The sequence below is a fragment of the Quercus lobata genome, chromosome 6 (genome assembly GCF_001633185.2).
Source record: "Quercus lobata isolate SW786 chromosome 6, ValleyOak3.0 Primary Assembly, whole genome shotgun sequence".
Lineage (NCBI taxonomy): Eukaryota > Viridiplantae > Streptophyta > Magnoliopsida > Fagales > Fagaceae > Quercus > Quercus lobata.
In genome coordinates, this window is record NC_044909.1 from 2,087,771 (window position 1) to 2,218,973 (window position 131,203).

General features: G+C 36.5%; 12 protein-coding genes, 1 long non-coding RNA gene and 1 other non-coding gene across 15 annotated transcripts in view; 10 read left to right on the plus strand and 4 right to left on the minus strand.

Moving 5' to 3' along the window:
* The window catches only part of LOC115995117, a 2,133-nt gene extending 1,652 nt beyond the window's left edge, over window positions 1–481 (plus strand). The window contains exon 3 of the mRNA XM_031119553.1: window positions 1–481. This exon is cut by the window's left edge and continues 59 nt beyond it. Coding sequence (XP_030975413.1) covers window positions 1–232 — 232 coding nt within the window. The 3' untranslated portion in view covers window positions 233–481.
* Window positions 482–766: 285 nt separating this feature from the next.
* Window positions 767–3,920, minus strand: LOC115950894 (pentatricopeptide repeat-containing protein At4g14820). The gene is made up of 2 exons (XM_031068171.1): window positions 3,107–3,920; window positions 767–2,389 (listed from the first exon to the last, which is right to left on the minus strand). Exons 1-2 carry the CDS (start codon window positions 3,703–3,705, stop codon window positions 796–798), a joined length of 2,193 nt encoding a protein of 730 aa, XP_030924031.1. The 5' UTR covers window positions 3,706–3,920; the 3' UTR covers window positions 767–795.
* Window positions 3,921–4,774: 854 nt separating this feature from the next.
* On the plus strand, window positions 4,775–9,513 carry LOC115950786. The gene is made up of 6 exons (XM_031068026.1): window positions 4,775–4,985; window positions 5,356–5,461; window positions 6,977–7,021; window positions 7,135–7,243; window positions 8,289–8,595; window positions 9,051–9,513. Exons 1-6 carry the CDS (start codon window positions 4,938–4,940, stop codon window positions 9,246–9,248), a joined length of 813 nt encoding a protein of 270 aa, XP_030923886.1. The 5' UTR covers window positions 4,775–4,937; the 3' UTR covers window positions 9,249–9,513.
* An 8,285-nt stretch (window positions 9,514–17,798) lies between these two features.
* On the plus strand, window positions 17,799–19,514 carry LOC115994326. The gene has a single exon (XM_031118417.1). The coding sequence runs from the start codon at window positions 18,324–18,326 to the stop codon at window positions 18,879–18,881; it is 558 nt and encodes a 185-aa protein (XP_030974277.1). The 5' UTR covers window positions 17,799–18,323; the 3' UTR covers window positions 18,882–19,514.
* Window positions 19,515–22,847: 3,333 nt separating this feature from the next.
* On the minus strand, window positions 22,848–29,877 carry LOC115994325 (protein OBERON 2-like). Of its 2 annotated transcripts, none has more exons than XM_031118416.1 (5): window positions 29,516–29,877; window positions 27,253–27,679; window positions 24,580–25,148; window positions 24,397–24,463; window positions 22,848–23,949 (listed from the first exon to the last, which is right to left on the minus strand). In XM_031118416.1, the coding sequence occupies exons 2-5, from the start codon at window positions 27,641–27,643 to the stop codon at window positions 23,507–23,509; spliced, it is 1,470 nt and encodes a 489-aa protein (XP_030974276.1). In that variant the 5' UTR covers window positions 27,644–27,679; window positions 29,516–29,877; the 3' UTR covers window positions 22,848–23,506. The 2 variants fall into 2 exon arrangements, with proteins under 2 accessions (XP_030974276.1, XP_030974275.1); XM_031118415.1 differs by having other exon boundaries at window positions 27,253–27,684.
* A 5,443-nt stretch (window positions 29,878–35,320) lies between these two features.
* On the plus strand, window positions 35,321–35,391 carry TRNAG-GCC. The gene has a single exon. It is a non-coding gene; the product is annotated as a tRNA-Gly (tRNA).
* A 1,924-nt stretch (window positions 35,392–37,315) lies between these two features.
* LOC115994107 (pre-rRNA-processing protein TSR2 homolog) lies at window positions 37,316–39,351 on the minus strand. The gene is made up of 4 exons (XM_031118135.1): window positions 38,984–39,351; window positions 38,796–38,887; window positions 38,150–38,264; window positions 37,316–37,507 (listed from the first exon to the last, which is right to left on the minus strand). The coding sequence occupies exons 1-3, from the start codon at window positions 39,249–39,251 to the stop codon at window positions 38,211–38,213; spliced, it is 414 nt and encodes a 137-aa protein (XP_030973995.1). The 5' UTR covers window positions 39,252–39,351; the 3' UTR covers window positions 37,316–37,507; window positions 38,150–38,210.
* A 799-nt stretch (window positions 39,352–40,150) lies between these two features.
* Window positions 40,151–43,040, plus strand: LOC115993857 (pentatricopeptide repeat-containing protein At4g14850). The gene is made up of 2 exons (XM_031117837.1): window positions 40,151–41,898; window positions 42,238–43,040. Exons 1-2 carry the CDS (start codon window positions 40,310–40,312, stop codon window positions 42,701–42,703), a joined length of 2,055 nt encoding a protein of 684 aa, XP_030973697.1. The 5' UTR covers window positions 40,151–40,309; the 3' UTR covers window positions 42,704–43,040.
* Window positions 43,041–43,932: 892 nt separating this feature from the next.
* Window positions 43,933–46,849, plus strand: LOC115993771 (uncharacterized protein YwkD). The gene is made up of 4 exons (XM_031117743.1): window positions 43,933–44,176; window positions 44,279–44,509; window positions 46,010–46,085; window positions 46,511–46,849. Exons 1-4 carry the CDS (start codon window positions 44,087–44,089, stop codon window positions 46,549–46,551), a joined length of 438 nt encoding a protein of 145 aa, XP_030973603.1. The 5' UTR covers window positions 43,933–44,086; the 3' UTR covers window positions 46,552–46,849.
* Window positions 46,850–48,481: 1,632 nt separating this feature from the next.
* LOC115950664 (late embryogenesis abundant protein D-34-like) lies at window positions 48,482–51,344 on the plus strand. Its single transcript, XM_031067887.1, has 3 exons — window positions 48,482–49,372; window positions 50,163–50,450; window positions 51,025–51,344. Exons 1-3 carry the CDS (start codon window positions 48,953–48,955, stop codon window positions 51,187–51,189), a joined length of 873 nt encoding a protein of 290 aa, XP_030923747.1. The 5' UTR covers window positions 48,482–48,952; the 3' UTR covers window positions 51,190–51,344.
* A 17,238-nt stretch (window positions 51,345–68,582) lies between these two features.
* LOC115994038 lies at window positions 68,583–69,843 on the plus strand. The gene is made up of 2 exons (XR_004093112.1): window positions 68,583–68,655; window positions 69,556–69,843. It is a non-coding gene; the product is annotated as an uncharacterized LOC115994038 (long non-coding RNA).
* A 2,792-nt stretch (window positions 69,844–72,635) lies between these two features.
* Window positions 72,636–76,036, minus strand: LOC115994037 (putative calcium-transporting ATPase 13, plasma membrane-type). Its single transcript, XM_031118047.1, has one exon. The coding sequence runs from the start codon at window positions 76,012–76,014 to the stop codon at window positions 72,970–72,972; it is 3,045 nt and encodes a 1,014-aa protein (XP_030973907.1). The 5' UTR covers window positions 76,015–76,036; the 3' UTR covers window positions 72,636–72,969.
* Window positions 76,037–99,110: 23,074 nt separating this feature from the next.
* LOC115994050 (late embryogenesis abundant protein D-34-like) lies at window positions 99,111–101,788 on the plus strand. Its single transcript, XM_031118063.1, has 4 exons — window positions 99,111–99,447; window positions 100,878–100,879; window positions 100,931–101,215; window positions 101,633–101,788. The coding sequence occupies exons 1-4, from the start codon at window positions 99,111–99,113 to the stop codon at window positions 101,786–101,788; spliced, it is 780 nt and encodes a 259-aa protein (XP_030973923.1).
* A 6,126-nt stretch (window positions 101,789–107,914) lies between these two features.
* On the plus strand, window positions 107,915–109,188 carry LOC115950684 (transcription repressor OFP12-like). The gene has a single exon (XM_031067911.1). It carries the CDS (start codon window positions 108,046–108,048, stop codon window positions 108,751–108,753), a length of 708 nt encoding a protein of 235 aa, XP_030923771.1. The 5' UTR covers window positions 107,915–108,045; the 3' UTR covers window positions 108,754–109,188.
* Window positions 109,189–131,203: the final 22,015 nt, after the last annotated feature.

A 131,203-nucleotide genomic window follows, 5' to 3' on the forward strand; every position in this document is an offset into this window, starting at 1 on the left:
GAAGTGGGGTGCCTCAGTCGTGCAATTAAATCCAAATACATGGGTTCTTGAGTACCAGCGGAGCTCAATTTTGGATAACTCAAGATTATCTACAGCAGCAATAGAGTTCTTGAAGTACAGGATTTCAAAGAAGGTTGGAAAGGTGAAGAAAGGGTTTTGGCTCTTCTCTGCTTTTAAAAACAACCAGTTCAGTCAGTTTACAGCAAAATATGATACGAAGATCCCAACTTGAAAGAGAATGGATGGATATGTGACGTGCCTCATCTTCTCTCAGTAGTCTTAGATCTCATTTCTTGTGAGAAGCTTATCTTTTGTAATTTTTTTTTTTAATATATATTTTGTACTAGGGAAGCCTTTGAATTAAAGTGTTATTTTCTTGTGTTAGTCATAGTGCCAGAAACTAGATATTTTAGTTGTGAAAGTGTATATGTTGCTCTTTTATTTACCAATGCTATTTAGACAGGAGTTCATTTCCCTCTCATGGTATTGTTTTTTAGAGATAGGTGGATGGTGGGGGATGGGGCAGTACAAAGAATGCCTTTACCACTTGGCTATCAATTGAATCCTGTCTCTCTTGGTATTGTTTTATTGCAAGAATCTTAAATTCCTAAATAACAAATTTGACATATCAAACAATCATACACCATTGGAATCTCAATTCCTCTCACCAGATGCTCAGGCTTCACTTTCTCAATATATATATATATATATATATATAAATATATATATCCTCACAAATCCTAAGATTTGTGAGGATATAAGAATGTGTTACAATCTTACAAAATAGCATTATGATTACCAATAGTCTTTACAAGAACAGACACCATTCTGGCAATGATGAAACCTAGTCCTATCTCTAACAACAATCTCTCTGCCATACACTTTTGATACCAACTTCATAAAAGTATGACAATCCTCACAAATCCTAAGATTTTTCACTATGCGAATGCAAGACCCTTTTGCATTACTAATTAGTCCATAACAAAGTGCCAACTTCTCACTATGACAGAGAACCATTTCCTTCTTTTCTTCCTCTTCTAAATCAACCATAACGCTGCAGGTATTTGGAGCATAACCAACCTGCTTCAACTCACTAACCACCTCATCTAATTTTTCATAGATTTGATCTGCTTGTTTATGATATCTATCTGCCATCAAAAACTCATGTACCTCATTATTTGATTCTATCCTACTATGTCCTCTCTCCTTGGAAATACCTCTATATTTCATGAGGTTCCTCACCTCACCAACATCATTCCATCTTCTTTCTTTGGCATAAATATTTGATAAGACGACAAGGGCACCATCATGATCTGGCTCCAGCTCAAGAAGCTGTTTTGCAGCAAATTCTCCTAATTCAGTCTCACCATGAACCTGACAAGCAGCCATCAAGGATCCCCATATGACAACATTAGGTGCCAAAGGCATTGTCTCTACAAGATCCAGAGCTTCTCTCAAGAGATTGGCACGGCTTAAGAGGTCAACCATGCAACCATAATGCTCATGTTTTGGAGTGATATTGTGCTCATTAATCATGGATGAAAAAATTCTACGGCCCTCCTCAACTAAGCCTGAATGACTACAAGCATAAAGCACACCAACAAATGTAACCCCATTAGGTTCAATCTTTTCATCTTGCATTTGATAGAAGAAGTTTAATGCATCATTTGCATTCCCATGCATGGCAAAGGCACTGATCATACTGGTCCAAGATATCACATCTTTTCTTCGCATCTTCTCGAATACCTGTCTTGCTCTTTCCAAGCTCCCACATTTGGCATACATATCAATAAGAGCATTGCTGATGGGCAAAGCTCTTCCAAATCCATTCTTGTCAACATATAAATGGATCCATTTGGCTTGGTCCAATGCACCAAGATGAGCACAAGCTGAGATGACACTCAACATGGTAACTTGATCAGGTTTTATTCCTAACACTTGCATTTCATTGAATAATTTAAGAGCTTCTTGAGGACGATCACTCTCAGCATAACCAGATATCATGGCACTCCAACAGACCAAGTCTTTCTCAACCAATTGATCAAAAATCATGCGAGCATTTTCAACCTGTCCAAGCTTTGAATATGCACAAACCATGGCAGTGGAAACAATTAAGTTTTTTGTTGACATCTTATTAAACAATTCCTGAGCAAAATCTATAGATCCACAACTTGCATACATGGTGACAAGAGCACTCTGTAAATGAGGGTCTACCACAATATTATTTTCAGTAATGAACTCATGAATTGCTTTCCCATAGCTTAAATTTTTGGCATGACCACATGCAGAAACAATTTTAGAAAGAACAATCTCATCTGGTTTCACATTAGATGCCTTCATCTCTTCAAAGAGCTGCAATACATAATCAAAAAGGCCACTCTGGCAGTACCTGTTTGCACATGTTATAAAGGTCAGCATTTCCATTATAGAGAAGAAGAAATTCTAAAAGTAGAATTTCACAGTTGATCACTATCTTATATGGAGTATCTCCAAAAGATATGAGCTGATTTATATACATGTGGCTGATGCTAACTCGTATGTTTAGTCTCCATAACCGACCCCAAAATTTTAGGACTAAGGCTAGTTGTTGTTGACAAATGCATGTGATGGATTTTGAATCCATGACCTTAAACTCCATTTTGCTCTTACAAAAGGAGGAGGGACCCTTTGAGCTAAAGCTTATTCTTGCTGTTAATCCACTTGTTACAATACAGGGTAACTTAAAACCAAAACATGACCGGTGGAGAATGTGATGAAGTGGTGAGTGTGTATGTGGTGGTGTTTTAACTTTTAAGCAGTAGTAAACTCTATAAAACTGCAAAAAGCATCTCAACCATGACATGATTATGTAGTCTGTTTTCCATCTCCAAATTCTACATCTTTCAAAATTCTTTTGTTCTTCTCCCTCAAAAATTTTGTTTCTTGAAATGTGCAATGATATTGGTGCGTATAGCAAGTGCACTACTCTCAACATTTCCCTTCCCTTCATAGGTACAAATGAATCCCAAACAGGCTCCAATTTATCTCAAAGCAATTCAAATAGGAGTGAAGGAAAAATATGTATGCAACCACTCCAACCAATAAAAAGATACCGTAAAATCCATACCCATCAATCATAATGCTCCACGTAACAACGTCCCGGTGAGACATTTTATCAAACACCAACCTTGCCTCCAAAATCCGCCCACACGCAGCATACATCCCGACCAAACCCGTCTCCACAAAAGGGTCCGAATCAAAACCCAACTTTGCCGCAAGCCCGTGAATCTCCATCCCCTCAGCCAAAGCCGAAGCCTTTGACACTGCCTTCAGCAATGGTGGGAAGGTGAACCTGTCCACACCAAGTCGCTCTTTCCTCCTCATCCTCTCGTACACCAAGAGGGCCTTTTTGGGCTCGGCCTTGCGTGATAACTCACGCAGGAATGTGTTGGAAAGATGGGTGTGAGGGGTGGGAATTTGGTCGAACACGTGGAGGGCATAGTCGAGGTGGTGAGGGGATAGTGTGCAAGAGGAGAGAAGAAGTTGGAGGAGGAGGGAGTTGGAGGAGGGGTTGAGATTGGAGGAGCGGCGGAGGATTTGGGCGTGGACTTGTTTGAGTTGGATGAGGGTGGTAGTGGTAGTGGTAGTGGCGGTGGTGGTGGTGGTAGTATTGGGTTTGGTGGGGTGAGGAGAGACGGCTAAGGAGTTTAGGCTGAAGCTTGACATGATGGTGTTGTATTGGTTGAGAAATGGAGGGAAATATAGTTGGAGAAGTTTCAGTGCTCAGGTTGTTTTCGCAGTTTGCTCAGACTTCTGGTTTGAACTTGAACTTGGAGCAGAAAATATGGAGGGAAACATAGGAGTCATGTGTTTGTTAACAGTTAGGATGTTTGTGATTGTGTGTGTCGCTGACTTATATACCATACTCTAGTCATGGTTATAGAGTGAGGGAAAAAAATACATTCATGAAATTCTTATCCTAATTTTTGATAAAAACATTTTTGCCCTCGGTTAAAATATTTGTAACTTTTGATTCGAGTAATAATAGAGTGATAATAGTATTTGTTGTGGTCTTATTTTTTATTGCACATAATTTACCTATACAACAACTGAAATTATGATCGAAATCACGATTTTAAACTTGAAAAATCACGATTTGAAGTTAAGATTTCATATGGTGTATGTACGTAGACATAATGTGCAGCAATCCGTACTCATGTCCCATGTTTCTTAGCTCCACCCTCCCCTCCCCACTACTACCTACAAAAAAAAAAAAATATATATATATATATATATTAACAAGCACCGTACGATTCTTATTAAGGTTAAAATAATGTGAGTCTCACTTAATTAAAAGAAGGAAAAAATTGAAGAAAACTGATCATAAAACTTATAAAGCTGACAAAACACTAACATAAACACAATAAGTAAAAAATTTTTGGCACAAAATTTGGTGTTAACACAACCCATAAAAAAATATATCTAGAACAATTTTGGAGGGAGATGGGCCGGCTGGCCCAAACGAGATCACTCTGTCTGAAAAGCAATCCTAGTACAAGTTTCAAGTTACGCTTCATTTGTTTTCATTTTGCGAAGAAGCTAACAAGTTCCTCAATTCATAACAAAATTCAGTGATGGACCATTCTCCACAAATTGTTTTGCTGCTTTATTTGGACTTGATCCACAACTTGGGATCCATTTGATTGATCCACAAATTAAACATGGGCCGGGCCCCAATCCATGACTTTCAGTGTCACTCTCATACTTCAACTGCATTACCATTTACCAGCACTCACCAAACAAAGCTAGGATTTTGCAGCTGCCAAATCACACTCCCCACAAGCAGCCAAAAAAGACCCATAAATAATACTTATTCCTTTTTTTATTATCCATTTCATCGGTAAATTCCTCTGCACATTTGAGCTAAGCAAATAGGTGAAAAACTAGAGTGAAAATCAATGGGTGAAGCTCTATTCGAACTGGAACAAGTTCTCAGGTCCAAACAGGTACTACTTTCACACCCACCTCTTCAAACCCTTCAATTATTTATCTACTTTTTTTTCCTAGTTTTCTACTTCTTCTTTTTTGACTTTTTTCTATATCTGATTCTTTTTTCCTAGTTCTCGTTTTTTTTTTTTTTTTTAAATATAAATCTGTGACTTTATCGGTAAGAATTTCATTATTTTGCATATCAAGCACTTATAAAATACTGAATGGAAAATATTTTACCTTAGAAATGTGTTTTCAAAATGATATCTAATCTCAAGAGAAATATTAGAATTTGTAAAATACTATTGGTTAAAAAAGAATCCTTAAAGAGTTTGTAAGTTTTAATGAACCACATTGTCAGTTAACGTGTGTGTGTGTGTGTTTCAGGACAAAATGACGCCTCAAGAAGCAAGTGTTCTTCTATCATGCAAGTCAACTGCTGTAAGGGATTTTAGCATTGGAGCTCTTATGGGTGCCAGTGTTGCGTGGGGCGGTATGTGTTTCTACTCATGTTTTGTGTGTGACCCTTTTGAGATAACACTTGCTTGAGTTGTATTTTACATTTATTGACAAGAAATAATACATAGGTATTGTGTATAAATGCATAAAATTTACTTGTCTACACTTTCTTTTTTGGTTCGTCATTGGTGTATAATCATATTCATTGAATACAGATGGCCAACTCTGACTAATTTGTATGGGTGTATAATCATAATTATATAATTTTTAGAGACACGTTGACTGCGGCCTACGTCCATGGATTTTCACTCAAATTGAGCAAATGAATCATTAGTTTTTTTCCATATGAAGACGTGTTGTGCTGTGTTGGGTTGTGGATTGTGTTTGTTGTGTTTTGTAATACAACATCCATGGAGAAAACCATGTCTTGGAACTGTTGTTGTTGCTATGATATGAAAGTTCTTGTCAACCTCTAAGCTAGATTTTTTAAGCATGATATTTATGTTGTTACGTTCTTCATGTTTCAATTAAAAATAAATTTGATTTTGATACACTGCATATCATGGAGAACACAATTTTGATACCAGACATTTTTACTTAATCGTGCATTGCTATAAAAGAATTTATCAATTTTGCACCTGGATTTACAAGCATTAGTGTTTATGTCTATCAATCAATTTTCTGTATGATTTGGAGTTTTGGGAACGCATACTGTCTTGGTCTGTTGCAGTTAGTTATGATGTTGGTTTATATTCCTAGCAACCAAACAGGCAGATCACATCAATTAACTTTCTAAAAATGGTTTTGCCAAAAGGTATGTGATTTTTTTTTTTCCCACTTGCAACAAGTGAGGGAAGGGGATTCGAACCCATGTTCTACTCATATTAAAAATAGGAAAGTGCCACTGAGTCATATGGCTCTTGGCAGATACATTAGATTTGATAGCTTTGCATTCTTGCAGCCTCATGGCCTTTATTAACTTGAAGGATCTTTGGAGAAAAAAAGTTAAGAAAATTTTCACCCTGTATTTTAGCATAAACACCTTGTAATCTGTTTTGTTGTGGATTATTAACTTAAACCATCCCCTCAGTAATTCCATACATAAACTATATGGGACAAAGTCTAATGAATTCATGTAGCCTCCCTAATTAGGAGAATAAAGAATTTATTCAGTTGGGTCAGCTTGATATCAGTTCTGAACACAGAGTCAAATTTATAGAAGAATGTGAAGCTAAAGCATTTTCTGAAGGTTTTAGAAACCAGTGACTTGTTGATTTTGTTCTCTTTGCTATGGGACTTGTTAAGTTGAGCAAAGGGAATGTTCTTCCACATGGTAGAATTCCTCAATAAATGGTCAGAATGAGTAAATATTTTGCTTTTTAACTTGTCTGATTAGATGATAGGTTCATAGCTGTCTAAATATGGTTTGGCCTTTTTTATTTTTGGCATATTGATGTTGTTGCACTCGCTTTATATATATATATATATATATATATATATATATATATATATTATAGTTCACTTTATAATTTCAGTCCTTTCCTGACAGCAACACGGAGACTGGGTAGGTTTTCTCGAATCAATCTTTCAGGAGGTAAGATAAACCAATTTTCTCTCTCTTTCTCTCAACATCGGTATTGCTGATGTTATGCATCTACAAGTCTTTCCCCCCTCTTCTCTATTTTATTAGACCTTTCTTTTTTGCAGGAGCTGCCATTTGCTTTGGGTTGTGGAGGTTTGGTAGGTCCCTTGATTCATGTGTTGATCAAGTTCTTGCAATAGATGGAAGTCGGATGCAGAAGGAGTTGGCAAATATGTAGGTCTCCTCCGCCCATTTGCTTTTTGGTTGTGAACTTTTCCCATTTGTGCAATATGCTAGTTAAACTGATTACCGGTATTTGTTAAGACGCATGTCAACAGACTATGGTCACTGTCCTAAGCTAGTTAATGAGCCTTAGCCAATGTAGCTTAGATTTTTAGTTTATTCTAGATATTTGTGCATCATTTGTTTCTGAAGTTTTAGAAATTTATCTTCATATTATTATCAATATCCAGAGTAATCAATTCTTTAGTTAGAACTAAACCATTAATGGAGTCTCATGGGGCTGAGCTGAGTTTGTATGAAAGTTGGACAGTTAATGATTTCAACTAGCTCAGCTAGTAAATAGGTGTGTGAGATAGTGTTGGTTCTATGTTTTAATCTTACATGTAAAAGTAAATAATAAATATATAAAATAGTCCAATTAACTCAGGGGAGGGATCTAGCCTGTAACTAAGTGGTGGGCTGGCATTTAAGGTGGTTAGTTATTGTCAAAGTATTCAATGATGTTTTGACCTGTTCGCTTCATTCAAACATCCTGATTCTCTAAAATTTCTTTCAAACAGTTAGAAATTTCAATTGTATAAATTAGTATATATGATACTTTTTACCAGTATCAACATCTTTAGATTTGAAACTCAATGTTTCTTATGTAAGATTTTTTTTTTAAATTAATATATATATATATATTTTACTATTATTTCTTCTTCTCTCTTGCTTCCTAGCCCCGCCCCGATTTTTTGTTTCTCTTCCTTAAAATTTTCTATAATCTGTTTATGGCCCATAGACTAGACAGGAATTACGGATAAGTTCAAAGTGCTTTATATCACATCACAGCATCACCCATTTCCACAAGGTTTGTATACACTTAAAGCGGAAAGAGTGCCAAATTTGCCTAAAATTGAATTGATATAAATTCAGTTATCCTTTAATGTATTCTAGCAATGCAAGAAAACCTGTTTATATCATGTGTGCATGCAGATATCTGTGTGGCTAAACTTGAATTGAATATTATAGTTATGACATATATTTCAATTGACAGAATAGTGACAAAATATCGGGATGATCCTTGGAGAATGCAGCTTATCTCTAAGCATTTCTATTCTGAAGAAGTTTTTGATGATTCAACAGCTGATCGGCCAAAAATAAGGTGGCGTTATAGAAATTTCTTTAGTGATAATGTTGTACATGGTCAAAGGACGAATGAGAGTGACTCTCCCAGCAACTCAGAACGTAATTCCCACGAGTCCTATGGTGACTCACACAGTGATTTCCACAACCAAGAGCATACTGACTACCACAATGACACTGACAGCAAAAGGACTAATTTTGAGTCCAAACAAGTTCCTGTAAGTATACTTAGTTTTTTTTTTTTTGTTTTTTTTTTTTATTATTATTTTTTATTTTATTTTATTTTATTTTTTTATCTTCATAGAATTATTACACTTCCAATGGAATTTTTCTTAAAACTAATGATTGAATTGTGGAAAAATTGGTATTAGTTACGGTGCAACAGACCTTCTGGTGCCTGCTTACACATTTCTTGGGAATGAAAATTGAATTGTCTTTTTTTGGGTTTGACTATAATCATATGTTTGGCTTAGCTATAGATGCTTGTCACTTAAGGCTATTAGCTTGATGCTTAAGAAGAGCTTGACAATCTTATTAAGTGAGAAGGCATTTTGATTTTTAATAGAAATGGAATCACTTGTTTTTATCCTTGGCATTTGGGAGAAGTCCCTTCATTTCTTTCATGGCATTTAATATAACTTTCCCTTTTGCCTGACCTATTTTATTGTTATAGAGGAGCCCTGGCATTGATGTGATGGCAGACCCTTTCGATTGCGTTTTTGGTAATCTGGCTACAATGGATGAGATTCATCTCCCTAATACCTCAAGCAAGCCAACGCCACCTAGGGGACATACTCGTGGCCATAAAAGATCTCACCGTAGGCGTCACATGCATCATCAGGATGTCCCATTAAATTCTCAACATGTGTAATATAATTTGCATGTCATGATGTCAATAAACAGCAGGAGAATCAGAGAAGAACTGTATAAAAGAACCATGAATTGTACCTATCAAAAAATAAAAGGAACTATGAATTGGAATTTGAAAAGAGGTTTATTTTCTAGTTTGAATTTTGGCAATGACAGATGTTCTGAAGGACTTTATCAAACTCAGGGTATGTTATGGCCATTTCTTTGTGCTATTGTAGTACGATTGTTGAATAAATCAAATAGTATGCACACAATTAACCTGTCTCGACACTATTTGTTTATATTACTGTAAATGCTCCTGTGCATAAAAACACATATTTGGTTAATTCCTGAATTTGTATCCAATGACTTTACTGGGAAAGGCAGTGAAGGTTTGGTAAGGCATTGTAAGCAATGCTGGCGGCTGTGGTGTTTAGTCACTATGAGGTTATGTGAGTGCTGAGGACAAGTTGTTGTGGATGGCAGTTCTGGCTGTACAAGGGAGTGCAGTACTGCATTCATTATGAGGTTATGTGAAAACTTTTGACCTAAGTGGTGGCAAGCCTGAAACACCTCTTTTTCTAAAGTTGGCAAGCCGGTGGTTCCATTGATCTGATATGTTGAAAGTTTGTGAACACCTTTTTTATGGCTATAATTCCACTCAAGAAACTTTTGTCAACTCTTAGCCCTGTAGTTTTGCTCTAAGTAAACTCCGAGTGTGCTATATAGCTCATTCTAAAAGTTTTAATAGAAATATTTAGAGTTTAAATCTTCCTACCCTCCATTTTCAAATTATCTAAAATAAAATTTGCTCGAAGTAAACTTATCATGTGTGTGTGGAAGTTGGATTGCCAACAAACTTGAGCCTGCTCAGCCATGCTGTGGCCATTGCCAAATGCGCTGGTTGCGGTAGAAGAAGCTATTCAGAAGGGATTCTTGCAAAGCTCAATGGGAAATTCGCATGATAATCCATGACATTGAAGCTTTGATCGACTCTAACGAAGGAATTTGTATTTTATTCAACTGGGTTAAAAGAGCTTGTAAGTTGTAATTCTTTAGCCCATGCATATAGCAAGTGGGCTCTATAGCTCGTAGTTTTGCTGGTTCTGTACTTCTGTTGCTCCATGTTTTGTATGGGGTGTTCTTTCTGGTATAGTCTGTGTTGGCTGCAGTTGTTGAGAGTTGAGATTGACCACTCAGCAAATGAAAAAACTTGAGCCTGCTATACAGTGAAATTTCAACTATTTCACTCAAAAAATAAAAATAAAAACATTAATTATATCAACCTAATTTTTTTTTTCCTTTTTTGGGAAATTAACAACCCAAGAGTTGGGTCTACATGCACTTGTGTTTATGCCGTGTAATACATTATAAATATTTACTCTGAGCGAAACTTTATTATCGAATTTCATATTAAATTTAAACAGTTATAACTCTAGTACCAAATTAAAAGTTTTTAAGAAATTCAAAAGAAATTTTATTGTATTTTAAATTAAAGTTTCACTATTTATTTTAAAAGAATTTAATTATTTATCATAACTTTTTATTTTGATAAAAATAGCTTTACACAATTTGTTTGTTGAACAAAACTTTTTAATTTTTTCTTTACAATCTTTCTATTTAATCAATTTTGAAAACATTATGAAATTTTTTCTGATTATGCTTTTTAATTAACTTATTCTAAAAGCTCATTTTTCTCAAAATATATATATATATATATATATATATATATTCTAAAAGCTATTCTAAAAGAATAATCATTCTCAATAAAAGTAGTAGCTTTTGTTTTTTGGATAACACAATAAAAGCAGTAGCTATTTTTGTGAAATAACCATTGCATTATAAATTTATGGGGATTCAACAAGTTACATGTGTCCTTGAAAAAGAAATATGTCCCATTTTTGGGCCATAGAGCACAGTATGCTAAATGGTTTGGTAAGTGATAACACATGAAATTTGTGGGGGCCTTCAAATGCCCCACCACCTATCGTTACAACGAAAATGTTGCAGAAAACAATGTCTGCTTCAACACCTAACAATTCGTGAGTCGTGACGCCACAAATGAAATAAGGACAAGACAAAAACGATGTCCATGTCCAAGTTTCAGAGTTTATTGGCTCCCATGCATTATAAAATGCACCCTTTTAGTTCTCACCCTTTCCAGGAAGGATCATAGCAACTTCCATCTCTGTCTCTTTTTTTTTTTTTTCGGCTGAACCATCTCTGTCTCTAGACTTTAATAAGTTAAGAGTAATGCATGACCTCAATTTCTTGAATTTCTTAACTTTATTCAAACAGTTATGCAAAATCATTTTAAATTTTCACTAATCGTTATATTTCCAACCACCGCAATTTTCTGGTACCTATGATGATCTTCAGGGACAGAGTCCACTTTGAGTTAAGGGGGTAACTTTAACCTCTAGCTCGGCAACTTCTTAGCCATTGAGGTTTTTTTTTTTTTTTTTTTTTTTTTTTTTTTTTTTTTTTGTGCACCTATTGGGTAAAGGCAAAATTATTCTATTTAAAACTTTTTAAAGGACCAGTTGTTTGTTTAAGTAAAATTAGTTAATTGGACTTAATTTTTTTTAGCTTTGCTATTGGTGATTTTTTGTTGTTGTACAAATGTTTTTGGGCTAGTATATGTTGTTTTAAATTTTAGATCTATAAATTTTTTTAATGGCCTTTAAAATGATGAAAGTGCTAGGGGTATATTGTTGATATAGTGTGAGTGATTATTAATAAATAAAAAAGTTATATAAGTGATAAGCTCAGATGCGAACCAATAAGAATTCATACCTCAACAGTTTATAAAAATGTTGTAGATAAGTTTGTAACTGTAACGTTACTCTAAAAAGAATCAAAGATATTGTTAAAGGGGCAAAATGTAATTTTATAGAATAAAATTGCTAAATTTAATTCATATATATATATACACTAATATATATATTTTTTAAATTTGGGGGGAGGGGGGGCGGCATTGCCCCCCAGTCAATTAATGCCTCCGTCCCTGGTGATCTCACTTTATTGTTTTTTTTTAGCTTATTTGGAAAGGGAGGAAGGAGCGAGTCAAAATATCGATATTGGATTAAGTGTCAGTTGGACTACAAGCTTATTAATATTAGCATTAGTTATTGTAATGTTAACTCAATTTATAAAGTTTCTTATCATCGAGTAAAAGACACTAAATTGAATCTGTCTACACCAAAGAGAAATCAATTGTTACTTTTACATATCAGTAAGAATAATTATTGAAACGAATGCTATAAATTCAAATTTTATCCTACCTAAACAATATGAGGTTTTGAATATTATTACACATATAATCATTCATAAATTATGTGCATTGGCAATCCAAGAGAGTTAAAATCTTAAATTTAGAGTAAAATACAGTTAATACCTTGAAGTTTAGGCTAATACTAGTCAAGTTTAAAACTTTTCAAAACTAACCAACCTAATTCTTAATCACCTTGAGAGAGAAGAAAAATGAATAACAGTTTAGGGTTCAAGTTGGGTTTCAGAACCAAATTAGTCAGTTTTGAAAAGTCTTGAATTTGACTGGCATTAGCCCAAATGTCAAAGATATTAATTGTATTTTACCCTTAAATCTATAATTATTTTGCCACAAAACTCCAACCAATATATTCATTCTTCCCCTCAAATGCCTTGTCATTATAAAATGTATTAGTAACGATTAGAATAATTTAATTTTGTCGCTTAATGAATAGTGGTGAATGAGATACGATCTTCTCAAACTTTCTTTTCCCTTTTTGTCTTTCTCCTTCAATCAAACTTTTTTTTTTTTTCAATAACAAATTAATTCTTTGAATTGTGACTTTGAACCCAACGCACGCGCTTTATGGAAAGTAACAGTTTACGATTAAGGAGACTTTTGCTAACCATGGCGGTGGTGGATCTTGCATGCAACTTTCGTCTAACGTGTTCTAGGTTGAAAACAACCGCGTAATTGAAACATATACTCGTTTTCTGGTGGTTCAACTTCGAAGTCAGATGGCTCCGGCATAAGTTTGAATTTATTTTAGTATAAGAATCTACCATTTTTTTATTATACATTATCACTTTTTAAAACACTTATATCCGACTATCTATTTTAAACCATATTTCATTAAAATATCAATATTTGTGTTTAATTGTCTCTTTTTTTTTCTTTTTTTTTTTTTATACATTATAACTATCATCCACTCTTTTCTTTTATTTTTGAAGTACATAACAAAAGAATAAAAATAAATAAATGCAAAATGAATAGTGTAAATTTACAAAGTTACGGTAACAATCATGTATTTTTACACAACTTTGCATGACTTGATTTAAGTAAATTTTGGACTTGATTGTCTAAATGTGATATTTTTTCTATTATACAAACACTTATGCAAGTGTTCTAATTGCTATCAACATTGAAGTAAAGTTAAGAGAGGTCGTTTAAAGGTGTAATTAGTACTTTCTCTTTTTTGACTTGGATGGAAAAATGACTGTTAGTGTTATGATTTCCCATATTGCTAAATTATTTTTGGCAACATCATCTTTCTTAGGCTTCACATTGCTTTGTAAGAAAAAGCAATTTCTTAGACTCATGCTAACATGTTAGAGAAATAGAAAGTTAATCTATAACATGCCGATTTCTTAGACATTTCCTTTTTTTCTTTTTTCTTTTTTGAGAAGATTCTTAGACATTTCCTAAATAGGGGGAAAAAGAAGATAAAATCAATCTCCATTTTTAAAATATGCATCTCAAAATATCCCCATTTTATATTAAATTTATTTTTTAAAAAAAATACTAGGCCAAAAAAGTAAAATTTTAAATTTCAAATTCTTAAATATTAGTGCCTAAAATAGGCGGAGTGTAATAATTTGTGACTAATTGTCAGTCAAAGTGTAATTTCTAACTGTCTACAACTTTGAAGATTATCTAATAAAAATCTGATATCCAACTTGTCAGTTAATCTTTAAAATTTGAGTAATTCTACAAGTACTATAAATTTTACTATAATAATCTTACAAACTAATTTGTTAACAGTGAGACAATTCAAATTTTCAAATATGTGGTGATTGAAACTTGTCAATCATATTTATTGTTACATCAGCTTGTCAATTCTATATTCTAAAACTTGGTAGTCTTTAATATTTTCCTTAATTTCGAGAATTTGTTGAACTCCACTAAACACAAAAACTTATATCTATGAGGTAGGTTTTATTATATTTTAATATTTCAAGTTCATTATTTTCCTTTACAATGGGGTTTAAAGATTTGGCTCTTTTTAACGATGCTTTGTTGGCCAAACAAGCTTGGCGTCTTCTTCATAACAAAGATTCGCTTCTGCACAGAGTCTTTAAAAGTAAATTCTTTCCTAATTGTTCTTTTATGGAAGCCTCAGATAATCCTAGTGGCTCACATGCTTGGCACAGTATTCTGAAGGGTAGGGAAGTTTTGTGGGAAGGAGCCCGTTGGAGAGTGGGTACGGGCGATACCATCAAAATTTGGGACTACCCTTGGCTGCCTAGCTTAGAGCATCCAAGAATTTTATCCCCAATAATTGATGGTCTACAGGAAGCTACAGTTGATTGTCTCATAAATCCAATTACAAGGAGCTGGGATAGGGAAGTTTTATATGGTTATTTCGCACCTTTGGAAGCTGAATTAATTTTAAAAATTCCCCTTAGCCCGACAAAGGTTGAAGATAAACTTTTTTGGCCTCATGTATCTAATGGAGTCTATAGTGTGAAGTCTGGATACAGGTTTCTTGTTAAAGAGAAAACCGGTCCACCTCCATCTCCCCCCTCTCAAAATGAAGTCACAAGCTTTTGGAGGCGTTTGTGGAAACTCTCGGTGCCAAACAAAGTCAGAAATTTTTTGTGGAGGGCCTGCAGGGAAGCTCTACCAGTCAAGAAGAATTTGGTCCGCAGGAAGATCCTTGATGATGAAGTTTGCTGCCACTGCAACGTGAAGGCTGAGGATGGTTACCACGCTTTGTGGGACTGTTCTGCACTCTCAGTCATCTGGGAAACTGACTTGATTTGGCTGTTTTGCAGGTCTAAGAAATTTTCTAATTTTTTCGAGCTTGCCAGGTTCGTGTTGGAAGAAGACCAGAGCCCTGAGATGTTTGCGTCGATCACATGGACCATCTGGAGGCGTCGGAACCAGCTTCGCACCAGCAGCAGTCCCTTCCCACTAGCTCAGGTCGTCCCTTCAGCTAGGCAGATGCTTCACGAGTATACAGAGGCAAACCAAACTCCAACGGTGCAGTCTCTCCCTCCTCAACGGTCTCAGCCTAGATGGGAGCCTCCGCCTCCACCGCTCATCAAAATTAACTTTGACGGTGCACTATTCAAAGAAACAGAGGAAGCAGGACTGGGAGTTGCCGTTCGTGATTCTCATGGAAATATTCTTGCATCCCTGGCAGAAAAAATTAAGATGCCATCATCGTCCGACGAAGTTGAAGCTCTTGCAGCGGTTCGAGCTATCACCCTTGCTATGGACCTCAATCTACCCTCTTTTATTGTCGAGGGAGACTCCGAGGTGGTTATTTCAGCCTTAAGGAAAAAAGAAGACTCTTTTTCCTCTTTTGGCCATTTGATTTCTTCCGTCAAGCAAATTTTAGTTAACTGTAACTGCATTTCTTTTTCTCATACCCGTAGATCGGGGAATTCAGTTGCTCATTCTTTAGCCAAATTCGCAAAAACTATTGATGGTGTACTAGTGTGGATGGAGGATGTTCCACCACCTATTTTGGATGTTCTTTTAGCCGACTTTGGCTGATTTTTAATAAGATGAAGATGAATTCTCAAAAAAAAAAAAAGGTTCTGTTACTTACATGTGTATACCTAACACATTATAGACCATTACCCTAAAATTTAACTATAATTACAACTGAAAAAAAAAAAATATATATATATATATATATATATACGAATTGTTGCATACATCCGTTTGTACATTATTTATAACACTAGTTATAATTTTTTTTTAAATACATCAATAGTTATAATAGGAAAAGAGAATTTTAATCTCAAACATATCCTTTAGAAACATGAAGTGGTGTTAGATGAACTATAAGACTTTTACCAATGATATAATATTAATTCAATAGGTTATGAGTTCTCATAAAAACTTTTTGGAGACCCCCAAAAAAAATCAAAGAAATACTACTTCCACAATTGTTTTTGTTAATATGTGGTATTGGGAGAGAAATAATAAAAAGAAGAAAGAAACTCCAAATAAAGAAAATTCACACCCTACACGCTACATTTTACTCTGTTGAAGATTTTACAATCCCTCAAGATATTATTATCTAGGGGTGGAGTAGCCCATTGTTTTTAGATTTGATGCATGCGATGTATTTTTGACAGAAAATTATTCACAAGTTCTTGTCCTTATTCTTGAAACTAAATTACACATTTATTACTCTTTTTTTTTTTTTTTTAAGGTAACTAAGGATATAGATTAACAAATTAAAAGAAAATTATTAGGTACTCTTAGTGTACCATAAATGTGTACTCTCTTCTCACATAAATGGTGGGTAGTGAGACCCACCATTCATGTGAAAGGAATGAGTACGCATTTATAGTACTCCAAAGCTGATGCTAACATCTACCAAAATATCAAAATCAACTTAAGTATTAACACACAACTCTTGTGGCTTCTCCCATATGTGAGAAAATCCACGTACCCAATTCCCCTAATGATCTCTACTCTCAAGTATTAATCTGACCACCACCTGCTTGGTTTGAATTCTCTAACAAGGGGTCATGCGTATTCATTTTAATCACTAGCCTACCTATGAACACATCTAATTTCACAATATGTTTAAATATTAACTTGTAATTGAATTACATTACTTATACATGAAATTACCACAAAAAGAAATTATTGTACATCAATAACAAATTGACATGTAAACATATTAGAAAATTGAGTGTCCTTATAACTTTTCCTTAACCACCCTTTGTCTGTATGCTTGCCACTTAACAATGGTAGAATTCAAATTATAAGGCTTATAGTCCAAACCCAATGAAGAAAAGAATTCAATGAAAACAATCATCCACAAGCAAAGCTTTCAACCGTTTCCTTTTCAAGAATTATGCCCAAATCATACACTTTTGTTTTCACATAAAATCTTTCACATTTATTACTTAATTTGTATAAAAGAGTGATTAGTATATTTCATTTAAAATTTAGTTCAAATGGCAAGGGAGGGTCATTGACTCATTGAATTTTTAAGCCTACATGATTAGGAAGAAAACAACCTTTGTCTAAAATTTAATACTCCGTATACGTAACAAGATTTATATATATTATGTGTTCATCTATTTATTATATAAAAGAAAAGCGTGTGGTCATGATGTAATCACTGATGTCTACAAAAAAAAAAAAAAAAAAAAAGGTGTGTTGCAGTATTTGCTTGCTTGCTTGGACACCCATGCAAACCCCACACAAAATGAACAAACCCCCATAATTTGATATTAACAGTAACCAAATATATAAATAATAAAACAAAAAAATATGGCAGCTCTTGTAATTTCCTAGAAATACAGGGCCTATTAACATTCCTTTCGCCTCTTCTTTTTATCTCTGCAGTGATTCCCATTACCACTCTGCACAATCCCAAAAAAGGAGAGGTTTCCATTAACAAACAAAACACATTTTTCTTCCTTCTTCTATTGCCTCCAGAATTTCATTTCCAAAATTTGCAATTCCCAGTTCTTCAAATTCCCCATTCCTTGTTAAAAAAACTCCAAAATAAATCTCACACCCACAAAGAGGGAATTTGTTTTCCTTGACACTTGTTAGGCCCTTCTTTTGTATCTCTTTCCATTAGGTTTTGTCGAAATTCCCATCAAAACTCAAAAACCCATTATTATTTCCAATTCCCCTTTATGATTATTCCTTTTCCACCTCACAATCTGATGATAAAGCCTTAAGATTCCCATCCAAAATTGGGTCTTTTTTTTTTCTTCTTCTTCACAAAGACCATCTTTTCTTTTTCACTACTAGTATATAAAAATTCAATCTTTCATTACTTTTCTCTTTATTTAAGCACCGAATCCTTAAGGGAGAAGAAAAACGCAAAATTCTTTAGCAAACATGAAGGTCCACCCTATGCCAAAGAAGCGAAATATCACAATCCAATACAACATCAATTCAAGAAACCCACTCTCCGAAGCTCAAGCTCTTCTGGGTCTCTCTTCAAAGAAGCTAAGGCGCTTACCCCATGTGTTTAGCCGAGTTCTAGAGCTTCCATTTCGGTCCGATGCTGATGTGTCGATTGAGGAAAAACCGGATTGTTTCCGATTCATAGCTGAGACGGATGAGAATATCGGTGAAGTGAGGGCCCACATGGTTGAAATCCATCCTGGGGTGACAAAGATTGTGGTGAGGGAAGGTGGGTCGCTTGAGTTGTCTCTGGATAGTTTGGAGCTTGATATGTGGAGGTTTCGGCTACCCGAGTCGACTCGGCCCGAGTTGGCTAGTGCGGTTTTTGTTGATGGAGAGCTTATTGTGACTGTGCCAAAGGGTGATGAGGAAGTTTTGGAAGGTGGTGGGGGAAATGGAAGTGATGGTGGAGATGAAGAGATTTGGAGAGATGGGAATGGTGGCGGCTTTAGAGGAGGTATGGGAGGTAGGCTTGTGCTTGTACAGTAATTATTAAAAAAAGAAAAAAAAAGTTTTAAATTATTTGCTCTTATTTTGAGTTGGGTTTTTAGTTTTGAAGTTAGTGGGGTGGGTGGTGGGACTCGTTTATGTATGCTTCTACTTCCTTTGTTGTTGAATCATGAAATGTTGTTTTTGTCACATGGAAAGTGTGATGGCAATGGCAATGGCAATGAAGAATGAATATGATCGTTGAGTCTTATTATTGTTATTACTTTTTATAGAGATGATAGAATTTGAACCTGTGGCCACTGCTTTATGATGATTGCCCGATATCGATAGCTCAAAACATCAATTGGTTTTTGATATAAGTGGAATTTGAAGCCAATTCCGTTATTTGATTTCAAGAGACTTCATCAGTTGAGCTAACTAGAATTGAGCTAACTAGAATCCACTGAGTGTAAATTTTGTACTAGTTCATTGATGTCGCTTTACTTTGGCATGTTTTTGTCTTTTTCCACTGACATTTTGTTTTGTAGGTTAGATGGTTCTTGATGTATTGTAGGATTAGTTAATTTGGCTAGAGAGTGGTGTTGAAAGTTGAAGCACTTTCCTTTTTGTGTTTACTTTTGAATAAACAAAACCTTATGGTTGTCTGATGAAAACTTTGTCTTCTTCTTTTCATCCTTTCTTAGGCCTTTATGCTGTTGGTAAGTAAAAAAATAGAACAGAGAACATAGTTGTGTCAGGTATTATGTTGTTTGCTTTTCTAAGGTTGAAGATTCCTAGTCAAATAGTGGTCATTGTTTGAGTACAATAATTGTCTTTATGGGATCCCAAAGAAGAAGGTTTGAAGTTTTGAGTGTTTCTACTTTTTCCCCTTGCAATTACTTGGTGATTGACTGGAACATTATAGTCTGGTCTGAATTTCTATGCCAGTGATTCTTGTAATCCACCATGTAGGAAAATTCACTTCATAATTCATGATAATTCAGATGCATTATTTTATTTTATTTTTGCCGAGAATTGATTCCTTAGTTGCTCCATGCATTGTAATGAATATATGCTTTTAGCCCATTAGTAGGACCTAAGCATTTCATTTTGCCTTTTACTTTTAGTGATTAAAATATCCCTTTTAGCCTATCTAGATTTCACTAAGTGATGAAAATTTACCTTATCTTACAAGGCCACTAGGTTCTTATATTTCTTTTTTGTTTTCCTTAAGGAGTTAAAGTCTACTTTTCCTCTCTTTTTCTTTTTAGTCCCAATTGACGTGATCCCTACTGTTGTGTTTGTATTGCAGTCTTGGCATTTGAAGACTTTTTTAGTGGGTCCACCACATCCCCTTAGTCTGACATTAAAGATATTCATTGGCAATATTATGATCAGATTATCTTGTTCCTCCCAAATCCTGCTTTATGTTGCTTGACTTTCTACACGCTTTCTTTGGTCTACCAATTACAATATCATTTTTCTCTTTCTTTTCTAAATTACTTAACTATCTGTGATAGTGCAGCAGTCTCAGCCAAAGTTCTTTCTGATGCTTGAGCAAAGATTTTAATTTAAATATTCTGGAATGAGATTGGAGGAAGAATAAATTTTCTGTTTGATACGTTGCTTGCCACGAGAGATTTCATTATAGTTAGATTCCTTATCAAGCATTGGGGATTTTGCTTTCTCTGGAAGTGAAAGACCTGTTCTTTGGGGAGTTTAGAATTATGGATCACTTTAGAGGTCTAATTGCATTTCCCTACATTACAACTTTTAATATAAGTCCTCCTGTCTTTAGCAATAGAGCTATTGTAGGGCTGTTTAGAAATTTTGAGTTTTGATGTATGGTGTCATTCAACATTTCTAACTTAAATGAGATCTTTCATAATTCTCATGAATTCTGTCACTCTATTAAGTATTATTATGCATTTCTAACTTAAATGATATCTTTCATAATTCTCATGAAATCTGTCATTCTATTAAGATATCTTTCATTATGCATTTAGTGCTCTACTTGATTAAGGCATTTCATTGTGCGTGTGTGAAATTTTTACGATGAAATTTTTCCTTAACCTGGGATGGTTACTTACCTCATTACAATGGTGTCATTCGGTTTCCGATTAATTCAGAGGAAAATTAATGGTAGTAGTGCTGTGTCATGTTTGACTTGCAGATCAATAACCAATGTAAGTTGAATGCTTCCTTTATGCGTATTAGTGACTTGAAACTTCATTCAGTAAACTGCAAATTAAGGAATGCAATCTATGAGCATTTGTATAAAAGAAAAGGTAGATGCAGAAAAACCAGAAAGGATTAATGCACTAATGTTCTTTGTTTCAGTTCTTGAATGGCTTATTTTAGAATGAAGTTTTGTTTTTGCATTTTTTTTTATGGTTAACTCTGTATTTTGTCTATTTTAAACCAACACGTGAGGCACATGGCCCAGGTAAAATCTTTGAATTAGTCAACAACGAATTTTGTAGCCTAGTCATTTTGATTTGGGAAACGAGTCTTTTCTTGAATGTTAATTTGAGTAATTTTTTTAAAGCTGATTTACCTTGAAATGGTACTTACACTTCAAATAATACTAAACTTTCCCCTCCTGTAATGGTTGGAGGGTGAGATTGATAGTTTAAACGAGCATTCAGCTGTAGTATTTTGTTGAAAAGTATTTTGTTTATTTGCTAGAAGTTGATTTAAGTATCAACTCTTAAGTATAGTTATACCTGAGGCCTTAAAAGTCGTATAGATATAAAAATTCAAGGAACTATTACAACAGACATTGTGTAATTTGCTAATTAAAAAAAAAAAATAAATGATGTGATATCATATACATCTTCTGTAATTAAAACTTTTATCATACCTTTGTCATAGACTCCATCCATTTGGTCTATTTCAAAAAGAAATAGAAAGATATACCTTTACCACGTTTTTAAATGTTCATTGTTACATATGCATGCCAGGACCTTAAAACACGTATAAAGAGACAGAATCTGGTAATCCATTTCTGGCCTCCATCACATAAAGTAAATGCAGGAACGAATTTGTGCTTGCGTTTCTGATTCCCTTCGTAGCAATGGTACTTACACTTCAAATAATACTAAACTTTCCCCTGTACTTACACTTCAAATAATACTAAACTTTCCCCTCCTACAGTAATGGTTGGAGGGTGAGATTGATAGTCTAAACGAGCATTCAGCTGTAGTATTTTGTTTATTTTCTAGAAGTTGATTTAAGTATCAACTCTTAAGTATAGTTATACCTGAGGCCTTAAAAGTCGTATAGATAAGATAAAAATTCAAGGAACTATTACAACAGACATTGTGTAATTTGCTAATTAAAAAAAAAAAAAAAAAATGATGTGATATCATATACATCTTCTGTAATTAAAACTTTTATCATATCTTTGTCATAGACTCCATCCATTTGGTCTATTTCAAAAGGAAATAGAAAGATATACCTTTACCACGTTTTTAAATGTTCATTGTTACAAATGCATGCCAGGACCTCAAAACACGTATAAAGAGACAGAATCTGGTAATCCATTTCTGGCCTCCATCACATAAAGTAAATGCAGGAACGAATTTGTGCTTGCGTTTCCGATTCCCTTCGTAGCAATGGGCTTTTGCATTGCACTCTCAGTCGTCAGAAAAAGTTATTCCAAAATTGTCAGCTTACTGCCGTAAACATGTTTGCTTTGATGAATTCAGATCAGATTGCGGGAAATTATTCCTCTTGATGCTATAATTAATCATATCTCCTATATTCAGCTTACATCAAAGATCACTATTTGCATAAATATACAAAGAATAAGAAAGTCTCTCTTGCAGCAGTGCTTTGAATAAAACTCATCTTTTTTTTTTCTTTTTTTCTTTTTTAACAAGATCAAAATTTTCAATTTCGGGTATTAGTAACACAGCTTCTGAGGTTACTCTATCGGAGACTTTTGTTTGGTAATCCTACCAGAGACATCCCATCCCATTAATAAATGTGCACCAAACAGGAAAAAGAAGGGGGAAGTTGAAATTATATGAACAAATTGCAATTCATTCGATTTGATAAGTTGCTCCTAAGAACATGCATCCATACCTCAAAATATTGTTCCATGGGAAAATTTGTCTAATGAGACACCATCACAGAATGTGGATCCCACAAGTGTGTAAGACCCACTGAATGTGAGAATGTGTTTCATGAGACGGTCTCATGAAATACTTTCTCGTTCCATGGAAGCATAAGTCGCAACCCAATCTAATGTATACAGATACTACCTATGGCCACCACAAGCTGTTTACTCAAGAAAAATGGTGACTAGTTAAACTGTGAGGGAAAAATTCATTGAAAGTCTAACATGGCCAAAAGGATTTGAATCCAACCGGTTTTTTAATCTAAATGTTGTTTTAATATATCGCAGGTAATCTTTTCACAATCCCTTTGCCAACTCTTACACTGTTTTTCTGCGGATCCACCACTGTTTAATTAAGCATTAGGGTAGTCAGAAGCTCCAAACTGAATTCTCATCGCTTTGATGTGCTGTTATCGCTGCACAAGCAGATTCTGCAGTATCTCTGCTACATGACCCCTCCAAAAACTGACAGGGTGTATATGCTCTCCAAATATACAGGTGATCAGTTCAAGATCAAAATTTGATGAACAGATGACGAATTAAACTGTATAGTTTTGAGGGTTTAGTTCTGAGTTTCCAAACCGAAGTGTTCCTTAAGGATTCCTTTAGAAGTCTTCCCAAAGCCATTGGCCACCCTTTCCATATCCTTGAGTTTCCTCAGTTCCCGTTTTATCTGATCTACTCTATTCAAGACAGCATCGAGCAAGGCATTTGGGTCAGCTGATGATGCGCAACGTGCTAGTTCAGACCTCTCTTTCTCAAGTTGCTGATACAGATTAAGAAGAAAATTCTTCTGCACATGAAGCCTTTCCTCTGCCATTTTAAATTCAGAGTCCTGTGATTTTCGCAGTGCCTGTAGAACTTGTTCAATCTCATCCTCGAGCCTTAGAGATTCTGATTGATGGTCAAAAGCAATGGACAAAGTGTGCCCTGAGCTTGTTCTGACATTTAAAGGGTCTTCGTCATTCATAACTTCCAGGGCAGCATTTCCATGATCAAAGGCACCTGCTTGTGAAAACAAAAATCCAAGGCTGAGAGAAGTAGAATGGTTTAACAAACATCTGTATTTATAATAACAATGTCAGCAGAGACAGTGGTATGACTTGATTCAAAGCAAAACTGTTTCCAGGTCGAGAGACGTGCATGCATCAGGCATTAAATTCACGGATCAACAAATTTCAGCATTTGCAAATATGGTTTTCTAAAGTTTGGCCAAATGTAGGTAGACTTGTTTCATAAGAAATAAGTTGAAAAAACCTACCATTTCCATAAGAGAGGGAGATAAGAGAGTACAAAACTTTGGGAGGCCGTTTCTTATACTTGTATGACTATATGCCCATAGAAAAACCTTGAGCAGAGTTAACCCAATACATTTTCATGCAGTGTCCAGCTAATCTCAAGTTGTTGGCAGAGTTTGCTGATTAATTTGAACTATTTAAAATGGAAAATTACCTGTGGAAATTGCTGAGAAGCTGTCTTCCACTTTCCAGATATCTTCAAGAGAAGTCCCACTTTGAAGCTGATGTAAATATCAAATTGTCAGACTGCTGGTTGGTTTTACACACCCTGAAAGAGGGCCGGGATAACTTCTTTAGAAGAAAGCTAAAAACTTCAATACCTAGAGATCAGTTTTACCTTTGCAATGGCTGATTCAAAACGAATCAGCAACCTCTTTGCACTGGTTTTCTGTGAACCACCCAAGATGCAGACACCAACACTTAAAATCTTCTCTATGTCATCACGAGAATCAATAGATTCACAAGTTTGTAAAAACCTCGCAGCATGTGAAACCAGATCTGTTCTAGCATCACAACGACGGCAATAGTACTCGGCATCTAATCCAATGCTTCCTCCTACTGTCCCAGCCATGTAACATCGAAGAGCACAGTCAATGTGAGCAATATGCCCACATATATAACCCTCATTCACCACCGCTTCACATTTGATGTGACTGTAGCCTCCATGCTCTGAATTTATAAGCTTGCTACATAAGATACAACAACAATCATGGCAGAAGCGAGGTTCGCTGCAGCAAATATCACAGGGCATGGCAGCTAATGGTGGTTTTTCTGATTGTTCCAAGATGCTGCTGCACATTTTATTGCCAGCCTTACAACCCCCAGTATCAGTTGGGGAATCAGACACACCATATTCTGCCATCTCTTCAAGAGGTATAGTCAATAAATTTCGCCGTTCCACATGACCTGTAGCAGGGCAACATTGTTAAAGAAGAACAAAAAAGATTAACAAGTGTTAAATCTAGACATCCATATTTACAGTGGTATTAACTTTAAGCATTTAACATTATTCTAAATACAGTCTCAAAATTACTGCATTGATACTGATCATAACTGATGTACTTTCAAATAATTACAGGTAATAAAGAATTTTAGAAAAATGGCAAATAGTTGACAGAAGTGTAACAGAGGGGTCAACTTGGTCAATTTCTGTATACCTAAGGGGTTTAAAATTCAAATGGATAGTAAAGGGGTGTGTTTGAAAATGACCCAAACCTCATGGGGTGTTTTTGCAATTTTCCCTTTAATAAACCAAAATAAAATATTATAAAGAACATATATAGGAATGCATAATCATGAAACAGTCTTGAAGATAATTCAATATGAAAGTCCACGCTAGACCACCCAAAAAACAGGAGTAAAAATCCAACAGGCAAGGTGACAAATGATCTCTGAGTTATCAATTCTGTTATCTAATATATAAAGTACTCCATGACCAAAATTGAAAATCCGAAAGTTTATTGATGTTCTCAAGATCCTCTATGTAAAGTCAAATGGTTGCATGGCATTTCGAAAACTGGCATCATTCAACTATTCACTAAATGTGATTATCACGATGACTTTATATATAGAAGGTGAGAATTTAATCAACCATTGGCATAACAACAACGACAACAACAATAACAACTAAGCCTTAGTCCCAACATCTTAGATTAGATATGGATCATCAGCAAACTAATCAGGATTGGCCACACGTATTCTTTTCTGCCATTCTATCATATCCATAGTTATACCCTCCATTATCTCTGTTATCTCCTTAACCTTTGCCATTCTCCACATCTCTACCTTTTCTCGTTCCCCCAAACTCTTCCTTACTGTTGTATTTGTTGTATTAATTGCTCTGCTCTGCACATGACCAAACCATCTCTAGTGACTCTTATCATCTTTTCATTTATAGAGGGGATTTTCTCATTTTAAATCCTATCTTTCCTTGTATTTCCATTTATCCATCTAACATTTTCTTTTTTAGCTACACTTATTTTTTGAACATGTAGCTTCTTAACAGCCCAACATTCTACAACATTGTGCATAGCTAGTATTATAGCTATCTAATAAAAAATTTCCTTTAACTTACAAGGTGTTCTACAATCACACAGTACTTCTAATGCACTTTGCCACTTCATCCACACTACCCTTATCCTACGATTCGCATTCTCTTCAATCTCTCCACTCTTATGAATTATTGATCTAAGATATATCAAAAGCTTTCACTTTTTAGAATCTCTTGACCATCACATTTTACAACCCATTCATCTTTATTTCTACTTTTACCAAACCTACATTCCATATTTTGTTTTATTTCTACCTAGCCAAAATACTTCAAATTCTAGAACATCAGTCCAAATTTCAAACTTAACATTAACTCCACTTCTAGTTTCATCAACAAAATCTAAAGACATCAAGGAATAATAAGAAGAACAAACATTAATCATTTGAATATTGATGAGTCTTTTGATAGGCTTTAAATTGCAACTAGCATAAAATAGAAAACACCAGACCAATCATGAGCTTTAGGACACTGATCTCATGGATTCAGCAACAAGATGCCAATCATATGTGTTGCCCGAAGACATATAACCTCTGGAACCAGTGTTAACTACAAGCCTGTTTAGTACAACTTATTTTTCAGCTTTTTGAAATTGGACTACTTGAAAAAATTGCACATATAAATAAGTGAGGTTTTAAAAAAAAAAATGTGAAATACTTTGAAAAGGTGTGGTTTTAAGAGATTGTACTTTGAAAAAGCACAATGTTAAATGGCTACACCAAACGGGCACCTAACCAGACTAGAAAATGGCTCTAAATTCATGATTCAGCAATGCTGGCTACACTAGCAACTACTAAATTGTTCCATGAACATAACTAAAAAAAATGTAGTATAAAAGTCTTTGTTCAGGGGACAATGCAAAAGATGATATTTAATAATATCAAAACAGAAATCTCAAGTTTACGACAATAGAAGTGAAAAATAAATTTTTGATAAGAAAAAGTTTTGTTAATTACAGCTGACCATTTGTCAATGCCGATTTCTTTGCCGGGATCTTCCAGCTGAATGAGTTGAAAAATGCTTCAACGTCAGCACCAGGGAATGCTGCTCGGATATACCGTTCAAGAGAAAGTTTGCTTGCAAAACCATGTTTCCTACGTGATGAGTTTGATGAGCTCTCAATACGACGGCAAAGGCGCTTTGGAAGATAAAGGTACCTGTCCAAATAGTGTCCAGTACTAGCAATTCTCTTCCCCACCCTCCAAGTCCAAGTGTCACCTCGATTGGGCCAATTTACAGGAGCATATGGCAAACCCTCACCAGAATCATCAGGTGAAACCGGCATTAGAAGAGAACCATTTTCATTTGTCCCTGTTGTGCTTCCGTTATTTTCATCATAAAAAACAATCTCCATATGTATCTTTTTCCAGCTGACAAATGGCTGTGCCTGCTGAGCTGCTCAATGCCATTTAGATATCAGTGGCAGTAAAAAAATTACAGAACCTACTAAATTGCAAAAGTAAAGCCATTTTGAAGGCTCCAGACCTTACTGGTTCTGACTTAAACTTCACACACACACACACCAAAAAAAAGGAAAACAATGCATATATTCAAATATAAACTTTGTACATTGAGGCATATTAATCAGAAAACACTAAAAAAGAAACTTGCTCCTCGAAAAGAAAATAAGACACTATAAAGATAAGTGCAGCAGTGCAGCCACCATCAGTGTTGTTAAAAGTGCGCTTAGGCACACTTAAAGCTCAAAGCCCAAGGTCTAAGAGCTTCAATTGACCGAATGTGAATCTCATTTAATAAAGTATCCTTTTCTTCCTTCTGGTGCTTTTTGAGGATGTACAAAGCATGCCTAGGTTTGCTTTTTAAATCTTTTGCTAGATATATATGAGTCATTAAAATTGATCGATGGATCTCGAAAGTAAAAGCATGAACCATTCATTTATTATCCCAACACCATGTATAAGGTGTTGTACTACACAAACAATTTTTCGTTTACATGTTAAAAGACACATAAGGATAATTTACCATTCTTGTGCTTTTTGATCTTTGTCTTTTGGAAAATATTTTGATTGAATCATATACTTCATTTTGATCATATCTATAACACTTATGTATTTTTATAATGCACAAGAAAATTATATAATGATTTTAGTTTAAACTTTATATTACTGGTTTATCATATTGTCCAATGATAATTGTTCTCAAAAACACTTTGTACGTCCCTTTTTTATTTCCAAAGCTCTTTAGGATCTCCCATCTAATTATTTGTAATTTTTAAAATAATTTTCATTCATCATCATGAACATGAAGTATTTCTCATTTTTAAAAGGCAGAGTTCATTGGCTTCCTAGGATTCTAGTGTTAGTTCATGTCTGCAACAAACAAAAGTCGTACTCCTTTTCACCTATCCAAAAAAAAAAAAAAATTCCTACTCCTTTTCTTAGAGATATTTTGTAGATGAGACAAGAAATACTAATTAATAAATCCCATTTAGGTATCCCATAGGTACTTAAATTAGCCCATATAACTTATATAGATTTCTACCAATTATTCATCAGGAATGTTTGAAATGGAAGTCCATTTACATACTTGTTAGTAATAGTAACTTGAAATAAAAGCAGATCATGAAATCATTAAATCGATCCTGCAGCATGAATTTCCATATAGCCTCAATTTCCTTTTCTTTTCTCACTACTTCGCTCTCCACCTTGCTCTTACAAAGGGAGAACGCGCCATTTTAAGCTAGAGAAGTCGCGCCTCAATTTACCCAAACAAATAGATACATCCATTTCTTCAAATCCCACATAAATTAAACAGATCTACACAAATTACATAAAATAACAAGAGAAACGCACATCACAGGTTTTCTTTGTCACACCCGTACTCACAAAAGACCAACCAAGAAATGAAGACAACTTACATTACCAAAAATTTAAACGCCGTAAAAATTACTATTAGCCATGAAAAATTACAATTCTCATTCAATTAAAAAAAAAAATTTAATTGCATGTTTCTTTGTTTAGTATGTTCTGGAAATTTCTAGGTTCCAAACAACAAATAAAGTCAAACATAAACACTAATCCTACATAGCTCGAAAAACTCCCAAACACCCGAACGAAAACGATGTTATCTAGAAGCGCCACATACATACATTTTAATTATCGAATGAATCCAGAACATTGATTTAATTTTAAAACACAGTTAATTAATTATAATTATTACAAGTTCAAATAATTTAACCAAAAAAAGAAAAAAGAAAAAAAATCACCTGAAACTAGCTGTGTTCCTCAGATTCACAATGAAAAGGTTTCCGATCCCAACGAATCCAGCTCGTTAAAGAACAACGAAGCTAAAATGAAGTACAACGAGGTTTGGAAATGATTTTTTTTTTTTTTTTTTTTTTTTGATGTGTTCAAGAAAACAAAATTTCTGAAACCGAAATCAAAGAGAGAGAAGAAACGTTGTTGTTGTTTAGGTTTAGGATTTAAGGAACAGAACAGAAGGATTTGCGGAAACAGAGGTGAAAAAGCAAAGGTACAAGAACAAGAAGAAGCGAAGCCCTAACTAAAACCCCAACACAGAATTTTAGAGAGAGATAGAGTGAGAGAGAGAGAGAGAGAGAATCTTAACAGCAAAGATCGTCGTTGTGGACATTTTTGGAATTTAAATGGATGACATGTGGGATCTTGGGGGAGAGATTTTGAAATGACGCTTTTGCCCCCCTCCCCTCCATCATCTTCCAATCCATGTTTTATTTTTGTCCTAAATTCACCTGAAATATTATATTTTTCCTTTTTTAAAAAAATATTATAAAATAATTTTAAATATATATATTTTAAATTATTTAATTTTTAGTCATGGTATGATTTTTAATTTTTAGGTAACTTTGGTTATAGAGTTTATCTTAAAGTAAAATGTGTTAATAATTTTATATTGCCTCTTATTAGTCTTTTTTAGATGTGCTAAGGTTTTTTTTTTTTTTTTTTTTTGTTATTGAATATTACGGCATTCTTAGAGCATTAGTAGTCGGGGATGCAAAAAAGTTTTATTTTATATCCTCAAAAGCCTACTTTATCTATTTTACAATTCCTTCAACATCCCAATTTATATTTTTACATCCAACTGATTAAAATAATATAAGCCATACAAATATAATTAAAAAAATTATATCTCTTCCATTCCTCTATTTCCTCTCTTTCTCTATCTTTATCTCTCTGGTTTGTCTCTATCTCCCAAGCAAACCAATCACAACCACCACTGCACCAACGCACATGCCCAGCAAGGTAGCAACCACCACCACCACCACACACTCCAGCAAGGCAGCAACCACCACCACCCGACCATCACACACACCCCACCAAGGCAGAAACCACTGTAAGAGGCAAAATTTTAAGATAATTATAAAATGCCACATCAAAGTTTAGTGGCAAATTCTAAATTAATGTCATTAAATTAGATGATGACATGTGTCATCCAAATTGGCATCACATTGGCATATCAAAATTTGCCACGTGTCATTTGGCCCACAAGATAAAGATAAATTTCCTATTCAAAATTTATGGGTAATTATCTTTGTTAAAATAAATAAATAAATAAGATAAAGATAAATTTTCTATTCAAAATTGATAGATAATTATCTTTATTAAAATAAATTAAATAGAGATAATTATTTATCTTTATTGATTATTATCTTTATCAAAATATGATATTTGTCAAAATAGATAAATAGAGATAATTATCTCTAAGAAGAATTCGGACCAATCGAAAGTCTGCTACATATGTTCAAGCATATCAATTCGTAGTGGAGCTTATCCTCTGAAATCACTATAAATAGAGGACATCCCCTCTCATTTTTAGGACGAAGTTTTCAAGACGTCAAAGTTCTGGAGAAATTCTGTCTCAAGAACACACGAAGAACATTCAAATAAGTTCTTTGAAATTCTATTGGAATTAAGCTGAAAAAGCCTCCATAAACTTCAACAAACCTCAAATCCTTGAAGCTCAACGAATCAAGCCTCTAAAGCTCCAAAGAACTTCAACCTAAAAGCCGTCATATTCAAAGACTTGAAAAACAATAAACCTCTAATAAGCTTGAAGCTAGAGATTTGTTGTGGAGACCGTTCAATCCATCTTTCAACTAAAGTCAAGAAGATTCCTTGTTCAAGTCAAGTTCAATGAAGATAGAATCAGAGGGTATTCTTTTGTAAAAGAATTGAAATAGAGATTGTACTCATTATACATCAATACAAATTTATATTTGCAAACCTATTTCTTTTCAATTGTTTGATTTTCTACAATTGAGAAAAATTTGTGTTTACAACCACCAATAAAACAGAAAAGAAAGAAAGAAAAAAACCAGCAAATACCAATCACCAATCATAACAACCACCCAAACACCAAAACCACTAATCTAGCCACCCAATCACCATACCAACATCGATTCGGCCACCTAAACACCAACCCACAGCCCATCCCACGCCTACCACGATCCACCAAAACCCATAACCCATCCAACCCACAATCCCCACACCACCACCATCGCATCGCCCACGACCACCAGAAACCCACAGATCTCGTCTCCACCACAGCCCCATCTGATCCACAACTCGCAGCCCATGTCTCCACTACAACCCCACCCGACCCACAACCCACAACCAAGAAAATAATATCTCCAAATCAAGAGAGAGAGATGAAAAAAGAACAAAGAAGAGAGAAGAGTTGGAGAAGAAACGATAGCGATCGAAGACAGAGAGTGAGAGTGATTGAAAAAGAAAAGAAGAAGAGAGAGAGGAGAGAGAGAGTCAGAGATTGAGAAGAAAGAGAAGAGAGAGGAAAGAAAAAAAATATTATTTTATTTATCCATCCTTTGCTATATTATTTTATTTATCCATCCTTTGCTATAGTAGGTTGTATATACCCATACTTAATGTAGCAAGTTGCAAATTTTTTTTAGGTTTTCATACCCAGATGGAGCTCATTTTTATGGGTTTAGTGTGTATAATAGCAACTAGGGGGTGATTACACCCCCCACTACTAATGCTCTTAAGTTGCAACGACAAGTCGTTATAATTTAATTGTAAAATATATGTTCTAGTCTTACGAAATTTGGTATTTTCTTTTACTTTTACTATTTTATAGTTTTTTATTCTTTTTTATTTTATTTTATTTGGATGACAGTATAATTTGATAGATAATTCAAAAAATCTCAATTTACTTTTATGTATTTAATTTGTTTTATTCTTAACTTATTTTCAACTAGGTAATAGAATTGTTTTTAAAAGTATAGAAGAGTGAACACTAAATATTTTATTCCAATTATAAATTATATGTTGTATAACTTTTTTTTTTTTTGATGAACCGAACACTTTATTAAAGAAGGAGAAACAAACTACAACACCCTACTGGACTCTCTCACAACAACAGAAGAGAGACAGTCCGGGCAAAAACCACTGCCAAAAGAGCCAAAAAAATTACAAGATAAACTCCATTTTGCTAAGATGTGGGCAGCCTGATTACACAGCCTAGGAACCCACGACACCAACACGTTACCATGGAGAGCGAGCAGAGACCTCAAATCAACACAAAGCGACTTGATTCTCCAAGGAGGAGGTAGTGTCAAATTTGATAGAAGCTGGACAACAACTTGAGAATCAGACTCCACAAGAATAGAATCACCATCCAGAGCAGGAGCTAAAGAGATCGCCCATCTAACTGCTTCTGTTTCAGCTTGAAGAGGGAGGGTGGTGTTCACTTTCATGGAGCCAACAAACACCAACTCCCCTCTCCAATCTCTCACAACTATAGCGATGGCAGAAAAGCGAGGACCCACTGTTGCGTCTACATTTATTTTTATGTCCCGCCTTGAGGGAGGAAACCAAACCTGAGGAGAGGCCGAGTCTAGATGACTAGTAGAGGATGCTCTTGAATTTTTATGTTCAGCAAAAAGGCTAAAAATCCTTAATTCCATCCAAGTTAGGCACAGCGGAATCAAATATGGAACTACTTCTAAGCTTCCAAATAACATCACAGAGGATGGCGCCAAACAGCAAAAAATCTTCTCTTTGACAAGGATTCAGATTATAGTACTTACATTGATCTATTTCATGCAAATATGACGTGTACGACTCATCTTTTATTATTAACAAATATATTAAATTACCAAAATATTAAAAAAAATGAGGCCTCTTTGAAATTTCTTTGAATTCTTGGTAATATAATTTTAATTTAAGAAGAATTTTTTAAAATTTACCAATAGAGTTTCACTTAAAGCAATTAAAAACTTCAATGGTTTTAAATTAAAATTTTTTTAAATTTTATTTAGACCTAAAGGTAAATATGTAATTAACCGAATTCGTTACTGAAGTACAGCCACTTTTTTTTTTTTTTTTTTTGAGAAAGAAGTACACCCACTTGGCTCAAAGAAAGTGTAACCACTTGCCAAAAAAATAAAAACATTTTGTGTAACCGCGTTTGGCTCAAAGAAAGTGTAACCACTTGCCAAAAAAAAAATCATTTGCTATAACCGTGTCTTTTGGTATTCAACTTTTAGGTTTAATGTATTATTTTATATTTTTTTCCTTTTTTGGTGTCGTCATTTCTGCCACAAGTCAATCAATCTATTGCCACAAATCATTCTATCTATTTAGATATGCATATCCAGTGCAAGTTAACACCGGATATGTTAGGATTCAGGTACGTGTTCGAGTAGATATATGTCTTTAATCCGATGTGTCCAGTGAAAGTTATGTCCTTAATCCAATGTGTCCAGTGATAACTTTCACTGGACACAAGCCGCCCCCTGTATATTTTTGTTTCAAAAAAGAAAAGAAAATGCGCTTATTTTTCAACTTATTTATCTTATTTAATTTATGTACAATTTTTAAAAATCTTACTATTTTAAGTGCAACGTATTCTTATTTAATTCTCACACTCCATTTTTTTTATATAAGATATAATTTTTACTCTAAACCTAATTTAAGTGTATATGTGTGTGAAACTTCCTCCTAGAGACTTAAACCCTAACTCTTGTTCTCCACACCCCATAAGCATTTATACTTATGGCATAACTCACAATAAGTGTTTTACGTTATGCATATAAGCATACATGCACGTGCATAAGTCGTATTCAAGCTAATTACTTGAGGATGGATGTAATTTGGTTAATATTACATTGCTTAATTATTAAATTTTAATTAAATGTGTCTATTAACAAATCAATTATCAAGTTACATTATTTTTTAGTATCCTCTATTACTTGCAAACTTTCAAAATGATTATTGTCAATAACTTTCTCGTATATAAAATGTGGAATAACCAGGTACAAGATCCTAAAGATATGTACTCTTTTCTTTTTTTCACCCACAATACATGATACGATCATAGTTGAAACAATCTCCTTTCATTACTCATAACCACAAATCATGTAGAACATTTCATTGAAATTGAGATGATTACTACTGGGGAAAAAAAGCATTTATTTAAATCACATGAAATGCATCAGTTCTAAATAACATTGCATTAGTTCAAAAAAAAAAAAAACATTGTATTTGTACTCTAATATAAAAATAGGACAAGATTTATGTACAGTACTTAGGTGCTGTTCTTTAGGTTAACTTTTTAAGATTTTGCCATGTGAATTTTTTCTCATGAGATGGAAGTATATTTTTTAGTTAAATAGCCATAGACTAATCCTAAGAAACAGCATTTAGGGTACTATATCTAAATTTTGTTTATAAAAATAAGTATATATATTTTTACAATTTAACTATTTTAATAATATAATATTACATTTTCTGTGAGGTTTAAAATGCCTTTACAATATGGCTAGGCGTTTATTGTGAAAACCTTGGCCTTTTTTGCCTCAAGGATCTGCAAGGTTAATTATTGATGAGTGGAGTGAACTTTTAACATGAATTTTGTCTAGGAGTTCTGATTGTATATAAGCTTAAAATTGAAAGCCCACAGTTTGGTTCTCTGTGAAGATATCTTGGAAGATATAAAAAATTATCTACCGATATAGTAGCCACAAGCTTGTGTCAGAGTTAAGCAAAAAACTAGACAGAATTACCAACAAGCACCAGTGGTCTAGTGGTAGAATAGTACCCTGCCACGGTACAGACCCGGGTTCGATTCCCGGCTGGTGCAACTTATTGTTTTTTCAATTAAGTTTTGTTAAACTGCTAAAATAGGACTTGAAGCACACAATCTCTGTGTCTTTAAGGCCATTATGCAACATGAGTTCCCCGTTTTACTTCTTCATCAACTTTCTTCGACCCTAATTATAGCTGATTTGAGATTCCTTGTCATCTCACTTCTTAGTTTTCTTGTCAAAAAATGAAAAATAAACTTCTCAGTTTTGCATTTGATTCAGAATCTACATACAATAATACCAAATTAATTCAAATGAACACAAATACTAAATTCTTTATATTTTGGTAGAATATTAAATATTTCAATTGTTAACCAAATTAGTTGGAAAAGATTAAAGAGTGATTGTGCACCACCTCAATCACCTATACGTTGAGATTAGACAATTAGCAGTGCGTGTGTTTTGCAGTGTACTGGATGGTCAAGGCTTATGGCTTAAGGTACATACTCATGCCACAAGTGAGACTGTCAAACTCTGTGATTGATTAGATTATAAGCTAGTTTTTTGCTTTTTACTTTATATACACAGCTTTTTAAAACTTCATTTTTTCAAAGTACAAGTATATTTTAACACATTTTTAATAAAAAATTAAATAAGTTATTTTCAAATAGACAATTTTTCTAAAAAGGGTCACTTTATTGAGGAGTTCCCATGATAATTCCTTTCTCATCGAGAGTTTACAACAATGAATCTTTGACGCATCAAACTCAGTTGAATGAAGTGGACGACAGAAGTAAAATGGTATCGCAAAGTGTAGAATGGAATTAAAGTCACAGTCGCAGCCTTGTTTTTAAAAGATTAAGGACATGTAGGAAGATATCAAAGAATGTGAAATATGAAAAATTAGTTTCATGACTTGTTCATGTGTTGTGAACAAATAAAAATAAGATTATGGCCTGAGGGCTTAAGACTCAATCAGATATTTTCTTTAGTCACATTCAAACTTGGCTGTTCCATTGCTTGAGAATGATGAAAAGAAAGTTGATACAAGCAATTAACCTCATCCTCTTTCCATTTCCTTACTAACACGTTGTCCCCATTTCATTCATTAGATTAATGAGGGTTTAACAATTTTGTTAGTTCTTACCATTTTGCTTTCTAACACCTACATTAAAAGATGTAGGGTGACAAGAGTGCACAATTTGCGTTGGCATGGGATGTGGTCATTACAGAAATTATGAATGAACTAACACAAAAATTTACAAATCGAAAGTCTCTACACTATAAGAGCTTGATCTTCCAGCTGACTGCTTTTGGACAATGACCTGAAACTTAATATTTGAAATGGAAGACTATTCACTCAGACATCTCCTACAAATGCTGGAACACGCTTTTCATTCCCTGTTGAGACTATTCTTATTATCTTGAAACCAAACAAGATACATTAATTCCTCTTTGAAAATCACTAATAATTATCCAAAAGCAGCTTTTTGTATTTAGTATATATCCATTAAATAAACCCTATCAGCTCTATATTATCATAATTGTTTCTCCCATTGGTATGATATGGGAAGATACATTAAAAGATTCCAATAACTGATCACAAAATAGAGATACTGCACCGTGTATATGACTCACACAATAACGATGACTTCACTGGGAAATAAGATGCAACCATATATAGGTTACGTGAATGTCATTATTTTGACATAACTTGTTTTAGCTGCTGGATTTCAGAAATTTTATTTGCTTAATTCGCTATATCATCCAGATCCTGTAATACATAAAAGCGAAAGAAGCACTTAGCATAGAACATTACACATATGTGCACTTCAATATTGTCACCAGCACGTGGATAAAATTCCTACTAAATAGTTCATTTACCAATGTTGGAATGTCAAAATACAAGGGATAGAACACAATTTAGTGCATTTCAGTATATAAATATATATAAAAAAAAAAAAAAAATTGGGTCCTTGGCATTTTGAAGTAATTCCAATTGTTCTTGTTTCGGCAATAGGCAATTAGCTACCATCCATCTTTGCTTGTGCAGTTGTGCTGCTTCACTGATTATCTAGGCTTCTATATGTTGCGCTCAACCAAAACTTATGCACCAAATTTCTACTTTCAATACCTCACCCCTCTTCTTCCATCAAAATTTCTTCTGAGTGCCTGATGTATGGATAAGTATAGAATATATTTCAACTCAATTCCTTATTTGCAAGTTATTCAATTCATATCAATTTTATTCGGATGCACATGGATATCACTGAAATAAAGAAATTTAATTTTAACACTTTCTGAAATCAAATATCATGTTCAAATTTAACTAATATTGATTCATAAAGTATCACTCTATTCATTATTGAATTTTTAATGTTTTGAGGGCATGAATTTTCAGTCTATCTCACATGTGAACTTGTGTCTTTGTCTGTGCAACACTGATGGCACATATACGCACATGTAGAGGAAAAATTAAGATAACAAATCTTGCTTATACTTATCTGTTCAGAAAACATTCCTGTGGAGTATCAATAAAATAATTTCAGGGATCTTTTTATGGTACATAATACATTCCATGCATCAATTGCTATCTCTTTCTATACGAAATTATAACAAGAAGTCTACAACTAACATGGCATCAAAACTTTCTTATTTTTCCTAACATTTATTATTAATAAAGGTCACTCTAGGGGGGGAAAATATGAAGGCTTAAATATGAAGAATGAAGCACTGCTCCGTATGGCATGATAAGATGCATTGACAGACATGAAGCAAAGATTTATTTAGGCTGATCGCTATAACCATGGTTACCTGTCTACTTTGAGGAAAAACTTCTGACTCACAGCTGAGACCCCTTTAGATATTATATTGTCTATTGAATTATATGCATGTATTCTTCATGCATAACCATCAACTGTTCTGCCACCTGCTTAATTAGCAATAATTCAATGTATCATACAATATCCAGAAGATTTAGTGCCTTTAAAGCTTAAATTCAAGTTGTTAATAAACAATCGTTAGCCAAAGGAATTCATTTCATTGACCAGTTTCAGATGAAATTTTGCATTTAGAAGTCACACCCAATTTCAGATGAAATCTACCTTTCTTAAAAATAAACTAGATAAAAATTATAGTTATACCTAAAAGAAAAGCTCAAAAAAACTGTAGCCTGACAAAGCAGCTACATACAGGGTTTACTCAGATATATAAAATTATTCTGTTAAGCAAATATGCATTCCTAAATCCTTATAGACAATTAGTGTTTGCAAAAAATTATAATTTATTTGCGGTTTAGTAATTAATGTTAATGCCAAGCACAAAATTTAAAGCTTAAAAAGTTTTGACTGCTATAGCTATATAATTAGATATTTTGACTCCAGTCCTAAATTAATCCAAACATATCAAACATGTTCTTCAACTGGGGTTCAAAATTCAAAGGGTGTATATAATACGTTACCTCCTCAATACTACCGTCTTCAATCTCCGTGTTGAAGGAGAATAGCATGCATTCATGGAGCAAGTTCTCTAAATCCTCCACACAAAGCAGTGCTGTAAATCAAAAGAGACATATATAGGATTTCAAGAAAAGGGCCGAGAGAACATGGATGAATCATGATGTGAGCAAATGTAATAATAATATATGACCTTTGGGTTGAGAGAACCAGGAGAAGATATCAGTTTCGAGCTGGTGGGATTTCTGGAGAGAGTCATGGCCACCCCACTGGTTCTGGATGGCCATTTGGAGACCATTCCATCGAGAGAGAAGCAACGAGATTGCCTCTAGGAGATGACGCTGCTGCTGTTGCTGCTGCTGATGATGATGATAGTGATGAGGATGCGGAGGAGAGACTCCCAAAAGGGACTTATTGTGCCGAGCACTAGTAGTAGAAGGTACCATGCTTATCGACTCCATCAAGCAAGAATTAACTTTTACTTTAATTTGAAGGACCCTGATGATCAAAGCCTCCTGTTTAAGCCTTCTCTTCTCTTCTCGTCTCTCTACAGAGAGGACAGAGAGAGTGAGGGAGAGAGAGAAAGATAGATGGGAAGGGGGAGTTGGGTTTTGGAAGATGTCAGCATGGGGAGAGACAAGTACGGATCAGAGGAGAGAGTTTCGGGGAAGATTTTGAAAGAAAGCTGTTGACTTAGGCGGTTCTATTTTTGCACTTTGTTTTTTTTGGGATACATTTAACTCCGATATTAAACATACAAAGTTGTCACATATGATTAAAATGGTCTCAAGAGATTAGCCTAAATTTGAAATAAAGACAGTGAAATTTTATATGGATTCTTTCTTCTTTCTTCTTGTATTTTTTTTTTTTTGCCAAATATTTAGTTTTTACAAAAACATATTACTAAAACGTTTCTTTCCAAAGTTTTTTCAGTTCTGTAACCCATTACATGAGTTTACTAAACTCAATTTTTACTTAATTACTTCTTTCCATGTAGATCATATGATATAGTATTTTCAATCAGACCATTGTTATTTGCCTGGAATTAAAGTTTGCTAAATTTGATTTTCACTCGAGTAAACTTAAATTCCAAAAGGGACTGCATGACAAAATAACTTCAAATAAAAACTTTTTAATAATGTTTTTTGTAAAAATGAAATATTTAGCAAAAATAAAGCTGCTTCGTCTTCTCATGGTTTTAAAATCCGGATCGAATTGGTTAGTTCAATGGAAAATCAAACCCCCAAGCCTCACCTAATCGTGGTTTTTAAAACCATTAAAAAAAAAAAAAAAAAATCAATAAAGCCGTTGGCCCTTTAGCCTTTGCATAAAATAGAGGCGCGCGAGAAACAAATTTAAAAAGTGGAACATTCTCTTCACTTTTCTCAGACACTTCCAATTCCTAAAATTCACCAAACAGAACAGAACCTCTTCTCTCCTTTTATTTTATGTAACACTGCAAAACCTCTTCATGGTTCTTCAACAACAACCATGACTACTTTAATTATCAACCAATACCATGCCTTTCCTCGCTCCCACCTCGCTCGCCGCCTTAATCGAATCGTCGATCTCGACTCGCTCCTCTCTCCTCGGCCGTGCCACCCATGCCCAAATCATCAAAACCCTCCTAACCCCTTTCCCTTCCTTCCTCTCCAACCACCTCATCAACATGTACTCCAAACTCGACCTTCCCAACTCGGCTCAGCTCGTGCTCTCTCTCACCCCGTCTCGCTCAGTCGTCACCTGGACCGCCCTCATTGCTGGGTCGGTCCAAAATGGTCATTTTGTTTCTTCTCTCATCCACTTTGTAAACATGCTCCGTGAAAATATTCACCCCAATGACTTCACTTTCCCTTGTTTGTTCAAAGCCTCGGCCTATCTTCGAATGCCCTTTGTGGGGAAACAGGTTCATGCCATTGCTGTTAAGGATGGTCAGATAGCTGATGTCTTTGTGGGGTCTAGTGCTTTCAATATGTACTGTAAAACGGGGCTGAGAGAAGAGGCTCGGAAGGTGTTTGATGAAATGCCTGAGAGAAATTTAGTGACGTGGAATGCGTATATTTCTAATGCGGTGCTTGATGGGCAACCGAGAAATGGGGTGGAGGCGTTTATTGAGTTTCTACGTGTGGGTGGGGAGCCTGATTCGATAACGTTTTGTGCGTTTCTCAATGCGTGTTCTGATGCTTCGTATTTGGAGCTTGGGCGACAATTGCATGGGTTTGTGATTCGGATTGGGTTTGAGGCAGATGTGTCTGTTTCGAATGGGCTGATTGATTTTTATGGCAAGTGTTGGGAGATTGGATCATCTGTGATGGTTTTTGAGGGAATGGGTCGGCGAAATGATGTTTCTTGGTGCTCTTTGTTGGCTGCACATGTGCAAAATGATGAGGATGAGAAGGCGTGTATGGTCTTCTTGCAAGCTAGAGAAGAAGGCGTTGAGCCAACGGATTTTATGCTTTCGAGTGTTGTGAGTGCTTCTGCTGGTCTTTCGGGTCTTGAATTGGGCAGGTCAGTTCATGCACTGGCTGTAAAGGCATGTGTGGAGGGGAATATCTTTGTTGGGAGTGCAATTGTTGACATGTATGGGAAATGTGGAAATATAAATGATGCAGAGCGAGCCTATCATGAAATGCCTGAGAGGAACTTAATCACTTGGAATGCAATGATAGGAGGGTATGCACATCAAGGGCATGCAGACATGGCTTTGGCATTGTTAGAGGAGATGATGTCTGGTGGCAATGAGGTGGTACCAAATTATGTAACTTTAGTTTGTGTATTATCGGCCTGTAGTAGGGCAGGAGCAGTGAAATTGGGCATGGAAATTTTTGACTCAATGAGGACAAGATATGGGATTGAACCAGGGGTAGAGCATTATGCATGTGTAGTGGACTTATTGGGGCGAGCTGGGATGGTAGAGCGTGCCTATGACTTTATAAAGGAAATGCCAATTCGGCCAACAACATCAGTTTGGGGGGCTCTTTTAGGGGCTTGCAGAGTGTATGGGAAACCTGAATTGGGGAAGATTGCTGCTGATAACTTATTTGAACTTGATCCAAAAGACTCGGGCAATCATGTGGTGCTTTCTAATCTTTTTGCAGCCACTGGCAGGTAATAACACTGTATGAAAACAAAGCCAATCATGTCTTTTCATACTAAGCAGTCAAGAGGTTCCACAAATTTACTACTTCCTCAAAATTTGATTAATCAAATTCACTCCCATTGACATCCATGAACTCCTTAGGCAGTTTATATCTAGATAATAAAAGAATTGGTTTAAAGATGTCATCTTTCATACTGATATGGTTTATCTAGGAACCAGAGACATTGTAATGCTTTCGCTTTTGTGCACATACATGCTTTCTTTTGCAGAGTTTGAGAGAAATAATTGGTAGGCAGTCTTAACCCCAATTTGGTATACTGATTATATTTAATAAATAATTAATGCAGGTGGGAAGAAGCCACTCTTGTGAGAAAGGAGATGAAGGATGTTGGTATAAAAAAGGATGCAGGCTGCAGTTGGATCTCTGTAAAGAATGCAGTCCATGTCTTTCAAGCAAAGGATACTTCCCATGAAAGGAACTCAGAGATTCAGGCAATGCTAGCTAAACTAAGGAGGGATATGAATGAAGCTGGCTATGTACCTGATACTAATTTTGCTCTCTATGATTTACAAGAAGAAGAGAAAATATCAGAAGTTTGGTACCATAGTGAGAAGATTGCCCTTGCATATGGCCTCATAGCTATCCCTCCTGGAGTACCTATAAGAATCACAAAAAATCTTAGGATTTGTGGAGACTGCCACAGTGCCATCAAGTTCATCTCTGGCATTGTTGGTAGAGAAATTATAGTGAGAGATAACAATCGGTTTCATCAATTTAGAGATGGCCAGTGCTCTTGTGGAGATTATTGGTGATAGCTTAATATTTTCAAATTTCAACAATTTCGTATGGGACAGAGCTTTCTGACAAAAATTATTGAGATTCTTTCTATACAAGACATGGTAGTTTTTAAATTATTGGCGGGTAGGATATGATTCCCAAGTTTAGAGGATTTAATTTTTACTTGCCACCTTTTGAGTCACTTTGTTCTATAGTGTTGATTGGTCACACTTGTATTTCAAAATTTTACATAGATGTATAAATTACAAGTAGGCTGTACCTTGAATGTGTGTTCCCCGCTACTCTTCTCTTGAGGACATAGTTTGTACCAAATCATAAATGTCCATATTAGTTATTACACATTTCCATTCATAAGTCGTACCAAATTAGTGTTAAGTAGCTTGGTTATTTCACCATTTACTTACTATGCAGTTGTTTTGTTACTCAAAATCATTAACCTACCACAACTCGATCTGACTTGGATTGTTTTGGGTTAGTTACTCATGGGGAAGGTCTCTTGTTGACAATTTGTTGGTGAATCAGGCCAAAAAAAGTGGGGTAATTTTTCCCAGTTGAATAGAGCGATCAGGATTCAGCTATAACAATTTTTTTAAAAAAAATTTATAGGTAAATGAAAAAAGAGTGAGGTGTGTTTGAATCCTAGACATCAAACACAACTAAAGATGTTAATACAGCACACCACTAAGCTATAAATTGAATTCATGACAAGTTTACCTAAACAACGAGGATATTTATAGTGCTTTCAACCCCACTAAGTGTCAAATGCTGAGAAGATAAGATTTGTTTTGCACGAACCTAACACGATTCGAATACGTGTCATTGATGCACTAGACCTAAATTTAGCCCGTTTTACATAAATAGCATATACGATAACAATATTTATAGTACTTTCAACCCCACTAGGTGTCAAATGCTGAGAAGGTAAGATTTGTTTTGCATGAATCTGACACAATTCGAACACATGTCACTGATGTACTAAACCTAAACTTAGCCCGTTTTGCATAAATAGCATATACCATAACAATAATATAAGTATTTATTCCATGTCAATAATCCAACATTGGTACTAATTCAGTTCTTGTATTTTTCCTATTAACTAATAAACCATGATTATCATTTGGACGGTTGGACCGCTTGGTTAGCCACACTCCACAACTCTTTGACTACGACCTCACCCCCAACTGATTGCTGACAAGTACAACAATATTTTCTCTACAGATCACACATCCCCATGGACCCCAACAATGCATTACTAGCCTTTGGCTCAAAGCCCCTCAACTCCCATCTCCATTTTCCACAACCCCGCCAAAGTACCGAACCATTTTCCACAACCCCACCAAAGTACTGAAACAAATACTATTGAACACACACACACGCACACACCCAAAAAAAAAAAAATGGCAGCATCAGTGGCCACAGGAGTGTCCCTCAACCACATCTCCAGAGAATCCTCAGATATCAGACGCCTTGCCAACTTCTACAAAGAGGTCTCCCAAGAAATCTCGTCCCAAAAAACCTTTGTTTCTATTACAAAATCTCTTATCTTTTTTATTTTTTTGTTTCTAAAGTTTGATTGTGTTTTTGTGCAGATTTTTGGGTTTGAAGAGATAGAGAGCCCCAACTTTTTGGAGTTTAAGGTAATATGGTTGAACTTGTCCTCAGCTTTCCAACTCCACCTCATCGAGAGGAACCCCAGTAGCAATCTTCCAGAAGGTCCCTGGAGTGCCACGTCTCCAGTTGTTGACCCCAGCCATCTCCCTAGAGGTCACCATATCTGCTTCACTGTCTCCAATTTTGAGTCTTTTCTGCAATCTCTTAAGGTAAAATATTCCTTTCTTTTTTTCTTTTCTTTTTTTACCCTTCACTTATTTAGGATATTGCTGTTAGTAATTCTTTTTGGGGCAAATTAGGTTGTTCTATATTAAATAAACTAGGTTGTTCTATATTAAACAAACTAGGTTGTCATCCTTGTTTACGCATGGAACATTCAACAGTAGTGTTGTCATCCTTGGTTACGCATAGAACATTCAACAGTAGTGACAATGAGTTGATCTAATCTAAGTAAGTAGGGTGGTCATCTTGATTTTTATGCTAACCACTATGATTCGGTAGTACCAAAATTAAGACAATTAAAATGGACCTTAGGCACAAAATTACACTACAATTATACGCTAATTTGGATTCTAATCGTGCTTCGATTAGAATTTTTAAATTAAACCATGATGTTTAAGGCAGTTGCAAATTGAACCTTATGGTTTCACGAGCTTCAAATCAAATCATGGACTTTTAAAATAGTTTCATTATAAAGTTGAGCTTTTTTTTTTTTTTGTTTTGATTTGGGGTTTGATGGATAAAGTTGATTGCTTTGGTCCCTTAAAAGTGATCCTTTTTTGGTATACAACTATTGAATCTGCAAGTGATTTTTGTTATAGGTGTCAGTTTTTGGTGGACTCAGATTATACCTTTATTTTTACCATTTTATGTGATCAATTAGTTGGTAATTTTAGTGAGAGTTTTACCTGGATGAGCCGATGAGGATGTTGAATTGGGTGGGTTTAAAATTTTAAGAAAAATAAGCTTAGAGATGTAGGGCTTGAAAATAGTTTTTGTATCGATTATTAATACTTAATAGTTAAGACTGATGAGCACAGTTACTGCCTCTGACTAAAGGGTAAGATTGTGAAACCAAGCCAATAGTGTTCTTGGAAAGTTAGGTGGTCACTGGTCAATAGCAATTTATACCTTGGAAATTGGCTTTGTTCATTGGGAAGTAAACAGCAGAAATGTGTTTTGGGCCACCAATCATATGCATAATCTATCGCGAGCTATGTGATAGTGTGTGTGTTTTTGTTTATGGTGAGGTAGTGTGTCTTTAACCCATTACCTCACTCCCACCATATTATTGTAGGAAGAAAGTACCATCTGAGTTGGAGCTTATTGGCCTTATGGTTAGTGTTGGAGAATAAATCTATTCTTTGAATGAGTTTATTTGGGACCTTAAGAACTGTATGTTCCATATATTGGTTACCTTGTTTCACTGTTAGAAAACTCTTGTCCAGTTAAGCCAAAAGAATTGAATAGGGGAGTGTGAATTGAAATGGTGTCTGATGGTGCGTTCTTCATTTGAGTCTGCATATGGCAGAAAATGAAAAGTGACTGGAAATGCTGAAAATTTTAGCACAATTTTTGAGATACTCTGCTTGCTCCAGCATTAATCATCATAGAAGAGTGGTGTGTGTGTGTTTTTTTTTATTTTATTTTATTTTATAGTAATTGTTTTTAAATATTAATTGCTGGCTAAAGTTTAGTTGGTTCTGCAGGAAAAGGGAATTGAAACTTTTCAAAGGTCCCTTCCTGATGGGAAAGTTAAGCAAGCCTTCTTCTTTGATCCCGATGGTAAGCTTTTATGTTGACAATGTATTGCCTAAGGGGTTTGGAGGAAAAATAAAATTCCCCCCAGGCACACACTAATGTTAGGGTATTACAAGTTTTACTATATAAGCTTTACAAACTGAAGTATCAATTTTAAACACAGAAAAAAGAAGAAGAAGCAATTAAGTAATTAATATTATGTTGTTAAAATGGCACCAATTACATAAGTTGCCATGTGAGTTTGTAAATATTTTGTAGTAAAATTAGTATCTTTAGTATTTTCCAAATATTTTAGTATTTCAAGATGGCAGTTTTCATGTGTCTTGATTGTTGTGAATCCTCATCATACAACATAGCAACTGAAAGTTGTTGCACTTAGGGACTAAGGATATACTTTATTAAGACCAAGAAAACGAATGTACATTTGAAAATTGTACTGTAATGTTCAGGTAATGGATTGGAGGTTGCATGTCCGGTTCCGCAGCAGTAAATATGATGGCTTCTGATCAAACTGGAATTTCTTTTCTGACAATAAGCTACAGTGAAGATCCGGGTTTACTCTGTCATTAGTTAATCCTTGCTAAAATGGTGTTATGTAACAATAATATTGGAATTGTGTGCATATACCTTTCAGTGCTGTTTCGTTGAAAAACATCAATTGGTATCTTAGTATAGCCATTATATCAAGTGCCTGATGTGTCATTGAAAAGAAAGGATGAATGGCAAACATGTTACCGTATATGAAGTAGTAATGGAACATATGAGATTCTTCCTCTCATGCTCTTTTACATAGACTGCATTTTTTCCATAAACAATTCGGTGGATTGGTATGAATTTGTGACAAATGCAGGTTTTTCCGTTGAGTAAAGCTTATCTCGGAATATTTATAGCATCTTTTTATGCTGAGCATAAAATGCAAATAGACAGGAGTTAGTCACAGGCATGATATATGTCCAAAAATCAGACAGTTGTCCTATAGATGATTCATGACGCGGATTCCTCTCATGCTCTTTTACCTAGACTGCATTTCTACATACGATTTTGCAGAGAATGCAAATAGACAGGAGTTTGTCTTGCATCCAGTGCTTCACATGTGACATGAACACGATACTTGACCAGAAATAGGATTCATGCATATGTGTGGTTCAATCAATGAGCAGCTGAGGGCCTGAGGCTACTATTGCTAGTAGTCCTCTATCTTTCAAATCTGTTAAAGCGAAAGTAAAAGGACATTCAAGAAGCAACTCCCATAACAACCTCTGAGTGTGGTCAGACTTCTAATGTTAAACTACTTCATTGCTTATGGCTAGAGATTTAGTGTTTCACGAACTAAGTTAAGTAAATGATATATTGTTAGGCATTGTCATTGCATTTCTTTCCGTTTGGCACTTAAAAGCCTATTTTCAAGATCATTATAATCCAGGGCTGGCAATATGAATCGTGGAGGCTGGGGGAGAAACAGAGGCATCCCTCATGCTAAATTCATCCCACTGCGTTATGGGGATCTCAATAATGAACCATGTGTTATGTATGAAGTACTTTTTGTGATATTAAAGTACTTGCAAGACTTTATTTGACATATCGCTGTCGCAAATAAACCAACTACAATGTTAATGTGACTGTTCTTCTACATCTACGCTTTTTAACGCATATTAAAGTAGTCAACAATTGTGAATAATATATAATCACTTTTATATGAACTCAATGGTCGACTATGAGTAGTGGACAATCACTTTCACATGAAATCATCGCATTTTTTTCATCACTCACGATTAATCATTTTAGCAAGTTGTGGCTTTAGATTTTCTCTTAATTTGATGACCGAAGGGCCACCCCGGGCTCAAACTAGTGAGCCCATGGATACCCTCAAGCCTTGGCAAGAGGAGGTACAACTTCACACAACATGAACGGTGGTAAGAAATTTGGGTTTTTGACACACTAGGACTCATATCACTATTAATTGTAGCTTACCGACCTACAATTGCATTAATGAAAATTCAACTTGTCTTTAGGAGGAGGCGACAGTTGTTGCCTAGATAGAGATCCCATTAGCCAATCATCAAATTCCTTAAGACATCATTAGAAAAGCTGGATTTCAAGGAAGGAATAGGAGAGGAGAGAAGAAAAGATGAGGATGAGCTCCCCCCCCCACTTCAAAGCTTGTTTGTAAGTATTTCAAATTCAGTGATATTTCAAATTTACTTCATTATTTTTTTCTATTTTACATTTTATTTTTTATTTTTCTATTTAATTTTCTTTAATTATTAAGCTCTAATTATTTCACATAATTTTGGTGTTTATAATTAATATACCTAAAATATTTGGGTTATACTAAAATTTGAAAAACAATCGATCGAAAAATTTGTTTTTATAATACACCTAAGCTAATTTGTTGCACAAACTGGTTTCTACAATTTTTAGAAGAGAATGATGAAAATCTAAATGTCCACACCTTGTTAAAAAGGTTTCACAGTAACTTAAGCTAGTCCTATATAATATAAGCTGTATTTTTGTTTATTCTCCTCAATTCAAGATTTGTTAAGTAGTTGAATGTCCCATTTTTATATCTGTTACTGTTTTGAAAGTGTAATCAAATAAATTAAGATCTGAAACTTATACCATTTGCTAATACAAACCATGAAAAGAAACAAAAGAAAAGACTATAAAAAATTAGAGAAAGTGATTGACTCAGCGGAGAGAGTAGGGCTAAGAAGCTGGCATGTGTAAAAGCAAGCACAAAACTCATACATCTCTGATCTCACCAAAGCTATCTAGCTGCCATTTGTACCACTAAACTCAAACTCTGTCACACTTCTTCAATAGCCACGTCTCCCAAAAGCCACGTCTCCATTCCCTTCCAAACTTCTATCAGTTCTACGACCCATATATATATGGAACACTCTCATTTCTTAAACTCCCACCAACTCAAAGATATTCCAAGTTGTTTTCAACGTATATACACAACCAAGATGAGCCAAGAACAGCCAAGGAGGACGCATCAAGAACATGAGAAAGAAGAACAAAAAGAACCCATCAAATACGGCGACGTTTTCAAAGTCGTTGGGGAGCTGGCTTCCAAGCCTATTGCACCCCAAGACGCTGCGATGATGCAGAAAGCTGAAAACATGATTTTGGGTCAGACCCAGAAGGGAGGACCAGCTTCAGTGATGCAAGCCGCGGCTACTCGAAATGAAAGAGCTGGTGTTGTTGGTCACAAAGATTTCACTGATGTTACTGGAGACCGAGGCGTCACTGTTAGTGAGACTGATGTCCCTGGAAGTCGCATTATCACTGAATCAGTTGCTGGCCAAGTAAGGAATAGAAATACTCTTACCAATTTTTTGTGTTACAGTCTATGTTTCACCAATTGAGCAGTATGCCATGTGTTTAATTTTAAGCTTTGTACACTTTCGAGCACTTTTTCTTGTATTTTACAAGTTGCTAGTGGTGAACATAAATCAAAATAGTTTGTAATCCTAGAGTTTTTGAATTGATGTGTATGATTATTATGTGAGGGTTTGGATCCATGTTTCTGAGTCCACGTTTGCGGTTGGTTTTTTTTTTTTTTCTTAAGACCAGCCCATGAACAGTGCACCAAGCCATATGAATAAAAAAAAATGAACAGTAATTTTTCACACATTTTAAAATTATTTTGCTACAATATTTTCAGTTTTCAGCCAAATAAATTGTATCCAAACGGATCCTATAACTTAGATAACATAGTAAATGAATGTTGATTATATATTTTTATATGGTAAAATTTGTAGTTTCCTACTTTCTAGTGTCATTTATTTAAATTTTGATCATAAATCAGTTTATAAGGTTTATACGGTAGAATTTGTAGTTTCCTAGTGTCATTTACTGATAATTTTGTAAACATTTTATTCTAAAATTAATAGTATTTTTAGCAATTCACATAGATAATTTGTCTTAAAAAAAAAAAAAAAAAAAAATCCTTGAGGTGTTAAGCTAAAATAGTTTAGATATATGGACCGATGTAACAGTTACGATATATTAATCACAACTTGAAAAATAATTATCGATTTTTTTTTTTTTTTTGGGTATATCTATCATTGCTGATGGATAAATTCTTTTGGGTAGGCTGTTGGACAGTATGCAGAAGCAACCCCAGTACTACAAACATCATTTGAGGTTACTCAAGAGAGTGCACTTACTATAGGTGAAGCACTGGAAGCCAGTGCACAATCAGCAGGAAACAAGCCAGTGGATCAGAGTGATGCGGCTGCAATTCAAGCAGCAGAAGTGAGAGCAACAGGTAGCAATGTCATAATCCCAGGTGGGCTCGCGGCCACGGCTCAGTCTGCAGCTACTCACAATGCCCGAGTTGATCTTGATGAATATAAGATCAAGCTGCGCGACATTTTAATGGTAAACCATAAATGAGAAGGGTTTTGGTTCGAAGTTTTTATCAATTAATCAGTTAAATTATTTTTGTTTGTGCACAGTTTTTAAAAACTGCATCTACATTACATTAACTTTCTTTCAAAGGGAACAAAAATTAAGAGTCCGTTTGGATACAACTGAAAACTGAAACTGAAAACTGAAAAACATTGTAACAAAATAATTTTTAAATGTGTGAATAGTACCGTGAGACCCATTTTTAATAAAAAAGTGATTGAAAAATAAAATTTGTGGGTCTGTAAACAGTACACACCGTACACTGTTCACGGAAAAAGTCAAATATTGCAGCTACTGTTTATGAACAGTAGCCGCAACAGTAAATGAACAGTAAAAAAAATTGGCCTGAAACCCACGGAGAAAAAAAAAAAAAAACAGGCTGAAAAAGCAAAACGTGCGTTTGGGAAACGCAAACGCGCTTCCCAAACGCACACTAAGTATATATGTTTGTGGACAACTTTTTAAAACTTCATTTTTAGTGAATTATTAACATATAATGTGCTAATTTTAAGATTATAGATCTTAATTTCATATAATGTGACAGGATGCGACTGCGAAGTTGCCAGCAGACAAAGCAGTGACACGGCAGGATGCTGAAGGAGTGGTCAGTGCCGAGCTAAGGAACAATCAGAACTTGGCGACTCACCCGGGCGGAGTGGCATCTGCAGTGACCGTAGCTGCTAGACTTAACGAGAATGTGAACGTATGAGTTAGTGGTAATTGGGGTCGACCGGATGCTAAATAATGGTTTAACTCTGCTAGCTCCAGAGTGGAATTTCCTATCAGACCAGAGTTGCACTATGTACTGTGTAATAAATATAAGTGTACAAATTTTGTTTACGTACACTGAATTTGGCTAAACTATGGGCAATGTTAATGAATATCCTTTTAACAATAGAGATGTTCCAGCCAGTAAAACACTTCAAAAGAGTCCAATCCAGTTTGAAGGAATGAACCAATTTTTGATTGGATGCGACACTTTTGTCACATTACCTTCCAATATTCTTGCACAATTGAAAACAAAGATAGCAGCCATAGCCTCCCCCACAGTGCATCCCTAACGTTTGTTGCTTTCACCTAATCACGAGTACATACATCTTCAATTCATTTTTACATAAAATACATACGTCTCCAATCCATTTTCACATAAAAATCATTTAATACATTATTTCTTTAGTCTCATTTGTGTACTATGATTTCTTATATAAGGTTTTCTAAGGTTTATGTTTACTTTTAGGTGATAGGATTTAATACATTATTTCTTTAGTCTCCTTAGTGTACTATTGATTTCTTATATAAGGTTTTCTAAGGTTTACGTATCGAAGTATTAAACAAGAGAAAGTAAGATGGCATGAAAATTGTTTGTTAATATAATTAAAAATTACGATAATTTTGTCTACTTAAAGAATTATTGATTTTCACACTTATGCATCAAAGTACCAAAGAATGTATAAAAGCAAGAAAGTAGTTGTTGGTGGCAAAGCAAGAAAGTGGTACTACAAGAAATTTTGCTATTATGCGACCGGCTCTTTCAACAATTATTAAACATTAAAGTATTATTAAAAGCTGTTGAAATATATATGCACATAAATGTAGAAAGTATAAATAATATGCTTATTATTTTTATCCACATGCACCCAACAGTTGATAAAAGTTGTCTTAAGATAAGTTTCAACAGTTTGTAACTGGTGAAAAAAGTTTTTTTTTTTTATATAAAAAAATAAATAAATTTGGATATACTCTTTCAAATGATCAAAATTTAATAACTTGATTTAAAAAATAATCATAAACACAATTGTGCAATTCCAAATTAAACTCCATTCTCATACAAAACTAAAACACTAGTCTAATTTTCAAGTATTCAAATAGTTACAAGTTTTCAAAATTAATGACTAATTAAAAGGAAAAAAAAACTAAAACTAAAACACCAGTCTAATTCACATATTCTTACATCTTAACTTGCATTAATACCTGCATGCTTGCAATAAAAAGGAAATATCCTATAATTAGACAATCTGTCTACAATAAACAAATGATGTCTTGAAAATAATGCTAAAGGAGTATCCTAGAGCTTTTAAATTTAAAGAAATAAATGTTAATGCATATGTATGGTCCCTATATAACAATTATAGAAGTTTAAGCTGGCAAGTTATGCATGTTGTTATTGTTACCAGCCCATCAATATTGCTACTGCTACCAATGCATTTTGAGACAACATCTAAATTTCCTTGGGCCAAAAGAAACTACAAATTCTACTGCTCCACACTCCACAATGATTAACACGATGATGATCATGATGGAGTCAAAAGAGTACTCTATCCACTAAGATCTTAGCGACCCACATATAGGCCAATAGAAATTTTGGGACAGTTTGGTATGGTATTTTAAGCAATAGTTTTCAGTTTTTAAATAATATTATACGTATTTTCACATACTTTTTTACTAACACGTATTTCCAAAAAATACAAACAACGTTACTAGAACAACGTTACCAAACGGACCCTTTGTTTCTAAAGCAAATTTGTACACGATAGTAGGTTTCAATTGTGTTGCTAGATTGAACATCAACTTGAAAAGAACTCTAAATCTTGCTCAAATGCACGTAAGGAGACATTGCTGACTTTCACTCTTCTTATCTTAAAAAAAAAAAAAAAAAAAAAAAAAAAAAAAAAAAAAAAAAAAAAAAAAACCAACTAGAGACGTGTTGAACAATTTTTCCCATATGAGCAGAGAATGCATATAACCATTTTGAATCAAAATGTAATGTAGCAAAAAAATTTACTAGCTGATGTGATATTTCTTTCATGGACTAATCTATTATGATTCTATTTTCATAACCTAATTGAGAATACTAACAGATCAAACACCAATAATACATGCTTTTTTTTATAGAAATTTCCAACTGAATTTAAGGATGATTCATTAATTGACCAATCTATTTACAATCCTAATATCATCATCAGATTCAATAGAAAATGAATAGATTTATGAAGGCTAAATGATTAACAAAACTAACCCGATTGGTAAAGTTAGGAAGAATTATCAGATTAAGCAAGCTCAAATCAAGGCCTTTTTTTGAGTACTTGTGCTAGCAAATTCTCAACCTGACTAACTTGTGCCTTCAAGAGTTGTACATTAGCATCACTCTCCTTGTGGTTTTTCTCAAATTCTTTCAATTTCCTTAGAAGGTTAGCATCATTCTCCTTGCGTCTTTCCTTATATTCTTTCAATTGCCTTTGAAGATCAAGAATAGTAAATGAAGAGTAACCCCATAATTCTGTAGGACTAACACCATATCCATAACCACTATGATGTTCAGGTCCAAATAACTCTAAAAACATTTCATTATTGGACATTTGCAAAGACCCTTCAATCACTTCACTATTAAGTCTCTTAAATGTCATCTGCATTAAAATAGCACATACACCATATTTGCTAAAAGCCCATAAGAAATAAATTTGCTAAAGGCGCATAAAAATAAATCCTAATTAACAGCAAGTTTTATAAGTATTTTGTAGGAATTTTCATACCAATACTTCTTGTGTAGTTTCATTTACAACTTGTCCATTAGATCTCACATGTGTGATCTCAAATAATTAGTGGCAAGTGCATGCTTGCAGGTGGCCCAAAGTATTGACAGTTTTTTAGAGTCCTAGTAATATAAAATTGACAAGTTCCCTTAAAATACATAAAATTTTACAACAAAAAGCTTGTGGAGTTCAGTTGTGGTTGTTGTTAGTATTGCTGAACAGGGATGGACCGCGATGGTTGGGGAGAGTAAGTGAGTTTCTTATTTCCTTTTAGCCTTTAGGTTTGACTTAGTTTTAGTTTAAATTGTTTAATGACTTGTGAATCTGCGAGGCATTGAGGATTTTTTTTTTTTTTTTTTAAATATTTGTTGAATTAAAAACGTAATCGTGTTGGTGTTGGAGTAGTGATAATCTTAGGATCTGTTTGGATACCGCTTATTTGCTGAAAACTGAAAACTTATTATTGAAAATATTGTAACAAAATACTATTTAAATTATGAATAGTGCCGTGTGGGACCCAGGAATGCATGGTTATGCACGTTTTTCACATTTTTGGCTAGGTCGTGAACAGTGCCGTGAGACCTAGCCAAAAACGCAAACGCAAAATAATTTGCACGCAAACACACACTAAGTTTGAGATGAGATTGATCTTGTACTGCGCTTTTCTATTGGCATTTGATTTGGGCCCTGTTAGTGGTTTTATTATAATTTTTTTTTCCAAATTTTCATTCAAGTTTTTTTTTTTTTTTGGGGTTTTTTCCATGATTTTATAAACCAATATGGTGAAAGAACTGGAAAAGAAACTGGTTACTAGTTTTTTGGTCGGACCAAGATCTGACCAATGGTCAAACCGGTGACGTCATAAAAAAATATAATTAATAAAATTTTAAATTATATAAATAAAAATATAATAAGTTTATTACTAATAATATGATAGTAAAATGTAAAAACATAATATTTGGTGACACTTTTCATGTAAATTTAATCATTTCCTTAGAATGGACAATCACATGTTTAATTATAATCATAAAAATAAAAAGTTTATTTTATATATATATATAATGAATTAATTGATGTTATATAGAAATTAAGTAAATTGTTAAGTTTATTCACTAAATTAAATAAAACTACTATTTTTTTTTTCTAATCAAAATTATCGGAAAAAGAAAAAAGAAAAGTAGTTGTACAATGAAAAAAGCTAAATTTACGTGACTTTGACCAATTAGTTGTATAATTGTAGGGACACGATTTTTAACGACCCAAGGATGACGTTGGGCTCGTATATAATGGGCCCGAACAATATGATTTGTAGAGAGTGGGCTTGAAAGGCATGACCTTGGACGCAGGGTAATGGTCTGGTCCTGGTTTTATGAGAGCACATACAAAGGTAGGTTTGGCCTGAATAGCTGAGTTTTACATCAATATAGCTTGAAGGATTTGACTCCTCAGACTTATTCCGAGGAGCATCTCATTCTCACCATTCTTCTCTTTCTTTTTTTAGGATCCCCCCCTCTCTTTTTTAGCTCTCCTTCCCTTTTATACTAGTATTCACTTCCCGTTCTCCATCTACGTGTCAGCTTTTCCTCGTTTAGGGGTAATTACTCGTCCTATCAATCCATACGTCAGAGTGGTTGGGAAAAGCTGGATAGCATGGTATGGAGTATGGGCTTGTCAGGCGCTGGGCTCTACATTATGGTGTTGGCAGCTTTCTCGTTTGTACTGCTCTTGTACTGAGTTTGTCCTTTTCTTCAGGCGCTTTGTGAGGTGTTGAGTGTGAGATCGTCCTCGGCCACATTCTTGGGCCATTAAGGGGTTTTCATCATACGTCCTCGGCAGTAGGGCTCCTCGGCTTGGTACTTGGGCCTTTAATGTGAAGTGGGCTGGGATTTCGAATTTCAGGCCTCACAATAGCCCCTCAAAATCCTGCTTCCCGACTTTTTAGTTGGGAAGGAGGGTTTTGGTGATGTTGGGCCCGCCTCGCGGTTTGCTCAAGTTTCGCACCTTATTGCTGTTTGTGTTCTTCCATTTGCATGGGAGATGTGCCGAATTAAGAGGCATTACTTTATCCTCCACCTGCGCAGTGTCCTTTGATGTTTCGGTATTCGAGGCGCGCCTTCACGAGGACCTTTAAATCTTGTGGTGGCGGATAATGTTGGAAATTGTGCCAGAGCTGCCTTGTCCGCAGCGTTTCTTGGGAATCTGCTCAAATTAAATGACACCACCTTACCCTTTATATAGGCAGGATAGGTGGTTATTCTCCTGGCATATAAACCCTTCTGCTCTCTTCAAAATCATAACCCCTTATCCATAGCCAGTTTCCACAGCCGGTGTTGTTTTCCCTTAGTGCAATATGTTTGAGGCTTGGGTGGAGGTGGAGGAACTTCACCCGCCACAGAGGCACCGGACCCTTCCAAGACTTAAGGTGGTGTGGTCTAGGCAGGGGAGGCACAGATTTAAGGTAACCTTCCGCCTTGATAAGGGGGAAATGGTATTTCTCCCTCTTTCAGTCAAAATCCGAAGCAGGTACTGGTCGCACCAAATCCTTGGTGCGTCAGGAGTAAGGTTTTCCGCCATCAGCGCCGTCTGCTATATCGCAGGCGTGGTTCCGTGGAGGCCCATCAACTTCCGGCTGCCTGCACCTTTTCTTCAACGGTGCTGGCCTCAAGTTGGGTTCCCTGCACCTTTTCTTCAGCTGCGCTAGCCCAAAGTCAGGCTCCCGGCGCCTTTTCTTCAACAGTGCAGGCCCCGAGTTGGGCTCTTTGGCTGCCTGAGTTATAGGCATGTAAAAGTATTGAGGAATGGCTTCCTTAGACGAAATTTTGAAGCGGCAGCACGTGTCTTCTCTGCACTTCCTCTTCGGCTTTTTCTTTATTCCCTTGTATCTTTTCTTTTCGCTTTTTGTAGTTAGCTTCAGTGTGAGCTTATTTAAGCTCTTTCGTTGTATACTGTACTGTTTCTTTGTCTTAATAAAAAGATGAATTTATTTACTTGTTTTAAGTATTTTTTCTTTCTGCAACAACTATTTTGTGAATGGGTGTGCTCCATGTGTGTTTTTCTTTAATGATACTTAGAGTAGGAAACCTTGAAACATAATCCGACTAATTCTAATTTACCGACATTACCAGACATAATAATGATAATTCCCAGTAAATTAAACTCATGAAACTAACCGAGATAATAGCTGAATACTCTGTAATGCGTGCAAGGAGACCGTCTGAGAACGATAAACTCTAAATAATTCATCCGAGGGGGTAGCCGAGCAGTGAGGGACTCTAACTGCGTTTTGACAACGTATGGCACTATATTGCAGTTGCACCAATTCCCCTGGTACTGAGAATCCGAGGATAGGCTGGGGAATCCATGCAGCTTTGGGATTAGCCCACTTATCAATGGGGGACTCTTTCGCGGGGTAGATTCTAAGGGCCATATAACGTCCAGGTTGTGTCCAAACCCCGTATTGTCCCTTCTAAGTAGTTGGTTTCCCCATAGGCTTGAGTTCGAGGACCATGCAAGGCCTTGGTTCTGTCCAAAACTTGTAGTTTTGCCTTTAAGTAGTTGGTTTCCCCATAGGCTTGAGTCCGAGGACCATGCAAGGCCTTGGTTCTGTCCAAAACTTGTATTTTTGCCTTTAAGTAGTTGGTTTCCCCATAGGCTTGAGTCCGAGGACCATGCAAGGCCTTGGTTCTGTCCAAAACTTGTAGTTTTGCCTTTAAGTAGTTGGTTTCCCCATAGGCTTGAGTTCGAGGACCATGCAAGGCCTTGGTTCTGTCCAAAACTTGTAGTTTTGCCTTTAAGTAGTTGGTTTCCCCATAGGCTTGAGTCCGAGGACCATGCAAGGCCTTGGTTCTGTCCAAAACTTGTAATTTTTTCTTTGAGTAGTTGGTTTCCCCATAGGCTTGAGTCCGAGGACCATGCAAGGCCTTGGTTCTGTCCAAAACTTGTAGTTTTTTCTTTAAGTAGTTGGTTTCCCCATAGGCTTGAGTCCGAGGACCATGCAAGGCCTTGGTTCTGTCCAAAACTTGTAGTTTTGCCTTTAAGTAGTTGGTTTCCCCATAGGCTTGAGTCCGAGGACCATGCAAGGCCTTGGTTCTGTCCAAAACTTGTAGTTTTGCCTTTAAGTAGTTGGTTTCCCCATAGGCTTGAGTCCGAGGACCATGCAAGGCCTTGGTTCTGTCCAAAACTTGTAGTTTTGCCTTTAAGTAGTTGGTTTCCCCATAGGCTTGAGTCCGAGGACCATGCAAGGCCTTGGTTCTGTCCAAAACTTGTAGTTTTGCCTTTAAGTAGTTGGTTTCCCCATAGGCTTGAGTCCGAGGACCATGCAAGGCCTTGGTTCTGTCCAAAACTTGTAGTTTTGCCTTTAAGTAGTTGGTTTCCCCATAGGCTTGAGTCCGAGGACCATGCAAGGCCTTGGTTCTGTCCAAAACTTGTAGTTTTGCCTTTAAGTAGTTGGTTTCCCCATAGGCTTGAGTCCGAGGACCATGCAAGGCCTTGGTTCTGTCCAAAACTTGTAGTTTTTTCTTTGAGTAGTTGGTTTCCCCATAGGCTTGAGTCCGAGGACCATGCAAGGCCTTGGTTCTGTCCAAAACTTGTAGTTTTGCTTTAAGTAGTTGGTTTCCCCATAGGCTTGAGTCCGAGGACCATGCAAGGCCTTGGTTCTGTCCAAAACTTGTAGTTTTGCCTTTAAGTAGTTGGTTTCCCCATAGGCTTGAGTCCGAGGACCATGCAAGGCCTTGGTTCTGTCCAAAACTTATAGTTTTTTCTTGAGTACTTGGTTTCCCCATAGGCTTGAGTCCGAGGACCATGCAAGGCCTTGGTTCTGTCCAAAACTTGTAATTTTTAGTAGTTGGTTTCCCCATAGGCTTGAGTCCGAGGACCATGCAAGGCCTTGGTTCTGTCCAAAACTTGTAGTTTTTTCTTTAAGTAGTTGGTTTCCCCATAGGCTTGAGTCCGAGGACCATGCAAGGCCTTGGTTCTGTCCAAAACTTGTAGTTTTGCCTTTAAGTAGTTGGTTTCCCCATAGGTTTGAGTCCGAGGACCATGCAAGGCCTTGGTTCTGTCCAAAACTTATAGTTTTTTCTTTGAGTACTTGGTTTCCCCATAGGCTTGAGTCCAAGGACCATGCAAGGCCTTGGTTCTGTCCAAAACTTGTAGTTTTGCCTTTAAGTAGTTGGTTTCCCCATAGGCTTGAGTCCGAGGACCATGCAAGGCCTTGGTTCTGTCCAAAACTTGTAGTTTTGCCTTTAAGTAGTTGGTTTCCCCATAGGCTTGAGTCCGAGGACCATGCAAGGCCTTGGTTCTGTCCAAAACTTGTAGTTTTTTCTTTGGGTACTTGGTTTCCCCATAGGCTTGAGTCTGAGGACCATGCAAGGCCTTAGTTCTGTCCAAAACTTGTAGTTTTTTCTTTGGGTACTTGGTTTCCCCATAGGCTTGAGTCCGAGGACCATGCAAGGCCTTGGTTCTGTCCAAAATTTGTAGTTTTTCTTTGTATTTATTTATTTTTCGAAGGTTAGCCCCTAGACCAGGGCGAGGAGAGTTAGCTTGAGGCCGGAAGCCCCTAGGGCTGCCTGTGCCATTGGCACTGCAAGGCGTAGCCCCTAGCTGAAGTTTATGTCGAAGCAGCAACTGCATGTCGCTGGAGATGGAGGAAACTTCGCGAACTTCTGCCTGATAGAGGCTTGACTCCACCGCCATCTGCGCCAACGCGCAAGCCTCCCCACAGACGGCGCCAATTATAGGGACACGATTTTTAACGACCCAAGGATGACGTTGGGCTCGTATGTAATGGGCCCGAACAATATGATTTGTAGAGAGTGGGCTTGAAAGGCATGACCTTGGACGCAGGGCAATGGTCTGGTCCTGGTTTTATGAGAGCACATACAAAGGTAGGTTTGGCCTGAATAGCTGAGCTTTACATCAATATAGCTTGAAGGATTTGACTCCTCGGACTTATTCCGAGGAGCATCTCATTCTCACCATTCTTCTCTTTCTTTTTTTAGGATCCCCCCCCCCCTCTCTTTTTTAGCTCTCCTTCCCTTTTATACTAGTATTCACTTCCTGTTCTCCATCTACGTGTCAGTTTTTCCTCGTTTAAGGGTAATTACGCGTCCTATCAATCCATACGTCAGAGTGGTTGGGAAAAGCTGGATAGCATGGTATGGAGTATGGGCTTGTCAGGCGCTGGGCACCACATTATGGTGTTGGCAGCTTTCTCGTTTGTACTGCTCTTGTACTGAGTTTGTCCTTTTCTTCAGGCGCTTTGTGAGGTGTTGAGCGTGAGATCTTCCTCGGCTACATTCTTGGGCCATTAAGGGGTTTTCATCATACGTCCTCGACAGTAGGGCTCCTCGGCTTGGTACTTGGGCCTTTAATGTGAAGTGGGCTGGGATTTCGAATTTCAAGCCCCACAATAATATATATTATAATATTTTTGAGGAAAAATAGTCATACAATGACAGTGTGTCAGGTAAAGCAAAAACTAAAAGTAAAGCCATAGTATAGGTTTAAAAGAATATAAAATTGTGTGGTTCTTTTTGCTTGAATGACCTTAATATATTGTTAAGTTGCTCAAATTATGGCCCGATATTTAATTTTATTGGACTCCTACTCAGATTAATTATAGTACTAGTAAAAAAGAAATTTCATCTATAGTACTATGCATTTCAAAGTTTCAAAGTGATTTATTAAATCAAAATTTTTTAATAAGAATTGATTGCATATCTGCAAAACATGTTTTACAAAAAGATATTCAAAACATTGCATCAAAACAAATTTTTGTACGATGGCAAGCCATTCTTTCAGTTTTTGATTTTGATATAGAGTTCATAAAAGGAACCCAAAATAGTATCCCTGATTTCCTTACCCAGGAATTCTTACAGAATCCAAACCAGAATGTTTGGGAAGAAGCAAATCCTGTAGCTTCAACCCACAAAAGCACCTAAACAATATCCCTTTAGCCAACCCAGTCGAGCAAAGAACCCTGGCCAGTTAGTCCCAGTATCCCTAGTATCCCAGGTCAATCGTTTTGCTACTACTAGTTCCATTCCTAAGCCTAATTATGAAAGACCATCCCTTGCCCAACCCAGTTACAGTTCTGCCTTAGCATCCCTAACACCTAGGGCAATAACCCTATACTCAATTGATGATCCCTTTGGCCCTTTTCAGTCCCAAAGGACATCCTAGTACCATCCTAGAATAGAAATGTCTCCTTATGTTAAGAATCCCATTCCTCGGTTTTATCTTCTATATAGAACCCCATCTAGCTCATATAAAAGATCCCCTGGCACTTGCGATGGAAGTCTTGCCTCCAAATTGGCATTTCCTTCCAAAGGATCTGTCAAAGTCCATTAAGTTCTATAAGAGTATCGTCACCTAGGAAAAGTCTGCTCGAATAGAAAACACCCAGTCAAAAAGGGACCCCTCAGTAATCCTTTATCACAAGTTCATCATCACCAGATTCATTAGTTGTGAGGATTGGGGACAACATCCCTCCCTTCTCAGATCTCTCCAGACAAATGAAGGCTTAACAATCCAGTATAGTTATTATGACTACATGGATGCCTTTGAAAATGTTTTATTTTATTAGAACAAGAACTTTGATCATTCATGGTTCATGATGTTTGACAAGAATTTCAATAACCAAATAACTATGTGGTTCTTCAAGTGGTGGGAAATGTTTGGACCAGTACCCTAGATCTTTCTAGAAGCCCTCCAAGACGCCCTTAGGTATTTTTCTTCAAGGTTTCTAAGCAACCAGCATAATTCCCAGTTCTCGGCAATCTTGCATATGACCGCAAAGTACAAGATCCATTAGATTAGCATGTGGTCTTATTCTATTAGCAACAACATTTTAACCAGAGATTTCTCAGTTAAATGGTGGGATAGCCTTAAGATTGATCCAATCATCAGTCAATTAAATAAGGATTTCCCTCCTCAGGTTCACAGGCCCATTTCCCAAAAGACAAGATCTCAGTCAAGCTTAGAATCTATCTCAGTCGCTGGAAAATCTAGCAAGGAGATAAAAGATGTTGCCAACCAATTACTCCCCTAGGCTTTGCAGTTAGAGAAAGAAAAAAAAAGTTTATCCTACCTCTTCAGAAGCATCTACTAGCCATTACCCTTTTAACCCCTTCCAGGATTCCCAGGACCCTTACGAAGGTCACAATTGAGACATTCACTAGTACCTTCTGATTAGCACTAGTCACTATTCAGAACAACTCCAGCCGACACAAGAAGACAAAACATGACCCGACACGTCACTATTTGTAACACCCCAACCTAATTGCCTAATTAATTATGGGTTTATATGCATGTTGTGGGGTCCAATAATTTAAGGGCCAGGCCCAGTTGCTCTTGGAAAATCCGAAGGCCCAAGCCGAGGAGAGCTGTGGCCCAAGCTCTACAATACAGAGCACAAAACAGTTTTGGGAGGCAGCCGAGGACAGTTCAATTCTCGGCAGATCTAGAATCCCACCAGAATAAAGGGGTAAAACTGGTATAGGAACGAATTTGTAAGGAGATCCAAAATATCTTGGGGGAAGTTACCCTTACTACCCTTCCAGATAAGACTCTGCACCTGACAGAGCCGTACCCTGCAGCCTTATCAACCATCCCCAACAATTCTGGGATTAGACTGATGGGACAAATATCAGTCTTGTAAAGATTGACCCTACACGTGGACGAAGGACAGTTAACGCAGACGAGTATAAAAGAAGAAAGTAAGTAAATCGAAAGGGGACTCTCGATCCCACCTCCAAAAAAGGGAGACGATCTGGGTGAGAACATCTTAACAACACCTGAGATTACAGAAAAAACCCATCGTCGGGTAACCGGGGTAAGACCCCAATGGTCCTCGGATCAAGTCCGAGGAGGCCCATCCCATAGGATGCGACGCCGTAGGGCTTAAATGTTCAAACCCAAATCCTTTTTCTACATGAATTCCTCTAAAACCAAGACCGGGCATCGCCCTGTGACCAACGGCTAGCTTTTCAAGCCCACTCTCTACAAATCATATTGTGAGAGATCTTTCATGCGCGAGCCCAACATCCTTATTGGGCCGCCAGAGAATTGTGTCCTTACAATTGGCGTCGTCTGTGGGAAAGCTTGCGCGTTGGCGCAGGTGGCGGTGGAGTCAGCTCTTTAGCAAGCAGAAATTCCTGGGGCTTCCTCCAACTCCGGCAACGTACAGTTGTTGCTCCAGCATAAGCTTCTGCTAGGGGCTACGCCTTACAGTGCCAAGGGCGCGGGCATCTCTAGGGGCTTCCGGCCTCAAGCCAACTTTCCCCGCCCTGGTATAGGGGCTTATGGTCGAAAAGTAAACCGAATAAAAGAAATTTTACAAGTTTTGGACAGAACCAAGGCCTTGCACGGTCCTCGGACTCAAGCCTATGGGGAAACCAAGTACATAAAAGAAATTTCACAAGTTTTGGACAGAACCAAGGCCTTGCACGGTCCTCGGACTCAAGCCTATGGGGAAACCAAGTACATAAAAGAAATTTCACAAGTTTTGGACAGAACCAAGGCCTTGCATGGTCCTCGGACTCAAGCCTATGGGGAAACCAAGTACATAAAAGAAATTTCACAAGTTTTGGGCAGAACCAAGGCCTTGCATGGTCCTCGGACTCAAGCCTATGGGGAAACCAAGTACATACAAAGAACCATTTGACAATGTTTTGGACAGAACCAAGGCCTTGCATGGTCCTCAGACTCAAGCCTATGGGGAAACCAAGTACATAAAAGAAATTTCACAAGTTTTGGACAGAACCAAGGCCTTGCATGGTCCTCGGACTCAAGCCTATGGGGAAACCAAGTACATAAAAGAAATTTCACAAGTTTTGGACAGAACCAAGGCCTTGCATGGTCCTCGGACTCAAGCCTATGGGGAAACCAAGTACATAAAAGAAATTTACAAGTTTTGGACAGAACCAAGGCCTTGCATGGTCCTCGGACTCAAGCCTATGGGGAAACCAAGTACATAAAAGAAATTTCACAAGTTTTGGACAGAACCAAGGCCTTGCATGGTCCTCGGACTCAAGCCTATGGGGAAACCAAGTACATAAAAGAAATTTCACAAGTTTTGGACAGAACTAAGGCCTTGCATGGTCCTCGGACTCAAGCCTATGGGGAAACCAAGTACATAAAAGAAATTTCACAAGTTTTGGACAGAACCAAGGCCTTGCATGGTCCTCGGACTCAAGCCTATGGGGAAACCAAGTACATAAAAGAAATTTCACAAGTTTTGGACAGAACCAAGGCCTTGCATGGTCCTCGGACTCAAGCCTATGGGGAAACCAAGTACATAAAAGAAATTTCACAAGTTTTGGACAGAACCAAGGCCTTGCATGGTCCTCGGACTCAAGCCTATGGGGAAACCAAGTACATAAAAGAAATTTCACAAGTTTTGGACAGAACCAAGGCCTTGCATGGTCCTCGGACTCAAGCCTATGGGGAAACCAAGTACATAAAAGAAAAAATCACAAGTTTTGGACAGAACCAAGGCCTTGCATGGTCCTCGGACTCAAGCCTATGGGGAAACCAAGTACATAAAAGAAATTTACAAGTTTTGGACAGAACCAAGGCCTTGCATGGTCCTCGGACTCAAGCCTATGGGGAAACCAAGTACAAAAAAAAACTTTACAAGTTTTGGACAGAACCAAGGCCTTGCATGGTCCTCGGACTCAAGCCTATGGGGAAACCAAGTACAAAAAATAAACCTTACAAGTTTTGGACAGAACCAAGGCCTTGCATGGTCCTCGGACTCAAGCCTATGGGGAAACCAAGTACAAAAAATAAACCTTACAAGTTTTGGACAGAACCAAGGCCTTGTATGGTCCTCGGACCCAAGCCAATGGGAGAAACCAACTACTTGGATAAGAAGAGGTTTGAATTCCGTAAGATGGGCTACTTGATAAAAAAAATGTCAGGTTACTCCGTCCACGGCTTAAACACCATAAAAGGTTAAGGCCAACAAAGGTGTAAGGACGGTGGTCGGACGCCCCAATATTCAGTAGCCTAAGAGGGCTGTTCATTTGGCGGGTGATATGTCTTCAGATGGTTATTTCTCACACGGCATCAAGCCTTCGGTTCTCTCCTCGGCTAGCATGGGTAAGTATTACTTTTCACTGGTCGGCCTTATTGTGCCAAGCACTTCTATTAAAGTTATGGAGTTATGGCAACATCTTTTTATTATTAAGTATCTTGGTCTTAGTCGTCATTGATTTAGATGCGATATTATTGAGCCGAGCAGCACTTGCAAATTTATAAAAACAAAGAGACAGAATATGCGAAATGAAATGACAACAATTTTTTATTAATACGAAAAATCATTACAACGTACAAAGAGGGGCTCAAACAAGCCTATACAAAATGTGAACTGCCTAAGCAACAATAACATCCGTAGTACAGATATGTAAACAGTCAGGCGTCTTTTAAACTCGTCTTCAAAAGTCTCTCCAATCTCTGCCTCAATGCTGCTCATGTTATGATAAGAACCTTCTTTGGAAAAAGATGAAAGAGAAGGAAATAGTAAGGAAGAAATCAATGAAGAAGATGGAGGAGATGAATGAGGAAGATGGAGGACATGAGTAAAGGAGGAGGAGAAGAAGAGAGAAGAGATGAAAAGAAAGAAAGGGAGCAAAAGAGGGAGAAGAGAAAGCACCAGAATGGATCTGGTGCTGGGAAGACTAGGAAAGGAAGGCGGAGAGGGCCACCAGTGAACGAAGAAAGGAAGAAGCAGAGACACTTAGTCCCTGCCTCGGTCCTGCCTCCTAACACGCTGGGGCCATACTAGGTGAGCTCATAAGAGAGCGGTTGGTTATGATGATGGGAGTTCTCGACTCAATCACGCCGAAAGTTGGACGTGATGAGTCCCTGTTTCGGATTTTGGCTGAAGGGAAGGTGAGACGAATCTTAAGTCTCCGCCAGCCTTGCCCTGACCGAGCCATTTCGAGCTTTATTAGAACACGGTGCTTTGAGGAGGGGTATGGTTCCTTCATCACTCGTTATGGTAAACGCATTCTGATTGGGTGTATGACAATGGGGTTAAGTGAACGCTAAGGGAGGCTAGGGGTTTCAGATCTCAGAAGGATAAGAGGGAGTCTGCACGAAAGTGATGGCCTCCTGCTTGCCTTCTTATAGGAAAGGCAAAACGAAGGGAATTAAATTCATTCAGGTTTCCAAAAGGAATCTGAAGAATAAAGGTGTGTCCGTTCCACTTCCCCACCTCATCAGATGAGTCGCCGAACGCAAATTAGCCTCGTAAAGGGAAGTCATTAAAGGCGCATCTTGGACAGCCAAACGGCAGGAGTAGATTACGAACGAATTAAAGGGAATACCTGGTAAACTGGCGAGTTTCCTGGATAGGTGGAAAACCGCCCACATTAAATGCAGGGCTGAATTAAATAAAGCCATACTGAAGGCCCGGGTTTACCAAAACCCTCCTTTCCAACCAAGAAGTCGGGTAGCAGGGTTTTGAGGGGCTATTGTGGGGCCCAATAATTTAAGGGCCAGGCCCAGTTGCTCTTGGAAAATCCGAAGGCCCAAGCCGAGGAGAGCTGTGGCCCAAGCTCTACAATACAGAGCACAAAACAGTTTTGGGAGGCAGCCGAGGACAGTTCAGTCCTCGGCAGATCCAGAATCCCACCGGAATAAAGGGGTAAAACTGGTATAGGAACGAATTTGTAAGGAGATCCAAAATATCTTGGGGGAAGTTACCCTTACTACCCTTCCAGATAAGACTCTGCACCTGACAGAGCCGTACCCTGCAGCCTTATCAACCATCCCCACCAATTCTGGGATTAGACTGATGGGACAAATATCAGTCTTGTAAAGATTGACCCTACACGTGGATGAAGGACAGTTAACGCAGACGAGTATAAAAGAAGAAAGTAAGTAAATCGAAAGGGGACTCTCGATCCCACCTCCAAAAAAGGGAGACGATCTGAGTGAGAACATCTTAACAACACCTGAGATTACAGAAAAAACCCATCGTCGGGTAACCGGGGTAAGACCCCAATGGTCCTCGGATCAAGTCCGAGGAGGCCCATCCCATAGGATGCGACACCGTAGGGCTTAAATGTTCAAGCCCAAATCCTTTTTCTACACGAATTCCTCTAAAACCAAGACCGGGTATCGCCCCGTGACCAACGGCTAGCTTTTCAAGCCCACTCTCTATAAATCATATTGTGAGGGATCTTTCATGCACGAGCCCAACATCCTTATTGGGCCGCCAGAGAATTGTGTCCTTACACATGTCATTATCTTAATTACTTTTAGTGCATGAAGTTTTGATATTGTGATATTATAGAACATATATGCTCTTTTAATGTGATGGATATAACTTTATAAAGGTAAGAATATATATATATATATATATATATATATGTATATGCAAAGTGATATTATTTTTGTAGAAAAGGGTGAGTGTGAATGTAAGAAATTATTTTTGTAGGAAAGTGTGAGTGTGAATGCAAGAAAGTTGAAAAGTGGGTGTGATTTTTCTTTCCCTAGCCATACACGTATCCACCCCAATTTTCCACATCTCTTATCTTCTTTTATGCCCCAAAAGTCTTCTCACATTTCTTATTTTCTTAGCTGCATCTGAAGTCTAGCAGCTGCTTTTCTTCTTTCTCTAAAGAAGAAATTAAAGGGTTAACACTAAAATTTCAGCTTCCAAGTTTGTGGATAAGTAATCAAACCTTCATTTGTTTATTTCTACTTCTTTAACCTCTATCCTGATTTTATAGGCTGAATTATGATTCTGTTTTAGTGATTTGAAGGTTTGATCATATTATGGTTTATTGAATTTTTAATAACATATTTTAGTATTTTTATTATAGGTATAAAAATACCCAAATGAAATTAAGGCTTATTGCTATTTGTTGATAATTTTGTAAGAATATGTACTGAAGCTGTCTCTGTGACAGATTTGATGTTTACAACAAGAAAAATATGTATTAAATCATATTCTGTGAATTAGGATGCTAGGAGTAGTTTTTGTGAATTCTAAGACACACATGGTTGTTATGGAAGTGGTCTCACAGAATTTGGATGAACATAAAAATAATGGTTTAATTTTTAAGTTGCAAGAAATTCTGTCAGGACAGATTTGAGTATGCTGTCTTGTGTGATTTTTAGTAAATCATGGGTTTACTCTCTGACTCTGAAATTTTTATGGTTTATACTGGACATATAGGGGAGTAGTTATGTAAAATTTCATGACAATTGGATGTGTGTGGACAACCCGTTTGTATTTTACAAATGGAGCATATGCTGCTGAAATGAGCAGTGAACAACATATGCTACACCTGACTTTGTGGATTTAATTCTCAAGTTAGGGTAAATATTTTGAGCTATAATTTAATATACTCATCCTTTAGTATGTTTGAAGCATATATAAATTTTATGAATTGGTTTCTCTATGGTTTGGGTGCAAAATGTGTTTGATGATTGTATCATATGCTTTGGGGAACTTTATGTGATGAGAATTAAGATTTTCTTGAGTTTGAGAGTTAGGTTGTGATTGAGGTATAATTTTATATATTAGGAAGAGTTTGTCCGTAATAAGTTTTGTTTTTTCATTTAGGTGGTGAGAACGAGAACACGGACACTTGAGCTCCTTGTGTACAATCTCTCGCGCCTTCTGTTTTCAGGTAAGGGCGTTGTGATATGTGCTTTTGATAAGTATAAAGATTATTTCGAAAAGTATTATGCATTAAAGCTTTTGATTAGAGATATTACATATATGCATGATTTAAGTAAAATATGTGTTCGTGAATTGTTCAATCTTATATACATAATAATTTTAGCATATTAATATTATTATTTGTATCACGAACATAATATTTAAGAATAAAGTAGATATGCTACTGTTGTGAAACATTTATGTAAAAGCAAAGTTATCTGCAAAATACAGTTTTCAGTTATTCCATTGTTATGATCTGAACTCATTCAGTAGGGGTTATAATACTGGCATTTCCATGGAGATTTTGATTGGCTATTAAAAGTGGGACTGACTTTGCTGTACCCGCCCTTTGTTGGTAACAGCCAACTTATGGAAGATGTCAACCTACCCCCATGGTTGAAAGTATGTATTATGATATGATTCCGGAATTACCTGGCATTGTGGGGAATGTTGGATGCCTGGCACTCTGTGCTGGAAGCCTCCCAAAGTAGTGACAGACTTACAATTGGATTAACTAAAATGTATTATAAATGAGGTATAAAGCTATTTGAAAATTATAAGAAAAGTATGATGATAAGAAAGGTATATTAAATGTGTTATAAGTCGGATGAGAAGTTATGATAAAGTATTTGATAGTCTGTTCAGAGATAAAATTACCGAATTATATTTCTTTATTATATGAAAGGAAAATGAAGTATTCTCATCTAAAAGCTCTTAAGTTATTTTTAAGAACAATATGAACAGTATGAAGGCTATTTTATCAAATCTGGCATATCCATAAACTATTTGATTTACATGCATTCTTATTAAAGGCCCATGGAGCTTTAAAACCTTACTGGGCTTTGTAGCTCACCCTATTATACTTCAGTGCACAGGTTCTTCCTAGAAGCAGCGAGAGTATTAGAGGTGGCAAGGATTCTGTGTTTTCTCGTTTGTTAGAAAGTAGAGTTTTTGTTGTATAGTAGTTTAGCTCTTTTGTTGTATAGGAGGAATCAATTGTACTTGATCGTTTGAGCACAGATGTAATTCGGTACCTTAGTTTGTTTTGAACCCCAGTTGTATGTCTTTGGGGTTAGGTTTGTAATAAGAGTTTTGCTAAACGTTTAGCTATGTAATATTTACACGTATACCTTAAGTTTCAACCAGGTGGTAATTTTCCAAGTTCAAAGAAAATCAAATTTCAAGGTTTCCATCATTTTTGTATATTATGGCTTTTATGTAATAAATTAAGCAGGAAGTCAAGAAACAATTCTTGATAAGTACCTTCGGTTTAGGTTGGTTCGTGTTAGTATTGAGGTAAACTTGATATTAACATGCCGGTCATGCTCTAAACTCTGAAGTACAGGTTTGGGTTGTGACACTATTCATGAACAATTCTGTAGCTGCTTTTCCAGGATTCTTGTTTGCTTTCGATGAAAGAAAAGTATTCACATTCAATAAAAGCAATTCACCTTTCAGAATTCATGACAATCGTCAAAGAATCCAAAGCTCCCTCTAGCCTATTTAAGGAAACTCAAGATCCATTCCGAGGCAAGCTTGGTTTTGAAGATTACTCAGAAAACTTCCTCTTACAGAATCCCTTAGTAATCCTGTATTGGGAACATACCTCATCTTGTAATCATATGGCTTCTTTCAATCTTTTTCAATCACGTAACCATATGGCCTCAGTCGGCCTCTTCGTATATTTGTAACTTACTATATATATATATATATATATATATGGTTTTTTGGTAATTTTAGTTTTAATTAGGCCAGGTTTGGGTTCGAGTTCGGGGTGGGTTTTACTGAAACCCAGACCTGACCCGGACCTACTTTGGGTTTTATTTTAAAAATCCAAACCAACCCTATTGTTTCGCAGATCGGGTGATACTCGTCCCATTAAGGTTGGGTCGGGTACTTTTTGCCGTCCCTACTCAACCTTGGCCTTCCAATTCTTAAAAGTCTAAAATACATCATATTTATTTTTCAAAAAATAAACCTATACTTTTCTACTTGAGTCATTAATGAAAGTGATGTAATACCTTGAACTTCCAAAGATGCAACCAGAGAAGGCCCCCACAAATCAGTGTGTACTAACTCCAATTCTCCAGTCTTTTGTGTCTTGCTAGTTTTCAAGAAGCTCACCATTTTCTGTTTTTCTAAGATACAGCTTTCACACATGTCAAAATTAATAGACTTCAGTTATGGTGTCTTCATCCCTTTCTCACTCATGTGACCAAGTCTGCGATGCCATAGATTTGCATCAGTACCTACTTCAGCAACTGCAATTGTGTCTCTTGGACTTGTGGTCATATACAAAGTACCAGTTTTCTTTCCATGAGCCAATACCATGGCTCCCTTTGTAACCTTCTAGGTACCACTAACAAATAGTGTTGCATGTCCTTCATCATCAAGTTGTCCTACAGAAATCAGATTCCTATTTAAGTTAGAAATATGTCAAACCTTCTGCTGTAACCAAACAGACCCATTGGGCAGTAGAATTCGGACGTCTCCCATACCCACAACATCCAAGGCTTCTCCATTAGCCAAATACACCATATCAAAATCACCTTCAACATAGTTCTGCATGATTTTTTTTTTTTTTTTTTTTTGGTGTGGAGTGGTATGGAACGAAACTCCTAAGTCCAAAACCCAATCATCAAGTGGACTATCTATTACAAGAAGTAGTGCATCCTATACCTCTTCTGTTACAACAGTAGAATCATCTTCATTTTTCTTCTTAAGACTTTTGCAGTGCCTCCTAAAGTGGCTAGACATTGCACATGTAATGGGAGCTATAAGTAGATACATGAGTAAGCTAGGAAAGTAGCATTGGGAGGCAGTCAAGTGGATTTTGAGGTATTTGAGAGGTTCATCAGATACATGTCTTTGCTTCATAGGTGCAAATGTGAATCCGCAAGGTTATGTAGATGCTAATTTAGCAGGTGATATTGATAGTAGAAAGAGTACTACTGGGTTTGTATTTACTTTGGGTCGTCGTACAACTATATCCTGGGCTTCAAATCTACAAAATATTGTTGCTTTGTCACTATAGAAGTTGAGTATGTTATAGTGACTGAAGTTGGAAATGAGATGATTTGGCCACATAACTTCTTGGATGAATTGGGTTAGAAGCAGGAGATAGGCATTCTACACAATGACAATCAGAGTGTAATTTTTCTTGCTAAAATTCAGTTTTTCATTTAAAGTCGAAGCATACACAGATGAGATACCATTTGATCCATTACGTTATTGAAGATAAGCTGGTAATACTTGAGAAGATTTGTGGATCTAAGAATCCAGCAGACATGTTGACTAAGGGTGTCACTATTGAGAAGCTAAAGCTGTGTGCAGCTTCAATTGGTCTTCAAGTTTGAGGACAGGAAGATGAGTTGCAGGTTTTGAGGGATTGTCTTTGGAGGATTGCGGTTGATGTTGGTGATTGAACTAGTCTCCAAGTGGGAGATTTGTTGGTTTTGTAGAGCCTAATTGTGTTTGATCTGAATTATGACCTGACTTGAAATAATATTGTTGCAGTTTTTAATGGGAGATTTTTTTTAGGCTTAGTCCATGGAGCAGCCCAAGTGGAAAAATTTTTGGCCCGTTTTGTAACCCATTGTAAATCCTGTGCGTAGGATAGAAAAACTGTTGTTTTGGAGATTAGGGTTCTATGTTGTATTTTAGAGAGAAAACTGTACTGTCGCATCTTGTATTTTTCCCAGAGAATAGTGAAATCTTTACAACTCCATAGATGTAAGTAATTTGCCTAACCACGTAAATACTGTCATGTCTGATTATTTTTCTTTGGCATATATTTTTTCTCTATTTTTGCATTTCACAGATCTGGGAATTTCGTGGATATTCCCTTCACTTTAGATATGAAAAAAAAATAGATTAGTAAAATATTTTTATTAATTTTATGACATCAAATACTTACATATATCATTATATCTTATGCTACGGTGTGAACTAAAACAGTAAAATAAAAAATACAAAGTATATCTTATGCTACAGTATGAACTAAAACAGCAAAATAAAAAATACAAAGCATAAAATATTTGCTTCGAAAGCCTAGAGAATTATTGCTATGAATATAGAATATTGGAGAAAAGCCCAAGGAGGAACCGCGGTTGAAGAGGATTTTGCACAGGTCTCATTCTATGCTTATTGGAGGGGTTACACTCCCCAGTCACTTGTTGCTTTTTCCTTGGGAAAAGACATGCGTAAAATCTATTGCAGAAGTGCGTTCAACCTTGGGATTGAAATTCAATAAGAACGAAAATGCTAGTGGAAGTCCTTAATTCTATTTCATCCTTAGGTAGCTGAGCAATGGTTTGTGTGGAACAGGTATCCACTTGACAATACAATCGATTGGCCAAGATGCTATTCCAATTCCAATGCACACACCCCATTGCCCCCAGTTCAACCTTTCTGTATCTGCAAACTTCTTTAAAAATTCCACCATGACCACCTGAAGGATTATGGTTATGGCAATGATCCCCAAAAACAACTTGTTCCTATGTATCCCTTCAAACACATTCTTCTTCTCAAGATTTCTTGCATTGAATTCATTGAACACTTGACAAAGAACGAAAGTGTTAAAGATCAAGGTGTTTTTTACCTTCTCGGTCACACTGAAGATTGATTCACCTTTGAATTGCAAGACCAAGAGAATGATAATTTGATACAAAGCTTGAGCTAAGAGATTTCTCCACATTATGTTGGTAATAAGTGGTTCAGTTCGACATACTGGTGGCTTTGTCATCAACTCTTCGGTGGGCTTTTCTGTTGCAAGAGCTAGAGCACTCAATGTGTCTATAATTAGATTCACCCATAATAGCTGAACTGTTGTTAATGGGACTTTTCCAACTGAGACAGTTACCACAAAGTTTATCACAAGAGCAGCAACATACACGGTGAGTTGGAACTGAATGAACTTTTGGATGTTGTTGTACACACATCTTCCCCACCTTAAGACTCTGGCAACAGAGGCAAAGTTGTTATCCAAAATGACAATATCTAACATCTCCTTGGCCACTTCAGTGCCCTGAATTCCCATTGAAAGTCCTACGTTAGCTTCTTTCAATGCTAGTGCATCATTTGTGCCATCCCCAATAACTGCAACAACGTAACCTTTTTGTCTCAAACATTTTACCATCTGTAGCTTGTCGAAGGGAGAGGACCTTGCCATCACACAAATTTTACCAACTCTCTCCATTCTCTCCTCTGGTGTGTAGTTTCTGAATTCGATACCCTCTACCACTACTCCACTCACGTCTTGATCAAACCTCAGTATTCCACATTCAGTGGCAATAGCTTTTGCTGTGAAGACATTGTCTCCAGTAATCATTTTGATGTTCACACCTGCATTTTGGCAATCTTCCACAGCTTTCTTTACCCCTAGACGACAGGGGTTCTTAATACCCACCAGCCCTAATAGGGTTAAACCATCTTCTTCTATCTTTTTTTGTTGGTAATCATGTTCTTGATCTTCTTCTAAAACTTGCTTATGTGCAAAAGCAATGCATCGGAGGCTACTGGCAGCCATACCTTGAATAATTCGCTCAAATTTCATCTTTTCACCATCATCTAGATCTTCCATAATTCCAGAAGCGTCATAGTAACTTGAACACATTTTCAATATCATCTCTGCAGCTCCTTTCCAATGTACATGGATTGTGTTGTCTGCATTTCTCCTCATCAGGACTCCGCTTCGTTTCTTTTGAGAATTGAATGCTTCAACACTAAGAATCTTGCAACTTTGCGTCAATTGTTCCATTTCCATGCTAAGCTCCAGAACAGCCCATGAAAGAATTGCTTGCTCAGTGGGACTACCTGAGAACTCAATTTCAGATCCTGAAGCAGGCTTGTAAACACTACCAGTTGTGTTTAGAGAAACTCCTTCTTGTAGCAGTTTGAGAAAATATGGAGCATTTGATGAGGAAGTGGCTGGTACAAAAAATTCTTTCCCTGGCCAAAACTTTGTCACCTTCATTTTATCCATAGTGAGGGTGCCTGTCTTGTCAGTACAAATTACGGTGGCAAATCCCATGGTCTCATAAGCAGGTAGCTTTCGCACCATAGCCTGATTAGCCATCATTCTTTTTATGGAATAAGCAAGTATAAGCGTCACAGCCAGAGGCAAACCTTCAGGAATTGTATACACGACTATAGCAACTGCAGCAGCTACAGTCCCCACCACAGCATTTAGTATGCAATTAACCTTGGTGCTGCTGCCATTGAACTCTTTATTTCCATTCTCTGTGAAATATCGAACCAACAAGAAAGTAACTGCCAAACCAACCTTACCTATTGATGAAGTTAGCCTGTTGAGCCAAACTTGCAAAGGTGCTTGTTCATTAGCATCTCGGCTGATTGAGCTCATCATCTCTCCCCATATCGTGTTCATCCCAACTGAAGTGACTAGCATCCGAACATAGCCATCAACCACCGTAGTACCAGAAAATAAAAACGGATGACTGCAATTTACTTCTACATGGTCACTTTCCCCTGTTATGCTAGATTGGTCCACTTGCAATGAATGCCCGTCTAAGAATAGCCCATCTGCTGGAACTTGATCTCCAATCTTTAAGCAAATGACATCTCCAACGACAATTTCAAATATTGAAATCTGTTGACGCCTCCCAGCTCTTACTACTTCAATTTGGATATTGTTAATGACTTTGGATAACTTGTCAAATTGTCTGCTTTGCCGAAAGTTACATACGGTGGAAACAGCAATGACTAGAAATACAGCAACAAATATGCTTCCACCGTCATACCATCCTTCTTTTATTCCATTTTCTTTGATGCCAAATACAAGAGAAAGAACGGCACAGCCTAGAAGGATGAGAATGGTAAAATCCTTGAAGGCTTCCACTACAGAATGGAAGAAGCTCTTTGTGGGCGGTCTATTGTACGTGTTTGTGCCGAAAGCCTCGTGTCGGTGAGCAATGTCTTCAATATTGCCCTGAATCCCGCTTTCAACATTGGTTTTAAGATCAGATGCCAGTCTATCAATGCCTCCAATAATTTGGAGCTTTTCGATGTTTTTCTCTTTCACAAGCTCTGTGAGAGTTTTTTGATCGATTTTTGTGAGACTTGCTTGATCAGTTTTCAACCTGTTGTCTTGATTGAGATCCAAAATTATGAATGAATGGGAGGGTGAAATCTTGGTATTTTTCTTCTTTGATAGGGAAGTCTTGAAAAGAGATAAAAAGGCTCTATAATAGTAGATGGAAACAAAAGCCGAGCGCCATCTCTTTTTGGGTTCACTAAGGGTGTTTGGTACAGCAAGTAGAGATTGAATGGACTCCAAGTTGTCTAGGATAATACTAATAGTAGGCATGGTTAGGGAAGCAAAGGATGAATGTACGAAAATTTAGTAGCTTTACTATAAAATAATCCCTTTAAGAAAGCAAGAAATTGACAATTAATGTAGTAATTAGAAGGCAAGAAAAGCAAACAAATATTTTTTCACGAGTAAATTATAAAAGGATGAATGAGCAAAAAGGTGTTTAGGAAATTTAAAAAATTCAAAACAAAAGAATATTACCATAGAGATTTGGTTTATGAAATAAGGATTTGTTTGGCTAACTTTATTTTATATACTTAGGTAGGCTCGCTTTAATTTTGTTTCGAAAATAAAATAAAATTATACAAATATAATTTTTTAGAATAGGGGTAAAGTATACTATAAGAGAATTGACAATATAGTAGTAAGAAGAAATAAAATTATGGTATTCTACGTACCCAAAATGATATATAATTGTGACAGAGAATAATATTATTAGAAAGTAAAAGGAGCAATAATAATTAATGTAGGTAAAAGAGAATGGAGATAGCAAATAGCGTTTAAGAAAGAATTGGAGCTGAATCCTGAAGAAGGAAATGGGAAGCAGAAGTAGATGATGATCTGTGGGGCTATCGGGAAGCAAAAGGAGTTTGACAAATGTACGTAGGTTATGGTAATTTTAGAAGGCAAAGAATTGAGATGAAATGGAAAAAGGGATAATGTTGACATATATATAGAGTATAGTTTTTTTTTTTTTGAGTATGGTTGTTCGCTAGCTTCCGTGGTCAAAATAATAATATCGTGTATAACGAAACATCTATACAACTTCTTGGCTGATGCGTTGCTATTTCATTCGAGCATTGAGGATGCGGATGAGGGTCCCTGCCAGCTGACACTTGGATCATGATGTCACAATCAAGAAACTCACACGATAGTCGCCTTCGCTTTTGCTGTCTGACACTTGGATCATAATGTCACAATCAAGAAACTCACACGATAGCCGGCTTCGCTTTTGCTGTGTTTTTTTTAAGTCAACACGAAACCTTTCATATTCAGGTATCCCACGGAAAAAGGGTTTACTCGTTTTATTTCTTTTAATACGAAATAAATATATTGTTCATTTGAAACTCCCTCTTCGAGACTTGAATCCGTTTTCGAGACTTTAACTTTGATCTTTACTCTCTTACACTCTACAAGCACTTATATTTATGAAGTAACCATCGTATCAGGAGTGTGCGATTCAAAGTCATACTTGATTTTTTTTAGAAAGTTTCAACTTATGGCGTCTGTTCTTGATGATAACACTTTATCATCAGATTAAGATACCAATCAATTTTTAGTGTAAGTGGGGATTGAACTCCAGATTTATGATACAATCATAAAAAATTTTACCAATTTTATTAACTAAAACCTATAATAATATTTGATTTGAAAGGGCGATAGTCGGAACTCTTGGACAATTCAATGTGTTTGTTAAGGTTTTAATGACATGAAAATATTCTAGAAAATTATTATTTTTTAAATATTTTGTCACTACCTAGAAATGTTTAAATTTGTTGAAAAATATTGCCGTAGTAAGGTTCACGCAAATAAAATTGTCAAATTCACGCAAATAAAGTTGTCAACGTACAGTAGTTCCACAGTCATACTTGATTTGAAAGGGCAATAGTCGGAACTCTTGGACAACTCAATGTGTTTGTTAAGTTTTTAATGACATGAAAATATTCTTTCTCTCTTTCTTTTTCTTTTTCTTTCTTTTTTTTATTTTTGGATAAGAAGATGAAAATATTCTGGAACATGAAAGAAACTACACGTGTTGGTTTGGAAACGTTATGCGTTTACACTGTTGCGCGTTCCAGTTTTTTTTTTTTTTTTTTTCTTTCTCAGCTGTGCCGTGATTGTTGACTTTGGTACAAAACTTTTTGCACACCTCAGAAACTTGTCAGTATTTTAATCAACTTTTCAGCGTTTAAAAATTATTTTAATTAATTTTTCAGTACTTTTTACATAATTTTTCAGCAAGTTTTTGGTTACGAGACCACAAATCTCATTTTTTTTAATAATTTTTTTATTAAAAATGAGTCTTATAATACAATTCATATATTTAAAAATTATTTTACTGTTTTAAGTTTTTAGTTTCAGCAAAATAAGTTCTATCTAAATATGCCATATTTCAAACAACTCGGCCCCATTTGGTACACTCCCTTAAATACATATTTTTAATTTTTAAATAACATTACACATATTTTCACACATTTTTTTACCAAAATATATTTTTACACATATTTTCAAATATATATTTTCAATTTTTAAATATATGTATTAAACACCCTCTCAATCATTTCGCACTTTCCCAAGAAGGTGAAAACATTCTAGAAATTATGATTTTTTTAAATATTGTCACTACCTAGAAATGTTTGAATTTGTTGAAAAATATTGCCGTAGGAAGGTTCGCGCCAATAAAATGGTCAAATTCAGGCAAAAAAAGTGGTCAACGTACAGTAGTTCCACTTCCCCCAAAAAATAAAAAAACTTCCAAATTCAAGAGTAATAACTTCCGCCAACTTCGAAGGCACCAAATTTCTCTTTTACCCTTCTTATTATTTAAATGTCATTTGGTTTGATTATTTGTTTACGGTGCTATGCTTAGAGCATCCACATCCGGATCTCAAATCCTATCTTATTTTACCATCTCAAAAAACTACTTTATTACTTATACCATACCATTTTTCAACATACCCAACATCCCAACTTTTATTTTCCTATTCTACTCATTAAAATAATATTTTTATACAATAAAATAACATATCCCACAATTACCATCATTTACAATAAAACACATTATTTAATCTTTCCCTCTCTTTATTTATGTTCAACAACCACAACCACTACCATCGACTCACTACACACCTGACACCGCCACTGCCACCACCAGCATCACCTCATAATTTACCGTCAACACCCACAAAAAAAAAAAAAAAAAACCTGGGCAGCAAACCCACCCTGCCACCCACTGACCCAAAAAACCACAATCACCACCACCGACGCATTACACACCTGACACCACCACCGCCACCACCAACAACAACCCATAATTTACCGTCAACACCCAAAAAAAAAAAAAAAAACCCAGGCAGCAAACCCACCCTGCCACCCACTGACCCAAAACCCACTCTGACGGAGCCATAGACACCCACCCCACCGTCGACCCACTAGCCACAACTACTTCCACCACCTCCACCGTCGGCCCACTAGCCATAACCACAAACCCAGTAGCTGAACCAAAAAAAAAAAAAAAACACAATCCAATGGCAACACAGCACAGCCAAATCCAGCCAAATCAAAATCAAAACCAAAATCAAAATCCTAAATCAAAATCAAAATCCTAAATCCAAAATCAAAAATCAAACCCATCTGTTCTCGCAAAACCCAAACCCAAACCCATCTGTTCTCACCGGCAGCGATGGCGAGAGAGAGAGGGTCGCCCGTCGCCCGTCGCTGTCTGGATTCATCCCAAACCCGTCATCATCGTCATCATCTTCGACCCAAACGCCAAACGCCAAACACCACCCAAACGCCACCCAAACGCCACCCAATCGCCACCCAAATTCGACCCTCACGCCGGAAACCCACGACCTCCACGCCTCCACCACAGCTTTTCTGATCAAGCCTCCACGCCGTTGCCTCCATTCCGTTGAAGAAGAGAGAGCAGGAAGAAAGTGAGAGAAAAGAAACAGAAAAAATGAGAGAGGAGAGAGGAATTTACCGGGATAAATGAGAGAGGAGAGAGAAATGAGAGTATTAAAAAATTATTTTTTTTTATAACATTCAGCTACAGTACCATCTTACATTTGAGATGGTACTGTAGCTAAATCCCAAATTTGGAATTGGCATATTGCATATGGCCTTTCCATTGTTGGGTAGTTTTGGGGCTTAAATGCCAAATGTTCCTAACATTTGGCATATAGAAGCCCCAATGCGGATGCTCTTAGAATTTTTAAAAGATGGCATGGGAACAAAAAAACACTTGTAATATAGTTGGTTACTATTGTTCTAATGCTCTGTCTTTTTTAATTAAAAAAAAATTGTCAAATCCAACCCATATGGATTGAGTTGGACCAATGTGATAAGCCGGATTCAAAAAACCATTTAACTCAACCATGCACACCACTTCCTTCACATTAGTAACATTAGGGTAAATTGTGTATTTAGCCTCTATTCTTTACACTATATTTCAATTTGGTTTCTAACTTTTCAGTTGTGTTAATTTAGTCTCTAACCTTTCAATTTCGTGTCAATTTAGTTTTTACCCATTATCTTTTAGATGAAAATTGCTGATTTCAATTGTGTTAATTTGGCCCCTAAAAATTAAAATTAGTTTCCGTTGATGTGTCAATAAACTTTTTTTTTTTTTTTTTTTTTTGCTATTTGCCACGTCAGTAATTTCCATTCAAGAGATAATGGTAGAGACTAAATTGACATAATTGAAAATTTAGAGACAAAATTAAAATATGGCATAAAAGATAGGAATCAAATACGTAGTTTAGCTGGCATTTTTTTTCCACACTTCTTCTTTTCATAGAGTAAGGGCATTTTATCACCAAAATGTTCAGAGCACTAGCATTGAAAAATTCTAAAGTCATATTTAAGCCCTTTTTAGCATTTTATGGCTCAAAATATGCTGCATCAAAGGATGCTAAACACAGAAATTGTAAAAAAATTTACAATAGTGCTATAGTACAATTCTAAAGATAGAATTGTACTGTAGCACAATTGTAAAAAAATATATATATTTTAATCAATCGGCATTTCTCTCTCCTCCCATAATTTCTGTTATCTTCTCTCTCTTCATTCTCTTTTTCTCTTCTGCTCTCTCCGCTCTCTTCATTCTCCCTTTCTCATCTACTCTTTCCTTTTTCCCAAATATCATCCATCTCTTTCTCATCTGTTTTTTTTTTTTTTTTTTTTTTTTTGGCTGTGACCGGTGCTTAAAGGAAGTGGTGGGTTTCAAACCCAAACATCATCCATCTCTTTCTCATCTGCTTTTTTTTTTTTTGGCTATGACCGGTGCTTAAAGGAAGTGGTGGGTATGGCTGAGGTGAGTTGTGGGTCATGGAGATCGGAGTGGGTCATGGCGTGGGTCACGGAGATCGGAGATCGGAGTGGGCTGAAGTGGGTTTTTGGCTGTGATCGGTGTTTTTGGTTGTGGTTTTTGGTTGTGGTTGTGGTTTTTGTGCTTAAAGGGGTTGTGGGTCGTGGTTGGGTCCAAGGTTTGGGTCGTGGTTGGGTTGTGGGTCCGGTGTTTGGGTCGTGGGTGACGGCATGGGTGTGGTGGTTGTGGTTTTTGGTTGTGACTGGTGTTTTTGGTTGTGGTTGTGGTTTTTGGTTGTTTTTGGCTTAGGTCCGATGTTTTTGGTTGTGGTTTTTTGAATGGGTTTGCTCCGGTGGGTTTCAAATCGGCGGTGTGGTTTCTGATCGGTGGCTTGGGTGGTGGGTGTGGTGGCCGTTGTTGGCTCTGGTTTGATGGTTTGTGTGTGTGGCTGTGTGTGGCTCTGTTGATAGGTCTGTGTGTGTGGTTCTGTGAGATGAACCGGTGCTAGAGGTTGAGGGAGGCTGAGGAAAAAAAAAAACGGTTGGAAAGCCTAGGAAAGTGGAACTGAAAAAAAGTATTTGTTAAAAAGAAATAATAAAGAAAGATTAAAGAATAATATTTTAATAAGAATAGAGTTTTAAGATGTGAGAGGTATTGTAAAATGGGATGGTATAAGTAATAAAGTGGTTTTTTGGGATGGTATAATAGTATAGCATAGCATTTTTCAATGCTAGTGCATAGAGGATAGATATAGGCCAACATCATCTGAATCTAAAAAGTAAAAACCGTGGATGTTTTGTGTTGTCAAAAGCAAATTGAGCAAGAAAAAAACAAAACAACGCAAAGTAAAAATCCTTTAAATAATACTGCAGTATAGAGTACAGACAGAAGAAGAATAGATATAGGTAGGCTCATATAGGCTAACATCATCCAGATCTAAAAAGTAAAAACCATTGATGCTTTGTTCTATCAAAAACAAATTGAGCAAGAAAAACAACACAACCGTCCCTCATTAATGGTATTGAAACCTGATGCCCTCATTCTCACCTTCAATTTTTCTTTCAATATCCTCCTCTTTCCTTTCTCTACCCTTCTTTATTTTCCCATATCTCTGACTTTCTCAATTTAGCATAGTTTTCATGTGTTTTCTCTGTTTTTGTTGATAATATTGCATATTGGCCGATGAGATAAGAGAGTTTGTCTATATGGGGTTCGTTGGGTGATTTCTTATGCCTTTGAAAATGGTATTCACTTCACCTCAACTCAACCAAATTTTTTTTATTTTATCTTGACGCTCCTATTGAGTTGCTTTGTGGTTTCGATTACTCCATCTATAATTGTTTCATGCAAATCTATCAATGGAGTAGTGAAGTGACAATAACAAGTGGCATCCAAGTACAATTTTACATTGCTTCCATGAAAATATTCAAGGGGAGGGGGGTGTTCTTTGTTCCAAATAGACAGGAAGACTACCAACTGTTGATTGTGCCATAAAGGTTTGGTGATAGATCTTGATTAGGCCAAATAATCTTTAGATATATGTTACTTGACATAGAAATACATTATTGAAACTGCTCTTTATGTTGGGATTTGTGGGCTCTGTGGAGCCTATGCCAATAGCTAAGATATAGGACACCTTGCTCATATGGTCCTTTTTTTCTTTTGTTTTCAATGACTGTTCTTTACTTAGTCTAAAATGACTACTCATGGGTGTGCTCATTGGTTTAGCTTCATTCATGTTGAACCTGCTGAGAATCTTCTTCACATACTTTGTCTATGAAAACTTTAATGTACCATTAGCCTTGTCTTTAGTGATTCTCATACCAAGGATTTGTTTTACAACTCTCATATCCTTCATTGCAAACTGTTTTGACAATTGCTCCTTCAAATTATTAATCTCCTCAGTGCTAGACCCCTCAATGAGCATATCATCCACATGCAGCAGTAAAATGATAAGGGAGTTGTCAAAGAACTTAACATAGAAATAGTGATTAGCTTCACATAAAACTATCAAATTTCTTGTACCACTATCTTGGAGCTTGTTTTAGACCATACAAACTCTTTCTCAGTTTACAGACTAAACTCTCTTGTCCCTAAACAATAAACCCTTCTAGCTGACTCATCTAAATGTGTTTTTCAAGTCACCATGAAGGAATGTCGTCTTCACATCTAACTACTCAAGATATAGATTCTCTGCAACCACCATTCCCAGTACCAGTCTAATTGTTAACATCTTCACAACTAGAGAAAATATTTATGACTAGTCGGTATCCTTCTTCTGCTGGAACCCTTTGACAACTAATCTAACCTTGTAGCGCTTGCTACCATCATGTTCATTCTTTATTCTGTATACCCATTTATTGTGCAAAGCCTTCTTTCTTTTTAGCAATTCAATCAGTTCCCATGTCTGATTTCCAACAAAGAATTCATCTCATCCTTCATGGCTAACTCCCACTTGCTTGGATTTTCATCTTAAAAGACTTCATCATAACACTCTGGCTCACCACCATCAGTTAACAAGAGATAATTTAGAGTGGGTGAATAACGCTATGGAGGTCTAGTGATCTTGGAAGATCTATGGACTTCAGCTACAGGTGTGCTCTGATATAGCTATGAATTTACGTTCTCTTTATCTTCTTTACCCATTTTCTGGACAGTATTTTCAGTCAATTCTGTTAGAATTAATGCCCTAAAATCCTACTGTATAATGTTATGTATGATATTATGTATGACATTATGTTATAAGTAATAAAGTTATTTTATTATCTAAAATAATGGTAATGTGAATATTTGGATATTATCATATAGTCCTTGAGATGCATAGTATGTGATTTATATGATTTAGTCACAAAAGATGTAGATCACGAATTCTTTCTAAACTCAGAATCTTAGTTCGTAGTCGGTGATGAAATTAGGTATTTCATCCGTAAAGACTATAACATTTCAACTAAGATAATTTGTCTTGATCATAGAAGTGAAAACTTCTAGCTGATATGTTAATATGTTAAAAGTGTATAAGACATATTGAAATAGACCGCTGTGAGATTTATTATTCTATTAACAACTGTCAAATGAATAATAAATCTCACGACTTTTATTTACATAAACTCTCAATCCTAAGAGAATAGTGAACCCAATCATAAAATGTAGGTTACTTTGATATATCAGGAGTGAGATCTAATTTAACGGTTAAAACCTCAGTATGTTGGGTAACCACACGTAGTATTAAAGGAACACATATTCTCAATACAGAATTCATAATTTCTTTATAAAAATATAAAATATTCCCTTGAGATAAGTTTAATGGATTTGGTTATTTAGAGTGTTATGCCTAATCACTTTAGAAAAGGGTTACTAAAGTTTATATAATATACATGGGGTAGGGTGCAACAAAAAAGTTACCTACTGATAAGGTGGCGACCAAGCAAGATGCTGAAGTAGTGGGGAATGCTGAGTGGAGGAACAATCTGAATCAGGCTCCTCATCCTGGTGTCTTGGCTGCATCAATCTCTGCAGCTGCTAGGCTCAACGAGAAATTAAATGCATGAAAGTAGTTGTAAAATTATGGTTAATTTGTATGGTTAGATCACTTTGTAGCAATGTTATTAATTTTGTTCCGTTTCGGCCGGGATAAACGGAAAATTTTGTACCGGTCTACAAACCGGAATGAGATACCCTCTTGTTCCACCTCGGAGAAAATTTCGGCCTATTCCGGTGTGTTTCGGGCGTTTCGGTTGATTTCGGTAAATTCCAGCCGAAATCAAAGATTCGGCCGGCACGCATTTTGGGCTTCTTTCCCTCTTAAAAAAGAAAAAGAAAAATCACTGCCACTGAATCTTCTATAGAGGAGATGAAAAAGAAAGGAAAAAAAAACAAAGAAAAAAAAGAACGAGATAAAGGCATGAAGCATAGCCGGTGTGAGAGAGAAAATACAAAAGAAGAAGAAGAAGAGGAAAAAGAGGAGAAAAGAGACTGAAGAGAGCACCTGAGCCACTGAAGATTGAATAGACGTGGGAACTTTGGAAATGAAGAAGAAGAAAGAGTGGTCAGGTGAGATGAGAAGTAAATAGTGTAGGCCATGTGAGTGGTTTGGGAAATGGGAAAAGTTAGTGGAAGGAAACTTCTTGGAAGTTTCTTCTAATTGCCCAACTTGTTTCTTTTATTTACAAAAAGGCCGTTACTAATTATATTTTAATAGCAATTAGAATAATCTACTTACTTTATTTTATAGGGAAAATCGTCTGGTTACTTTATTTGGGATTTTTTTATATAAAAAAGTGTATATATATTTATACACACAAAAGGTAATATATATAAAATAGACAACCCGAAACACTTCAAAACGGTACGCCGAAATAAGTCGATATCGAAATATTTCATTTCAGTAGACAAATCGAAACGGACTTCGAAATGGTATTTATAACATTGCTCTATAGTAATAAATATATGTGCTTGTACATTTTTTTTTTTTTTTTTGGAGAAAGATACGTGCTTGTACATGATCGATCCTTTTGTATAAATAATGCGGTCTAAAATGTGGGTTCTATTATAATACCATTTCTCTTCCATATTCAACAAGGTAATTGCATTTTTACCCTTCTAAACTTTGAACTAGCTTTCCTTTAAAAGATAAAAGAGCCCATGATGAGTAGGTTTCTATGGACCTTTGATGGGCCTCAAAATGAAAGTAGTGCAAGTCTCTAGGACTTAATTAGATGTTGTTCTCCAAAGTAAGATGGGCTACTACTTGAGTACTTGGTGATTGCTATCAAATCATGGGACCGACGGGTAACATGATATAGGATGATGAGAAAATGGTGGGCCTCCGTAAGCTGAGCTGGGTTTTGCATATGGGCCGGATCTACAATCAGCCCTATGTTAAAGACATTCTCAATTCATAATCAAGTCCAAATCTAATCTCACTTTCCGTGCAAGTAACAAAATCTTAATTCTACTAAGGGTGAGTTTGGTTCAGTTTTTTGTAAAAGTGCATAATGAAAAAGTGGAATTTTCAAAAAGTGCATTTTCAAAAAACTGAGTATTTGGTAAAAGCTGTTAAAAAATGTTTTTTAAAAAAGTTTAGTGTTTGGCTAGCACCTATAAAAGTGGCAGTTTTAGAAATAAATTACCAAAAAAGACAATATATATATAAGAGCATCTCCAGCAGGTTAGACAAATTTTTGCACTGTTTGAACAATCAACAATGACATTTATTTTTTGCCTACCCACTTTTTAAATTTTTATTTTGTAATCAAATTTATTCTTTTTTAATATTTATTTTTTCTTTTTCTATTCATTCTCAACAATTATATTTTTCAACAAAAAGTGTTACATCCACAATATTTTTTGCAATACTTTCACAAGAATCATAACAAAATCTTATATGGAAAGTTGTTACTAGTTCTAATTTGAACCCACCACTGAAATTATATTTTTACTCACCAATATTAGCTAATTACTTAAAATTTATTGTGAAAATATTATGAAAATATTGTGGTAATATTTTTAAATTGTGATTTCTAATTCTTTGCATTTCTTTCATCCATACGTTTCCTTTTTCTTTTTCTTTTTTTCTTTTTTTTTTTTTCTTTTGCATTTTGTCCACCACACACGTGTACCACTGTCTATTAGTACATCCTCTCATTTTTCTTTTTCTTTACTTCCACTTTCCAGAAGCTCCCTCATTTTTATTTTTTTTTTCTTCCTTTACTTCCACTTTCCAGAAGCTCCCTCATTCTTTCTTTTTTTTTTTTTTTCTTTTCCTACTTGATTCCATAAATTCTCTAGCTCTCTTTGTGATATTTGATTCCATAATCTTGCTTGCCTTTTGGTGTCATTGTCTTCAAAGTTCAAACACACACAAACACGCATGGAGAGAGGAGAAATCGTCTTTGCTCCACCACACCACCACCACTCCTCCTCCTCCTCACTGCGGAGTGCATGCAACCAGGGGTCATATTGGCTTCTTTTTTTTTTTTTTTTTTCTTGATCATTTATTGTTGTTCTATTTTTTATTTTTTATTTTTTTTTTTCTGTTCTTGATCTGCTGTTGTTGTTGTTTTGATTTTAGATTTGTTGTTTAAATTATATCAGTTTTATGAGAGCAAGAATTTTTTTGCTTTTCTTGTTGTGGTTTGATTAATTTAAAGATTATGTTTTTGAGTTTGTATTTTGATTATGCTTGAGATGGGAGGTGTGAGAGTGAGCTTCGTGCAAAGGGAGAGCAGAGAGATGAGATGAGGGGCGTGAGAGTTCAGCTTCAAGCGTGAGAGAACTGATGAATTTTTATGGGTATTTTCGTAATTCACCATCAGCCCAACAATAACAGTTCAAACGCGCATGCGCGTTTTGATTTATGGACCTCCTGCGGTCCATAAATATTGCGCGTTTTGAACGTGTTTTTTGCCTAGGTTCAAAACGCAACTTTTATAAAAAATTGCATTTTGGGCTGAGCCAAACGCAATTTTTCTTCAACTTTTTGTAATATGGGCGTTTTCAACTCCTAAAAGTGCAAATAAACGCACACTAAGTATCCTAGTTTATATATTGGTTTAGGATTAGCCTATTATAAATACCTTGTTATGAGTTTGTTGTAATATATGGTACATAAAGATCTCATGCTTCTACTTTATTTTTTTTTAATATACTACTAAATATTTTCACATTACATTCCAAAATGTATACCGACCAGGACCATTTAGCAGCAGAAAGTTTGACAATGGGAATTCAATTGCAGTAGTGGTCCTTTACCTTTGGGCGGCCTGGGGCAATTAATGGACACTTGGGTCCATGACAATTAATGATTCAAAGTAGCTGTTTATGGCTGGTTGAAAACCAGAGTTCTAAACATCTATTGCGTGTGGTTCGATCCTATCCTCACTACAAGAAAAACGGGCTATTACAGTACCTTATGTATAGGGACTTGCTTTTAGGCCATAGCAACAGGCTCCAAGATGGTCAAACAAATCCTGTCAGAACATATATATGCAAGAAAGGAAGAACATGGGTGGGACCTAAAATACAGTATGTTATGAAATCAAAGTCACAACGCACAAGAGAACCTGTCAGCTTCTTAGAAGAGGAAGAACATGTTCCCGTGAGTCAATTTTGAAAGCCAATTATGTGTAAATGTTTCAAAATAGGGAAATGTTAACGAGTGTCCTTAGGGCATTAATTAATAATTCATTTTAGGAAAATTTTGACACCATTTTTATGGAGAATAAAAAAGCTATCAAAATATTAATTGTTTTTTTAAAAAAAAAAAAAAAAAACTTTCTTTAATTGGATTGTTAACCAATACTCTAAGGACACTCGTTAGCATGACCCTTCAAGATATTCATAGCTTTAATGTTTAGGTAATTGAATGTTTCTAAATAGCTAGCCAATTAAGTATAGTGTCTTGCTGCACCTGTGAAGGTAATTAGGTAAGTTAGATGCTGGTCTTTTTAAGAATCTTAATAACTATGCAGCAGGAAACCTGTGTGCGTGATTTTATTGTTGTGCATTTGGACCAATAATTTGTAAGGTATTTGCCCATTACTTGTAATTGCATGGTGACAGTGGGTTCCAGTTAACTCAACTGGTAAAGTCTCTGATAGTTGTATAAGAAATCTGAAGTTCAATCCCTGCCTACACCAAAAATTGATTGGTGTCTTGATTTGATAATAAAGAGCTATTATCAGGAGCAGACGCCATAGGTTAAAACTCTCTCAAAAAAAAAAAAATTTGCATGGTGACAATGTTAATAAATGGTTGATGTGATGATTGATGAACTTGTGGGTCATAGTGAATGGATGCATAGGAAGATGATGGGCGTCTTTGTGTTCTTGTACAAACTGTCAAACACAAGTCAACCATAATTGATAAGAATCAACGAGGTGCGAAATAAATGTGGAAGACTTTTGAGAATGGTGGTGGGTTCCAGTTAGCTCAACGAGTAAAGTCTCTAATGGTTGTATAAGAGATTTAGGGTTCAATCCCCGCTTACACCAAAAATTGATTGGTGTCTTGGTCTGATGATAAAGAGCTATCATTAGGAGCGGACGTTATAGGTTGAAATTCTCTCAAAAAAAAAATGGTGTATATTAATTGAACATAGGCGAAATAAATGTGGAAGACATTTGAAAATGGTGTATATTAATTGAACATATGGTCATTTCACAAAGAGAGGTGTCTAGAGAGAGAGAGATATATATATATATATATATTTGATAACAGAGAGATGTCTATATATATATATATATATATATAAGCACAAAATCCTATGTCTAATAATATCAGCACAAGCAAGTAAAATGATGGATTTTTTGCCCATTATTATTTTTTTTTCACAAACTTATTTATTATATGGTATCAAATGAAACATATTAGTTATGTAGCCTATGAGAATCAAGTTCTAATGTGAAGAATTCGACTCTCTAAAACTCGAGTTCTACTGGAAACCTATAAAAAAATCTCAACTCAGGTTTTTTAGTTTTTCATGAAACTCAAATTTTAGATACTCAAGTTCCAAAATGAGACTACATAACCAATATGTTTGGTTTGAGGGCATATAAAAAATAAGTTTTTGAAAAGGGGCAAAAAAAAGTTCGTAAAATGATAGTACAAAATATACAATAGGAATGGATTGGTGGAAGGGCCTCTTGCATATTGGCTATTGTTGCATGTTTGGAATTTCTCATTAAAAAAAAAAACCAAAATAATAAAATAAACATAAACATAAACATAAACAAAAACTCAAATTGAAATTTCCATATTGGAAAGACGCGCGCTAGAGGATTAGGGTTTTATGAATCGAGACAAGATTACAAGATTCAAGAAACAAAATGTATTATCATTTGGATGAGTATTTAAATGTGGACACCACCCCGTGACAACCCTAGAAGGGCTTTTAGAAAATAGATGGATTTGAGAGTTTTTTCTTGAAAATCATAAGTTTTTGAAATATTAGAAGTCGTCACTTATTTTATTATTTTTAAGAGAGAAAAAAGTAATTAAAACCATTTTTTTTATTAAGAAATAACTCCATGGATAAAATTTGCTTACGCTCTACCAGGATGAATTTGGAGTCATGTTACGTTGTAAGAAAGTGTGAGACATCCATGCACGACTGAAATATTTATGGATCTCAATTAAGTGGGTAAAACTAAAATGTTTACGGATCTCAACTAAGTGGGTAAAGATAGTTTTAGTGTTTAGTTAATTATTTAATGGACATGGAAATAATATTCAAATTTATTACAATAACTCAAACAAACTATGAATTTTATTTGAATGGCATGGTGGGCCGTAGCCTAGAGCTAAATCATGTGACCGGACATGCAATAATAAAAAAGACATGATAATAATGAAATTATCAGTAAATGCAAGTGACAAAATATGAACAATTTTATTAATTATGTGAAGCATACCTAAAGTTAACCTTTTTCAATTTTAATTGTTATTTTAACAAGGTTAAATTCATTATTGTCTTGGATTCTACATATACCAAATTTGGTATGTACCAAATTTCAATTTGTGGCAACTTCATCCAACAAATCAAGCAAGTCAATGCAAAAATAGAATTACGTGAGTTTAAGAGTTTACCCAACCCTCCTACGACAGCAAAGGTGGAGCTCTCAAGGATAGCGACAGCGTCCATGGATCGGAGTGAGTGCTCGTTGGAATGAAAATGGGTGCAATGGGTTTAGCTGAATTGGTTGAGTTGGTATAGGTTTTGGGTTGTCCACCCTCAGGGTTGAGTTCCTTCTTCAAAATATTTATGTCAATTATCTCTCTCAAAACAGTTTTGAAATTCAAAGAAACAAGAAAAACAAATAAATTGGTTGAGCTGACTTTTTTTATGCCAATAAAATTAAATTTTGGTCCATAATTTGAGCAACTTAACAATATATTAGGGTCTTTTAAGGAAAAAGAATCACATGCTTTTATATTCTTTTAAGCCTATACTACGGCTTTACTTTTAGATTTTGCTTTACCTGACACACTGTCATTGTACGACTACTTTTATTCAAAAACATTATAATATATATTATACAACTAATTAGTCAATGTCACATAAATTTAGTTTTTTTCATTGTACAACTACTTTTCTTTTTTCTTTTTTCTTTTTTCGATAATTTTGATTAGAAAAAAAATAGTAGTTTTAGTTAATTAAGTGAATAAATTTAAAATGTTACTCAATTTGTATATAAAATCAATTAATTCATTATACTCCCTCCGTCCCACTTTGTTTGTCCTGTTTGAAAAGTCAAACTTTTTAAGGGAACATCATTTATTATCTTGTCTACCTTTTAAAAATGTATAAGTTTCCAAAACTATCCTTAAATAAATTTATCAAAAAATTGAATTGGTAAATTAATAGGGGTATAATAGGAATATTAGTAAATTAATGACTTTTATTTTTAGAAACAGGACAATATTTTGGAACATCCCAAAATGGAATAGAGGAGGAGTATATATATAAAATAAACTTTTTATTTTTATGATTATAATTAAACATGTAATTGTCCATTCTAAGGAAATTTGATTAAATTTACACGAAAAGTGTCACTAAATATTATATTTTTCCATTTTGCTATCATATTATTAGTAATTAACTTATTATATTTTTATTTATATAATTTAAAATTTTATTAATTATATTATTTATGACGTCACCAGTTCGACCATTGGTCGGATCTCGATCTGACCAAAAAATCAGTAACCAGTCCCTTTTCCGGTTCTTTCACTATACTGATTTATAAAACCATGGAAAAAACCAAAAAAAAAAAAAAAATTGAACGAAAATATGGAAAAAAAAAAATTATAATAAAACCACTAACAAGACCCAAACCAAATGCCAATAGAAAAGCCCAGCACAAGATCAATCTCATCTCAGACTAAAACTATCACTATTCCAACATCAACACAATTACGTTTTTAATTCAACAAATATTAAATAAATAAATAAATTCCTCACTGCCTCAGTGCCTCGTGGATTCACAAGTCATTAAACAATTTAAACTAAAGCTAAATCAAACCTAAAGGCTAAAGGGAAATAAGAAACTCACTTACTCTCTCCAACTATTGCCGTCCATCCCTGTTTAGCAACACTAACAACAACCACAACTGAACTCCACAAGTTTTATATTGTAAAATTTTATATATTTGCATTTGTTGTTGTTGTCGTCGTCAATATATAAAATTTTCTTTTTATTAGATTGTGTAATTTATAATTATTGAGGAACACCTTGGAAAAAATTCCTAGAGCCGCGCCACTGACCCCTGCCCGATTTATTCCCCAAATCCTAGCGGTTGCATTGTTTTTTCTATCTAGTTTCCAACGGCACAATTCAAAGCTCAAACAGAGAATACTGTTTTTTTTTTGGGTTGATATCGTATGGTCTCAAACAGTACACTGTAAATGCAACAGTGCACGCCTGATCACTAGCAGCATTAATTTTTGTTTTTGTTTTGTTTTTTTTTTTTAGTTTTTTTTCTCTCTTTTCTAATTTTTCATTCTTTTTTAATCACTAAAATCAAAAGATTGGACAGAAGGGTGGAAAATTCATTTGAGATTAAGCTTAAAATAAAAACTCAATGATTTAAATAAAAATGTGAAATTGAGAATTTGATAAAGTAGAGGTGAAAAATGATATATTGAATGATAAAATAAAAATTTTAAAAACATAAATCAAAGTAGAATCAAAATCAAAGCTTAACACAATAAATGAAAAAGAGATTGAAGAGTTTATGTGCATTCTTTAATTTGTTCATTATTGGGGGTACACACACATAAAAGAGTTTGTATCACAAATTCATAATTGAGGAACGAAATAGAAATAGGATGTCTACATTAAAACTACACTATTTTTTATTATTTTTTTCTGACTGAATAAAACTTCACTATTTAACAAACTAAATGATGTTGTAGCGGCAAATAAACTAAATGGCCTCGTTTTTCTGATTTCTTTTACAAAAATCTTCCTATTTAATACTTTTGCCAATCATATGTTCCGCAACTTTCAATAGAACAATTACTTTTTAAAAATATATATATCAAATTTTATTTTAAATAAAAAATAAAATCTATTTAAAAAAACCACATATTTTGAAAGTTTTCTTTTGGTCCTGACAATTATGACAGCTAGTACTTGGTATAAAATAATCTAACTAGCTACCACTTGATACATGTACAAATTATGCCAAATTGTGTGTTAAAAATATGTGCTTAGAATTTTTGTTTTGAAATTGTTGAAGAGTTGGAATAGGAGGTAGTAAAAAGGATGATTTGAATGATAATATTACGCATGATATGTGTAACTAAGGCTTGATCTCCATTTGGCAAGAAAACACAAGATTGCACAATAGAAGTGATAGTGGTAAGCTGAGACACTGAATGGACCATATGGTCAATAGCACCAGTGTCCAAGATCCAATCCTTAGACTTAAAAGCATGCCTATCAATAACATGAGCAGAAAAAACAAAATGTGACATATTTGGTGGAATCCAATATGGATTACTTGAAAAATTGGAGGAATTAGAATTGGAGGATGAAACTGTGGTAGGTGTTAAAACTAGTTATATAGAAGGGGCAGGTGCCATAACAGTAGCAACTTGATGAGCAGAATGAGTATCAATACCTAAACCAGAAGCTGTGACTGCTTTCAAATAGTTAAGAAGTTGCTCACATTGAACCTGAGAAATGGGACACTGAGGCAAGGAGGCTTGTGCAGGAGTCTGTTGGGAAACAAATTGAGCACCAAAAGGATTTTGTGGTGCAAGAACATCTTCAGATTGAAAGCTATGATTGGGAAAACCAGCATTATTTTGGGTCAAATGTGGATTGGCTAAATCAAAACCGTCCAAATTACGAAAATTCCCTAAAGGCAAGACTGCTGAAACTTTATTAGCCATAGCTTGGTTGCTTCCCTTGTGCTTGTAGCCTAGAGGATACCCATGTAGCTTATAGCACTTGTTTGCTATATGACCACTAAGTCCATAGTAAGAACAAATAGGTTTTTCCTTCTTAGAATGCCCTTTACTACCACGATTGCCTTGATTCTGGCCTGGATTACCATTAAACCCTTTAGTATGATTCACAAACATAGTAGTGGCCTCAATAGGATAGACCATATTGACTCCATGACTAAAACTTCTCATCTTTTCCTCTTGCAAGATCAAAGAACAAACTTTGCTAATAGAAGGAAATGGCTCAATCAACAAGATCTAGCCTATAATATTCCCATAGCTATCATTTAATATCATCAAAAACGAAAAACATGCTCTTTATGCTTGTTAGGACATATGTGATTTGATGTTAGGAACATATGTCAAACTAGTATTGGCTAATCCTTTGACAAAACGTACTTTACTTGTAATTGGGTAGATCTAGGATGTGCTTAATGCTTCAAGGAACAAGGTTTCAAGTTCAAGTGTTAAAACCATGCAAGTCTGTCCAAGAAACAAGTGAGAAAATGCTGGATTTTAAAACTCGACAGCTAGCATCTATCGAGGTTTAAAAGTTGTTTCAGCCCGTGACTTGACAACTAGCTCGATAGATGGTTATCTATTGAGGTTTATGAATTTAATTTTTCAGAGCTAATTTCACTCCAATCCGTGAGTATGTGTTTAGACTTTCTTTTCTCACAAGCCTAAACATATATAAAGATTATTTTAAGGGCCGTCAAAGGTTGCGCAAGTGTGAAGAAAAGTTATATTCATGCAAATTGTGACCGGAGACAGAATTTTCCCTACTTTATCTTTTTTTTGAAGAAGCTACTGTGTTTGTACACCTTAGGGTTTTGTGACTAAGGAACTTCATGATTTTCATCGTGTAATGAATTGAAGAACTTTGCAACCAACATCTTTCTCAAGTTGGTTATCAAGTCGCGTACTGGGATCTACGCATCTATTAGTTAGTCACGTACTGGGAGCTGTGCATTAAAAATGAGAGATTGTCACTACAGAACAAATCCAATTGGGTATTGGGATAAGGGTTCAACTGTAGGTTGATATAAGGTACTGAGATTCCTTTACTTGTAACCACTTGTTTTGATAATAGTGAATTCTCGGGAGTGGTGACTTTGAAATCACCCGATAGAGTTTTTGCCGAATAGGTTTTCTCCATTCGTAAACAAATCACTGTGTCAATTTAATTTCTGCTGCACTTTAGTTAATTGGTGATTTGTTTGTACTACCACGCGCTTTGCATGTTAATTAACTTAATTAATTCACTTAACTAAATTAATTGGTTAATTTATCATAAGGGGTCAATACATTCTTGGCCTATCAATGTTGTGCTTCCAATTGAGAAGCCTTAGATCCACATGTACAAGCACAAGTGCATACAGTGAAAGGTTGAAAATTGACAAATTCATCCCAAAGTGTTTTGAATCTAGTGAAGTATTAACTTACTGAAAATCATCCTTGAGAAAGACAAGAAATTTCCTTTTGAAGCTCAAACTGCCTTGGAGTATTACCCTATGAGAGCCTATCTTTGAGATCAATTCACAAACCCCTTGTAGTATTGATATACATCACACTTGCCTTGAGGTCCATGATAAGAGAATCGGTCAACAATGAAAGCACTGTGGTATTACACCTACTCCAAGATTTTTACAATGGAGAGGAAGGATCTAGTTCTGGAATTGAACCATTCACAAAACCAAATTTGTTTCTTGAACTTAAAGCCAAGAACACTGATCTTGCCTAACTCATATAGTTCTCTAGACCAGTTAAAGGCTGCGATGTGAGAACAATTCCTGGACTCTCAGTGGTTGGAAGAAAATAAGGATTGTTAGCAGATTCATTTGCCATTGCTGTGCTTGAGGAAGGCACAAATTGTGAAGTAGACTGTGCTTGATTGGTTGTTGAATCAGAAGCCATGGATGAACCAAACTTCAAGAAGATCAAAAGGAAAAAGAAAGATTTCAAAGGCTAAAGACTATTTGGCAACAACGAAAGAGAAAGAAAAAGATGCTTTGATACCATGTAAAAGAATGAAGTTTTTGGAAACTAAGAATGAAGTTTCTAGAAGAGAAAGAAAATTCTCGTTGATTCACAAAATGAAGAATGAAAAGTGTACAAATAATTAAGCTCTGTTTCTATATATACACAAACAAAGGCGGGAAAAAGCTTAAATATTCCTAACTATCTTCCTGATCTAACTGACTTTCAACTGCACCGTAGGATGCATGACACCTAGACTCCTTGTAACTGAATCTGACTTGCATCCACTCACATGATCTGCATGTGCCTTCATTAAATAATACAATGTTGTTTTCTGTTTAATTTTATTCTTTTCCTTCAGTCCACCTACTGTCGTTTTCCCTTTTATTTGTTGCTCTTCTCTGCCGTTTTCCTTAAGTTCTTGTGTAACTGCATCAGTTTCAACAACCTAAAACTTTACTACCCATTACTATCACGATGAAAAGAAAAAAAGAATTGTTCTATTTTTTCTTTTTGTCTTTTTTTTTTTTTTTTTTTTTTTAAACTCTAAAATTTTGGGTTAACTCTAAAATTTTGGGTTGCCACCTTCATGTCCACACCTTTTTTAATTACCAAAAAGAGTTGTTGGTGGATATAATAAAAAAATTACAAAAAAAAATATTGAGATACCTATGTGATAATCTAAAATTGTACTAAGGTGATAATCTAAAATAGGGAGATTTCATATAATTTATTATCTTTGATAATAGGGAGATTTGATATAATTTTTTTTAATAATTTTTTGTTAGAGTTAAAATTTATTAGTTTCTTCCAATATCTCATCAGTGCTCCTCTCTAAACAGTTATTTCCAAAACCATTAATTTGATATTTGTGTATTTTTAACAACATTAGCCCCAATTTAATTAATTTCTTTAATATTTATGTATTTTTAACAACTTTAGTCCTACTTGAATTGGTTTCTTTGTATTAATAAGAATCTTCATCATGCCAAAGTTATGAAATATTAATCATATTATTGATATTTTAAATGCTTATCATGTAAAATATGATCACATTGCTATAATTTTTTTTTTCACATGCCTACATATATAGAGTATTTTTGGCTACATTGTTCTGAAGACTTTTCATGGTCTAGGGCCAGACCAACACACATCTTTTGGGCCTAAGACAAGGACTGTTTTTATCTATTTATAGATTGTATCGTCCAAGATTCAACAGCCATTCAGACCTCCTCATTTCACCCTCCTCTATGTGCATGCTTAACCCATTTTATCATGCTAACACTTGGACACAATAAATGTCCACAATTATAAATTAATAATGACTCTCTCTCTAACATGGGATTTCATTAAACATATTAACTCCTCATACACCACATAAAAACCCTGGTATCTTTTCATTAAAGTTGCCAATTTTCATTAATTAATTTATTAAAATAATTTTTTAATATTAATATGCTCCAACAAAAGTAATAAGTATAAGAAAATTAAGAATCGAGAGTGATGTGTAAAAAAGTGAGTGTAATGTTCTAAATATCAATAATATTTTAATCTAGGTAATATATAGATTGACAATGTACTGTAGCAATTTAAATTTTACATTGTATTGTACAAATTAATTTGTTTAGTCAACAATGTAAATCTTACATTGCTAAGATAATATAAACTAAAAATTTTTCTTTAAAAAAAAAAAAAAAAGAGAGAGAGAGAGAGAGAACTCGTCTGTGTATTTAAATTTGGTGAGATTACAAAGTATTTGAGTAGGAAAATACTTTCCTTTTTAGTGTTGCCGGGCCGTAATAAGTTTAAGTCGTTATGAATTTTCAGCATACATGGTGTGGTCTAGTCCTCTCTCTGCATAGCACAAAGTTAGAGAATCTTTGAGGTATAAAAAAAACACTTGGAGCCAAATAATTTTATCAACCAACCCTTTGCTGTCATAAAAGATGGATATTGAGGATAAGAAAAATGGGTTTGAACGGGAAAGAAGGGCTTAATTTACTTCATCTCTCATCTGAATAATTTGCATCCACCGCTTATATTAAAAATTAATTAGTATTTTAGTATGATGATGAGCGAATGTCATAGGTTAAAACTCTCTAAAAAAAAGGTCAAATAAAACTAACAATTCTTTCGCAGGGAAAATGCTAACAACTACGATAAAAACCGTTAAAAGAGAGAAAAAAAAAATCCACAATTCATGATAACAGCTACAACTACCCACACAAACTCTCACTAGCATTACAATTAACGTAAACTAATCCAAATCTCTAATCATGGAAAGACGCATTTACACTAAAATAGATCAAGTTTGGACTAAAATATTGCTTTTGTCCGGCATGAATTTCTCTTTTTGTACCTAAACTTTAATAAATTTTTTTGTCTTTACACTTTGTAAAGAATTTTTTTTTTTAATCGTTAAAGAACCAAAATAGCTAGGGATGAAAAATAAACTTTTTTAATTGTACAAGAAGGAAAAAGGTTTGTTTATTTGTTTTTTTTTTTTTAATTTAAAATATTTTCAATAGCTTAAAAATGAATAATACTTTTTTTTAAATATTAGAGACAGAAAATCTGGAAAACTTAGGGATGAAATCAATATTTTTGTCTAAAGTTTGTTTTTATTTTTTTTTAATTGAAATGTTGGATAACTTACAAAGTTCGAAATCTAACATAAAAGCAAGTTCAATTTTTAAGAAATATACACACTTCATTTAAAGCATCGTATTTGTATTTTACTGGTGTTTTACCCGTAATATTATGTCATAATCTTTTATAAAAATTACTCTTATCTCGTGCCATACTCATTTTCATGTCCGTGAATAAGTTCTTTATTCGTTGAGACTGCTTACACAGAGAGAGAGAGAGAGTTGCCACGTATAAATGCAATGCAGGTGTCGCCAAAGCTTTGAAATGGCTGGACTACTGTCTACCATGTCTCTCACCACCGAAGCTAAAAATGCTGACATTTGCACCTCTATAGCAATCAAACTGTGTCACACTTCTTCACTCGCCACGTGTACCTATATACACATACACACACCCATCCCTATTCAACAAACCCCAACTCTACCAAAGTTTCTCCCACTTCTTCATAATCTCTGTCCAACTCGATACATATAAAAAATGAGCCAAGAACAACCACGAAGGCCAAGAGAGAAGCAAGAGCAGGAAGACCGCATAAGATACGGCGACGTTTTTGAAGTCTCAGGCGAGCTAGCATCGAAGCCCGTTGCACCCCATGATTCAGGGTTGATGGAGACAGCTGAAAAGACAGCGTTCGGAGAGACCCAAATGTGTGGAACAGCCACTGTGATGCGAGCCGCTGCTAACTTGAACGTAAGAGCTGGTCTCGTTGATCGGGAGATCAACGATCCCACTAAAGTTTCGGTAGCGCAAGGTGTGAGTGTTACTCAGACCGATGTCCCTGGGCGCCGCATATTTACTGAATCTGTTGACGGACGTACAGGTACTACGTTTACAACCTCGTATCACTTTGGTTTTTTTTATTTTTTTACTTAGCTATAGGTTTGAGCTAATTTCAATTAGGTTGAAATTTTTTTAAAATTGCCTAACTTGGTCATTCTTCTTCATGAGAGAACCTAGAGAAATGGATAAGATATCTGACACAATGATATCACAAAGAAGAGAAAAAATGAATAATCAATTAGGTCCAACTTAGTTTTAAAAAGTCTGGTCGGTATTGACATCAAGATATTAATTACCGTTTATTTTACCTTTTTATTTTTTAGATGGGTTCAAGTTATACCTAATATAACTTTAAACCATTAAATTAAAAAAAAAACCATCATTAATGTAAATATTCTGATTCATCTCATTTATTATCTCTTATTTAATACATTTCATATTTATTTCTAAACCAAAAAAAAAAAATTATAATACAACTATTGCTTTTAGATGTTCTCTATCTCTAGGTTTCTCTCTCTAGAACACTCTTCTTTGGATTTTTTTTTTTTTTATTCTTTAAGAAAGTGTTTCTCCTTCTCTTTTGTTTTTGTTTGTAGATTTAAGTTCCTTACGTTATTATGTTTGTGTAAATTAATTTGTAAACTATGTGCTGATGATGACAAACAATTGGACATGATATGCTACAACAACATTAGATGTTGTAGCTATGAAGATCAACTAATTTACCCTTTTGTTTATGAGGCAAAAAGTTCGAAATAAGCCATTGGTCATTGTAATGGCCCCTTAAAAAATCAAATTTATCCTCAAATAATCAGAGTTTTTTATATTCGTTTTTAACTTTTGTTTTTGTTGGTAGAGTGTCCCTATGTTTATCTATTTTTTAACTTTCGTAACAATCTGCGAATGATGATAAACATTTGGGCATGAGATGCAACAAAAGAGAAAGTGTTCTAGAGAGAGAAACGTAGAGATAGAGAACAACTAAAAGAAATAGTTGCGTTATAAATTTTTTTGGGTTTAGAAATAAGTATGAAATATATTCAATAAGGGATAATAAATGAGATGAATTAGAATATTAACTTTAATGTGAGTCTTTTTTTTTCCGTTGGATCTACTTAAATCCAATAGTTTAAAAAATACATTAAGTATAATTTGAACTCATCTTTTATATATATATATATATATATATAGCATTTTAAAATCTCAATGTTCTAAAGACAATTTGCACTTTTTTCCCAGCTTAAATTTTTAAATAAAATATCTCAATAGATATAGATTGATCCAAACTCACTCAAATAACACTTTCCTTTCTTATAGATTTATAATAAAATATCTCATTAGATATAAGTTGATCCAAACTCACTCAAATAACATTTTCATTTCTTAGTGATTTATATAAAGTTGTTAGAAATGAGTAGCATATATACTAAAACTACTCTCATACCCTTTTAGAAATTTGAGAAGAAGTTGTTTTCTGTTATGTATTGGTATATTTCAAACTGTTTTGTTTTGGTTAGGTTGTTGGACAGTATGTGCAGTCAATGCCCACCCAAGAAGCAGCAGTAGGGATAGTGCAAAGTCCGATTACTATAGGAGAGGCACTAGAAGCGACTGTACAATCAGCCGGAGCCAAGCCAGTTGATCAGAGTGATGCTGCTGCAATTCAAGCAGCAGAGGCTAGAGCAACTGGTTCTGATACTATTATTCCGGGTGGGATCGCCGCCACAGCTCAGTCAGCTGCTGTTTTCAATGCCGAAGTGAAGCGAGAAGAGAATAAGATTAAGCTGGGTGATGTCTTAAAGGTAAGACCAAAACAAAAACTATTATATGCTTGCAAGTATGAAATAATTAAACTTAAAAAATAAGTTCAAAATGACCTTAATGAAATTCAAGTTCTATTCGTTATCTATATTTGAGTGACAGCAACTTGAAAAATATATCCTGTGTAGGAGTAGAAGTTCAAATGGTGGTACAATTTAATTCGAATAAAATCTAGTTCTTCATCTTTAATCTTTATGCACACAAACAATGTTCTAATTCTACCCTCTCTTTTTTTCTATATTTAAAATTTGGTTAGAACAAGGATCTTGATTTAATTAATGCAACCTTTTTGAATACGTAATAACATTTCAATGAAAGTGAAATAGTTCATTGTATTCATTTCATAGTTAAATTTTTTTCTTGGACTTGATAAGATGTCACATGTATACATGGGGTAGGGTGCAACAGCAAAGTTACCTGCTGAAAAGGTGGCGACCAAGCAAGATGCTGAAGCAGTGGGGAATGCTGAGTGGAGGAACAATCTGAATCAGGCTCCTCATCCTGGTGTCTTGGCTGCATCAATCTCGCAGCTGCTAAGCTCAACGAGAACTTAAATGCATGAAAGTAGTTGTAAAATTGTGGTTAATTTGTATGGTTATATCACTCTGTAGTAATAAATATATGTGCTTGTACTTTCTTTCTTTTTTTCCTTTTTTTGAGAAAGATATGTGCTTTTACATGATCGATCCTTTTGTATAAATAATGCGGTCTAAAATGTGGGTTCTATAATAATATTTCTCTTCCATATTCAACATTGTAATTGCATTTTTACCCTTTTAAACTTTGAACTAGATTCTAAAAAAAAAAAAAAAAAAACTTTGAACTAGCTTTCCTTTAAAAGATAAAAGAGCCCATGATGTTTAGGTTTCTATGGACCTTTGATGGGCCTCAAAATGAAAGTAGTGCAGGTCTCTAGGACTTAATTAGATGCTGTTCTCCAAAAGTAAGATGGGCTACCATATCATGGGACTGACAGGTAACATGATACAGGATGATGAGAAAATGGTGGGCCTCCGTAAGCTGAGCTGGGTTTTGCATATGGGCCGGATCTACAATCAGCCCTATGTTAAAGACATTCTCAATTCATAATCAAGTCCAAATCTAATCTCACTTTACGTGCAAGTATCAAAATCTTAATTCTACTAAGTATCCTAGTTTATATATTAGTTTAGGATTAGCCTATTATAAATACCTTGTTATGAGTTTGTTGTAATATATGGTTCATAAAGATCTCATGCTTCTACTTTTTTTTATTTTTATTTTTTTATATACTACTAAATATTTTCACATTACATTCCAAAATGTGTACCGACCAGGGCCATTTAGCAGCAGAAAGTTTGACAATGGGAATTCAATTGCAGTAGTGGTCCTTTACCTTTGGGGGGCCTGGGGCAATTAATGGACACATGGGTCCATGACAATTAATGATTCAAAGTAGCTGTTTATGGCTGGTTGAAAACCAGAGTTCTAAACATCTATTGCGTGTGGTTCGATCCTATTCTCACTGCAAGAAAAGCGGGCTATTACAGTAACTTATTTATAGCTACTATGTATAGCAGTACCTTATGTATAGGGACTTGCTTTTAGGCCATAGCAAAAGGCTCCAAGATGGTCAAACAAATCCTGTCAGAACATATATATGCAAGAAAGGAAGATCATGGGTGGGACCTAAAATACACTATGTTATGATATCAAAGTCACAACTCACAAGAGAACCTGTCAGCTTGTTAGAAGAGGAAGAACATGTTCCCGTGAGTCAATTTTGAAGGCCAATTATGTGTAAATGTTTCAAAATATTCATAGCATTAATGTTTTAGGTAAGTGAATGTTTCTAAATAGCTACCAATTAACTATAGTGTCTTGCTGCACCTGTGAAGGTAAGTTAGATGCTGGTCTTTTCAAGAATCTTAATAACTATGCAGCAGGAAACCTGAGTGTGTGATTTTATTGTTGTGCATTTGGGCCAATAATCTGTAGGGTATTTGCCCATTACTTGAAATTTCATGGTGACAATGTTAATAAATGGTTGATGTTATGATTGATGAACTTTTGGGTCTTAGTGAATGGATGGATAGGAAGGTGATGGGCGTCTTTGTGTTCTTGTACGTACAAACTGTCAAACACACGTCAACCATAATTGATAAGAATCAACGAGGTGCGAAATAAATGTGGAAGACATTTGAAAATGGTGTATATTAATTGAACATACGGTCATTGTACAAAGAGAGGTGTCTATATATATATATATATATATTTGATAAACCACCAGCTAGTGTGTCTTAGTGGTTGTCCCCTTCTTGATGGCTGTGCCAAGCGCGGGTTCGAGTCCTCATACCCCACGGGTGTGGGGTTTGGACTTTGGTTTCTAAAAAAAAACGAAGTGCATGGGTGGAGTCCAAGTCGCGGGCACCATTATGTGCTGGTGGTACTCACAGGCGATGTATCTGTGGGGTGTGGTCGGCTGTGATATCACACATGAGCCACCCTTTTTGGTTTCTCAAAAAAAATATATATATATATATATATATTTGATAACAGAGAGATGTCTATATATATATATATATATATAAGCACAAAATCCTATGTCTAATAATATCAGCACAAGCAAGTAAAATGATGGATTTTTTGCCCATTATTTTTTTTTCTTTCACAAACATATTTATTATATGGTATCAAATGAAACATATTAGTTATGTAGCCTATGAGAATCAAGTTCTAATGTGAAGAATTCGACTCTCTAAAACTCGAGTTCTACTGGAAATCTATTAAAAAAAATTCTCAACTCAGGTTTTTTATTTTTTCATGAAACTCAAATTTAAGATACTCAAGTTCCAAAATGAGACTACATAACCAATGTGTTTGGTTTGAGGGCATATAAAAAATAAGTTTGTGAAAGGGGCAAAAAAAAAGTTTGTAAAATGATAGTACAAACTATACAATAGGAATGGATTGGTGGAAGGGCCTTTTGCATTGTGGCTATTGTTGCATGTTTGGAATTTCTCGTTAAAAAAAATAAATACAAAAACTCAAATTGAAATTTTTATATTGGAAAGATGCGCACTAGAGGATTAGGGTTTTATGAATCGAGACAAGATCACAAGATTCAAGAAACAAAATGTTTTATCATTTGGATGAGTATTTAAATGTGGACACCACCCGGTGACGTCCCCAGAAGGGCTTTTAGAAAATAGATGGATTTGAAAGTGTTTTCTTGAAAATCATAAGTTTTTGAAATATTAGAAGTCGTCACTTATTTTATTATTTTTAAGAGAAAAAAAAAGTAATTAAAACCATTTTTTTATTAGGAAATAACTCAATGGATAAAATTTGCTTACGCTCCGCCAGGATGAATTTGGAGTCATGTTACATTGTAAGAAAGTGTGAGACATCCATGCACGATTGAAATGTTTACGGATCTCAATTAAGTGGGTAAAGATAGTTTTAGTGTTTTTTTTTTTTTTTTGAGAAACACACACACACACACACATATATAGGGGAAAGGGGATGAGATAAGGGAATACACTCACACGCAAAATTTGATATGTACCAAATTTCAATTTGTGGCAACTTCATCCAACAAATCAATCAAGTCAATGCAAAAATAGAATTACGTGAGTTTAAGAGTTTACCCAGCCCTCCTACGACAGCAAAGGTGGAGCTCTCAAGGATAGCGACAGCGTCCATGGACCGAAGTGAGTGCTCGTCGAAATGAAAATGGGTGCAATGGGTTTAGCTGAATTGGTTGAGTTGGTACAGGTTTTGGGTTGTCCACCCTTAGGGTTGAGTTCCTCCTTCAAAATATTTATGTCAATTATCTCTCTCTCAAAATAGTTTTGAAATTCAAAGAAACAAGAAAAACAAATGAATTGGTTGAGCTGAATTTTTTTATGCCAATAAAATTAAATTTTGATCCATAATTTGAGCAACTTAACAATATATTAGAATCTTTCAAGCAAAAAGAATCACATGCTTTTATATTCTTTTAAGCCTATACTACGGCTTTACTTTTAGATTTTGCTTTACCTGACACACTGTCATTGTACAACTACTTTTCTTCAAAAACATTATAATATATATTATACAACTAATTGGTCAAAGTCACGTAAATTTAGTTTTTTTCATTGTACAACTACTTTTCTTTTTTATTTTTCCAATAATTTTGATTAGAAAAAAATAGTAGTTTTAGTTAATTAAGTGAATAAACTTAAAAAGTTACTTAATTTTTATATAAAATCAATTAATTCATTATATATATGTGTGTGTGTGTGTGTATAAAATAAACTTTTTATTTTTATGATTATAATTAAACATGTGATTGTCCATTCTAAGGAAATTTGATTAAATTTACAAATTTGATTAAATTTACAAATTTGATTAAATTTACACAAAAAATATCACTAAATATTATATTTTTCCATTTTGCTATCATATTTTTAGTAATAAAATTATTATATTTTTATTTATATAATTTAAAATTTTATTAATTATATTATTTATGACGTGACCAGTTCGACCATTGGTCGGATCTCGATTTGATCAAAAAATCAGTAACCAGTCCCTTTTCCAGTTCTTTCACTGTACTAATTTATAAAACCATAGAAAAAACCCAAAAAAAAAAAAAAGAACGAAAATATGGAAAAAAAAAAATTATAATAAAACCACTAACAAGACCCAAACCAAATGCCAATAGAAAAGCCCAGCACAAGATCAATCTCATCTCAGACTAAAACTATCACTATTCCAACATCAACACAATTACGTTTTTAATTCAACAAATATTAAATAAATAAATAAATTCCTCACTGCCTCAGTGCCTCGTGGATTCACAAGTCATTAAACAATTTAAACTAAAGCTAAATCAAACCTAAAGGCTAAAGGGAAATAAGAAACTCACTTACTCTCTCCAACTATTGCCGTCCATCCCTGTTTAGCAACACTAACAACAACCACAACTGAACTCCACAAGTTTTATATTGTAAAATTTTATATATTTGCATTTGTTGTTGTTGTCGTCGTCAATATATAAAATTTTCTTTTTATTAGATTGTGTAATTTATAATTATTGAGGAACACCTTGGAAAAAATTCCTAGAGCCGCGCCACTGACCCCTGCCCGATTTATTCCCCAAATCCTAGCGGTTGCATTGTTTTTTCTATCTAGTTTCCAACGGCACAATTCAAAGCTCAAACAGAGAATACTGTTTTTTTTTTGGGTTGATATCGTATGGTCTCAAACAGTACACTGTAAATGCAACAGTGCACGCCTGATCACTAGCAGCATTAATTTTTGTTTTTGTTTTGTTTTTTTTTTTTTAGTTTTTTTTCTCTCTTTTCTAATTTTTCATTCTTTTTTAATCACTAAAATCAAAAGATTGGACAGAAGGGTGGAAAATTCATTTGAGATTAAGCTTAAAATAAAAACTCAATGATTTAAATAAAAATGTGAAATTGAGAATTTGATAAAGTAGAGGTGAAAAATGATATATTGAATGATAAAATAAAAAATTTAAAAACATAAATCAAAGTAGAATCAAAATCAAAGCTTAACACAATAAATGAGAAAGAGATTGAAGAGTTTATGTGCATTCTTTAATTTGTTCATTATTGGGGGTACACACACATAAAAGAGTTTGTATCACAAATTCATAATTGAGGAACGAAATGGAAATAGGATGTCTACATTAAAACTACACTATTTTTTATTTTATTTTTCTGACTGAATAAAACTTCACTATTTAACAAACTAAATGATGTTGTAGCGGCAAATAAACTAAATGGCCTCGTTTTTCTGATTTCTTTTACAAAAATCTTCCTATTTAATACTTTTGCCAATCATATGTTCCGCAACTTTCAATAGAACAATTACTTTTTAAAAATATATATATCAAATTTTATTTTAAATAAAAAATAAAATCTATTTAAAAAAACCACATATTTTGAAAGTTTTCTTTTGGTCCTGACAATTATGACAGCTAGTACTTGGTAAAAAATAATCTAACTAGCTACCACTTGATACATGTACAAATTATGCCAAATTGTGTGTTAAAAATAAGTGCTTAGAATTTTTGTTTTGAAATTGTTGAAGAGTTGGAATAGGAGGTAGTAAAAAGGATGATTTGAATGATAATATTACGCATGATACATGATTGATTGTCCAAGACAACTTTAAAGAGTATCTCAAGGTATAAAAAAACCCATTTTAGGAGCTCAGAAATAAAGTGCATGAGAGCTTAGAAGTACCATCTTTTTAGCTTTTAACATCTTCTCATTGTTTTTTAGCTGAGCATGCTTGCAACATCTCATTTCAATGCTTGCAGGTATGCCACTGTTGGCATAATGTACATCCTTAGATACATTATAATTAATTAATTTAACCTGTGTACACGCACAAGACTCATACTAATTTCTAGAATGACTAAAACAATATAGTGAAAAATATGAATAAATAAAGCTCTCTCAATCTCAATTAATTGGAGGAGAAATTTTTCATGAGTTCAATATGTTGATAATTTCTCTTGTATGGGTCCCAAACGATTATAAGGTTCATATATTGCGAAAAGAATGATTCACGCATATAATAATTAATACAAGTTTACAACTCGAAAGAATTTTAGGCTTTTTAGGTCATCAAATAGACAAATAAAAAGCCTACTCTCCCAAACCAACCACCCCCTCTCTCTTTTTTTTTCCATTTTTTATACTCATATGAGTCACAACTCACAACAAAAGTTCTCACAGCACATTTATAACCTTCCAGTTGTGTTCTCACTTGCTTACTCTCTCTTTCTCTCTCTCTCACCTAAAAGCTGAAAATGTCAAACCACTTTTGGAAGAACGTCCACCTCTTCTTCTCCAAACTCAAATGCCTACCCACCATCCAATCAACTCCACCATCAGACCAAAACCAAGACCATCACAACCATCCCTCCCTCTCCCCATCTTCTTCAATCATCATAAAAAACTTCAACTCCTTATACAACCTCACCTCATCACAAACCCAGCACTCCACCTCCCTCACCTCCTCCACCACCGAATTCTTCTCCTCCTCCTCCGATGACTCCGACGACACAGACTACTCACCCCCACCACCAGACTTCGCCACCGTCTTCGCCTGCCAACGCTTCTTCTTCTCCACCCCTGGCCACTCCAACTCCATAGTTGACTCCACACAACACCCTCACCCACCTGATGATCATGATCATGATCATGACAACACAATGTTTTTAGTCAACGAAAGCGTCAAAGTCCCCAAGTACTCACTTGATCCTTACGTTGATTTCAGACGCTCAATGCAAGAAATGGTTGATGCAAGAAATCTCAACGGCTTCACAACTGAATGGGAGTATTTGCACGAGCTTCTCTTATGTTATCTTACACTAAATCCGAAGAACACCCACAAGTATATTATTCAAGCTTTTGCCGACCTTGTTATTTGCATCCTGTCATCATCGTCATCGTCGTCATCATCAGCTGCCAATCACTGTAGCGAATCTAAGAATCGGCGGCAGCAATTATTGTAACATGTATCAACAACAACCAAGTTTTAGTCGGGGTTCAAGTAATAGTCCAGTACACAGTATTGGCATCCTTTGTGGGTGTCCCACGTCTGTCATTTGAACCCTATCTTCTCATCCCCACTATCTATCAATCAAAAAAAAAAAAAAAAAATCAAAAATCAAATCTTAACCCCAAATTTTACGGGGTCGGATCTCATTACATTAGTCAGGTTGGCTATATGTATTCTTTTTTGGATTGCTGTAACATGTATCTTCTTCTTTTTCTTTTTATCTGTTTAATAGTATAGGAAGAATATGTTGGCTCTTGTTTTTGGTTTCTTTTATGGGATTTACTTTGTCTTTGATGAAAGTAGATGCTTCATGTTTCAACAATAAAGACAAAGAAAAAAAATGTATTTGATTATCACAAAAGCAAGGAGGCGTGGGAGGTTAATGTGTCTCGATGCATGTTATATTTTTATATGCTCTCGTGTTTGTTATGTAAAAATTAATGTATTTTTTTTCTTGTTCAGAGTTCCTTGGTTGATTTACATGTGGTAAATAATGGTGGCTCAGCAAACAAAAAAGTGATAAAGGACGATGGTAATTAACTATGTGGTAACAAGCAAAGTTCATTGATTGTCTTTGTTTTTGTTGTGGTCCTTCTCGCTGTCTGGCAATATTTTAGTATGAACATGCATGTTGGGGCGTTTTGCACACATAATCACGAGGATCCTAGCTAGTTTTGTTGGGCGTGGTACAACTGGGCAGTCTGGGCAATTGGGCATGGTTGCTTTCTTGATAGGGACGTATAAGTAGTATTGGGATGTGAGGGAGGATGGGGAGCTAGGTATATATCGGAAGCTTCATTGTCTTTCAATCATCATCATGCATGCATCGAATTGTACTAAGCACAGTTCTTTGGTTTCTGGTATATCCAACCTTAGCTAGGCTGCAGTGAAGGAGTAGGATGGAAATTAAATGGTACATTTCTCATTCAAATCTTACCCAAGAAAATAACTGTTATTGATCGATTTTGAAAATTTGCACTTGAGGCCTCAAGAAAATGAGTTTAGGAAACAAGATTACAGTATCCATATTGGAGTGACTAGTAGGACTTCGGATGCAAATTGGGTCAAAATACTTGGAAATTTGGGGCTACTACTCAAACTTCAATGTATACAATCATACAACATCTTTTACAATTACCGACATAATCAATTATAATTGAAATAGGACAAAAGTTAGATATAATACCTTAAATGTTGTTTCTTATGTTCCTCTTTTAAGATTCGATTATGTGGCTACTTAATTAAAAAATACACTTTCATCTTATAAGAAAAAATCCACGTGACAAAATCTTAAAATGAAAACCTAAGAAACAGCACATAAGTATTGTACCTAAGTCTTGCCCATTAAAATAATATTATTTTTATCTAGACCTATCAATTAATGATACTGTTTTTATTATACACAAATTATAATAACTTATGTCAACCGTTATGAAAAATATTATATTCCTAAAACTTGTAAATGAAATGTGCATTAAGTTTGTGAGCAATTGGGGTCCTTAAGTAGAGACTTTGGCTTTCAAAGCATAAGGACTAAAAAATTCACAAGGGTCCAACGGTTTGGAGGTGTCGGGTGCAGTCTCCAATCAGTCTACAAAATACTGCGCAAAAGCATTGGAAAACAAAAAATTTGCATGGAAGAGAACAAGGTTGGGATGGTATTAAGAATAAACTATATGTTTAATTACTCTCATATATGACAGAAAAGGAATACAGACAAAAGGGATCCAAAGTGAGCTAAGAACCGCTACAGTAAAAGGATGAGATGCTTTTGTATTTTATAATGTAAATTATTTGTAAAGTTAGTTGGTTTAGGTAAGATTAATACCAGACCATTTGTCCTCATGTGTCTGCAGTATTAAATAGCGGAGTATTTTTGGGCAACAAGTTATTATGAAATTCGGTGGAGTGAGAGACTAAATCCAATGTCCCAATTTATTTCAGTTTACAGATTACAAAGGGAGAGCATAAATTAACTTCTAATTTCAGATTTCATCAATTATTGATAGTTACTGATGAAATTAACATACCAATGATTCCAAAACATATATGGGAAAAAAATTTAGCAGTAGAAGTAGAAGGAAAAAGGACATGAACGATTCGGACTCATATGAGGCCAAAAGCGAAAGTTGGACATATGGATTTAAACAAGTTGGCCCAAATAGAAGAAAATGGTTCAGAGAATCTCAATATTGGTTTATGGTGTGATCTTTTAGTTCAATGGAGGCTACTTTATTTTGTAATGAATAGGATAGGATCTCTCTCTCTCTCTCTCTCTCTGAATAATAGGAGAATTAGGATAAGATATTTTATGCCTCCAACATATAAATTGTCTCCCCCACTTCTAAGTCCCAAAAAACTGAAAGATTCACATATGTGAGAGAGTATAATTGTATGAGAACTATAGGTAATGAGAAAAACCATGTGTATACACATGATACATAAAAAAAATAATTATTGAAGAAGTAACTAGTTAGCCATGATTACAATCTCAAGATGAAAAAAATATACTAAAGTACCCATCTATGGGTGTGTTTAAATAAGTTGTTGCAAACGGCATTTCGAGTTTAAAATGAGTGTTTATAAAAAAAATTATAAGTTATTGTTGCAAAATGACATTTTAGATTTTAAAAACACACTTTTAGGGTTTAAATTGCCTAACCAAATGGACTCTTTATGTCACTTAGGTAGATAGTAATAGATCTGAGTATGGAAACTGCATCTACTAGAAGAGATAAGAAGAAGCTATTATAGGGTGGCAATGACAAGTGTTTGCACTTTGCAGTGACCCAAGATGTTATGTATTTTTTAAGTTGAAAATTTTGACATTCATAATATTATCCAAGAGTTTTATTTCGCAATCATGTATGTCATAATATCAAAGAGAATTCAAGCAGGACTTTTGTTTTGCTCTTGATTTGCTGATTGTCAAAACAAGGATTCCAGAGCAAACTAAAGGACTTTGGAAGTTCCGTGTATCATTTTTATGTTGAGCCAACAACTACAAAGAAAAAATCATTTGGCGGTGGCACCTAGATATCTGAATAACCAAAAGAATGTGTAAATACATATCTTAACGACAATGACTTCTTAGGATTTGAGTCTTAAGGAGCACCTTAAATTGACAGACAAGACACTATTGAAGTACTATATTATATTAGTAATCCAGTACTGACTCTTCTGGAATTTGGTCACCACCGTAATTACTAATTTGATGACGTTTGGTTGGATTGTCAAATTGATAGCAAATTGTGGTCGAACATGATACGACCTCTTGAGTATTGACCCTCAAATAATTGAAACAATAATGCATATATGATTTCATCACCATAACACATGTCCAAAAGTAAGGATTGTCAGATTATGGATTGTTTTTTTTGGTAGAAAGATTATGGATTGTTCATCTTCAATCAAATCAAATCTGAATTTTTTGGACAGAGTGATTTTCTCTTAAGACCCCACCAAGGTGTACTATTCAAAGTCATATTGCGCACATGTAACTCCAGATTATTTATATAATCTATTAATCCAAGACAAAACATTTTTTGATAATTAAAAAAAAAAACTTGTTGACACAATCGATCATGATTAGTATATAATAAAAGAGTTTGAATTTTTCGTTATTAGAAAATAATAAATTAATTAGTTAATGAGTGTCGAAGTATATTTATAAAAATTGAATTTTTTATTGGAATCAATTAGTTTTTGAGTCCAGTTAATGTATTTTCTTTAATCATTTTTTTTTAATTATGAAAAATTGAAAAAATTGACAAACAGTTAGTTATTTTTTATTTTTTCATAAAAAATTTCTTAAAATAATTTATTAACATATATCCTTAAAGTATACATTAATAAAAGCCTTAGGTTTTTTAGACAGTAACACGACATTCAACTAAAAGAATGTTTGTTTATTTATTTCTATTACTTCTCAATGTTTTGTGTTGATTACTCTCATATTCTATTGCATCTTAAAATTTCAATTTTATTCAAACCCAATGACTGACACAGACTAGTGCAGATTTTGGCAACAAATAGGTGAGCTCTTTCTTTCACATAGATTAAGATTCAGTGCAATACCCTAACTGAGTGCAATTCACCTATTTTCTTTACAAAAGTTTTTTACTTTTTATTTTTTACTTTAATTTTTTACTTTTTTTAAATCTTTTTTTATTAATAGTTGAAATTGAAAGTTGCTTTTGCAACTATCAATTTCAACCATTGATAGAAATAGCATAAGGTGCAATACCCTAAGGTGCAATACCTAGGGTATTGCACCTTATCTCAATCCCACATACTGCAACTAATGTGTCAAACTTTGTTTGATTCTGCCGTCTGCTGTTTGGCTAGAAAAGGTTAAGTCTGGAAACTGTTCTCAGCTCCTCTGTCATGGGTATTTTTACTCGGGAATGGTAGTCTGTCTATTTGAATGGTACTTTGTTTTTGTTCACTGTAGGCTTTTTAAACCCAGGATCTTGTTTTTACGCATGGAGACAATGCAAATTGCACGCTATATTTTTAAAATCCTTTGTTGTTTGTCTTCATCCCATGACCAAAACAAAGTAACTCAATATTTTTTTTTTAGAAAAAGGTAGGCAAGTTACTAAAATCAAATGCAATGCAGAAGAAAGAAATTGATATGCAAAAAAAAAATCTACTTGGTGTACCAAAAAAATATCTAGGTTTACCTACAGTGATGGAATAAAATAAAAGAGCAAGCTTGAACTACATTAAAGACCAAGTTTGGGGGGAAACTACAAGGGTAGAAGGAAAAGTTACTTTCATGAGCAGGGATAGGTCTTGTTGAAAGCAATTGTTCAAGCCACCCCTTCTTTTACTATAAGTTGTTTCAAATTGCCAAGGGATATATGTAAGGATATTGAAATGTTAACGTGAAAGTTTTGGTGGGGTCAAAGATGAGATAGAAGGAAAATTTACTAGAAAAAATGGGAATCTTTGTGGTTACCAAAATCGATTGGAGGTTTGGATTTTAGAGACCTTGGAAAATTTAATGAAGCTATGTTGCCAAAATAGGTGTGACACCTTGTTCATGATATTGATTCACTTTTCTATTGAGTCTTTAAGGAAAATTATTTTCCAAATTGCTCTATTTTAGGCAAAATCCTCCTTGGGTTCTTTTGTTTGGAAGAGTATTTTACAATCTAGAAAATTTATTTCTATGGGGCTAGGTGGAGAGTTGGATATGGTAAGACTATTCAGATTTTTTATGATCCTTGGCTACTTAAGGAGGGTGGTGGTAGAGTGATTTCTCCTCCTCCTACTTTTCTCTCTACTGAAGCTACAATTGATGCTATTATCAATTCACACTTGGGATGGTGGAATTCCTATCTTATAGACTTATGTTTCAATCCCCTTGAAGCTCAACAAATAAAGTCCATTCCTCTATGTACAACTCCACAACTAGGTATTTTGATTTGGCTAAAGGAAAATAATGGGGCTAATTCTGTTAAAAAGGCTTATCAAACCCTTTGCTAAGTGTAGACGACTAAATTTCTAGTTTGAAATAAATCGAACAAGTAAAATAGTTTCACAAATGCGAATTTGTATTGATAAATATGTGGTACAATTCTCTAAAATTACAAAAGAGTGATCCTTTAATTCGGTCTCCTTGATAGACTTGTTAATTGGAATTGTAATAATGTGATTTTGACTCGAACACCAAATATCCTTCAATTTGGCTGAAGGGTGGATCGAAGACCTTTAAAACAGAATTACAATGAATCTCGCTATGACCTTATTAGAAATTCTTTGTGTTCTTCACATGTTCTTCGTCTTCGAAGGTTTGTGGTGGAAGTTCTTCGATGCTTTGGAGGCTTAAATCCATAGAGCTTCATTGATATATGGCTTGTTGAGGTTTCTAGAGGCTTTTAAGCTTGATTCCAGCAAACTTTAAGATCTAAGCAGATAGTTTGGATGGTTCTGTTTCGAATGTTCTTCGATTTTGAGATTGAAGTTCTTGAAGGCTTTGAGACTTGATTCCTGCAAAACTTCTATACTTTTAAGTGCTTCTGAATCTTCTCTGATGCTAATTGTGCTCTGGATGTCTTGGTGTGTTAAAATAACTTCGGAAGACTTCTATTTATAAGAGTTTGGGGGTGGGTGAGCGACACGTGGCAAAGCTTGATTGGTGACAAGTGTCACAATCTGATTGGAAGAGCTTTAAGACTTTTTCTCCAAGACACATGGCATCTTTTGATTGGTCAAAATGTTTTGATTTTCAAGGTGACACATGTCAACATCCGATTGGACTGCCTGCGTCATTACTTACACGCGTCGAGCTGCTTATGTCATCGCTTACACGTGTTGATGTGTGATTGGTTTTTTGCATGCATTTTACGCCCTTATTTCAACAACACTTGGCAAATTTCTGTGAATATCGATAGCAAAACCTAGTAGCAGTACGTGGCATTTTGTAATTGGCCGTACTTTGTGGATTTTATAGTATGATGTGTCAGCTTGTGATAAGTCAGAAATTTTCCCTCTCTACACTCAGAATCTTCACTAGATCAAGCTTCAACCAACAACTTAGAAGCATCCAGCATAAATCTTTCAAGGCTAAAATATAGCTTTTTTAATCTCAAAATTCTCATTAAGTTAAACTCCGAACCAGTGGCGGCGCCACATTCATGCCAGGGTGTTCCCAGGAACACCCTGACTTGAAAAAAAAATTATATATAATAATTAAAAAATATATATATTTGTTTGCCTTTAAAAAAAAATTAGGAACACTCTCAACCAAAATTAGGAACACCCTCAACCAAAAACGGATTCCGGGCCAAAACAAAAACTCTTGATTTCCCTTACAAAATAATGAAAATATAAACCTATAATCCAAACAAAGCAAATATAGATCAGTAATGGAGGTTGAGGAGACGTTGTGCCAGGTAGAGGTGGCTTGAGAGAGGAGCATGGAGGTGCTATTAGGGGATGAACGATGCTTGTTGAAAGAAGCAAGGTGGCGGCATAAAACGATGCTTGAAGAGAACATTGAGAGAGAAGAAAAGCTATGACAAAGAAATAAGGACGAAGAAAGAAAAGAGGAAAGTAGATCTGAAGAAAAATCTAGAAGAGACAGGATATGTAAAGCACGTGTGAAGGAGGGTTATAGCAAAAATGACACATAAGTTAAAAAAAGAAAAAAAAAAAAAAAAAAAAGCCTTGGAAGTTTTTGGAGCTATAGGTCCATTGTTTTCTCTTGGCCGTTCTGTGCTTGTAAAGCTCCTGGGTCGGGTTTCTTTTTGTTTTTTGTTTTGTTTGTTTTTTTTTTTTTCTTCTGATTAATATACTTCTACTATTTTAGTCAAAAAAAGAAAAGAAAAGAAAAAAAGAGACCTGACGTAGAAAACAAAGGAAAAGGGAAAAAAAAGTTATTAAAAATTAAATTAAATTAAAGGATGGGCCTTGGTTTATGGTTTGGGTTTTGACATGGATATAATTTAAGGCTTGGGTTTATCACTTGATTGGCCCACTCAACTCTTAAGTACATTATACATATTAATTATACACATAACAAATTATAGAAGACAATTAATAAACAAATTAAACAACTAAATTATGTTAGACTAAACAATAATAAAACATTATATGGGGCCCGGCCCAGAAATAATGGGCCATTCCAAATTCAGGCCCGTCCGAGGAGCGTCCTATCCGAAGAGAAATCACGTATGAAGCATTACTCAACCCCAATAAACGCCAAGGAAGCCTGCCCGAGGAGTAATTCCTCCTCGGACATCATGAAACCCAGACGAGGAACTCTCCCCAACCACTTCAGTTCATCCTCCCAACATATAAAATGAATAAAATCCAAAATATCTCATGGGGAGCTACCACCACATTAATTGCGCCCCAACCACCCTCTTGGCCGCATTAATGAGGAAATGACCCCTGAACAGTACCACCTTGGCTTCTGCAACTCACAAAGGGAGAGATGAGGGCGTCTGATGGGACAGGTACTCAAGTAGATGCTTGGATGATCAACAAGTGTAAGGTTGAGATGAGAGGAGAGGAACTATATAATGTAATGGAGTCCCACAAAGAAGGGAACGAAAAATATTGTATGAGGAACTAAAGAAATAGAAATATACGTGAGAGATCCATTCTTGTGCTGCGGTTTTCTGCAACAATACTGTCCATGTATCAGACCGAATAGGCTCACTGAAGCTAAGTTCTTTGACCCATCCTCTACAAATATTTATTGTGGGTTGCGCTTTGGGCCAAGGCCTGATCAATAGAACTTGGGCCAGGAAAATCGTGCAACTACAATTGGCGCCGTCTGTGGGAAGAACTAAAGCATCAGCTAGTGCAACGGTCGAGCATGACAGAACTGGCTCCGCACCAGGAGGATCCTCACCAGGCTAATTCCCAACAGACACAACTCGCCGAGTCCCAGAGGCAAAATAACCCCGTCAACCCAGGCCCCAGGGGAAACCATGAAGGAAGTATGCATACTACCCGGACCAGCCAGAGTCACACTCAGATAGGAAGTCACGTGTCTCAGAGGCGAAATAGTCACCAGGCCATGCAGCGAGAGATAGATGACCTAAAAAGGGAGTTACGGCGTGTGCGGCGAAGACGATCTCCCTCTGACTCAGGCGAATCTTCTAATGCGGAGGATGCGAGTTACAGACAGAGGTCAAGGACCCCCCCAAGTGAAACCTTTACCTACGAAAAGGAACCACGCCCTGTGTGGAAGTATGAGAGCACATCTAGCAAGGGTTCGGGAAACGACGCCATGAAGAAGGCGTTGGATCAAGTTTCAAGGTCCCCCTTCACGAATAGAATTGAAGGGGCTAAGCTGCCTCGACGGTTCAACCAACCAGCATTCGCCATCTATAGCGGTCGATCAGACTTGGTAGAGCATGTGAGTCAATTTAACCAAAAGATGGCGATCTACTCGCAAAATGAAGCCCTCATGTGTAAAATCCTCCCGTCCAGCTTGGGATCAATGGCGATGAGGTGGTTCAACGGCCTGAAGACAAATTCCGTAAGCTCTTACAAGTAGCTCACTCGGGATTTCTGCTCCCGCTTTATCACCAACACCAGAGTCCCCAGGCCCCTCGGTTCGCTATTGTCCTTGTCCATGCACGAGGGAGAGACTCTGAAGGCATACTCCGATAGATACTGGGAAGTATATAATGACCTGGATGATAACCATGATGCTGTCGCTATCAGCACATTCAAAAGCGGCCTCCCCGCCGACCATGGCTTAAGGAAATCCCTCACTGGTAAACCGGTCGCCAACGTTGATCAGTTGAGGGATAGGATAGACAAGTACAAAAGAGTGGAGGAAGATCAGCTGCAAGGGAAGGGAAAGGAGAAGGTTATCCACCCCAAAGCAAATGATTTCAGGTCAGAACGGCACAACCCTGGTCAGCCGAGGAGAGATTTTTCTCGACAGGCTGGGCAGAGTAACCCGCAAACAGTGAATGCCATATTCAGAGAGCCCGTACAACAGGTACTGGAGAAAGTAAGAGATGAGCCCTATTTCGGGTGGCCGGGAAAGATGGCTGGAGACCCTTCCAAACGTAACCAGAACCTGTACTGCCACTATCATCAAGACCATGGGCACACTACTGAGGACTGCAGGAATCTATGGAATCATCTAGATCAGTTGGTCCAAGAAGGAAAGTTACGTCACTTGCTGCACCCGTCGAGTGGCCACACCAGCCAAGCAACACAAGAGCCTCGAAAGGACGTGACCTCAAGACCACCCACCGGGACGATACATGTCATCCTCGCTGCACCAGGAAGAACGGGACCACCCATCCCCAGGGTGTTAGCTGTTGATCGGCTCCCCTCCGGGAGCAGGCAAAGGGAACACAAAAGGTCAAAAAAGGGAAGCTCTTTGATACTGAGGTTCTCGAATGAGGATAAGAGAGGAACTATTCAACCTCACGATGATGCCTTGGTGGTCACTCTGAGGATTGGGGGCTTTGACGTGAAAAGGGTGTTGGTGGATTCGGGAAGTGCAGTAGAGATAATGTACCCTGATCTATACAAGGGGCTGAACCTGAAGTCAGAAGATTTGGCAGTTTATGACTCCCCCCTTCTCAGCTTCGAGGGAAGAATGGTTACGCCAAAAGGACAAATCCGACTACCCGTACAGACTGGGGCAGAGGTGGTGGAGGTGAATTTTATCGTCGTCGACGCTTACTCACCCTACACCGCGATAGTCGCCAGGCCATGGATCCATGCCCTAGAAGCCGTAACCTCCACACTTCATCAGAAAGTGAAATACCCATCCAAAGGACAAGTAGAAGAGATCTGAGGAGATCAGGCCGTATCCAGGCAGTGTATGGTGGCCGCCGTCTTACATCGGCCCCCTGCCGAGTCCTCGGCCCCTGAAAGTTTATAGCAATCAACCGCCTCGGCAGAGCAAGATGACGGACTGGCCAAGGAGATAAGGTGTGAAAGTTTAGATAAAATCGCTGTCAACGACGACCCGGAGAAGTTCTTCCTGGTCGGCTCTGAATTGCCCTCTCAAGAAAAGGAGGAACTGGTCAGATTTCTTAGAGAAAATGTCGACGTGTTCGCATGGGACGCCTACGACGCCCCGGGCGTCGATCCTAGCCTTATTTGTCACCACCTGAACGTCAACCCCTCTTCCACTCCGAAGAAGCAGCCACCCCGACGCCCTTCAAAGGAACATGCTAGTGCCGTAAAAGACGAAGTGGCAAAGCTAAAAAGAGCGGGGGCTATCAAAGAGGTCTTTTACCCAGAGTGGTTGGCAAACACTGTGGTGGTAAAGAAGAAGACAGGGAAGTGGAGGGTCTGCGTAGACTTCACGGACCTGAACAAGGCGTGCCCGAAGGACCCATTCCCCCTACCCCGAATTGATCGATTGGTGGATGCAACCGTGGGGCACCCTCGAATGAGCTTCCTGGACGCTTTCCAAGGCTATCATCAGATACCCCTTGCGCTAGAGGACCAAGAGAAAACGGCTTTCATGACGCCCATCGGAAATTATCATTATAAGGTGATGCCGTTTGGGCTAAAGAACGCAGGCTCAACCTACCAAAGGATGATGACTCGGATGTTTGAACCACAACTGGGCAAGATCATTGAGGTTTATATAGACGATATGGTTGTCAAGAGTAGAAGGGTGTCCGAGCACGTGAAGGACCTCGGAACAATCTTCACTATATTAAGGGAGCACCGGCTGCGGCTGAATGCCTCCAAATGTTCATTCGGGGTCGGGTCTGGGAAATTCCTAGGGTATATGGTCACCCACAGGGAAATAGAAGTAAGTCCCGATCAAATCAAAGCCATTAACAGCCTAAAGGCTCCTCGGAATCCGAAGGAAGTACAGAAGCTCACTGGTATGATCGCGGCGTTGAACCGGTTCATATCGAGATCGGCGGATCGATGTTGGCCTTTCTACCTCCTGATAAACAAGTGGAAAGAGTTCGCATGGTCGGAGGACTGCGCTCAGGCTTTCTAGCAACTCAAAGACTACCTGTCCCGACCACCCATCATGTCCAGCCCTGAGGCAGATGAGGTGTTGTTTGCCTACATCGCCGTAGCTCCCCACGCTGTAAGCCTGGTACTGATACGGGATGATAATGGGGTGCAGCGACCGGTGTACTATGTGAGCAAATCACTACATGAGGCCGAGGAGCGATACCTACCTTTAGAAAAGGCAATTCTGGCAGTAGTGCACGCAACCCGAAAACTTCCTCATTACTTTCAGGCGCACACGGTCATCGTTCTGACCCAGCTTCCCCTCCGAGCAGTGCTTCGAAGCGCTGACTATACAGGAAGGATCGCCATATGGAGTGCGCTCTTGGGAGCCTTTGATATGAAATATATGCCCAGATCCTCCATCAAAGGACAGGTACTCGCAGACTTGGTAGCGGAGTTTGCTGAGCCCTCCATAGAAACAATAACCGAGAAGAGGGACATGGATGGAAAGTCGGTTGGTGCGATTTCAACAGGGAGGAACACGCATTGGAAGGTCTACGTAGATGGCGCAGCCAACCAGAGAGGGTCAGGAGTTGGGATAGTTTTAATATCCCCGGACGGTGCTGCCATTGAAAAATCATTAAGGCTAGGATTCTCGGCTACGAACAATGAAGCCGAATACGAAGCCTTACTTCAAGGAATGACGATGGTTCAAAGGTTAGGCGGAAGAGTAATAGAAGCGTTCTCGGACTCCAGACTGGTAGTCGGACAAGTGATGGGTGAGTTAGAAGCCCGAGATATTAGGATGCAAGAGTATCTGGGACAAGTCAAGCGGCTGCAGGCGAATTTTGAGTCCTTCAATCTGACACACATTTCCAGGAGTGTCAACACCCATGCAGACTCGCTGGCCACTCTCGCCACGTCCTCGGCACATAATCTGCCGCGAGTAATCCTGGTTGAAGATCTAGCCCAGGCAAGTCCCATCAGTAGAGGCCCTGCCAAAGTCCATCAGATCAGAAAGAGTCACAGCTGGATGGATCCCATAAAGAACTTCCTTCAAAACGACGTCTTGCCGGAAGAAAAATTGGAAGCCGAGAAGATACGAAGGAATGCTCCTCGGTTTTGGCTGTCAGAGGACCACAAACTATATCGGCGCTCTTACTCTGGACCGTACCTACTCTGCGTGCCTCCAGAAGAATCCGAATCTCTACTTGAGGAGTTACACGAGGGGATTTGTGGAAGTCATACCGGAGGGAGATCGCTGGCGCACAGGGCACTTACCCAAGGGTATTGGTGGCCGAACATGCAGAGAGAGGCCCAAGAATACGCTAAGAAGTGCGATCAGTGCCAAAGATTCGCCCTGAATATCCACCAACCCGGAGGAGTTCTCAACCCCCTCTCGAGTCCATGGCCGTTCGCACAATGGGGCCTTGATCTAGTTGGACCCTTCCCCAAGGCCGCGGGGAACAAGCGGTATATAATAGTCGGAACAGATTACTTCACTAAATGGGTGGAGGCTGAACCATTGGCCAACATTAGGGACGTGGACGCCCAAAATTCATCTGGAAGAATATCATCACCCGCTTCGGGACTCCGCGTACACTCATTTCCGACAATGGTCTGCAGTTCGACAGTAAAAACTTTAGGGAGTATTGCCGCGAGTTTGGAATCATCAACCGATATTCCACCCCCGCCTACCCTCAGGGAAATGGGCAGGTCGAAGCCGTGAACAAGGTCATAGTGAACGGACTGAAGAAGAGACTGGACGAGGCAAAGGGGAGATGGGTAGAAGAACTCCCCCATGTCTTATAGACTTATCGGACGACGCCGCGACGATCGACCGGTGAGACCCCCTTCTCGATGACTTACGGGGCTGAGGCCGCGCTCCCGATTGAGAACAACTTTCCCACACTAAGGTCTAGATCATTTACCCCGAACGATAACGACGAGTTATTGGAACGGAGTCTGGACCTAGTCGAAGAACGAAGGGAAAAAGTGATGATTCACATGGCCTATTATCACCAAAAGCTGAGACAAGGGTATGATGCTAACGTCAAACCACGGCCTCTAGGTCCAGGTGATCTCGTGATGAGGAAGATTCTTGGCAGCGCAAAGAACCCCTCTTGGGGCAAGTTGGGACCTAATTGGGAGGGACCATACCGTGTCACATCTGTGGCCGGAATAGGCGCCTACTACCTAGAAGATTTAGATGAAAAAGCTGTACCCCGACCATGGAATGTACATAACCTCAGAAGATATTATTATTAATGAGAATGGCTTAGCATGCGTTTTCTTTCATGATTATCCACTGCTTGCTGGGCTACTGACAACTATTCATAGTTTTAAACAGAATCCAAGTCCTGCATGGCTCCTCGGACCACAAACTTGGGGGAAATTATTACTCATATAAGTTTTAAACAGAATCTAGTCTTGCATGGCTCCACGGACCACAGACTAAGGGGAAATTAATACTTAAGGCAACTATTCATAGTTTTAAACAGAACCCAAGTCCTGCATGGATCCTCGGACCACAAACTTGGGGGAAATTATTACTCATATAAGTTTTAAACAGAACCTAGTCCTGCATGGCTCCACGGACCACAGACTAAGGGGAAATTAATACTTAAGGCAACTATTCATAGTTTTAAACAGAACCCAAGTCCTGCATGGCTCCTCAGACCACAGACTTGGGGGAAATTATTACTCATATAAGTTTTAAACAGAACCTAGTCCTGCATGGCTCCACGGACCACAGACTAAGGGGAAATTAATACTTAAGGCAACTATTCATAGTTTTAAACAGAACCCAAGTCCTGCATGGCTCCTCGGACCACAGACTTGGGGGAAATTATTACTCATATAAGTTTTAAACAGAACCTAGTCCTGCATGGCTCCACGGACCACAGACTAAGGGGAAATTAATACTTAAGGCAACTATTCATAGTTTTAAACAGAACCCAAGTCCTGCATGGCTCCTCGGACCACAGACTTGGGGGAAATTATTACTCATATAAGTTTTAAACAGAACCTAGTCCTGCATGGCTCCACGGACCACAGACTAAGGGGAAATTAATACTTAAGGCAACTATTCATAGTTTTAAACAGAACCCAAGTCCTGCATGGCTCCTCGGACCACAGACTTGGGGGAAATTATTACTCATGACAATTTCCATAGTTTTAAACAGAACCTAGTCCTGCATGGCTCCTCGGACCACAGTCTTAGGGGAAATTATTACTTATGATAGATTGGGGGACTATTACTTAAAGGAAATCATTTTAAGGCGTTCGCGCAGTCGGGCACCATCGCAACCCAAAAACCCCCTTCGCTTTGACCATTTACCTGTATCTACATCGTTGCAAATGTTTAAAGGGAAAAAAGAAAAAAGAGCGTTACTGGCATACATCCGTAGTAAGCAAAGCGAATATTTCATATTAGTATCCCGAGTACATTAGAAAAAGAGGTCCTTACAAAAGAATAAAGAAAAAATATGACGACTTTCATTTTAAAAAAAAAAAAAAGAGAAGCCTAAAAAGCTAAGCCTGGGCAGGAGGATCTTCTTTTGACTCGGGCTGAGGGGGAGGAACCTCTATGGAAGAGTCCGTAACATGATCTTTCGCCATATCAGGCACAGGTGCGGCATCAGGCACCACCGGATCCTGCTCAGAGGCCGCTTGGACACTGTCAGGATGTTCTCGGATCTCCTTAGGATAGAAAATGCTCTCAAGCAGTCTCAGCGCCGAGTCAGCAGGAACTCCTGTAGCATCGAGGGCACGAGACCATGAGATGCCGCAATATTCCCGGCATACCTCGGGGATCTCCTCGGATAGCCTCGCCTCCGTCTCTTCGGCCCCGAGCTGGCGAGCAGCACTCTTCTCAGCCTCTGTGGCCTCCCGGATCAGCTGGGCCTCCTCTTTGACCCGCCGCAGCTCATGCTCGACCTTTTGCAGAGCAGTCTTGAGGTCCTGCACTGCCTGTTTCTCGGTGGCGAGGTTGATCTGGGTCGCGAACAGCTCCTTGCACTGGTCCTCCGCCTGGGTCTCAGCAGTCTTCAAACCAGTGTCTGCAGATTTGCGCCGGTTCTCCGACTCCTTGAACTTGTCCATGAGTTCAGCGTAATCGTGCTGGAGGGACCCCAAGGTTTTCTCCACCTCCGCCCGCGCCTGGATCTCGACCTCAGCCCGACTACTGTTATCGCGGCAAAATTCCTCAGCCACGAATACCTGCTGAGTAATCTACAAACGAAGCAAGATTGCTTTAATCTAACAAGGTCAAATAGATCAATGAAACAGTAAAAGGATTACTTACCATCGCGAGATCCCTTTTAAGAGATAGGAAAATCTCGGGCTGAGAGAACCGCCTATAAGCCTCCATATCCCGAGGAAGGAGTAGGGGCTGCTCTAAGGCCTCGGCCACGTATCCCGCCCGGCCTCGGTTGTACTCTCGGATCGAAGCATTGTAGGGGATGGCCACCCCATCTAGCTCCAACCTGGGGCCCCATACACGCGGGGCAGCACGTACCTCCGCAAGATTCTCCTCGTCCCGACTCTCCGAGGAGTTGCCCCTTCTGCTCCTTAGCGCGCAAGTGGTTTTTTGCTGCTTGGTCGGCTGGGCAACCACCTCGCCCTCCTCAGGAGTGTCGGCCGGCCTTTTCTTCTTTAGGTCTGGATTAACCTTAAGGCCAAGGTCCGAGGTGTCCGTAGGGGCCACAGGAGGGAGGGTCTTGCCCTGTGGTGGAGTTGGTGCCTTCGAGGACTGCCCTTTCGATGACTGTCCTTTCGACGACTGGCCTTTCCCTCGGGAGGCCATCAGCTCCTTCAGAGTTTTTCCTTTTCCTGCCATGGGCTCTATCTCTTCGTCCGAAGTATCATCCGAGCAGATAACGATGGAAGGAACACCAACTGCAGAATGTCAGTCCCACTCTCCTTCGGGATCAGAAAGTTCCACCAGGGGGGTCTGCTGAACTTCCTCCTTAAAATAAAACTCGTCTATCTCTGCCTTAAGGGAAAGACGAGATGATTCAGCTTCCTCTTCAACCTGAACGGCAGCACCAGGCTCGTTTGGCGGAGGTAGCTGCTCTGCCAAGTAGGGATCTCTAACACCGGGCAACACAACTGGTGGCAGATCGTGTTCAGCTAGGAACCCGTCCCTGGACACGTCAATCCTAGCCAACCTCGGACTACCAGCCCTTATGGCGTGACCGATAGCCTGGAAAGAGCTGCTCAGGGGTTGATAGCCCAGAACCAGATGGGCAGCACGCAACTGCCCGTCCTCGGAAACGTAGATCTCCGACCTAAGAAGGTAGTTCAGCGCTGGCACGTTCACAAAGTTTAGCCGAGGGGCGACGTGAATTTTATCTGCAAACAATCAAGGAAAAGGGGATTAGTCCACGAAATCTTCCAATTATAAAGAAAGCAAAAAATGTAACCCCTCAATGCTAAATCCTATCCCAAAAGGGACCGATCCTAGAGACGCCGCACCTGGGTTTCCTGCCCGAGTTGGACAATGAATACCGTCGAACCACTCCCCAGAAGCAATAAGGAAATCATTCTTCACTGTCTTATTGGATATTGGGAGACAAGAGATCAACCTAACGTCCTCGTTCCGGGATTTAAGATAATACCCCTCATCCCCGAGGCGATGACATTCGTACAGATAAGCCACATCGTGCCAAGTAAGGCCTAGATTCATCCGCTCGTTTAAGACATCTACACAGCCTAGTATCTTGAACATATTCGGGGCACACTGATATGGCGTCAACCTATGGTTGAACAAGTACTCCCTTGTAATCCTACGCATGGGAAGTGTCATCCCTCCCTCTATGAAAGCAATCATGGGGATAACGACTTCTCCCTCACACCTATCTGTCAATACTCCTTCAAGAGGACAGTACCGCAGCCCAACCCCCGGGGGAATGTGGTATTTTGCCCTAAAGGCTTCCATAGCGGCTGAAGTTTTTACTAATTTCTCAAATCTACCCATCGGAACTGAACTGGGGAAACGAAAGTAAAAACTAAGAAGAAAAGTAGAGTCCGAGGAGGGAATTGAAACGGCGAGATGAACAAAACGTACCGGTACTTTCACAAAACGCTCGACGGGACGCCTAGAAATCTCTCTTGGACGAAGCGCTTCACAGAAAACGGCTACGGTGGCGTAACGGACGCAAGTGCTGGTATATCTCTGGGATTCGATGGGGTTCTCTGGAGTCCTCTGAGATTTACGAAATGTAGATAAAAAGAAGAAACTGAACCCCTCTGACGTCTTATATAGCCAGGAGGAGAGAGAAAAGATCGCTCCTGCCTAAAAACACGAGAAAAAACGATGGCCGTTCGATCTACGCCACACCGTTGGATGAGGGAACATAACGCCTCCAGAAGTTAATGGCCACACCTCGTAAATTGTAGCGCGTCAAAAGTAACGGACCGCACGCGCGCCACACGCTCTCCTTATTTCCATCCTCTCCCAAACATCAAAACCCCGTTTTCTCCTCCTCAGAATGAGATAGAAACCGGAGTTTTGAGGGGCTATTGTGGGGCCCGGCCCAGAAATAATGGGTCATTCCAAATTCAGACCCGTCCGAGGAGCGTCTTGTCCGAAGAGAAATCACGTATGAAGCATTACTCAACCCCAATAAACGCCAAGGAAGCCTGCCCGAGGAGTAATTCCTCCTCGGACATCATGAAACCCAGACGAGGAACTCTCCCCAGCCACTTCAGTTCATCCTCCCAACATATAAAATGAATAAAATCCAAAATATCTCATGGGGAGCTACCACCACATTAATTGCGCCCCAACCACCCTCTTGGCCGCATTAATGAGGAAATGACCCCTGAACAGTACCGCCTTGGCCTCTGCAACTCACAAAGGGAGAGATGAGGGCATCTGATGGGACAGGTACTCAAGTAGATGCTTGGATGATCAACAAGTGTAAGGTTGAGATGAGAGGAGAGGAACTATATAATGTAATGGAGTCCCACAAAGAAGGGGACGAAAAATATTGTATGAGGAACTAAAGAAATAGAAATATACGTGAGAGATCCATTCTTGTGCTGGGGTTTTCTGTAACAATACTGTCCATGTATCAGACCGAATAGGCTCACTGAAGCTAAGTTCTTTGACCCATCCTCTACAAATATTTATTGTGGGTTGCGCTTTGGGCCAGGGCCTGATCAATAGAACTTGGGCCAGGAAAATCGTGCAACTACACATTACATTATAAAAGACAAACAAATTAAATTATGTTAGGCTAAACAATAATTAATAATTTTATAATTAATGAAACAACAACATAACAAATTATAATTTATAAAAGACAAACAAATTAATGAAACAACTAAATAATAATAATTAATAATTTTATTAATATTTCAAGTGAACTTATAGTTTATTGTTTATTCTTTTACTAGAATTATGGACAAATATTTGATAAAAAAATCACGTAGAAAGCAATTGTAAACTTTATGTATTTGCGTGTTTTTTTATTGTTATTGTTATCAATATACAAAATTTTCTTTTTATTAGATTGTATAATTTATGCTTATTAAGGAACACCCTGAAAAAAATTCCTGGAGTCACCACTACTCCGAACTCTTTCCTTCAATATTTTTCATACTTGTTATACCTTTAGTTTATACGCAACCCACATTTACATGCACTATGAATATAAATCCTCTCTCCCACTTTTTGTATCTCACTTTATATTTCATCAATCACATCTTATTACATTTGTTTTAACTTTCCTCATAAAATAATCAAAGTTTAAAATGGAAACAAATCATACACATGTCATACTGCAATTAGTGAAACATAAAGTAAAACACAAAAGAAATGGAATAGAAAATTTGTATTAAATGAACTATGGTTATTTATCCCTATTTAAAATAAATAAGTAATTATATATTGGTTCAATTTATACATGTTGTAACTATTTTTTTTTTGAGAAAGAGGTAAGTAAATTTTATTGATCTAAATCCGACCGGAATACATCATCCAAGTCATTGGGTAGCTCTTCTACCCATACATCAGTATCTGCAGATAAAACTGCTCTTCTAGCTAAGGCATGTGCTAGTTTATTACCCTCTCTACGTACATGGACAAAAGAACAATATGCTAAAGCTGAGCTGAAACATTGAATCTCTTCAATAATATGCCCAAACAGAGTACGGCTAGGACCACATGCATTGATAGCTCGAATTACCCGCTGGCAGTCACCTTCAAAACACGCTTGGGGGAGCAACAGTTCTTTCACCAAGATCACGGCCCTGCAAGCCGCAAGAGCTTCAGCATGCTCCACAGACTGGGGTTTTGGAATCCTCTGACTCAACGCTCCCATAACGTTACCAGAGCTGTCCCGAACCACCACCCCAATACCAGCAAGCTCACTATTTTCAAAAAAAGCCGCATCAAAGTTTGCTTTATACTCACCCTCTGCTGGCGGTAACCACCTGACACGGGGAGCATGGCGCACTGGATTCAAAGGATGCTGATGAACCTCGAAGAACTCCACCACCAACTCTTTTGCTCGGCGATAAACCTCCTGGATGGGCCACGTGGGTTGACGTTCCCGCAGCTTATTCCTACGCTGCCAAAGGCTCCAGGCAACAGTTGAGAAGAGAGCGACAAAGAAAACAGAGCCTTGCTCAAAAACAGAGACAAGAAGATCCACAAAACTCCTATGGGCTTTCCGATACAGCTCTGAAAATCTAGGATCAGATTTCCAGACTGCCTTGGCTTGATCGCACAACCAAAGAGCATGCAAGAGTGTTTCCTGGTAATCCTCGCACAAGGAGCAAGTCACGTCCACAGGAATCTTCCTTCGGACAAGATTCTGTTTTGTGGGAAGAGAGTCCTTTGCCGCGCGCCATATGAAATGCTTGATCCTTTGTGGCGCCTGAATTTTCCAGATGCGCTTCCACAGTGATGAACACGCCCCTCCCGACGAAGAAGGAAGTCCATTGGTAACTTCCGCCGCCATCATTCTGTATGCAGACTTTACCGAGTATTCTCCATCCGGAGATAATGGCCAAACCAGCGTATCCTCAGTATTCACCGCACTAACATGAATCCTCATGATCTTCTCTGCTTCCCAAGGGTAGAAAGTGTGTTGAATCAGCCCCGGATCCCATATTTTTGAGTTGGGATAAAATAAGTCACACACCTTCTCAACCCTTGCACCATTCCTAGGTGAGACTACTCTGCTCAGTCCTCCATCCGGCAACCAATTATGACTCCAAATATCTATCAACCGACCATCACCAACTCTCCACACCGCCCCCTTATTTATAATATCCCTGGATTGTAAGATGCTTCTCCATGCATATGAGCATTTCGAAGGTATTTTGGCCTCCAAAATATTTCCAGTTGGGAAATATTTAGAGCTAAAAACTCTAAATAGTAGTGATTCCCTATTGTTCAAAAATCTCCAGACCTGCTTAGCAAGCATTGCCTTATTAAAATCTTGGATATCCCTAAAGCCCATACCCCCAATAGATTTGGAAGAACACAGCGTACTCCACTTCACCCAATGTAATTTTTTCCTCTCACCATTCCCCCACCAGAATTTACGAATCATCATTTCGATATCTTTGCATAAACTGACTGGCAATTTGAAAACACTCATAGAGTAAGCCGGGATTGATTGAATTACTGCCTTAATCATTACCTCTTTCCCGGCTTGAGAGAGTAACTTTTCCTTCCACCCTTGCATTTTTGCCCACACTCGTTCTTTGATTTGGGTAAAGCTTGCTTTCTTCCCCCTCCCTATAAAGGATGGTAGACCCAGGTACTTCTCATAATGTTGGATAGCCGGAAGACCAAGTGACCCCTTAATTGCTTCCTGAGTTGCTTCGTCTGTGTTGTCACTGAAGAAGAGAGTGGTTTTGTCCTGGTTCACCATCTGACCTGAAGCTGCTTCATACACTGCCAACAACTCCTTTATTTTATCACACTCTGCTAATGTAGACCTGCAGAATAGTAAGCAATCATCTGCAAAAAAGAGGTGAGTAAGCTTTGGGCCTCGCCTACTGATAGAAAACCCATGAATCTGACCATCATCAGCTGCTCTCCTGAGAAGTGCATTTAGACCTTCGGCACAAAAGAGGAAGAGATAAGGGGATAGAGGATCCCCTTGTCTTAGTCCTCTAGTTGGAACAATCATCCCTTGTGGCTCACCATTTATCAAAATAGAGTATGACACTGTGGTAATGCATTCCATGATCAGAGATACCCAGGAATTCTGAAAACCCATCTTCAGTAAAATTTTCTCCAGAAAAGCCCACTCCACCCGATCATAGGCTTTACTCATATCTAATTTTAGAGCCATAAAACCTGTCTTCCCTGAGCAAGAAGTTTTCATATGATGGAGAGATTCAAAAGCAATCAACACATTATCAGTAATCAATCTATCAGCAATAAAAGCACTCTGGGTTTCAGATATGATACTGTTTAGGAGAGGTTTAAGCCTATTTGCAATGACTTTACTGACAACTTTATAAATCACATTGCACAGGCTAATTGGCCTAAATTCAGAGACTCTCTCCGGGTTTTTTACTTTAGGAATTAAAGTAATAAACGTATGATTTATGGATTTTAAAATAGAGCCAGAATTCAGACAAGATAAAACAGCTTGAGTAATGTCCATACCAACTTCCGACCAATAAGTCTGATAAAATAAAGGGGGCATGCCATCCGGGCCAGGAGCTTTTAAAGGAGCCATTTCTTTTATTGCGAATTCAACCTCCTCAGCCTTGTATGGAGCTGTGAGTTTTGAATTCATATCACTGGAAACAACTTCTTGGATCCCTTCCAAAACAAACTCTAAATTTTGCGGGTTAGATGTTGTGAAAAGTTCACCATAGAAATCAACCAAAATTTTTGTAAATGCAGCTTCCTCAGATACCCAAACATCCTCAGCATCACGTAGCCCTTTAATAAAATTTCTTCGCTTCCTACTAGTTGCTAACCCATGAAAAAATCTAGTGTTCTTGTC

Coding starts and splice junctions, on each gene's coding strand:
- LOC115950894 (XM_031068171.1), bottom strand. CDS start 3,705: ATGTCAAGCTTCAGCCTAAACTCCTTAGCCGTCTCTCCTCACCCCACC. Junction 2,390..3,106: donor TGGAGCATTATGATTGATGG/GTATGGATTTTA, acceptor ATGTGCAAACAG/GTACTGCCAGAGTGGCCTTT.
- LOC115950786 (XM_031068026.1), top strand. CDS start 4,938: ATGGGTGAAGCTCTATTCGAACTGGAACAAGTTCTCAGGTCCAAACAG. Junction 5,462..6,976: donor TGCCAGTGTTGCGTGGGGCG/GTATGTGTTTCT, acceptor CTTTCCTGACAG/CAACACGGAGACTGGGTAGG. Junction 8,596..9,050: donor TTGAGTCCAAACAAGTTCCT/GTAAGTATACTT, acceptor TTATTGTTATAG/AGGAGCCCTGGCATTGATGT.
- LOC115994326 (XM_031118417.1), top strand. CDS start 18,324: ATGAAGGTCCACCCTATGCCAAAGAAGCGAAATATCACAATCCAATAC.
- LOC115994325 (XM_031118416.1), bottom strand. CDS start 27,643: ATGGAGATTGTTTTTTATGATGAAAATAACGGAAGCACAACAGGGACA. Junction 25,149..27,252: donor GAAATCGGCATTGACAAATG/GTCAGCTGTAAT, acceptor GCCCTGCTACAG/GTCATGTGGAACGGCGAAAT. Junction 23,950..24,396: donor CTTCTCAGCAATTTCCACAG/GTAATTTTCCAT, acceptor TTTCACAAGCAG/GTGCCTTTGATCATGGAAAT.
- LOC115994107 (XM_031118135.1), bottom strand. CDS start 39,251: ATGGAGTCGATAAGCATGGTACCTTCTACTACTAGTGCTCGGCACAAT. Junction 38,888..38,983: donor CTGGTTCTCTCAACCCAAAG/GTCATATATTAT, acceptor TTTGATTTACAG/CACTGCTTTGTGTGGAGGAT. Junction 38,265..38,795: donor AAGACGGTAGTATTGAGGAG/GTAACGTATTAT, acceptor CTAATTAAGCAG/GTGGCAGAACAGTTGATGGT.
- LOC115993857 (XM_031117837.1), top strand. CDS start 40,310: ATGCCTTTCCTCGCTCCCACCTCGCTCGCCGCCTTAATCGAATCGTCG. Junction 41,899..42,237: donor CTTTTTGCAGCCACTGGCAG/GTAATAACACTG, acceptor TAATTAATGCAG/GTGGGAAGAAGCCACTCTTG.
- LOC115993771 (XM_031117743.1), top strand. CDS start 44,087: ATGGCAGCATCAGTGGCCACAGGAGTGTCCCTCAACCACATCTCCAGA. Junction 44,177..44,278: donor TTGCCAACTTCTACAAAGAG/GTCTCCCAAGAA, acceptor GTTTTTGTGCAG/ATTTTTGGGTTTGAAGAGAT. Junction 44,510..46,009: donor CTTTTCTGCAATCTCTTAAG/GTAAAATATTCC, acceptor TTGGTTCTGCAG/GAAAAGGGAATTGAAACTTT.
- LOC115950664 (XM_031067887.1), top strand. CDS start 48,953: ATGGAACACTCTCATTTCTTAAACTCCCACCAACTCAAAGATATTCCA. Junction 49,373..50,162: donor CTGAATCAGTTGCTGGCCAA/GTAAGGAATAGA, acceptor TCTTTTGGGTAG/GCTGTTGGACAGTATGCAGA. Junction 50,451..51,024: donor AGCTGCGCGACATTTTAATG/GTAAACCATAAA, acceptor ATAATGTGACAG/GATGCGACTGCGAAGTTGCC.
- LOC115994037 (XM_031118047.1), bottom strand. CDS start 76,014: ATGCCTACTATTAGTATTATCCTAGACAACTTGGAGTCCATTCAATCT.
- LOC115994050 (XM_031118063.1), top strand. CDS start 99,111: ATGAGCCAAGAACAACCACGAAGGCCAAGAGAGAAGCAAGAGCAGGAA. Junction 101,216..101,632: donor AGCTGGGTGATGTCTTAAAG/GTAAGACCAAAA, acceptor TACATGGGGTAG/GGTGCAACAGCAAAGTTACC.
- LOC115950684 (XM_031067911.1), top strand. CDS start 108,046: ATGTCAAACCACTTTTGGAAGAACGTCCACCTCTTCTTCTCCAAACTC.